General features: G+C 42.2%; 1 protein-coding gene across 2 annotated transcripts; it reads left to right on the plus strand.

The window, feature by feature from the left end:
- The first annotated feature begins 1,559 nt into the window (after window positions 1–1,559).
- ATP10A (ATPase phospholipid transporting 10A (putative)) lies at window positions 1,560–120,227 on the plus strand. 2 transcript variants are annotated; one of them, XM_074608316.1, is made up of 21 exons: window positions 1,560–2,304; window positions 47,247–47,451; window positions 69,309–69,394; window positions 75,949–76,055; window positions 76,161–76,292; window positions 78,705–78,838; window positions 80,399–80,651; window positions 90,776–90,993; window positions 92,523–92,717; window positions 94,125–94,686; window positions 100,185–100,288; window positions 100,460–100,586; window positions 102,800–102,984; window positions 104,332–104,653; window positions 106,590–106,666; window positions 110,425–110,550; window positions 114,998–115,198; window positions 117,405–117,485; window positions 117,576–117,680; window positions 118,015–118,202; window positions 118,391–118,904. In XM_074608316.1, exons 1-21 carry the CDS (start codon window positions 1,862–1,864, stop codon window positions 118,485–118,487), a joined length of 3,948 nt encoding a protein of 1,315 aa, XP_074464417.1. In that variant the 5' UTR covers window positions 1,560–1,861; the 3' UTR covers window positions 118,488–118,904. The 2 variants fall into 2 exon arrangements, with proteins under 2 accessions (XP_074464417.1, XP_074464406.1); XM_074608305.1 differs by lacking the exon at window positions 118,391–118,904 and adding an exon at window positions 118,915–120,227 and having other exon boundaries at window positions 1,565–2,304.
- Window positions 120,228–144,179: the final 23,952 nt, after the last annotated feature.

Raw genomic sequence — 144,179 nt, forward strand, 5'->3', positions numbered from 1 at the left:
AACCTCATGGGCCTCAGCCCATCGATCCAGCCTGTCCAGGTCCCTCTGTAGAGCATTCCTACCCTCAAGTAGGTTGACACTCCTGCCCAACTTGGTGTCATCTGCCAAATTACTGAGGGTGCACTCGATCGCCTCGACCTGGTTGTTGATAAAGATATTAAACAGATACTATGGATATTATCTACACACTTTTAAAAGTAACTACAAACATTGCAAATAGAGGAAGGAAGGATGAAAACACAGCACCGCATTATAACTACTGACTGTGAGACTCAGAAGTAATGGCTTTCACTTCTTGATTTTCAGGGATTTTGTCACAGCAGCATCTGAACTGTGGGACTCAGGTACTCCCCCCAGAAGGTGTCCTCTCCTGGCCTCATATCAAGACTAGACGTGTATACTCTATGTCTGTTTTCCGTGATAACAAGACACCTGCTGACAAGTATCAGGGGCTTCCTATTGTATTCAATGCAATCCCACCTTGGCATATCACAGGATCAGGACGAAGGGTCACACCACAAAATGCATCTGTGCTATACAGTTTAGACACAGCCTGGAGTGACCTGTGGAAGCTTTTTATGCTGCCTGAGGAATCCCATATTCAAAGGGTGTGCTATTAAATCCCAACTTAAAGTGATGCTGCAAAGTCTCATGTCATGCCCGGTAGCAATAATCTTCGTTATTATAATATTATTTGTTCTTTAAACATCTGCATACATTTACTTGCTTGTGACATTGGACTAAGTCTTTCAACCTGGATTATTCTCTTCTGTATTTCAAGTCACGCTCTCTGTCTCCACCCGCAACTGCATGTCTCTCCAGAAAAATGCGGAGCGCAGACCTCAGAGCATCTTCCATCCCTCGCTGGAAGCACCTACCACGAGGAAGCAGAAAAATCCATGTAAACCCGAACACTGGTCACAGCACCCCACTGCCTGGGCGTGCGCGGGGCTGGCGGCACCCAACACTTTCCATCAAGAATCCTCCTTTTTGGCTTTCCATCAGAAACCTCCTTTTCGGTTGCCACCTTTGGGGTTGTCCCAAGCACCTGCGGCCGCCACCGAATGAACTGGGGGGCACCAGGCAGGAGAAGTCTGGAGACGCCGTGCTGTACCACGGAGGCAGATGCAGGGTTTCAGTCAGAAGACGGAGTACTTCGACATGAGTCAGCTGATAAAGACTCCCACCGGCCGCTGCTCGGGGACCTTGGATACGGGCCGTTGCGGCGCTGCCAACGCCTCAGTGGCAGGAAATTTTTTCCTTTCTACACCCAAACCCCCCTCCTCCTCCTCCTCCTCCCCATATCTAACGGAAAGTCAAAGCAGCCGATAAAATGTCACCCGTGGGTCCGCACCGCGGGGCTCAGGGGGAAGCGGGGCGGGGGGAGTGTCCGTACCCCGGGGCGCCGGCTCCCGGCGCGGGGAGCGGGGCGGCGGCCCGGCCCTCGGGGCGTGCTGGGCGCGGAAGCGCCGCTCTCCCCTTCCCGCCCTGGGCCGCCCCCGCCGGCGGCCCCGCCATGGCGTACGGGACGGCGGCCGCCGCAGCCCCCCGCGCCCTGGGCCGGCCCGCGGCGCCCGGCCCGCCAGCGGGACGGGGCGAGGCCGGCGGGAGGAGGCGGAGGAGGGCTCGGCTCGCTGCCTGCCCACGTCCCCTCCCCGGCCGAGGAGGAGGAGGAGGAGAAAGCGAGCGAGGTCCCGGCAGAGCGGTTAGGAGAGGGTTTGAGAGAACCCTCCTCCTCCCCCCACACCCCCCGGAGGGGAAGAGGAAAGGAGAGCCGTGGCGGGCGGCGGAGGATGATAACTTAGGGCCGTGCCTGGCGGTGGGAGCTGCCCGGGCGAGGGCGGCGGGGAGGGCGGCAGCGATGTCCCGGGGCACGGCTGGGGGAGAGGGATCGCACCAGGTGCTGCCGGAGGGGAAGGAGAGGCAGAGGAAGAGGAGGCGGAGGAAGAAGAAGGAGAGTAAGACGCGGCTGGTGCGCTCCAGCTTGCTGTTACCTGAGGCCGAGGCGGAGAAGTCCAAGAGGACGGTCCTGGCCAGCAACCGCCTCAAGACCACCAAGTACACGGCCCTCTCCTTCCTGCCCAAGAACCTCTTCGAGCAGTTCCACCGGCTGGCCAACGTCTACTTTGTGTTCATCGCCCTCCTCAACTTTGTGCCGGCCGTCAACGCCTTCCAGCCGGAGCTGGCCTTGGCCCCCGTGCTCTTCATCTTGGCGGTCACCGCCATCAAGGACCTATGGGAGGATTACAGCCGCTACCGCTCCGACAAGGAGATCAACCACATGGAGTGCCTGGTGTACGGCAGGTGAGGCAGGGTGGGCGCCGGGGACGGGGAGGGCGGTGGTGGCAGCCGGCGGTGGGGATGCAGGCGAGCGGAGGTGTGGAAGCAGGGCGGCAAGCAGATCCATCATGGAAGGGCTTTGGTTTCCACTCCAAGCGCGAAGAAGCTCACACTTGCCCCCGGAGCTGGTGTCTCTCATCGCTTTACTGGGAACGGTGGAAGTTCCTACAGTCCTGTACCTTCAGGTGAAAGCAAATCCGCTCGGATCGGTGGGATCTTGCAGTAAATCATTGATTTATGAGCAAGCAGCATTTTTTTTATGCTCGGGGCGTATTAGTGTTTTGTGTTTTAAAGGAAGGACAGTGTATGGCAAAGTGAATGTAAGCATCACAAGCAGTGTTTGATTTGCAAGCCTTTATGCGGACACTTCCCAGTGTGAGCGGTCAATTACACCACTGTATAGTTTCAGGTATTAATTTGGTTTTAGCAATATGAGACCTCACTCAAGTAATCTGTTATTAAATCTTCACTGAGTGAAGGAAGAGGCTTCTGCGTTTGAGTTAGGACTGTGAGGTTTCACGACATCCAAATTAGCGAGCCTGAGATATGTTTGCTTTTCTAAAGAATGAGGCAGTCTTTCCACCGAATGTTTACTTCAAAGTGAATGCTTTTTATTTATCATCTCAAGTGTCATCATTCCCTGTGACTTCGTGATTCCCGGTGCTCATGGATGGAGTGTTAGGTCATTTATCTCCTTCAGAATTTTAAATTTTTTAAATGATCTGGGCTATACATTTAGAGCACAGCCTTGCTATCCGTAAATCAGACTGAAATGACTGTTGCACCAACATTTATGCACTCAGAATCCAGTTTTACAGAATTTTTGTTTTGCTTTTCTCTCCGTGCCAGACAGTCATCTCGTAGTAGCTAAGGCTAAGGTTTTCTGGGGACTGAGAGAAGAACATATTTTCCGAGAAAGCAGACTTTAGTTTTCTTTCCGATGCTTCTAAGTCTAACAGAAACGAAACACGTGCCAAGAAGCTTACACTCTGATTCCACAGGCTGTCTGGGAGGGGTCCTCTAGGCTGACGTAAGCACCGAGGCAGAGAGTGACTCTCCTCTTGCAAGAAAGGCATGTGAAAAAAAAAAACCAAAACCAACCTTAGAATAGGCTGCGTTTTCGACATCGGCAGACTCAGCTTTTTATTTCACAAACTCATATCGCACAAGAAATCTCACCCTGGGATATTCCCCCACCAGTAGGTACGCATGCATGGGAACACAAGTAAAACGGCCTTATTTCTGTAAACGAAACCAAAAAATAGCCTAGCCAAATCACACACATAGGCATCACTAACCTAAGGCTGTGCCTGGCACCTTGCTCGCCTGTAGTTGTCCTTAACTCCAAACACTTCTGGCATTGAGGGAGATGGGTGGCAGGAGGGCTAGTAAAGGACTATTCTTGCAGTTAAGTAATAGTGCTAATAATCTAGCCTTTACCAAACAAAATAGATTTAGAAATAAGGTCTCATGTCTCCTACATTGAAAAAAAAGAAGTACCACCTGTTGCCGAAGCTGTTAAAAATATTAACAAATACTGGTACTGGGACATTAATTCTGGAATGCTTCTCCCCCCTGCAATTTTCCATATCGCTCTCTGCTGCCAAAAAAGTAGACGTGACTATGAGAAAAGGTGTACCTTTGGTATTAATATCACTTATGCTCTTTTGGGAGCCCTAGCAAAGTGCCTTGCCCTTTGTACTGCTTACGCTGTGCCAGAGTAAAAGTCAGAATTGTTCCTTTTACTGCAGAGTTTGGATTACTGTTGAGTGACACTTACACAGATTAATTTGGGAGTAGTTTGCCTTTGCATCTGCATCAAAGGCACTTGTCGGACTAATCCCTGTGGGGCAGTGAACGTGGAAGTTTAGGAACTCCGTCACCTGTTGAGGCACAGCTTTTTGGCTGGGAGCAGAGCTGAATGAGGTGTCCTTACGGCCCTCTGCAGAATCCTAGTCCCTGGTAGCAGCTCACCTATCTCCACCTTCCAGCAGTCCCTAGGAAAACCTCCTGTCCTACAGTTAAAAAATAAAAAACAAAACAGGAAGTTAGAATAATTTGCTTATATATTTTTAATCTGCTCACTTTTCCTTCTTTTTTAGCCTTTTTTAAACTTCACCAACTCACCTTTTTGAACATCCTCCAACCCCAGTGAGTGAGGTGGGACTAGAAACTTGCTATTTTTGGAGATAAAAACTAAGGTTCTCACTAACTCCAATGACAGGGAACTGAGATTGAGAGATTTGTACCAAGGTCATGAAAGTTGCTGGGCATGAGTTTAGAGAAGCTGTTTTCTCAGAAAGGTGTCATGCCAGGAGAAACACAAGTGATTGGACGTGACTTTTACTTTGTTTCCTTAGACTTTTTTGTTTCTGGAAAAAATGTTGAAGTATAAACATCACATAAGGAAGTAATACATGACAGCTTTTCTCCCCACATCCGTCTTATGCTGATGACTTTATCAGTTTTACCACCTTTTGACCAAGCCAGACTCACTCTCTCTCTTCCCCCCCCAGCTTTGCCACTTCCCTGTGGTGTCGTGCAGGCAGACTGTGATGCAAATGCTGTCCTCGATAGAGATGCTTGTGTAGGTAGGGCAGGGTAATGAATGTATAGCTGCAGCTGTGTGCTCCCCTAGGCCTGCCAGAGAGCAGCAACTCTTCTCTGGCTGGCTTCGTACCTACGTAGTACTTCATAGGTCTGAAAGAGGCCTTCTGCGAGACGGGGCGTATCTGAGTGCTAGGGCAGTCCTCTGCGCCGTTGATGGGCTCCCTTTCGTGCCAGCCTCCCGCACAGCTGCAAGAGAGACACCTCAAAGGTGGACTGTAGCATTCAAACACAGACTACAGCAAATGACAGCGAATTACAACAGTCACCTACTTGAGACAGGGACTTTTGCTTTACAGTAGCAGAGGAAAGTCCTCTATTGCACATTATATACTGGTTAGTGACCAAGTAAAGATTCAAGTCAGACCCTGTGCGTTCTATAGTATATCCTCCACATGCTGCTTTCCTGGCTGCTGAAGTATCTGTCCCCTGTTAGATACAAGCAGCAATTAATGATGCAAGATCTACAGGACAGAGAGAAAGCAGGGGCAGGCAGAGCCTACTGCTGCTCAGGCCAGCTTATCGGGAGGAGGTTCAGCAGCATGCAAGCAGCGTCCGCTGCGAGGTCCTCTGGAGCAGCCTACACAGGCAGATCATGCCAGTAATCTGATGTGGAGGAAAATGACTGTTCTCCTGCTATGCTGACCGCTTGGCAGCTGGTGCACAGGCTGGGCCTTCTTCCTCCTGTCTTGCCGAGTGGTGTGGACTCGGATGACCCATTCTCATGCAGCCACTGCTGAATCAGTGACTCAGTGGCTAATAGTTGGCAACACTTATCAGAGGATAGAACGGCAAAGGGTGATGCAACCTAAAGTAAAAAGCTGAGGAGAGGTGCAGCTTGTTTTCGCAGAAAGAAGACAGCTTTCATTGAAAAATTACGGATATTTTGGAGAGTCCCTCAAAAGATACTGCTTTCTAGAGTCAGATGGTGGAAAGGGAAAAGACCTGATTCTTTGAATAAATTGAAAGAAACTGTTGAGTTTGAATTGCCAGCGTATGTCGAGGAATGAAACATGCTGGAGAATTGCAGACTTGTGTTGCTCTGTGATGGAGTTTGCAGGTCCACCTGTAAGAGCAGTCAGGGCCTTGACAGGTAAAGAGGGAAGGTTTCTTAGCCAAGTGAAGTTAATAGGGCCTCTCTCTGGAGGCCTTTAAGGGCATCTCTCCTGTTTGGCTATACAGAGGAAATTAGGCACTTAGTTTAGGAGGACAGTTTCACAGGTCACCTAGAACTTAAATTCAATGCAGATGCTTAAGTTAGGAATGCTGGATCACAGCCAGAAGTCTTTCTTAGTTGGTTTAAATGTAGCGAAGTTACAAAGGCGTTAGAGCCCAACCTGTAGAAAATTGTTTTGTGTGTGGTGTAACCTTTGCAACCCTGTGATCATCTTAGTCTCCTCTCTTTGTTCCTCTTTCTCATTTCCATCACCCAGGGATGGAGGTTGAAGACTAGAGATTGTAAATTTGCAATCTTAACAGTGAAATCATGTTTCGCTAGTTACTTTTCTGCGTTATTATCTTGGACTGGGAGGGTGATCTTTTCTTTGCAGTTACTGTCCTCCAGTGCTCACCAGCTATGGCTGGAGTTGTGGATCACACATGTAAATGCTTGCTCCAAATAATTCGGGATGCACGCATTGCTGCTGCTGTTAAATATTTGATAGAACTAAATTTGTCACTGGAGCAGAAGTGTTAAAACTCTTCTAAGCAAGGGCTTTGTTTTTGGTGTGCTGTTACAAAGTACAGTATACATTTACATGGTATGGAAATAGAAGATGAATAGTGATAACTACAATCACAACAAATAATGGCACTCGTCCAGCAGGGAATTACATTTTATTACTGACTCAGTGCTGTGCTGGTGAAATAATCTCTGCTAACGTTTTTGTAGGAGCCTTATTTTCAAAACCAAAGGGCTTTGCTTTTCTAATCTATTCTCTTAACTCTTGCTGTGTCCATGAAGAGTATTGCTGAAGAGTGTAATGGTCTCTGCATACTGATCAGAGAGTGATAACAGCTTCTTCTGTCAACCTGTGACTTAGAAAATCCATGACAAATTGGAATTTACGACCGGATATTAGTCTCCCCTGAGGTGTGGAAAATGTTTAATGGGGCATTCAGGCAGCTATCAAAGCAGGACGTTTTACATTAAATGTCAATTTCTTTCTTCAAAACTCAAGAGGAGGAGAGAAGAGAGTTTGATGTGGGCAATGCATACAGTTTCCAAGATAGCTCCCTTCTTCCTCTCCTCTGTCAACTTGCCACTGAAAGCAATTCCAGCCTTGGAGAGGAAGATACAGCTGTGTTACCAAATCCTTAGAAGGGCACAGCAGATCCCACTCGTGGCCTCTAAAATAGCCACATGATGACTTGCCCTGCAACCACTTCACTTCTTAGGTGCCTTATTTTGCTGGCAACGCCAGTCTATGGGGAGTTGGGTTGTGATTATCTCCCACTACTACCCGAATAGACCAGAGCAGCTTCTTGTCCCAAACCATGCTGTCAGGGTAAGACATTTCTCACCAGAGGAAATAAGCTTGTCTCATCTCTTCCAGAACACAAATGTCACTAGATGTGATTCAGAAGGAAACTACCTGGGATTACTCAGTTTCTTCTGTGAGTGAGCTTGGTGCACCAAAAGCTGAAAGCAGAAAGTAGCAGTCTGAATCTGTTGGTGAAGTCAGTGTTCACTCCTTGAGTTTCAGAAAGGTGCGGCTCCGCTCATATTACTGTGTCTTTGTCCTTCAGTTTGGGCCGGGCTGACAGTGAGTAAACTCATTGGGGGATGTAGCAGAGGCTCTTCTGTTAGACTGATAGGGAGCAATTTCATTTGGTAGTAGAGTTTATTCTAGTAGCAAGGGATGTCTGTGCTAATCTTCTGAGATGTAGCCAGCTGCAGTGCACAGGAGAACCCAACTATAGTCTGTCCAACTATATGTATGCAGTTTATTTACTCTTCAGGTACATTTTCCAGCCTGAGCTTCACTACTGGGAAAGAAAAATGCTTGCCTCTTATTACTAAGCTCTTTCATTTGTATAGGAAGTCATGAGAGCAGTTGTAGGCTGTTTCACGTGCCTCTGGATAACTGCCAAAGAAGATACTGTTAATCTCCACTGAAAGACCTAGGGATGTCCGCAGATTAATTTTTGCAGATACATGCTGCACCCTGGAGAGACACTGTAGCTTGTGTTAAGCAGACCGCAGCCCAGAAGTATAGGTGGCTACCTTGTGCACAGATCTACTTGCTCTGACGTGTCCGTGTTATCTTGAGACCATGACTATTGCTAGAGGTGGCCAAAAGAATCTGTCAGAGTACGTTTCCAAAGAAACTATACAAGAGCAAAGAATAGCATGTATTGTTCAGCTCTGTCTGATGCTGTGATTCCAGATTCCACCTTCCACGTGTCATCTAGTCAGCAGAACTGAAAACCAGAATTGAAAATCCTGACAACCATGCTATAGACCAATGTTTTATGGAACGGCTTATTAGTTAGGATGGCATAACTTAGCTAGGGCATTCCTCCTGCTAGCAGATCAGTCCTCCAGAAGAACTTGTTAGAGTAGTGGTCTCAAGCACTGTCTGGGAGGCCTTAATTTTACTATGGTAGTGTTTGAGGACTCCAGCGAATAAACAAGACTTAAATGGGTTCTTGTGGGTTTCCCTCCTCCTTCTTACTGATGTTGGCTGGTCAGGAAGATGAAAATAGGGAAAGAAGGGGGCTCCCTGCCACTGGGCAGGACTTGCTGAGATGCCTCATCCAGGCTTACACAACCTTTATGGATGGACAGGCTGGCTACCTTGACGCAGCAGCAGGAGAAGTCTGAACGCCAAATCTCCTCTTGCCATGTAATCCAGGATGCTACCCGTTTGCAGGGGTCTAAGAGATGCCGCTCCTTTCCCCTTGCAGCACTAGGCCTTTTGGGTATGTGGACCTTTTGTGTATATATACAGTAAGGGCAATGCAGCTGGCAAGCCAAATGCATGACTTCAGGGTTATGCCCAGTTTGCAGGATTTGCCCTGTGCGGGCTTGGTTTTAGCAACCACATATACTGAGAGCAGTTAAGTTAATTAAAAGCAGAACAGTTTGTTTCACTTCACATAGCTGGGGAGGCGAACCAGTTTCCACGGCTTACCTTTAGCCTCAGTGTTTTCACTTGGTAGTTGGCACTAAGGCAACTATGTTAGTGGCCAGCCGTGTTTGCACCCAGAAGAGATCTGCAGCAGAAACATGATATAAACCCTGCAGCAACACACTGCCTGACCTTGTCTCACCAGCATGTGGAAGCAAGACAGTGGGAGCCTCCACGTGCTGGGCCAGGGAGAGTTCATTTCAGTGAATGGCATCATCATCAGGTGAGGAGATGACTCGATGCTAAAAGCCAAGACACTGACCTCTTACTGATAACTTTGCGTAGGCATGGGCAGTAGCTTCCTCTGATGTATGTCAAGCGCAAAAGTTGACCCACACCCAAAACGCAACCATAATGCAAACGTGCGAAAGGCACTAGTTTATAGCTTTTTCTAGGTAGGTGCTTATGGTGGTGAGGAGGGGAGAGGAGATGCAGAGGGCATAACAGTGACATCCTGTTCCAGGAGCTTGAGTGACCCTAACTTTGAGCTCAACTGAAGAAATGTACATATACAAATGTATCTTGGATTCTGAAAAATTTGATAAAGCAAGCCTTAGATTTAGTTTTAGGAAGATGACCTGCACGTTTCTGAATGAATTGGTTTAATCTTTGCTGCGTGTCCAGGAAGTGGTAACGAGGGGAGTTCAGACTAAGCTTTCGGTGGATGCAAGATGTAAGCTGAGAGAAATAAGTTTGTCTCTTTTACTATTTCTAGGATCCACCTACACAGCCTGTCCATAGAAGCTGCTAGCTACCCAGCTAATAGGGTGTTCTGTTCTGTGGACTGCTGAGGATATCTAACCCTTATGAGCTGGCAAACTACCACCTAGTTCTTTACTCCAACGGAAGCAATGTTTTATTCTGTTTCGAGAGTATTGCCGGTAAAAATCTCTGTCATGGTCAGCCTACATCCTTAAGGCCATGTTGTGTGGTCAAAGGACAGTCTTGAACTGCCAAGGCATGCATTTTCAGGGGCAAGGTATGCATTTTAGGGGTGGGAAACATCTGCCATCTCCTCTGCTATTTTATTACAATTTTATTCTTGTCTGATAACCATTTCTCTAGAGTGACAAATAGGCCAGTCTCTCCAGTGCAGTGGCCAACATTTGCATCATGCCCAGTCATTTCATAAACCCAGATTCTGCTAGAGATTAGTTATAACGGGCATGGAGGTCACTTGTTTTGTTTTTTTGTTCTGGTTGCCTGGAAATACTGACCTACTTCAAGGAAGAGTTTAAATGTTTGACTGACAGCTGCACTCCAGTTCTTATATATCTGTGCTGCTGTTATAGTAACACCGAGGGTGTGAACACTGTTGCAGAATATTTGGTATTTCTGTAGTTTTGATGGAGGTTTTTAGTTTTGACCCTTTGGAGAGAAAGTTCATTACGAAGTTACAGCATTTGCAACCACAGCTCTTTAGCTTTGTATGTTATCTTATGCTTACCAGGCTTTTTCTAGGTTGCGCAGCCATATACCTATATGCTTGCCCCTTGTTGTTCACCTTCCTGCCTTCCAGTAACAACCCGAATATGCCTGTTTTGGCTATGTTAGCTGATTTTGTTTGTTCACTAACAAGTTGTGAAATTTCCCAAAATATTGAGGCTAACACACGTGTGGAACAACAGTCACCTAAATACAACTGTGGGCATGTTCAGGATCTCTCAAAGTCTAGACATGGAGTAAGATGCCTCAGAAGACATGCCAGTGGACAAATTTTAGCTGGCAGATTTAGCAGTCAAACCCTTAAAGTTGCAGGAAGTTCAATAAGTGCATTAGAGAGATGTAATCTATTTTGGGCAAAAGTAGATTATGAGAAATCAAATCTAATCGGCCCAAGTTTGATCTTGCAGTTGTAGTGCATTATTTTTCGTGGGGGCTCACACTTACATTTGTGGGTTCAGATGCTTTCTGTATTTTCTTTTTCTCCCTTTTTAGAATTCCCATGTTCTCATTGTCAACTTCCCCTTGCTATACTTCCCTCTTTGCTATACACCTGCAACACTGTGAAGAGCTTGATCGGATACAGTTTACCAGAATAAAGACATATCTTGGTTTTATCTGCACACTTGAGAGCATTTTGATCTTCCTTCCTTCACTATCATATGTTCATATTCTATCAGAGATGCTTGGATAGTGGTGCCTGTCTCCTGATAGACAAGTTGATTTCCATCCTAACTCTTCTGCATATGCCATTAGTTGTCTTCCCTGTAAAGAGTAGGGAGCCACTGATTGTAGCTGGCTGGCAGGAAACCCTCTCAAGTGCTAGTTAGGTTATCTCTGACCTGACAAGGGTATTTCCTGAGGGAGTTTCTCAGGTTCTTTCTGGGACATGAGGTGAGATTTATTTCATGTTGCTTTTAGCTAAATGGTACGTGCCCAGTCTGGCCAAGTCATCTACACTTGTGCCACAGTCAGTGAAGACCACTGAACGGTTTGTTGGGGAAGGGGAAATCTTCCAGTCTATTTGAGGTGCTTACCTTAGGTTAGTTTGAATCAGGAAATCTTTACCTCTCTCCAGTAATGACACAGGTGAAGCTGAACTAGATGACTTGCTTATACAGCTAAGTTCAGGTGAGATGAATCTCATTAGTAAACTCAGAGGGAATAGATTTTAATTCCTGTTAATGCTCCATATGATTTTTCGAGTGTGGAAGAGTAGCCTGTCCTGCTCAATATATTTAACGATTTATTTAAGAACTACGCTTTGGAATCACAGATATAGGTATGCTCACCTGTCAGGTGAAGGGCATAACCCAGTACCCACTATTTCCTCTCCAGCCATATTCTGCCATCAGCATTAGCCATTAACATATTGTTCATACTTGTGAAATGTATTTATAGCATTTATCTCAGTGCTGAGAAACAATGTAAGAGATGAGTTGTTATCAATAAGTATTTTTCCTCTTCGAATAATTGATTACATTTGCATTTCTGTGGAGTTTTTCAGGCTGCCCACATAATGTGAGGAATCTTGGTATTTTGGGATGTTATTTGCTCTTTAACCTCAGATGCAGCTTTTGGGGAGGAATGTTGAAACATAAGGTAGGAGGTTCTTAGTTCTGCAGTCTTCTGTTTGTCTGGATGTACCTAAATATTAGGTCAGCTAAAACCACTTTGCGAGCTTTGTGTCTCTTAAAATGCAGAGGGCAATTGTGTGTTTGACATAATCATGGCTTTTACAAGAGTGAAAGTAGGGCTTCACTGTCAGGTGGCTCAAAAATATCACATATGGCTGTTGGGATTATGTTTTATGACCAGTAGGATCAGATGTTAAAACCTGCAAGGGATATTGCTAGGTGATCAGGGATTGAATCTGAGGGATCAGTGGTGAAATTACTGTGCTAATTTTGAGTATCACTGATTTACCCTTGGTTACATTTTCTGTGCAGTAATTTTAGTGCCTGTCCATGTGGGAGCACAGGCACATGCAGAGGCACCACGTAGCTGTATGAAAGGTGTAGCACTATAAGATGTTATGCCACTGTTTGCTATCTTAAAAGTCCTAAATTTTGTTCAGGCTTTAATGTACTGTTTCCTATTGGGTTTTTTTCTTACATATGTCTGTCTCATTTATTTTCAGTGCAGTTCCCTGTGTCTGTCTGCTTTCTGTGACAGGATCATGGTTGTGTGTGGGAGCTCCTGTTTCTGCCAGATCTTGTGGGAGCTTTCCAAAATGCAAGTTCAAGAGAAAAGCTGTACCAGAGCTAAACCAACCATCACTCTAGCGGTGCTGATGTTTAAACTGGCCCACCCATTTTCCAGGAGTCCAATTCAAAGTCCATAACAGCCCTTGTCATGAAATGAACAATCCATGATATCCTCTCAATTTGAGGAACGCCAGAGCAGACCCTTATTATTTAATTCCTACCATGTTATATAATAAACTTGACTTATTCGCAGTGAAATAGCTTTTCTTCCTGGAGTGGGACATGTGCCAGGTCATGCCAGAAAAATGTGTTTAAGACCTGTAAAACCCATCTGCCAAAGATTATTGCAGCATAGGATCCCCAGCCTGACAGTGTATCACTATACGTAGAGCTAACAAAGCCAGCACTGAAATGCAGTCTGGGATAAAAAGTCAACAACGGGTGGATTTTGTGTATTTGCCAAGTGTTTGGTTGTTGGTGTGTTTTTTATATTATTTTTTGTGTGTTTGTTTTTTCTTCCAGTTAATAAGCCAGGTAGAAATTATCAGTTATTACCCCAGTTTCAAAACTGTTAAAGAATAACTGGCGATATCACTAAAGATAAAACTCATGAGAAAACTTAAGTCTAAAACATTTATTCCTTTTTCAGACAGAAGTACTGAAGAACAATCTAGCATGATAAAGACAGAAATAGTCTTTTAGGCACATAGCGTCTCTATGTTTTAAGGCCTTTGTTCAGCATTTTAGTGTAAGATTTCTCTAAAATTCCCCATAGTTATTCTAAATTCAGTCCTCCTTGGAATGCAGGGAGCAGAAGAGAAGGAGGAGAGTTCCTGAGTTTATTTTCAATGGCATTTGGTTTGGCTTGGAGGATTTTTATATTGCTAATTTGGTCCTTGCATATTAATTCATGTTCTTCCTCTGCTGCTCCTAAATTGGAAACTTTCCATTTTACATCTGGCAATCTTGTCCTCAGTTGTTTAACCTTTATGCTTTATCACCAGAAATAGATGGTTTGTGCAGTGAATCCAGCCTCTTAGTCATAATAACATTCCCTTCAGCAACTTCTAGAAAGGTTTTTGGCTTTTGTTTTTTGTGTTTTGTTTTTTAACCACTATCCACATTTACAGAAAGCATGTCTGAGTTGATGGTGATGCATCTTACCAAAAAGTTGTAAGCAAGAAAAACACTCTTTACCACTGGAAGAAAGTTTAGAAACGCAACCACATCTACACTAGTGGTGAAGACCAATGGTGCATTGCCCCAGCTAGTCGAGCACTATTCAAACCACATGCAAACCCAATTGCTGATCGTACGGGAGCAGAGTTCTTACTTTTCCGGTTACTGAATATACGTCCAGATGTCCAGCACTTGTGTGGGATGTCTCCTCATCCATGTCTAACTCTTTTCTGACCTGCTTTTGTAACTCATTAGTTCCAGTTAGATTCCACAGCAGTTCGCTCCACATAGGTCATAGACAATATGAAAATATCGTCTGCAAAGGAAGGGTCCCCACTCAGTGTTCTCTGTAACTCTTATTACTGTGCCACACACCTGCACGTATTTAGTGGGAGCGCTAAGGTGGTATGCGGTACACATGAGCCGTGTATTTAGAAAGCTTAATCTGTTCATCTTTTTTGCCCAAGTATAACTGAAATAAGAAGCAAAACCCAGAAAGAGAGAGGTTTATTTTTTTTTAAGTGTGGCTTCCTATGCAGTTGGTTACACAAATGCCAGTCCTTAAAACTCCCATTACACATTCCGCATGAAGCAGGGTTGTCCCAGGTGTTGTATCTAAACACCTTCAGAGCAGCATGCAGAGGCGTTTGCTGCTCTGGAAGCAATATGAGCCATTACTGCTGTGCTGTCTCTTAGTGGGTTTGTCAGCTCAAACACGGCCAAGTTCACATTACAGTTTTCTGTTTGTGGATGGGGCACAGCTGGTGGGAGTTTGGGACCCTGCCCCCTGCTCTAATTTATTGTCCTTAGGCTGAAAAAAAGCCAGTAAGAATGCAGATGTAAATTGCATGACTACACTTAATTTTGGGGGGAGGTTATTTCAGTTTATCTGTGACCAAATGGATGGTAAACCATGATTCTCGTTACTGGCAGTTAATGCAGTAGTGTTTCCTTAGTAACTTTGGATGAGGAAGTAAACTGTAAAAATTATAACCCTGTCAAAACACCTTTTTTATAAGAGACATATATATAATAGGTGTGATTTACCACATCAGCACGGATCAAATTACCAGAAGACTTATGATTCAGGATTGAAAAGGAAATTAAACAAGCTGTATTTAGGCTTAAGATATTAAAGTGAAGCAGATGTAAATAAGTGCTACTGCAAGTTGTTATCCTTCTACTGTATTTCTGCCATCTGAATCCATTTTTACTGAGAACTTAAACAAAGTGAAAAAGCTGCTTTTTAGTCCTTAGGAAAGGAGCACAACATTCTTAGGAGTTTTCCAAAGCTTCAAAAAAGTAACCTCTTGGTGCCACAGCAGCGTAGGCAGTTCTTGTTCCAGCGTAATATTTATCCTGCTTGAAGTCATCAGGAAAACTCTCTTTGAGCCATGACTTTTCCCCTGGCTTTCTAAAACAAGACGCTTTTTGCAACTCAGACCTTCCTTTGGTCAGTATGACGCCCTCTGTACGATGTACGGCATCACCTCCCGTGACTTTAGACTTCACTGGCTTTCATTTTTGATGTCTGTCTGCATCTGTCCCTGTTGTAAGGGCGATCCCTGGAGATTTGTGTAGGGAAATGAAAGGCACATTTATGCCGCCCAGCAAGGAGGTCCGTGTTGGCACTGTGGCAGGCTGGTGTGTTGGAGCCCAACGCGGCATTACTCAGATTAGTGTCTCCGAGCTGCTCATCAAGGCTTGTTAGCTCCTCTGTGTGAGGCACGTCACGTAATGCTTCGTTAGAGTCTTACTGCTTGGAGAGGAAAGCTGGCTCTACAGCAGTTGGCTCAAATGTCTCCAACTCAAGTTTCAAGATTATTTTGCACCTCGGAGGACTCTGTGAGCCTGCTTTACGTACATGTTCTAATCAAGAAGAAGAAATATTGAGGTTAAAATGTCTACAGCTGTGGATGGCACCATAAAACGTTCAGTCCTTGGACTGGGAAAGTCTTAAAAAGATGACTGAGAGCTTAATAAGTCTTAAAAGGTATATGAGTGGAGTAATAGTTGTTTCTCTGTAAGGAAGCAGAGGGCATTTTGAAAACATCAGTCAGTTTGCTTTACAACAGGATTGGTACAAGGAGAAACTGGCCAGGGGGAGAGTTTTGCTGTTTTGTCAAGAGAAGGTGTGACTTCACACTTAGCAAGTTATCAGTTTGTATGCTGGGACAGCTGTCTGTTTTACATAGCTGTACTGTTTATCAAGAAACCTCTGCATAATAGGCAGTGAACAGCCACCAAATGGGTAGCTGTTACAAAAGCAGAGATAGATCTTTTTCTGCAGGCCTCCAAAGAGTCCAGAAACTGGTGGCCAAAAAAAACCCACAGCATTTTCATGGTACTGAAAGCAGGCAACGCACAACAGCCGAGAATGTGGAAATCCAGTCGTTTCACCATGGCTTGGGATCATGCTTTGGCCAGATCAAACTTTTGGTCCTGGTTTTACCTTTCCAGGAAAGGTGCTTTACTTCTGAAGTTGTGCTTTGACCTCTCCTGGCACAGAGAGGGCTGATGATTGACAAAGAGATCAGGCTGCAAGGGTAGTACTGGCAGCCCTTAAGTCAGCCTGCTAGGAGAAGGAAGAACAGAGAGACTTCATGGATCAGTAGCACTGGCTCTGCCTCTTGTTTCAAATTATTAAAACAACACTTGAGTGGTTTTTTAAAAGGCATTTTTCTAAATGCTCTCTAATGCCCATAATAATTTTAGATGCTGGGAAGTAAATATTTTTCTCCTGCCAGTGTGTTTTGGTTTTTTTTCCCCACTTGGCAAACAGTAGTGTTTGGGGGTTTTGTGTTTTGTTTTGGTTATTCTTCTACAATATTTAGGATGAAGTATAAATTAGCTTTGCTACCAACACCTTGCAGATATATACTGACAAAATACTTGAACTTGTCAAAACAAGTTATTTTTTGCATCAGCATTCTTGAGTTTATTTTCTGCTTGCATGTTTTCAGAAAAAGAGCGCTTCTTACCAGCTGCTGTGGACAAAACATTGTGTCTGCAAGATGGACAAACTGATGGCTTTTTAGTTAGTACTGTAGAGGTCAGCTATGGGAGAGACAGTTGGAGGAAAAATAGGCAAAATTTGATTATTTGAAGGCCACTTAAGATAAGACCAATGTTAACATAAATTAAAAAATAGGGCAAAAGAAAAATGCAGTTCTAACCTCTAATGCCAGAAAAATGAACTGTTAGTGCTTATAACTGGGCCTTGCAATGGGCCCTGGGAGGAGACTGGTGCTCGGTGATGGTTTTGATTTACATACAGCCCTTGATTTCTTTTTTTGATGGACAGTTTTCTATATCATGACAGACTAATTTTGCTTCACAAGCACATGTAACTCTCCCTGCAGCAAGATGAGAGCATCACCTGTAAGAGAAAGTCAGCAGTCCCAAAGCAAGCTATATCCTCCCCAAGTCAGGCCTTTGAAGGCATTGGTGATTGAAGGTGTGCTTACTGCATCCTTCCTGTTCATCCAGAGCACTGTTAAATATCCCATCTACGCTAGAGTCATGTTCCCTCCTCCCTCCTTTTTTCTTTTCTTGTTTGGTCTAGTGTCTTGTTCAGTTGCTGAAAGGCCTTCAAGCATTTTGGGGAAGAGGATGGTCTTGAATGTTAAATACAGTTACGGGAGTCAGCAGATCTCCACTAGGGCTTTGAACGGGGTCTTGAGCAAGTTTCATAACCCTTTGTGTGCATCAAAGCCATAGTCTGCAAAATGGGAACAGCATGATTTATGTCACAGGGATTTTGAGGTTTCAACAGGGACTTTAAAAAGAGGTCTTTGTTGTGATTTGTTTCCCCTTAAAACTGAATGGGAGCTCAGTGTCTTGATTGTCTCATTTCAGGGATTTTCAAAGCAGCTATCTTATATGGAAAAGCTTGATTACTTTTTTTTTCCTTGGATTTTTGGGTTAGTGATCTGATTTCAAAATCTCTTTAAATGGAGTCAAAAATAGGTTATGGAAAACCTGCAGTCTCAGTTATAAAGAACTCTGTATCTGCTATCCATAAGGATGTGATTAGTCCCAACATTAAATGGATTATAATTACTCTACTTCTCACACGATTCTCAGGAAAACTCTGAAAAAAGGTGGGTATTTAGTTAAGATAAAGCAAAATATTTGGAGGTGCCATGTGCAGAAATAACCACTCTCAGGAATGCCTCTTTATTAAAAAAATGTTACTGGACGATAACAGTTGCCAACTGGTAGAGGTGGAAAAATTTAGAAGGAAAGGAACAATGCAGAATAAAAATGTATATACAGTAACAAATTATGGGCAGAAAGAAAGAATATTCCAAATTCTCCATTGTGTTTCTTAGCTACAAATAATCCTGTGAAATATTTGTTCCAAAGGTCAAATAAAAAAAGACTTCAAAGAAAAAAAGGGTAATACTGAATCTGTCTCTAGTAGGTTTATTCTGAAAATATTTCAGAAGGTACGAAACTTGTCTCGTGCAACAGTCTTACAGGTTTTTACTGTAGGTATTGTTCTGCAAACACCTAGACATTAAGATCACTTATGTCATCAGACTGCAGATGGGATGTGTGTTTTTGGAAAACTTGTTTGGAGGAAGTGCTGATTAGTGAGGGAAACATTAAGCCCAGCCTGTGTTCATTTACCTTCCCTTAGACTGCACTGTGCAACAGTTTTAAACTGTATAAGGGCAGATTTAGGTTGCATATTAAGAAGAAATTTTTTATGATGAGGGTGGTAAGACACTGGAACAGGTTGTCCAGAGAAGTGGTGGATGCCCCATCCCTGGAAGTGTTCAAGGTCAGGCTGGATGGGGCTTTGAGCATCCTGATGTAATGAAAGATGTCCCTGCCTGTCGCAGGGCAGGCTGGACTGGGTGATCTTTGAAGGTCCTGTCCAGCCTAAACCATTCTGTGATTCTGTCATTCTATGCAGCAGAACAAAGGACTGACACATGAATATCTGATCAGAGGGAAAGCTGGGATTCCCAGAAAGGGTGAGAGTCAGGCATTAATTACACTCTGTATCCACCAGCCAAACTTGCTTTAAATTGCTGAAGTTGCTTGGTGTTCTCTGAAACCATCTAGAGCAGCATGAGATTTGTCTTGCTTGGCTTCAGCTATTTGGATATTAGGCATTCAGTCCCGCCAAACTCTTAGACCTCCTCACTAACCTGGGCAGAAAGATGGACATCTCCAGAGAGCTGCTTATCCCACCCATCTTCTGCTGGGAAGAATCACCCACCAGAATTTCCCTTGCCCACTGTGGGATAATTGCTGGAGGTGACTTTGAAACTAAAGGTATATTCACATTTTAAGAAGAAGTACAGCGTTGAAGAAACTTTCAGGGTGGAGTGCAGCTGATATGCAAGGAATGTATTCCACTGTGGTTTCCTAGGCCGCATAACCTGCAATCTTAGATTCTACGGTGGGAAAAAAACAGCATGGAGAGTGGGGCAGTGGGAAGATACTGTAGCCAAACTCTGCATCGGCACAGGGAATGGGAACTTTCAGTACTATGAACACTGATAAGCTGCATAGTTGTTACCCTGAGCCAACAGTTCCTTATTTTTTGTAAAAATCCTGTCCTTAGGTTGAACTTTGCTCATTATAATGTCATTACAATACCAAAACACACCTCCATCCACACCTGAAAGCTACCCGGCTCCAAGATGTGACCACCCCTCACTGAGTCTGCACTCTGAATTTTTGATAGTCTATACCTTCAAATGCGAAGCGAGGAAATTTTACACCAATCATAACAAAAGTATGTATGACTAGAGTCACTCAAGCTCCACCTGAAAGGTAAAAAATAGTATAAATATGGCTTAAGAATGAAGGGATATTAGGGAAGATACCATCACAGACAAGTCAAAAAGGTATCGTCATGAACCATCATTGACTTCTGGGATCAGTCGACGGGCTGAGCCTCTCTTCCCACCCCCCCCGCCCCATAGGGATGCCTATTGGGTGAGATTTGAACACTCAGCTACACCCAGTGCTTCCCTGGGAAACTTAGAAATCTCTGTATAGGGTTGTTATATGCTACTATATTACTCAAGTTGTTTTATGCTGATACATTACTTGCACGTGCTTTGCAGACAGGGTACTATCACCTGCAATCCAAAAGAATCCGCAATTCTGTTGCCTCAATAAACTGCACTATTCATTAACCTAGTTGTGAGAGTTTTCATTCAACGCAACCAAACTCCTTAAATCTGGCTGTGCTAGTTCATTGAACGGGACTAGACTGAAAGTGCATCGCACTATTCTGCATCCATAATCACGGTAGTTCAATACATTGAACACAAACAGACCTATAGTGCCAAACTGGGCATCACTCAGAATCTAAGCCCAGCTGCCCCCAGCCCCTCTGATATCTGAGGACAAGCTGGAACGCAAGGGGACTTATTTTCTGCCAAATTCCTTTACCCTTTACACAACACCCTCCATTGCTGTTGGCTGTGGAGACATCTAGGCAAGTAGAGAATCACAGAATCACAGAATGGTAGGGGTTGGAAGGGACCTCTGGACATCATCTAGTCCAACCCCCCTGCCACAGCAGGGTTACCTAGAGCAGGTTGCACAGGAACGCGTCCAGGTGGGTTTTGAATGTCTCTGGAGACAGAGACTCCACCACCTCTCTTCCAGTGCTCTGGCGCCCTCACAGTAAAGAATTTCCTCCTCGTGTTGAGGTGTAACTTCCTATGTTCAAGTTTGTCCTCGTTACCTAGTGTCCTGTCCCCAGGCACCACTGAAAAGAGCCTGGCCCCATCCTCCTGACACCCACCCTTTGGGTATTTATAAGCAAAAGATGAGATCCCTCACATCTGGACAGCTGAAACAAGGTGAAATGAAAACATTGTCTGACCAGGAGAGTGGATGTGGATGTGCGTAAGGGTGGTCTTAACAGAAAAGTATTTTACCTTTGTACTGGTGATAAGAAAATTGAATCATAGTAACAGACCCATCACCTGCTTGTTTGAGTTTGTTGTAAATACGAAACTGATACGAATGTGAGCCTAAATGTTAATCAGTTTTAGGCCTAATTACTGCTATTGTATTGCTTTATACAAGCCAGGGGTGTGCTCTCTCAGAAGCAGCTCTTCTCACCGTGCTGCATGCATCACTAAGCTGCGCATCAGCACCAAACCCTGTGCTCCATTATAGGCCTAATTTTGTCAAAACTCTTGTAATTTTGTCAGCGCACCTGCTGTTTTTCTAACAATTGTCGGGCTTCATTTCTCACCAGAGAGACTTTGCTTTTCCTGTCAAGTGTGATTGAAGCTAGCAAAACCAGCAGCAAGCCAGAAGTCCGGACCCAGGCGGTCCCCAGCCTGGCGCCAGCACGCTGCCAGGGAAGACCTCTAATGCCAAACTTGTGTTGCTAGCGGATGGAGCCTTTCTGCCCGTGTACCTCTGCTGCCACTCTCACCCAAGAAGCACAGGCTTTCAAAAGGTGTGGGCATGTCTGAGTCCACCCAGATCTACTGCCAAAACAAAGATGTTATGTTAACCCTTTATGGCATCCTTTTAAAAAATTACTTCAGAGACCTTCTTACATGTCCTGGATAGTACTCAGGTTTTCTTATATAAAGTGGGATACCAAAATGCTATTTATGGTCAACCATAATTAAGAAGATGAAATTTATAAATAGTCAGTGCTAAAGTCTTTCTGGCAAAGACTTTTATGATGACGCAGGAAGCATTCCCCTATTGGATATATAGGCATTTAAAATGCTTTTCCATTGACATCTCTGCATTGACATCTCTGCAGAATAGTATCCTCCATAAAATGGGGGGAATGTCTGAAAATATCATGTACTTCTAAGAGTCTGCGTGTTGCTCATGCTGTCTTCTGTACCTCCATAATCATTTTGTAAACATTAGGCCATTTCAAACAGTACAAATGTTCTGCTTTATGTAGAAGGGAATGAGAGATTGCTGAAGAGCTGATAGAAATGCATTGTTTTGTGAAGAAATATAGAAATGGAAAATTTACATCCAGTATGATTTTCTCTAGATTCTTTTGGTGGTAGTGGCACATCTTTTTGCCTCTTTCCAAGCCTTCAGTTTTCTTCTTCTGTGTTGTTCTTTATGGGGCAGGGAGAAGGAGGGCAAGTTTATAAATAAGATGGGAAAAGACGGAGTAGTTTTATGTTTCAGAACATACCATGCATGTTATTCACTGACCCAGAAAAATGAGCTACATGTACAAGATTTACACTTTAAAAATGAAGGAAATCTTTCCTACCAGGCCTATAGAAGAGCTTTGGACTATAGCAGTTCAGGTATAGGAGTGAGTGCTGGGACATAGCGGTGTTGGAGTCTCTTCTCTTCCCCAGCTCTGAGAGTCTGCCTGTGTGCTCTTGGACATTTTCTCCTGAAATGCACCCAGCAGTAGTTTTCCACCTGCATCAACAAATCCCCAGAGATGCGGGAAGCATTATGCATCGGTTCTGTGAAAGGTAAAAACAAGCTTATTGTCAGTAGGCTTAAAATGCTGGGTCTGTACTTCACTAGAAAAATGCTTGTATGTGAAAAATAAGATAAACCTCAAAAACCTCTGCTATCACTTATGCAAAGTAAAATGATAAATTTTCTGATGTCTAGTGTTTGGGATTGAAGCCTGCTTCAAACTGCAACAACTGCGAGACAGCTTGTTTGAACCTATTGAGTTCAGTTATTTTGATCCATCACAGCTGAGTCGTTGCCCCAGCACCTTTTTGCACAATTTTGGAACATCACAAATATAACAAGTGGACCAAATCCAATTTAGTGCATCCTACTGAAAAAAAAAATGTACTCAATCATTCTGTTATCACACTTAACTTCTGTCACCCCATTGTTTATTTCCAGACTGTGTGATGATGAACAAAAGAGATTTTGGGTGTTTCTTCAGGGTGAGAAGCTGTAAGTTTGTTCTATAAACACAACCTGAGCAGACTTGTAGGAAGGGCTGAGGTTCATGTTTTCTTTAAGGAGTGCTGTGCAGCATGCCTCAAATAGAGAGATCCTTACTCATCAGGTAAGGATGATGAGTAAAGCCTCTTTCCTCCAAAGAGTACTGAATTGCTTTCTCTTGGGGAAAAAAAGACACCAAACAAACAAACAGAAAATGGAAGTGTTCCAACTATCTGTAGAAGTTTTGTTTTCACACTGTGCTTCAATCTCATTACAGCTTTTGAGGAATAACAGTGATAGTCAGACATTCCTCAGATGGGAAGTGATTAGGGTGTGAATTGCTGTAGAAAAGCACTATTTACAGTAATAACACTGCAGGTGTTTTGAAAGAAAGCTGCTCTAACCTTTGAGATTGCAGAGGCATCCCAGTAGTTTAAGAATCACAATCTACAAATGCTTAATTTAACTGTTGCGTTCCTAATTAAGAGGGGGGAAAAGGTGTGAGTAAGTTAAATTTTGAAAGACATTCTTCTACAAATTAGCAGCTTCCTACTTGTGATCTGTCACTAAGAAATAAGAAGGTCATTCACATGTCGTTTCAGGACCTTCATGCCTGGACATAGTGTCGCTAGCATTCATGGGCACTCCAGGTACAAAAACTTAGGCTTTGATCAAAGCCTAAAAAAATTAAAGGCATTACACCATGGAAAATAGATTACACTTAGTGATACGAAGGCAATTGTCTAATAATTATGTTGTCTTCATGGCACAGGATGCAACTTCTTTAAAAGATTTCTGCACAAGTTCCTGTTCGATGAACAAAATTTCATCGTAAAGATTTCATCTGAATGCAAATCCACCACGTCCCTTTTGAAATCATCCTGATGCTGCAGTGGAAAACTTGCACATAATTTTCCGTCTGAACTTTATTTAGATTTAGTTCTTAGCCAGTGAATCTTGTTCTTTCCTTGCCTGATCACTGCTCTGAGAATGCCTTGCCCCGAGTAGCTGTTAACGGCTTTTGATCAGGTCACTTCTCATCCTTTTCTTTCTTAATTAAACCAACGCATGGTATAGGAACCCAGTATTATCCTTGTCATTCACAGTATACCATGAGCTCAAGATACATAGCTGTACATTAGCTATTTATTTAGTTTACCAAGCAAATTTCTTCATGTAAATCTTATTACATTCCTGACAACCCAAATTATGAACAGCATCAAAAGAATCTAGGGTCTTCTCCTGCTTGGACTAAATAGCACAAGTCCCATTATTTTAATGGATGCAGAATTATTTCCCTGTTTTTGCCTGGTAAAAGTATAAGAATCAGAAGTAATGTGGACAGAGTAAATGAAATTAATCTATTTGTCATATTTTCTGACCACAGATTACATGTTGCTTTATTACTTTAGCACAGTATTCTGTTTTTCACTACTCACTAAGGACTATATTTTGCCTTTAGTTTTCATGCAAATCAGCTGTTAAGATAGGGGGAAATTTGCAGTGTTAAACATTGTGCAAGATATTCTCAGCCTAGCGAGAATCAAGCCCATTCCCACCCATTCTAGCGTAGGGGTTAGTTCAGAGCCTTTTGCTTGGCAGAAATCTGAATGCACCAGCAACCTGTTCCAAAGCACACGGAAATCACTGCAGAAAAACTCAGTGACTTCAGTGAGTTTGGGATAAAGCACTGGGACTTTCCTGGAAGGAAAAAAAATGACAAATATTTCTAATTGTAAGTAATTTTAAAGCAGGCCGCTTTGTTCTCCAAAATCACTTTTAAGGACCTGCTAGAGACTAAAAATGTGCATAATTTGATTAGTTTGATGTCTAGGATATTTTTTTTCCTGCTTACTCTTTTTAGCTGATGGGAAAAAAAAAAAGGTATTTTCTTCCAAGCTTACCTCAGATTTATCACAGATAAATTAAAGAGCTTTGATGTGGCCAGCAAAGCATACTTACTGATCTAATAACAAATACAAGTGTTCTTGGAAAAAAACTCTCGGGCGTATACTGAAATTTCATGTTTGTTTTTCTCCCATTTTTTGAATACTAAAAAATGAAATCCATTTATTATTTTTTTTTAGGAATGTTTCCTCAAGCTGATTGTTCTGCTTCAGCTAAGCACACACTCTATGGCAGAAAGGATAAACAAGTACGGCTTTGTACTTGGTCCAGAGCAAGAAACCCTACATTCAAACCTCTCATCATAAAAGCCGCTGAGAACTTAACCTGACTTACGTTGCCATTGCTTGGGTTTTGTTGTGTGTAAGGCTTACTGATACCAGGCCCATTTGCTCTTACGGTTGCCAAGATTAAGAAAGAATATATAGAGATAAGAAAATTATCCTGTTTGTCCTAAAATTCAAGGGTAAAAGATCAGTTTTCCGTTCCTCTGCTTTAGGAACGTTAGCCTAAAAAAAAGTTAGCCTTTCTTCTGTAGATGGGGGAGCTGTGAATTACCCCAACACCTGGTGATAAGCTCCTATGTGCTCTTCTAACTGATTGTACGGTGGTGCTCACATATTGAAAATAAGGACACTTGCTTAGGCGCTGGAAACGCATAGGTGTCAATGCCTTTCTGAGCTCAGTGGGGACAGAAACTTGCCTTCCAGTAGAAGCACGGGGCTGCATAGGGTTCGCTATGGTGCCAGGGTCTTCCATGTTCAGGAGCTGTGTTACTGCGTGGCTGAGGTGGACCTGGCTGGTGATGCCCTGTCCTTGCTACCTGTCAAATAGCCTCCTTCCTGAGTGCATCACGCTCTGCCTTAGAGTGCCTTCGCTGCTTGTCCAGACCACTTCTATGAAAAGGGTGTCCTACAGTACCTTTCTCAGGTCCTTAGAAATCCCATTCTTGCCAGCCTTAGTTTTTCATGGACAGTTTCATACCTACTTGGTCTTGTCCAAGGATTTCCCAAGTAGCCATTCTCTTCCTCTCATGTTTGCTCGCATTGTAAGAAACAAGCCACTCTCTGGGCTTGCTTTGTATGCCAAGAAAACTAAGCAGAGGTAGGTGAAAAGGAATTTTTTCTTTGATTTGCCTTCAGATCATTTTAAAACCTCAAAATGAAACCAAAAGCTTTTTGATGGGCACAAAATGATCTTCTTTTTCCCATAATTTGATCACTGGAAACCTTGAAGCTTTACTTCATTCTGGATGAAACACTTAAATTCTAAAATAATTAGGGAGCAACAGTTTGAAACAAAAATTGTTTTTAACCAGAAAAAGATCAAACTTCTGAAAATGGTGATCTCTCTACAATCAGGCATCTTTAAGATTCACCGTTTGCAGTGGAATAGCCCTCCCTTTAATTTTTTCCTTCTGAATTAATCCCTGTTGCCCTTCTCTAATAGTTTGACACCTGTTCTCCAGGCTCTGTCCTGATATCGGTGACGATGCCATATACAGCAGCACCTTGTGCCCTGGAAATAATGCTTCTCTCCCCACCTTTGACACATCAGCCTTTTAGAGCCCTGGGCTTTGGAAGGATAAGGCCTGTCTAGTATTCAGTTTCTAATAAATTATCAATTGCTTTTGAAAATGCAAACTCCTGCCTCCCAGTGGTTAAGTTCCATTTGGAGATTCTTGTTTCTAGTTTGTTCCAGTGGTTATTTTTGTTGGGGAAATAACTTACCTTAAAATGTGTACTGTGCCAGCTGCTGAGTTAACAAAGGCTGGTTCTATTGAAAACTAGAAGCCCAAGGGGTTTTTTTTGTTGTTCTTTTGGTGTTTCTTTTTTTAATCCCCTGAAGCTATCTAGTAGATGTGTGTCGTGGCTGACCAGAACTCCTAATGAAAACCAGAACAGAACAAAGTTGTTGGGAGACACGTAAACCTAATATTAGTTTGGAAGGAGTAAATATTTATTCAGGGAGAAGGAGGTGACTTATTTAAAGACTGACCTAATTTATTATTTAGGAAAACCACCTTTCGGTATCCACCCTGCAGCCAAGAATTGTCCTTCTTTTTCCTAGGGAATATTATAGCTTAAGAAACGAACCACACAACCCAGAATATACTGGCAGGCGCAGTCTCCCAGAATGGAACTACTCATTAAGCTCATTTATCCTCCTAAGAGACCATTCTGAAGGTATTGCAGCACATTAGGGACAAAGCTGGATGGCTGAAAGGTCACGGCTCTCAGACACAGTAGCTGGAGCAGGAGCACTCTGGTCAGGTTTGGGTTTGTACTAGCAGTTTGACAGGATGCTTGTCCATGACAGACATCTTCACTCAGCGGTACTGTTTAATACCTCATTTTTAAGCTACATGCCAAATAAAGCCACAGAAAAATAAGTCTTGCACAGTGCGGAGGGGTCAGGGAGGTTGTTTATGTTTTCCTCATTTCATACTCTGTTAAGGTGAAATACTGGGTGAGGCAGGGGGTCAGAAACATAGTAGAGTTTCTTATTTAAGGATGATTGGTTTTTTAAATATTTTTTTAAATCTTGCACAGACTGGTAACAATAAGGAACATTTCATATTTGCTGATAGCAATTGAAGTGTCAGATAGTTTGTGGTCCTAGCTTAGTGGGCCAGTGGACAGGCCACCACAATTATTGGCAGCTGTGATGGTTTCTCAGCCGAGAGGGCTTGAACGGGCTTGGAGAAAGAACTACTTTCCTCCAGCAGAAACATCCTCTCCGACATAGAGCAGGGGACAGCAGTGTGGTTGCACATCCTGTTCTAGCTGCAGTGGAGCCCTGTAGATGCAGTTACCCCTAGGACCTCTCCCACCCCGTCAGCTGCTCAGCTTAACTGCTTTTACGGTCACTTCCTAGCTCAAACCAGTCAAAATGATTCAGATGAGCTACAGCACTTCTAATAGTGGGATTATTCTTTTTTTTTTTTTTTTTTTTTCCTGACCTGACCTAAAAAGCAGCCACACCAGCAGTTGCTCCAGCAACTGGGGTGATCAGTCACCCATTACAGGAAGGCAGTGGTGAGCAGCCTGCGGTGAGCTGCAGAGGGTAACCATTTCACGTGGCCCAGCAGCACCCAGAACAGGCAAAGCCATTGCAGTATCTTCCCAGAGCCATGCAGGGAAAACAGCCTCCGTTCTCCTGGTGCTTGGGATGAGCCACAGAGCTACGCAGCCCTTCCCTTCCTCCAGTGTGAATAAAATACAAGTTTCTATCAATGTGTGTTGATGTTGTGCTGCTTGGGCACAACAGTAGTCCTGTTCTGGTAGTCCCGGTCTAGTAGTCTATATTAGTGTATTTGCTGCCCAGGTGTAAAACACCTGATGGATTTTAATTCTTTTGCTCTGTCTGTGCCCTTTTGTACCACACTAAATATGCTTTCCCTCTTTCACATAATAGCTCCCAGTATTTGTAAGGTTATCACATCTCTGCAGATGATTTAAATGCACTGTTCAACATACTTAGTTATTTTTATATTTCCTCATAAAGACCTTTCCATGTTTGTGTTCTCTGAACTCTGCCCAGATTCTCATCCCTTTCATTCCTCTGTTGAGGTTCTTGGCAATATTTCAAACTGCAGAGCGGTAAGAGGAGTAGAAATCCCTGCTAGATGATGGGATCGTCTCTGTGTTCAGCTACAAATTGTGCTGACCTTCAGCTGTTGTGTTTCAAGACAGGATTGCCATCCACACCCTCTTCTAGCGTTAGCGGGACTTGTGTGCTTCAGTGTGTTCTCACGTCCTAACCTCTATGTCATCTAGACCTGTGACATGACCAGAGGATATCACGGACCTCTTCCACCCACAGTCTACAAGCCCATGCTTATGTGGTGCATTTAGTAGCTCACTGCATTTCTCCTTCATACGCGTAATTTCCAGAGGGTTTTCAGGAGAGGGGTTCTTCAGTGCTGCTTACAGTCTTATACTTAACTTGAGTGTCCTGCATCTTTCTGCAACCACTCAATTAGGAATCTCTCTCTGAAACAAGGAGCTGCCTTAAAACCAGACTGAATACAGCCTAGCGCTAATAAAATCATCAGTTTAATTTAACATGGCTATGCCTGTGTAATAAAGCAGATAGGAGATATCTTACCTCAGTAGGTCCTGTACTCTATGTGTGTGATGTCTAGTTTACCGTGGTGCATACCACTGCCTACAGATCATTAGCTTTGATGGTGACTAAAACTGGAGTTGATCAAGCACTCCTCTGTGACTCTTTCTCGCTACTCCGTATGCTGACGTTTATTATTAACCTATGTCAACAGCCCTTCCAGTAATTTATAAACTATATTACACTGCTCTTACACCTGGTACTATTAAAAGTAACATTTCCAGAAAGCTTTCGTGAAATACTGTATTGATGGCAGCACTTACAGTCAGACTTTAACGTACTGTCTTTTCTTCTTGTACTTTTAAGCTTTTGGAAATGCAATCACATTTAGAATTACGTCCTTGGTAGGTGTTTTTCTGCAGCTGTTTCTTGCCAGAGAGGCCAGCCAAAAATCTGCAGTTGTCATCAGTGAGAATTTTGACACATAACTGTTTGAGAGGTCTGTGATTCTTCTGTCATTGTTATTCATTCTGGCGCGTAATGTATTTCTTCACATATTATACTATCACTCTAAAAATATGATTGCAAGTTTTGAAACTCACAGTACCCGATTCTTTTTTAAAGTTTAAAAAAAAAAAAGCGAGGATTTTAAGTATACTGGTGACAAAATCCGGACTCATGTCTCTCATCATGTCACTTCAATTAAGAAACCACCAAAATAGTCCACCTCTTACCATAAATTCCAGAGTTTCTCATAGACTGCAACAGAGTATTTTTTTTTAGTCAAAAATTGCCTAAATACTGTCAAATAATAATCAGTACAATACAATCAGTACTTTTATTTACAGAGTTATTTCTCCATATAAAGACAGATACAGTGACCTTGGTAAGTGATCTACTTTAGACATAGAGTTGAATGAGGCACATTAGCAGTTAAAATAGTCAGAGTCCCCAGGCACTTATATCTTTTCTTATTTTTCCACTAAGCTATTTTAGAAATATATAAAAGCATGTGATTCTGCTTGAAGAAAGGAGCTCATGTCTTGGTATAAAAAGAAGCCATAGGTTTTTACCATAAAGGAATTGGAGAAGTCACCTCCATAGATTGTAAACATTATTATTGAACTTGAACTTTGGCCAATTTCTTAGATTTGCTCAAAGCAATTGATTAATCTTAGAGAAACACCTTTTTGTATTTTCTTATCTATATGCAATAGTTTATGTTAGACCAGGAATAATAGATTTAGTGATATTTAGAGGTAGTATTCCATCTTCTATTGAAATACAGACATTCTGTCTCTTCTGAGGCCTTAAGACAAGTTTCCATTGAAAGCAAAATGACAGCAACATCATTAAAATGTCCCAGCTTTTTTGAGATAGGGAGGTCTGACACCTGGGGAGAATGTGCAAACCAACCACCTACTTCTGCAGATTTCTTAAAAGTGAGATTGCATGATTTTAAAATAATATATTTCAGTGTTTTATGATCTGGCAACTTTGGTTGTTTTCTACTATTTCATTTTTTTTTCCCTTGTAGAAAACAAGGAGTCATCTTTATTCATTTTCTCTGGATTTCAGATAATGCTGGTGTTGACCTCGTGCCAAACACAGCTTGCCTTGGTTTAGTCTGACCGGTCAGTTCTAACCAGCAGTCTGTCACTAGTTTGATGCTTAACATTTGTGTAAATTTATAGCTGGCAGATGCTGGAATTTGGCTAAGGCACTCTCAGTTTTCAGTGCCTCGCTGGACAGATTCACAGTCTGTGATAAACCTACGATTGCCTGACTCCCACACCCATATTTAAAACCTTTCATTTTGAAGCTGTACTGTGCGTGCTATCTCAAATAAATTATCTCCTGATATAAAGAGGTTTTGAAGTCCAGTCTGGCTTCCGTGGCTTGAAATGCTTGTAATGTTTTGCTGGGAAAATACTGAGTCCACCCTGAGCCCCAAGCACCCGAGTCCTGCTAAATACTGGATAACTGTAGTGATAGCTGTTAGCAGACAGAGCTCTGCTGAGCTCAGCGTTGAAGTTTAAGGTTGTTAAACAGTGTAGAATACTCAGTTCACTGCAAGATGGAATCATTTGAGGCTTTCTGACTCAAAGATAACTATCAGTATGTGCATGTGAAAAGATAAAATGTTTTCACTGAAAATTTGGATCCTGCTGGATTCCTGCTTTCCCATCTGCTGCTGTGCTTCACTTACCTCTCTGTTAAAGGTTGAAAGAGACACAAAGACTTCTGGATCTGGGTTTACCAGCTAGAATGATACACTCTTTCGTTTTCAACTGCTGGATTTCTTTGCATAAAATTCACTCTAATAAGAAATCGAAAGAGACTATTGATATACCGTACTAAGCATAAAATCCCAGTCTATGGATTATATCATTTTACCTTTATCATTCAGGAAGACTTTTCAGTCTCACCATCCTCAGATTCCAGATTGATTTAAAAAAAAAAAAAAAAAGTTAAGATGAATTCTAAATCAAAGCAGAAAAATGGATCTATACAGTCTCTGTAATGTTTCCCAAATAAATGATGTGGAAGCAAAGTGTGATTGGTAAGAAAGTGTAACAGGATGTACTGTATGTATCATACATACAAAAATATTACTGATTCTGTACTGAATGTACAGATCTCAAGGTGCTTTACCAAGTGAACTAAGGCTGGCTATGAAAGCCACAAATAAGGAAATTTGTTTTCCCTCACTAGGTTTCTCAGGAGAAACTGAGGCAGTCTCGCTGCTCTGAGGTGGATCTTTGCAACCCTGACATTTTGCCATAGCCTCTCTCTGAAAACTAGTCTGCCCCATCTATGGAATTGAGTTTCTTTTTAATGTCTTCTGGGTTGCTAAAAGTGACTCCAAGAGTGCAGCCCTCAACATATATTCAGCATGTGAATTTATTCCGTAGTCTATGTCTCCAAAGACCATTGTGGGCCACAAACTGGTAGGGTCTCAAAATTAATATGGCAGAACCAGAAGAAAGAGATACACAGTACTGCCGTGTTTTGCAGCCTTAGCAATAAAGCTTAGGAGTCCCCAGCAAAAGCAGAGTAACAGAATAACCTTTTATTACTAGCCAGCCTTAGTTTCCCCCCATTTTCAAATTGCTGACTGAATTTTTCCAAAATCAGGACTTCTGCTCTCTTGCTTAAGTTAAAGGAAGTTGTCCTTAACAGCCCTTGCTCCATGGGCTGTTTTCAAATGGCCATTAGTTCACTTCTCTGCTTTTAGTCTTATTTTACAGGGTTTCCTCTATGAATACCTCACACTTTTGTCTTCTGTATGTATGTATCTTGTGTACCTCTTTCTCATTCTCTGTCCCTATCCATCACACTCTTCTGCTCTCCGTCTCTTTATCAGTGTCTGAGATATACATGTAAAATCAGGGTTGTCCTAAAAGGATGTAAACCCAGCCTGGAAGGGATCGGCTTACTGATGTAAAGATGGTAAGAAAGGAGAGAAATTTTTTGTATTCCTTGTCAAAAAAGTATTTATAGACTGGCAAATGCTTAGGGCTAGAAGCTCTCTTTTAGTCTGAATTGAAAATTAGTTGCGTTGTGACTAAGATGGTTTGATTCCATGGGTACCTTTCACAAATGTAGCTCCATTGCACAAAGTGCCAAAGTGCCAAATGCCATTGCACTTCCTGCAGGAGTCTCATTTGGTGCTGCCTTGGGCTGAGGCAGATGAACCGTGTGTTACAAGCAGTGGCCTGGTCTTCTCCAGTGGGTTGCCAGCTGTGATGGAGTAGCGTATGGGTGGTAGCACACGCTGTAGAAACTTATTTGCTAGAGAATGCCACCCTTTCTCATGGTTCATTTGACAGTCTCCAGAGACTAAATATTCATGTCATTAATATGTCATAGTAAACTGTATGTTAGAAATTAATATGTATGTGGCAGACAATTTTACCCTTGCAGAACACAGTGGTTTCCATTTATTTTTAGAATTTATCAGGTGGGATTTTTTGAAGGCATGCTCTGTAGTCACAGAAAGAATTTGGGGCTGCCTGCAGCATTGCCTCTCAGATTAAGATCATGTCACTGTTTCTGTTTCGTCCTGTTTGAAAAGTTGAAGGAAAATGATGCTCTGTATGTAGAGTTCTCAAACAAGGTTTTGGGCCAACAGCAATTTTTTTTCTCATCTTAAACAAAAAATGACTGAAGATGCCTTCCTGTCCTCCATAAAACATTCTGCTTACTTTTTTACATAGAAAAAAATTAATATAAGTATAAAAATGTCAAGGAAAGATATTTGTTTGGATCATGCTAAAAAAAAAATTATAATTTACAATATTTAGTTTAACCCTGAAGAATTTGTACATCTTTCTCACAACACTCTCTTGCTCTAATACCACAGGTCAATTACCAGAGTAGATCGGGGTTTTGTGAGGGTGCCAGCAGTGAATGGCTTTTGTCTCCATGGGCAGACCAAGCTGTAGGCAGCACACAAGCCAGCAGCATGCTGATGGAGTGACCTGCTGTATGTTGGAAGGCGTCTAGACTGAATTTCTGTCCTGGTGACACAAGTAACTCTTGACATATGTTTACAGAAGAACTGGATTGTTTTAAGGATAGTCGGGAAAGCATTTTCAGAATTTGTACTATGCATTTACAAAGCAGCTTGGTCTAAATTAGTGCCCGCAGATAAAAGATTATTTTCCTTTGATGACTAAGACCCACATCACAGGGGGATTGCAGTTATGACTTTCAGTTTTAGGAGTTTTACAAGCTGGAGTGTCTTCCTTACAAAGAATTCTCCTCAGTTAACCTCACAGTTGTGGAACTAAATGCAATCCATTTAATGTCTGGAAAAGCATTTTATCCATAAGAGGAGTCATAAACAAAGATATCAATCATGAGGTGCCAACAAAGAAGGTCATGATTTACAAATGCTAGATAAGGAGAAGGAAGGTGCTTTGGCGAGGATTTAGCTTTCAACTGGATGTAGCAAAGAGGAGCCATTGAGTTCAAAGTCATTAATTGCTGAGGACAGAGAAGGAAAGTGATTGTAGATTGTGGAAAAAGGATGTGGGCAAGACTGGCAGTAAGCATCTTGATAAGAGTTTGGCATTAGGAAGAGAAAGGCAGGCACACATTTAAGATGTGGGGTTTTTTTTTATGATGGGGAGAGAAAGAGTGAAAAATAACCCTCAGTTATGTGTTCGAGTAATAGAGATTAAAATGGCGATGAACAAGGGAGAGAGAAAATTCTGCAAAGGAAGTTTAAGAATTGGACTTTGAATGTGTTACAATTCAGGTAATTTGAAGACCTGTGTGCTCTCTAAAAAGCTGCAATTCAAATTTTTAAATTTCCTTTTGAATTTCTTACAGACTTGTGTGAGAAGGGTTCAGGGTAAAAAATTCTTTTGTTTGGTCTGCTACTTTTATCTGCAGGACTAGATTGGTTTAATTTGGAATAGCACATTGAGCGATCAGACTGAAGTTCAGCTTTAAAACTGATGTTCCTGCCTCTCTAAGCTAGCTTCTGCCTAGAGGTTGTGACACAAAATGTTTTGGTCTCAATACGTTCCAGGTTGCTGAGTGATGCTTTTTCTGCCCATGACCAGGGTGGCCTGCCACCTGCTGAAGTGTTTCAGATCTCACAAGCTCTTTTAGGCTATTTGTTCCCCCCTCCATAATTCAAGCCCTTTCAATAAATACTTTCTTTGTAATTGCTTGCTCTAAGCTTGGTTTCTGGGTGTTTCAAAGACGGAGTTGTCTGCAGCCAGTCACTTTCTTCTGTCGGCTGCAGTAAAGACCTTGAAATTTATTTTTTTCTAGCATATTGAATTTCAATGTTTTATTGAGTATACCTACCCCAAGGAAGGTATGATTGCGAACTAGAGAGAAGTTTTCCTTCTGGAGTTTGGCCAGAAAGAGTGCTTTTCCGCCTGCATTTAGACATATATTTAGGTACCTTGCTGAATTTGAGCCAAGATTTGTAGCCTAGTTTTGGAGTTCAGTGAACAGTAAGTGAAAATCATGCACGAACATTTTTTTTTCTATTTGTGAGAATAATATTTGCAAATAATTTATTTAGTAATTACCAAGAAAGATTGTGCTTGATGAGGTAACCCTTTCATGTAAAAAGAATCAAAGCACTATATCCTATCCTTTAATTGGCCCGCTTAGAATTTCATTTCTTCAAAAAGGAATTAAAAAAGAGCTTCCATGAAACAGTGTTCACAAATGACACTATTTCTTTATAACAGGGCAATAGTGAAGAAGTATTTATATTTGTAAGTGTGCATGTTTTTGTTTAAATATGGACAAATATGTACACATCTGACAACCAACAAGCTGTTGAAAATAGTCAGGTTATAACCGCCTCAATGATTTTTTTGAAGTGTGGAGAGTTATTATAGAAATTATTATGAAAAGATATACTTTGTTGTGAAAATGTATTGACTAGTTAACTGATGGAAATAGGCTATCAAAATGTATATTGATGGTGTGTCATTCTTTATAAATTGCCCTTTTTATTGATGATAGTTCAGTAGTTGCGGACAAGTGGCAAAGATGACTTGCTTCCCTGAAGAGCTCTTTAAATACAAGGCCTTTGAATAACTATGATGTTAACCATTTGAGATGTACTGTCTGTGTTAGCTGACTGTCTCTCACAATTCCGTTGGGATGACTATAATTCATAGCCATTTTGATTGTAAATCAGTGGGACAGGAAAGGAGTGCCTTTACCTCTGTGAAAAAAAAAGTATTATTCCAGTTTAGTATTTCATACTCAACTACATTCACTGACTGGCACCAGTAAGGATGGAATATTAATAAGATGAAGACCAACATCTTTAATTCGGGGGAAGCAACAGATAGTGTGAAAACAGGGGCTCTCAGTATAGTCAAATTGACATCAAAAACATTAAATGAATTCTTACCCTGAATTTTTTATGTGTAGGTACCAACAGTAGTCAAGTTGTTGAATCTGAACTACTCAAATGTTGCTAAAGGCATCCTACATTTCCTTTAAATAGTAGAACTTTGCATTTTGTGGTTCTCGCTTCTTCAATATGGATCTCTATTATTTACTTTCACCAAGAATTTTGAATATAAAATTTGCATCTGCAGACGTACTTGTTTTGACTCAAACCTTCAAAGATTCATATCACTGCATATGATTTGCAGGGAGTTTGGTCTTCTAATTCTTCTGTGAAGGAAGTGAGGGACATTTTTATATTCTACGAATTTCTGTAAGACAGCCTTATATAAGGCTGAATTCAGACCGCATTAGGACATAGAGCACGGCAAAATGAGGCTTATGCACACCCTCGTTTCAATCTAATGTAGGATCTAACCCAGGGTGTGTACTCGGTCATGAATATTGGGAAGTGTTCCCAGGTCCCAGTTTAGATGTGGCCTTGTTGTTATTTTATACCAGATTTTTAGAGATTTTCAGATTGTTTCGTTTTGAGAACAATACAGTAATTTAAACATCTCTTAGAACTAAGATACAGCCTGAGGCTGTTTGCTTTTCCTTGCATTAGTATTCTTGTCTTGTTGGGGCAAGCAGTGATCCAGAAACGTAAAGACAGGCTACATAACCTGAGAGCAGCTAAATATAGCGAAATTGGCTACGTATAGCCTAAGATAAGTCACTATGTTTAAAACGTCAGCTGTGCTTTTCAGATCAGCCTGAAGTACAAGTTAAGGCCTATTCTCCTGCCAGCTCCATGGAAGAATTAGGATTCTTCTGAGTTGTAATGCCTTTTACTGCTCCTTTACTCTTGGGGATGTGCTGATGCTGGAGATAGATGTTTATGCTTCACATTAGGGGCTCCCCAGGGGTTTATACTGATATTGCTTCTCACAGAGTGACTTTGTAGATCTAAATTAAAAATGTCAGGCAGTTCTTCCACTCTGGCTACCAGTACAAGCGCTGGTGAGAGCACTGCAGCAACCTCCAGCTCTTCAGTGTTTGGTTCAGTTACTGTGATAGAGATGTCTCTTCTGAGCATAGCTCTTGTGTTTAAAAAACTGCATGGAGAAATAGCAACAAAGATAAGATAAAAGGTAAATACTAAAAAAAAAAGGCTTTAAATAAAAAGATCTTAATGTTCATATTTCAGGTTCTTAGCTGACCCTTCTGTTCCTCCAGGTTAGGAAGAAACTTCTGGGAACCCAGTTACCCCAAAATTGCTAACCTCCTTTCTGCTGAGCCACAGCCAGTTAGGAAGACATAAGTGTGATGGGGCATAAGCAGTGGCTCACAAGTGAAGCATTATCTCACCCCGCTGGGAATTTGTACTGGGGCATAGGGCAGCCAGTTATACCAGTGACAGGGCTCTAAAAGCAGCATACAAAAACAAAAGTTTGATCAACAAAAGTTCAACAAAAGTTTGCCAGATGCTACTGTGATACACCCTTTGGCCGACTTTTGAATATTCTGGGGCCGCTTTTATTCGCAAGTTGGCAAATTCAAGGTAAGGTCAATGTTTGCGTACAAATCCTGCCAAACTTTTCTTCCATCACCATCACAAAAGCGCACAGATGTGTCCAGTTTGCTTTGCCTGCTAGCCAGCAGGCATCCACGACTGCCAGGTAAAACTGCCCACTTTGCTGTACCTGCCTGGAGGTGTTTGCTGCAGGCATCTGACTGAATAGAGGTGGAGACAAACCACAGTTTTATGCAGGATAGCACCTTAAATCTCCCTCTGTACCTCTCAGTGTCAACAGAGGTGTGCCTGAGTTTGAGGTTTCCCTGTTTATACAATCTCCATTGAATGCGTCTTCTCTGACAGAGAGGGGAAAGTATTTACTTAGTAACTCTAGATTTAAATAAAGTTCATGAGAATTGACAAATGAGTACAATCAAACATACTTCCAATATCCTTGCAAATCAGTAACCCACATATTATACTATCTTGCACCTCAGTTTCAGAGTAGAAAGAACTGTTAACATGTTCTGCAAATATACAGTAGCATCCAACTTTGGTTTATTGTAGAAGACTCCTCCACTAATATTACAGCCAAAAGGGTTTTTCTAATTTATTTTTTTTTTGATCATTACCAGTTCAGTTTTGTGTGGCACTGGAAGTAGTAAAGTCCGGTGTATGAGCTAAAGCTAATTTCTGAAATTGCAGCCAGGAGAAATTTAGAGACAACAACATGCAAAGCATCATCTCGGTTGTTCGGAATGTGAGCATTGTACCCTGGGATCCGCTGAGATCAGATTATTCAGAGATCTGAGATCTGAGTATTCAGATAGGTAAATGTTTTTCCTGTCGTCAGCCTGAACTTTATATTGTCCAGCTGAGAACAGATGAGAACATCCAGATGAGATGGATGTCATGGATGGATGTTACCCAGACAAGAAAAGAAATGGAAGGAAAATGTAAAACTTTATAATTTTCGAGAGGAACTGGAGAAGATCAAACACTTATACTTCAGTCTGAGATCTTGATTTTGCCTGTTAAATGTGAAAGTGGTGAATTATTAACGTTCTTTTCATTAATTGACTTGTTAACATAAAGTAGCTGAACTATGTTAACTTTTAGAGTGCTTTTGTGCAGTGATTAGATAACTTGTGAGCTTTAGAGCTTTAAAGGAGATGTGTTTGTGTGGCACAGTTATATGGAGAAAAATAGTTTCCCAAACTGAGTATCAGTGAACACCTCCATCAGGGCTGTGCATGTAAATAGCAGGAAAAACTTTTCCTGATAAAAATTCTTTCAACTGTTACATGTTTAGCTAAAAGAACTGGAATGATTTTTAAAATAAAAACTGTTGTATTTAGGACTTTCTTTAGCAGTTCTTTACATTGCTATATATATTAATACATTTTTACAGCCTAGGTCAGGTAGACCTGAGATCTAATCAGGCAGGTGTGTAGAACCAGAGGAATGAGAGGAAAAAAACTTCCATTAAAGTGTCTGAAACTGTTCAAGAATGGGATTTCCCTCATTAACTTTGCAGGGTCATGCTAAATTTACCTTTTAAGATGTACCATTAAGATATGAAGAGCTCCCTTGGAATGGTCGCCTGATTGCACTGGCTTAAATGCATTGGGAGAGCACCGGGTGGAGGATTTAGTCCACTGGATTTATGCTTCTAGCTTGCACCTGAATTTTAGGCACTCCATTTTCCTAAGTGTCCTCATGTCATTAAGTATTGGTTTAGAGGACAAGGAACCTGGAAGGGTCCCTTGATTCAGAGACAAGGACCCAAGGACTCTGTGTTGTACACAGAGCTTATGTCTTATCAAAATTTGGCAGCCAACATCTGCCCTGGAAGAGTTCCTCTTTTACTTTACTTGTCTGGGAAGCAGGCACAGATACAGGAGATTTGTGTCGTTGGGTATCTGTAATCTGGGTGGGTTCCCTTCAGACAGGGGATTGTTTCTCTTTCTATGTTTGCACAGCACCAAGCTCAGGTGAATCTTTTTGCAGTGGCTTGGGACACCACAGTAAAGTTCAATCTAAATATCTGTTATGGCCTTGAAATTCAGGATGAAAACCTTACCTGGCTGTTGGGGCCACTACTGAGGTAGCTGTCTCCTTTGCATCTGTGGATTTTTGCTCTAGGTACCATCAAGTAATGTTGTCAAGTGCACAGGTTGCGTTTGGTGATGCTCAGAAAGGAGACATCTGAAGACAAGCGCCTGTTGCATTGCTTTGTTCAGAAGAGAAGTTCTCACATATCAAACTATCAAAACCTTTGTGGCTTTAGTATGGAGGTGTCTGACTCATGGACTTTAACATCTATAGGACTGGATGCAAGTTACATCCAGGCCGTTCTCCCACTTCTCCCACCCTTTGTGTGATATCTGCTTAGGAAGCCTCAATACTAACCATTACCCATCCATCCTGCTAATTATAAGCAATTGATAGTCTTCTCTCCCAATATATCTGTTTACTGGAAGAGTGACAGGAGTTTATTAGCATTTTTGGCAGTAAACATAGGAGCGTCAAGAGACATACTGCTTAAAATTAATACTATATGTCTCTCTGAAACAGTCTTAGAGTTTTAAAATGAAGTTGTGGAAAACAGCTTTTTCTTTTTTCAGTTTGTGTAAAGTTTCATTACATGTTCTGCTTTCATGTTTCATGTTGTTATCGCAACAACAAGTTTCTTGGCTGAAAAATCATTTATTCCGGGTAGTAAATGTTTCATTATAGTGAACAATAGTGAGGTTTCTTTCAACATGAGGTATAATGGAGATAACACTGCCAAGAGAATTTAAATTATTACCTCCACATTATAAACCTGAATCACTGAGGTTTCCTGGGTACATTTTTTTTTTTCATAGCAAGTTTGACTTGTAACAGAAAAATTAGCAGTTTTCAGAAAGTGTGAATTTAATAAAGGCACCTTTATGCCTTATCGTTGCATACGTATTTGCTTCTAGCAACTGTAATGTACATCTGCACTTGCTAATAAAAAAAAAAAAAGAATATTTGAAGTCCATGAAAACAATAAGACTTTCAAGTGCCATTAAAATAATGTGAAGATGAAGGGGTCTATTTAGAAACTTCGGTCATGGAGAGACTTTGTTCTCTTAAACATTTCTCGAAAACACACTCTGTTGATCTGTTTTGTCTGATTAATATCAGATTCAGAGCCTCTTAATTATTTATTTTCATGGAAACAGATGTTATCGTTTGTGGTGGAATGGAGACATATTCTGGGAATTATGTAACCTGCTTTGGCATTAACTTATGCTACATGTTTTTCCTTCATTCTGCCACAACATTGTAATTGTACCCAAATGGTTCTCAACTCGTTTCCGTAGATACTGAGCGTGTTCAGACTTTGTGTAATATGTGCCTTGGTCTCATAGAGAGCTCTTGTTTTTAAACTCCGAGATCTGCTACACCTGTAGTTTTCAAATCGTTATTAGTACTGGGTGTAACACAGTAGTTTTGTGCACGTATTCCAGTGCTGTCCACCAGCTCTGCTTTTGTAGCCTGTGATGAGCTATGCAAAATCTCTGCTTGCCACCAAAGTGTTAGTAGAGCACTATGGGCTCAGTTAGTGTGAACCCTCTCCACATCTGCAGGAGTGTCAGGAGGAGAGGTGGATTGAAGGCAAGGTCTCCAGCCCAGGCGAGGGAAAGAACAATTTGGGAAAACTGTTTAAGCATGAAGGACCTGTTGAGAAACAGCTGGATGCTGAAGCCTCCCTAAAGCTAGTTTGGGCTGCAGTGAGGCTTCTGTGTTTGCGATACAGTTTGAGGTGCTCCTTCAGGAGTTGCGGCTCTGCTTGTGCCCTGCCAGTTAGCCTCAAGTTTTTTTTAGTTAGCTTGGTCCTAACCAGGAGACTTGTCACGGCACTTGTAGCCAACTGATATGAACATGTTTTAAGTCACTGGGAACAGAGATGTACCTGATACATTCTTTTGCACTACCCCACTCTGTTTCTGCCTCCTGAGATGGAAAGGAAGGACCTGGCTTTAAAGAACTTGAGAGCTCTCAAGAGCAGCTCTAAAGTATGCCTTGTACTTACACAACAACCTCTTTGACCTGTCTTTTGTTGAAGGGCTTTTCCTCTTCCACAGATTTAATTTCTTGCTGTGTTTCTTTTAAAGCCTACTGGTTCAATGACCAACCTCAGCTGGCAGGGAAGGCAACAGAGTCTGATTTCTTTTGAAGTGAAGACGATTGTTACTTCAAAAGCAGGTCTACGGATGGGCTTGGACTGGGAAACAACACTTCATTTGGATATTTTGAGAGGCTTAAAAACCTCTGGATTGCAGCTGCAACTGTGTAGGGTATGCCATGTAAACCAGACTGAGCTTCCCAAAAGGTACAAGAGAACATTCATCTTTTGCTAAACATCTTTTACAAGCCCTGCTGAGATGAATATGGGAGCCTATGTTGGGACTAAGTTAGGGCAGCGTTACACAGAAGCACAGGTGCCCCAACCACTTACTGGAATTGGTGGAGCAAATCTCCATCTGCCATTCCCACTCATGAACTGTAATTTTTGTCAGTGGAGAAGTACAGGAAGCAAGAAATGATTGCCTAGTAGTCCCATCTTCTCAATTTAACATACAAAATTTCTAGTACGCAGGCCTTGCACAAGTGGAACAGATTACAGCTTCATGGCCTTCACATTTCCTACCAAGTACTGCTTGTGGTATTTTCCCCAGACTTAAAACAAAAACAAAAAGAACCCCAACAAAAAAATAAAGAGAAGAGGGAAGATTCCTCTTAAATTTCATGTATATGTAATTCTGTTATCTCCCTTTAAGTACGGTCATTTTGAATAATTCTTCACTATACCAAAACAGTTAAAAGCTATCCGTAAGAAGGAAAGATTTATGTAATGCTTTAATAGAGACAGTTTGAAATCTTTTGTAGATAAAAACTGATGTCTGCATGGCCAGAAAAGCAAAATTATGGGCATGATCTTTATCAGCTCATACTGCAAAGGAGAAGAGGGAAAAGCATGATTAATGGGAAAAGAAAATGTAATTTCTGAGTTTCAATTTAATATTGAAATTTAAGGAAAAAAATTATATTTTTTGTTTAGTTTAGTTTTTGCTGTTAACCAAAGCCAATCTCAAATTTGGCACAAACCTGCAGGCTGTCCTGCTTCAAAACAGAGCATAGGCCAAATATATGTGGTAGGTAGACTAATACAAATTTTCAGTAGCAATTAAAGTAATTTTCTCTACGTTCATGCACTTGAAAGGATGTTGCAGACTTTCCCTTGTACGTTCAAAAGGAGATATGCTGGGATAATCGCACTTCATTGTTGCAGAGGAGGAACATCAACCTCTAGAGGAGTTTGACTGCTGCTAGGGCCACACTTGCCCTTGGCTAACAGTGTTAATGTCAACGCAGCTGTGCCGGGCAACTTTTTAGCCATCCACCTTTAGATTTCAGTCAATGTCTACCTGTAAAGATACGCTTTGAAAAGTGAAAGCACTGGCAAGTTCTGCTTCTGATTGTGGCAGAGGAGCATGAAAATTTGCGTGACTATGGGTTTAAACCACAGCTGATATATATGCTCTTTGCATGCAAATGCGGTGATAAAGGTAAGGTTGTGTGCAGGAGGCTGGACATTTTTAATACGTGAGCCTGTCACAACACGTTACAGTAGCTGGGCATAGCTGTCTGAAATTAATAGTTCATCATGGTGATTTAACTGGAGAGTACCAACAGCATCTATTCTTTTTGCAGAATAGCAGTAGTTCATGACGGCGTATTGATTTGGAAGACTTTTATCTAACTCTTCAAGTTTGAAAGAACAGAATTAATATCTCTGACCTCTTCCTGTGGTTCATCACAGTTTGCAGCTTTGGCTTCTTGTAACATCAACCTTAGGTACTAAAACGTATCTTCAGACTTGTGATAAGTGAGGGCAGGTAGAACTAGAGTCATAGGGAGTCAGCTTCTAGCTTAAATATCCATGTCAGGGTTTCCTGAGACTGTGGGAAGGGGGCTGGTCCCACTAATTGAGATGCTGCCTCCAGTCCTGTCTTCCTGCCAGAATTCTTTGAGCCCTTCAACAAAATATTCCAGGAGGTCATATGATGTTTACTTAAATTTGCCAAAAGCTTTTGTTGAAGAGTCCCTTGCGAACAGTGCCTGAAGCCCTGCGCTGAGGCTGCAGAGCACTGTCATTGACCACACAGTAGCGATAGAGTCAGGACAAAGCGTGAATAAATGGCAGGATCCCAGAGAAATAGACCAAAGCATCTGTGTTTGAAACATTAATATATCAGCTGAGCAATTATAAAAGGAAAGACAGCAAAATCTGCGGATGACTTTAGGATATTAAAGACCAGAGACAGGAAGGCCTTTCAAAAGCACCTACCAGGTAAATGGAGACAGGAGACTCTGCCAGGAAAAATCATCCTGACTGTTGGATGAGTAAAGAGTACCCACGTTGCTGCATTTTGTTGATATTCTCTAAGAGGACATAGGGTGGTCTCCAATACGTAAATGCCTTGCAGGTGCAAAGAGGTGGTCCCTGGGATCCGGTATTCATTCCAGTCCTGTGTGTTGAACTGTTGGTTTCCCCAAACCTGGCCATTACTGTGAGGAGCTCAGCTGAAGCATCTGCTTAAATGTTGTGTTTGCTCTGAAGTTGAAAAGTGTACTGAACCATTTGAAAACAACACCAAGCACGTAATGATGCACATATACCCACACATGGATATACTGCGTTTAATTCAGGTTTTCTATCACAGCAGGCCAATGTAATATACACCATTAGAGACGTGGGAGGGGTCCCTTCTGAGGAGGGACTGGGAAGTAATGTCTGAGGACACACTGAGGCAAAACTGCTCAAATCCCTGCACTTCAAATAAAATTTGAACCAAGTATTTTGGTATGCTACACCTTACAAACACAAAGGAGAGCTTTCTCTTATAAGTGTGGCATTCCTAGCTCTCTATGTCATATAACTTCTGCAATTTACAGGCACAATATAACAGCAAGAATAAACATTTCGTAGGCGATACAAAACTCGGATGACAAAGTCCTGTCTCTGAAGCAGTCAATGACAAAATTGTAGCTGTATCAACAGGGTCACTTGGCTAGAGGTATCACAGTTCTCTTGAGGTGAGGTAACCTGTCTGTTCAGAAGAGCAGGCTGAGCGTGATAAAGGAATGCTCCTAAAGGACTGATGTATTTATACTGCATCTGGTATCTGAATCACACCATCTGAAAAGAGTATTGTGCTATACTGTGCAGAGAATACTTGCAGTGGCCACTCACTGGCAGCAATGAGACAAGTCTGAGTTCAGAGCTGTGCTTGAGGACATAGACCAACCCTGGCTGAAGAGGATTAGGAAGTAATTTTCCATGCAGATAGTAATTTTCCATCCACTACTGGCCCTTGTTAGCCGAGAGCGGATCAAGTGGAGTACTGGGCCAAATTGTTCCTGTGTGTCTGATGAAGGAGGCTCTGCCCCGGGGCCCTGGTGCATGTGCAGGAGCTCTTGCATTCATAGATTCGCAGAACCACAGAATGCTTTGGGCTGGAAGGGACCTTTAAAGATCACCTAGTCCAACACCCCTGCCATGGGCAGGGACATCCCTCACTATATCAGGTTGCTGAAAGCCCTACCCGACCTGACTTTGGTCCGAATACTTCCAATGGTGGGGCATCCACAACTTCTCTGGGCAACCTGTTCCAGTGTCGCGCAACCCTCACCCTGAAAAATGTTCTTCATTATGTCTCATCTAAACCTACCCTCTTTCAGTTTAAAACCATTACCCCCTTGTCCTGTCACTACAAGCCCCGGTAAAAAGTCTCTCTCTGTTTTTCTAATAAGCCCCCTTTGTATATCGAAAGACTGCAATAAGGTCTCCCCACAGCCTTCTCTTCGCCAGTCTGAACAGCTTCATTTATCCCAGCAGAGGCATTTGGCCTTGTGTTGCTCGATACCCACCCTTCCTGCCACAGTGTATATAGTTGTGGCAGTTGCTAAGCATGTGAGAGATGAGGAAATGCTAAAATAGCAATGCTTCTCAAACAATAGAAGTTAAATAAAAAATTGTAGTGCTTATAGCATAGTATGGGACTACTTGCTATTTTTATCCTGATCATACTTCTGTACTGCTACTCATTATACATGCATTTGAACATCACCCGATGTCACCGATAAATTAAAAAGGATGAAGAACAACGGCCACATGTGAAGGGATTTGAAGTTACAGATTTCATGGCTAACAAAGCCTTCAGGTCTGCGCTGTGGTGATTTGTACTATGTTACAGCACGCTTAGGTTTCAAAGCAATTCATACTCATTAGCGGAAAAAGTTAAATGTTAGTTTCAGCCTGAGTGTGAAGGGAATGTGTAATTTCAGCACCTAGTATGTGTATTACCTGCCCTTGTTAGACTATCGTGTTTTATACTTGGCTCTTATTTATCCTTTTCAGGCTTTATCAAAATAGAACTCACAGCTGTAATTTTCATTCCTCCCTTTATAAACTGAATGTTAGGAAAGGACAATGAAGAAATTCTGGGAGGTAAAACCTGATCTGAGAACATCCTTGTTGTGCTACCTGACACATTATTGTTTGGGATTTAGGCTAAATACATGAATAAAAGCCAATTAAGTTACTAATCCCTATAACAGCAGTGAAGGCACGACAAGGATGAATTAGGCATGGCATTACTATCAGTAACTCCAAAGTAACAACGTTGGCAGAACTTGCGTGTTTCCACTTGGTTACAAATCTATTGTCGTTACTACAGAAAGCGATGTATTTTAAAATAATAAACTTTGAAGAACACAAAATAGCCACCACCTCTCCCCACCCCCATCAGAATCCCATTCTGCCAGTTCAAGTGCTGTCACAGGAGACTCTCTCTGGTGACAGTGACAGTGCAGCACTGACAGCCATCTCGGTGCTCGCACAGCAAAAGGCCCTCTGACAGCTCAGAAAAGTGTCAGAATAGCAGCTTCCCGTTTTCAGGAGGTATTTCACCAAGCTAATATTGGGGCTGTTTTGAAATTAGTTTCTTTCAAAGATGCAACAGAAGAATGCAATTTACACAAATGCCAAGAAAGCACATGAGTCTGTGGGTGTCATGAAACTAAAACCTTGAATTTTACATAGAATTAATTAAGCAATCACCTCTTCCTCCCTCCTCTTGCTCTCAAGAAAAAGTTAAAAAATAAAAGAAGAGCAAACTAGCATGATTTTTAAATCTAGAGAGGTTTAGTGGCTGTGCCTAAGTGAACAACATACACATTGGAGTGTTTCAGGTGAGTAAGTCTTTGAGTTGACAAAGAAATTATACACCAAAATAAAAGGTTCAGTGTAACTAAGCAGAAATTAGCTATGTATCTGGTGGTGCTATGGCTAGAATGGAAATACTGCAGAAATATTTAAAAGAAATGGCAGTGCCCTTTCCCAGTAGAGCAGTTGGGACTGCGTTTTTCTACATGACGTGTCCTTGTAATTCTAGGTTTAATGATGAATAGTGGAAGTTCCTTTCAGTTAGGGATTTTTGGCTCCTTCATCAAAATATCAGGTGCAGCACTATACAAAGGTTGTCCCTCTTGGAAGGAGGGAACAAGGGGAAGCGATCAGAGGGTGCATCAGAAGGTGCTGCGTGATGGAGGACGTTCAGTAGCCCTGCGAAGCAGGTGCCCTGTGCCCAAGCCTGTTCTCAGTTCCCCCCTTGCCCTGAAAATGACACCTTTTCACCTGGCATGGACAGCAGTCCCCTGCCCTTCATGGGGTTAGATGGATGGCTTGGAGCACGGAGGGAGGGAGAGTGTGCTAAGCTCCTCCTTACCCTGCTTTGCCAGGTCTAATGTCCACATGTGGTCCTCTGAGCCTTAAAAGATCATCTTGGGAACTCAGAGCTGGCTCTGAGTCGGTGGGAAGTGGCCTCCTGGCATCTGCATCGCCTTTTCCCAGCGGAGCACCTGAGGACCTTCCAAAGGCACTTTACTCCTGTTACAAGTCAAACCAGATCTTATTGAAAGCACCCTGGTCTGTGCATTTTTTTTTATATATGTCCCGTAAATGTCTTTTTTTTCCAGAAATGAGAAGAAATATATAAGCAGATACTGGAAAGAAGTGAAAGTCGGAGACTTCGTGCAGCTTCGCTGTAATGAAATTATACCTGCTGACATACTGCTGCTCTCCTCAAGTGATCCCGATGGGCTGTGCCATATAGAAACAGCTAACCTGGATGGTGAAACTAACTTAAAACAAAGACAGGTGGTGAGGAGGTTCTTAGAGCTGGTAAGTCACCATTCCTAATTCTCATTTAAGATAAGAATTTGTTTCAGGTAAGTAAGCTGTTCACCGATCCACTTCACAACAGCGAAATGTGTTTCTTCTAGTACTACTAATGAATTACTGTTATGGTTGTCATTAAAATGCTAGCACTTGCCAATAGCTGACTTCATCATAGTATCAGAAGTTTTACCATAATTTTTCCCTGAATTTGAATAGGAATTATTTGGGGCAATTGTGTGCGGTTGGAACATGTTGGGGGTTTTTAATGGCTTCTATTGTAGCTTGATTTTTGAAAACACATTTTAACTGCCCAGTGAGAAGATATTTAAATATAAACAACTACTTTTCCTGCCTGCAAACCAGATCAGTTTCAATTAGGAATTTTGCCTGAAACTCCATGTTGCAGAATATCCCTCCAGCACTTGGAGTATTAAAGCTAGTAAGATTTAAAGGGACAGCATGCATGCATTTGGGAGGTGTCTGTGCTGAAAACGTGTTTTACTGCTCTCTCTCTGCGCTTATCTCTCCCCAACAGCACTATTTTGAAACAAAACAAAATCTAGATCAGTTACTGTCAGCAGAATTAGAGGAAATTACCTGAAGTTCTACTTTCTTTAATAATCTTATTGAAATAGTATTTATTTATATGCCCTCCTCTCCCATCCCACTTGCCAGCGAACCCCGGTTTCCTGTATTTTGTCAGGAAAAAAATAAATTATTTTCTAGAACTCAGCTACATCTTTTTTCCTAGTATCTCTTCTTATTTGAGAGATTTTGCAAATAATGGGAGCTGCTGCTCTTACCCCTGTGATCAAAGGTAACTACAGAAGCCTATAGCTGTACTGAGGTAGATCAGCATTAATGAAGTTGCAATCTAACTGAGGATAAAAATCAATGTGCCTTCCAAATAATTATTTATGGTAGATAGATCCTTTCTCTGAATGGCTTGTAAAAACATGAGATAAAGACACGTTTAATCATCAGTGATTTCCACATAGAATTGAGACATGACACGGCAGCTACCACCATGGCAAGATGCTTAATCAGCTACGGGCCAAATGTTTCAAAACCTCCGATTGTTTCAAAGAAGCTAATTGAATTGCTTCTCAAATGTCCCATCCTGTTCCCCCTCTGAGGAAATTTCTCCCAGTGGGTAGAGCTTCAGGGAGGTACTCAGATGATGTGTCCCAGTTCTCTGCCAGTGTAGACTTCCTACGTGACTTCAGCCACGTTATGTAGGACAAAAACTGTAGATTGCATATAGGCCACTGAATACAGGGATGCTTTTGTGTTTGGGGTACAGTTATAAGCCAAGGGTACATCCCAGCTCTATCTCAAAGGAAGATTCGGGAAGGCACCAGTTCCTCCACTCATCCACAGCAGGTGATTGGATTTCTGTGATCCAAGACCATCTGACACACAGCAGGAGGTGTTGGTAAACACAGTGAAAGGAATTGGTATGTCCAAGTACAGATCATCACAAGACTGGCTTTCAAGAGCCTTGCTGCCCGGAGGAGTCCCTTACACTACATCAAGATCCCCGGCTTCCTGGCAGCAGAGTCGCAATTCAGCACTAGAAGTGTGATTCCCGGAAGCTGGTGGGCTTCCCCCCTCTCAAGGGTATCTGCTGACCTTACAGACTCAGGGATCTGCCAACCCTACAGACTCCCCTGCTCCTGGGAGCAGTGACACCTAGATATGTGCCTGAGCCATCAGCTGGGGAGTGACTCTTCTGTCTTTAACTAGCGAACACGTGCATGCATTAAAACAGTAGGAAAAACAGGAGGGAGTACAACTGCAATCTTGTGTTTGGCATGCTCACTGAGGTATAAATTGCTGATCCAAAATACGCAGCTAAAGCCTTCAAGCCTGGGTTTTGTAGGGTTTGTCAAGACCTGTAACCTTTAGACTGTTGCGTGAAAGTGAATGGAAGTGCCATTTCCTCCTCAAACAGGTTAAAAAGTTTATCGGAGATTGAATTGGGCCCCGTCAGGGAAGAAGGCTGAGGAAACAGTGCCTACCTAGGGAAGCAAAGCTAGGTTTATGTGCCAAGTAGCTCAGCGTATCAGGGTATAGGTGGCATGGCTTGCTCAGCATACCCTGCTTTACTGAGGAAATCAGTTATCATATAGGTACTTACTGTCAGCTTTCTAGACACCTAACCACTTTGCATTTCCAGCCCATCCTCCTTTTGTATCTTAGTTCTCTCTATTACATAGATGATTATGGAACTTTTCTATCTCAGAATTGTGCTCCAAAATATGTGGATAAATATTTTTTTAAAATAAATTTTAGATCACAAGATGCCTAGCAACAATAGCAGTGAGGTCCATAATAAATTGTCAGGGGTTAAACTGGGGTCAATGACAGAAAGCTCATTTATTCCAATGAAAACAGACCTGGGCCCCAAGAAGTCAAGTATTGAACAAGAGCTTTTAAGAAAACCACATGTGACTACCTCCCCTCTCTTAAAATAGCTGAGAAAGCAAGAAATACCCAAGCTTGGGTTCCTGCATCAACTAAGTTGTAGGCAAAGTGCACACCTGCAAGTACCAAGTCCTCAGCAGCTGCAGCATCACAGAGCCTCTCTGTAACAGCATCCCAAAAGTTATTCAGCAGAATACTTGCCATCCTCCTTAAAGTCCTGGCCAAAATCTGTCTGAGCACACTGTTAATTCATGTAGCAGCATTAGCTTCCTCACCCCATACTAGTAGGGATAGGCTCTTACTGGTTCTTGAAGGTGTTGCCCTGCTGAAAGACACTCAGCAGTGGGATGGAGGGAGCTACCAGGGAAATGTTGGATGAGTAGTAGGCCCACAGCCAAGTAGCATGGAATAGCAAGATGATGCCGTTTTTTGGAGTGAGGTTCAGTTCCTATCTGGGTATGTCTTAAGTTGCCACAACTGAAGAGAGCTTATTGTTAGATCTCATAAAATACTTTGGAAAACCAAAATTTTCTTGCACCAAATGCTGACCATCCTCTTACATCAAGACTCTACATCAAGATCCCCGGCTTCCTGGCAGCAGAGTCGCAATTCAGCACTAGAAGTGTGATTCCCGGAAGCTGGCCAACCTCAGAGAAGCTGGTTCCCAAATCTCTTGTAGGGCCTGCATCCCAATCTGTTCATGCATTGGACAAGAATGCTTTCACATTTTTATATTACCACCGCACTCAGCAGAACAACTCTCAGTTATGTTTATAGCTTTTTGGTTCTGTGTCATTCTGCAGCCCTGTTGTTCAACCAGGAAAACAAACAAATAGATTATGTAGTCCTGACCCTCTCTTTCCCACACTGCTAAACTCTTCCCCTGCCGCCCTTACAGAATGACGTGCCTGGTCATGTGCCTTATCATAGGACACGAAACACAGATCTTTTGGAAGCTGCTTCTTAAAATATCAGCTGTACATAGCTGCCTTTGAATAATGTCTCTGTAGCAGTATCCCAACCATTTAAAAGAAGCTGTGTTACAAAGTTTGGCCTGCCTGTGTTTCTTACGTGAATTAACTGGTAACTTCCAAGCACGTGCCTGTGAAGCACGTCGATGAAGGAGAGCTATTTCTATACCCATCACTCTGCTGGGCATGGGAAAGGAGTGGGGGTGAGGGTAGGAACAGTTGTTTTAAGCCACTTTTATGCTTTCCTTACTCTGTCCCTGCCCTGTGCCCACCCACGCAATTTACAGTCGCACAGGTCTGTGCTGAGCTGCTTGCCGTAGAGAGCCTGGTTGCCAATTCGGAGTTGCTGGACTGGGGTGTGCGCTGGGCAGTCCTCTTGCAACCACAGCACTCTCTCCAGATGCCCTCTCCAGAAGCCTACAATCTCAGTGCTGTTACGTTGGGTACAGCTGTCCTCTGGAAAGGCAGCCATTCTGCCAGCATGCTCTGAAGGATCTTTGTGTGTCTCCTTTCAGCATTAACAGCGTGTCAGGTCCATAGTCTCGGAGAGTAAAAGGTCTTACAGTTTCCTCCTTCCAAACTTTCATTCAGAAAAGTACCATTCTGATCTCTTTTTAGCCCGACTCTTGAAGCAGCAATAAGCAATTACAGAAGCTGTTCTGTATCCTTGTCTCCAGTGCTTTGCAGGCATTATTTTACTCTAAACATATGCTCAGAAGATCCAAGATCAGCATTTGTGGCTTTGAATTGGACCTCTCCACTTGTGAATTCCAAGAAACTGTTTTCCTTTATAGTGCAAGTGACCAGAAATATTGCTTATTTTAGTGCTGCTTTGATTTGACTGAGTAATTTATAGTAGACTGGGAACATACTGCTAGTTGGCTTTGTGTTTTTGTTAACGAATGTGATCTGTCTGACATAAACGTGTACTTTTTGTACATGATTCTACACCCTATCGATACACAGGCTTTGAGAAGAGTCACTGATATATATTCCTCTGTGGCTTTTATGTCTGAAGATACCAATTTGAATGTATACCTTGCTGTTGAACACTCAAAATAGTCAGTCAAGAAAAAAGAAAATCACTCAGTGAGTAGGTTAAAAAAGAAAAGAGGAAACAGGAGATTTTTCAAAGGCCTTGACATTTTTTCCTCCGAGACTTTAAATACTGTGGTCTTGTTATCCAGCTACTGCAGTGACAGGATGTGTTAGAAATGTTTAAAATAGACAGAAATGTACTTCTGCGTGGTCTGTCTTTAAAGCCAGAAGGACAGTGGACTGTCTTCACACTGAAACACGGATCAGATCCATGTGTGCAGCATGGCGCGCTAGAAAGGAGAAAGCACGGTGCTAAATCCCACTGTGAGTGATCTAACAGTGTTAGCAGTGAGCGGTAAGCATCTCTTGGAAAAAACGAGTGTTTCTTGATATTCCACCAGTTTCCTTCTAATTTCTAACCCACCCTCACTGCTGCCGAGTCACAGCAGCCATTTCTGGTGCGCTGGATCTAATAGGAGGCACAGTAGGCAGGAGGAATCAATGTGTTTTCTGTGCTACTCTGCAGGCTGCTGTGCCACCACACCCTCTGCAGTTGCTTATGGAATGTTTTCCATCCATCTGAGATGTCGTGTCAGCCTCTCTTCAGAGAGTGGATACACAGATACAGCTTGGGCTGTGAGAGCTCAAAACTCCCTTTCAGGTTTCATAAACTTGATTTAGGATATTTTGATAGTATGAATCTAGACTCATGCAAAACATTTACATTTCCCTGCTCCACTGTTTTTACTCAGTATGCCTTTTAACAAAATCCACAAAGACTCACTGTGGATTCTGGAGCAGCTTATGGTTTATTAACCACTGGCCATGTCCTGGATGTTTATGTGGAAAGCTTCAGTTCAGCTGAAAGCTAAGCTAAATCTAGCAGCCACCATCCCCTATGAGAAGGTGCGTGTATCCCTCTGAGAGCTGGTGGGGGTAGGGGATGCATTTTCTCCTAAGAGTAGGCCTTTGTTCAAAACAAGCTTGTACTAGCATGATTAAACAGGTTTAGATAAGCCTTGCAAATGACTTTGTGGCTGCTTATTTACTTAGTCTAAAAAGCACATCTGAATTTGGTGTCTGGTTGTTTGTGAGGGTTCATTTGCATGCAGACTAGCACCAAAATAACTCATCAGTCTGATTTCCTCACAAGTCAGTATGTGAACCCTTCTGGAATATGTATAAACTCGGAGCCTGTGCTTACTGCAGGCATGTTTGCTCGTCTGTGCCAGCCTGGAAGCTGGGATGAATTGACAGATCCAGCTTTCATTCCAGTCCTACTGTTCTTGCACAGTGCTGGAAGTATACTGGGTACAGTTGGACCTAGAGGAACAGTTCCACAGCTCCCTGTTCCAAGCATTAAGCCATTTATAGCATCTCTTTCTTTCCCTGTGACACCTGTGCAGAAACTGGTCCAGAAGAGAAGAGAAGACTGCTTTCTAGAAGGGCTGCACTGTAAGCCTGACTGTTGGTGGCTGCAAGCTACTCTGTATATGAGGTACTTTGGGAAGGGCAGCTCATGCTAATTGCATGAGAACAACTCACATGGCAGCCTTGGTATCTCAGATCCTTTGGCATTTAGTTTTTCTCCCTCAAAAAAATGGGGGAAAAAAAAGGAAAGAAAGCAATTTCCAAATTTTGGTCTAGCCTAAACTGAGCTAAGATTTCTTGTGCAGCCATCTGCATTGGTTAAACTAGCCCAGTTTGAGAGAATAGCTGAAGTTAAACCAGCACAATTCCCAGGCAGACTAGTTTTCAACTCACCTGCTGCTTTAAGCTTCTTATCTCAAAGAGTCTTAGTCTTCTAAAGCAACACAAGAATGGGCATAACTATACTCCCCCTGTGCGCCTTGTCCCACTAATACCCCAAGGCTATCACCTACCTGAAATTAGTGGGAATAGTACCCTATTATAATCAAGTAGATGTCAACTAACCAGCAACGTGTGCTTGCAGCCCAGAAAGCCCACCTCATCCTGGGCTGCATCAAAAGCAGCGTCACCAGCAGGTCAAGCGAGGTGATTCTGCCCCTCTACCCTGCTCTGGTGAGACACCACCTGGAGTACTGCATCCAGCTCTGGAGCCCTCAGCACAAGAAGGACATGGACCTGTTGGAGCAAGTCCAGAGGAGGGCCACGAAGTTGATCATAGGGCTGGAGCACCTCTCCTACGAAGACAGGCTGAGAGACTTGGGGTTATTCAGCCTGGAGAAGAGAAGGCTCCGGGGAGACCTTATAGCAGCCTTACAGTATCTTAAAGGGGGCCTACAGGAAAGATGGGGAGGGACTCTTGACCAGGGAGTGTAGCGATATTTAAACAGAAAGAGTGTAGATTTAGATTAGGTATCAGGAAGAAGTTCTTTCCTGTGAGGGTGGTGAGACACTGGAACAGGTTGCCCAGAGAAGCTGTGGCTGCCCCATCCCTGGAGGTGTTCAAAGCCAGGCTGGATGGGGCTCTGAGTAACGTGGTCTAGTGGGAGGTGTCCCTGCCCATGGCAGGGGGCTTGGAAATAAATGTCTTTCAGGTCCCTTCCAACTCTTAACCATTCTATGATACTCAGTGTTGTTTAGACTGTACATACTTTAACAGGGTAGAATCAGGCCTCAAGAACAGTGAATGTCTCTCTAGCATCTGGTGGGGGTTATCCCTTGTGCCTTTCTTTTTTGCAGTATTTTGAGAAGGTTTACAAGCCTCGGAAAAGTGGCTCAAAAATTCCAGATACACACATGTTAAAACAGCAGATTAGTGCTCCATCCCACACATGTTGCCAAAATTAGATTTCCCTGAGGGAAAAGAGAGTTAAAAATAACCAAACAAGCAAAAGAAAACAATGTTTTTCCCTATGCACTACCAGAATATTAAATTAAAAACTATTTTTTTAGCTTTACAGTTTAGCTGAAGGTTTTAGAGAAGCAGGTCTTCTAAGAAGACTTGTGTTTGTCAATGCAAAATGCGAGAATGTCACACGCCCCATGAAGACCTTTGTCCGAGGTCATGCCTTGAACGTTCTGTAGATTTCTTTCCTGAGGGTTGAATCACTATGAAAAGCTTTACACCTATATTGTTGTATCTTTTTTTGGATAGTACCATGTTCAGAGATGACTTGTTTGGGAACAGCAGACATGTCTAGTTAAAGAGGAAGCAACTACTGCCTCTCTAACAGAGAAAAAAATGTATAGCAGCTGTGTGCAGAATGGCCTGGTGCAGAGCAGGACCCAAGTCACTGCTGTGGCAAACCTTCGTGCAAGCTAAAAGTCCTAAAGGAAGGCTAAGAACAATTTTTCACTCTACCGTTTTACCATTTAGTCAGCAGTCTCAGACTGGGAGGTATGGGGAAATAAAAAACACAAGAATGATGGTTCACTTCCTCTTTGGTCAGCTTTGAGCAAGGTTATCATCTCTTTCTAGTTTCCATTGTGCAGGTGTCTAGGCCGCAAGTTTGACTGTCGAGAGAGCTTCATTAGAGGGACAAATAATTTGAATAACTGTAAAAGAAAATTTTGGATATATTAATCTAAGCAGGGGGAGCAGAGGAAGAGTCCAGTTCCGAAGAGTGCTGAGTACTTGACTTTTACCATTGGCACTGGCTTTTTGTTTTTGTGTTTAAATATAGGTTAAAGGGGCTAAATTGATGAATCTAAGTTTGAATGTCTTGGCTGTGAAGCACCTCCCATCCCTTGGGTAATCCTTCCAGCACCGGTGGAACAGTGGTAAATCCATGTAAGGAAATGTATTATGCCAGTGCTTGTGCTGCGTCTGACCTCTAGAGACGCGGGACATTTCATTCTCTGTATTGATAGTCCAGCATCTCTCCATTCTGTTGTTTCTCTGAAAAAGCATTAGCAAACAAGAAAGCATTTCAGGTCTGTAGAGAAAATAAAATGCTATACCGGCTTCCTGTTATAGAGAAGTAAACATTTACATTTGAAGCAAGTTAAGAAGAGATTTTCTATTTTTTTTTTATTTTATTATTTTTCGTCGTGACTTTTCTGATCTCCTAGCCTAATTCAGTTTTACTGAACAAAAGTTTCTTCTGGAACTGTTTATTTCTTAGCCATACATTGGCCTGTCAGCTGGGAACAGGAAATATCTATAATATTTGTTCTCAGAAACAAGATTTTCTAATGTAACACTGAGAACTCCTGATTTTAGAGCCGGGATTGTTGAGCTGGAAACATGTCACACTACACTTGTCTCTGATACCACTATCCCAGTTGGCAGTATCAGGGGTTAGGAAAGGATGGGAAAGCCTTCTTTTCCAGAGCGAGTTCACAGAATTAAGCCACGTGTAATCCCACCTATGATGGTATGGTCTCACTTCTTTTGGAAGCGCTGAGGTGGAGAAGGAGTCTGTTTTTCTGCCGGAAAAGGCAGAGCAACAGAATGAGGAACTCCTGCATTTATCTCAGCATCCAGGAGGTGAACCCTCACCCCACTTCTCTTTTCTCCACCTGCTACCCTCCAAGTCTCTTACACATTTTCGTACTGATAAGGGCATGGAGGCCAGTAGAAATTTGCATTAAAATGTTACTTACATGGGAAGTACTCAGGTTCATACTTTCAAGCTCTGTTATGACTCTTTTATGGTCAGACACTTTACATATGTGTAAGTGCTCGTGAGAGAGAAAGCTATGATTGTCCTGTAGGTACGTGACTGGAGAAGATGCTGTTTTCCACACAGAACTATAGTGCTTATATTTCCATTTGGTTTTGAATAAAAAACATCATTAGTGTATGGAAATTTATAGACAACAGTGTTAATACAGTAATTCAGTTTTCTTAATGACACAGTAATGGACTGGTTTACATCAAAACAGTGAACACAGCCTTTTGGCTACTAAGAAAAAGAGAATTTGATATTTAACGTACCACATAGTTAGAAATCGCGTATAAATTGTCATAAGCATTGTACAGCCTCTACTTAACTTTTCCAAGCTTTTTTGCTTATTATATTTTTGGCCTGACTTAATCAAATGCCAGATTCAAAACCCTATCCTGGGTGGTTTAAGTATACTCATATACCTGTATAGCAATGGGGCCTATATGGCTGAGATCACAGGGATCTGACTTAAGGGCTGCTGCAGTCTAATAGGAAGGGATAAAAATGACTTTGTCCTGCTATTAACTACATGGAGGTGCGTCATGGCAGCTATTAAGAAAAAAAAGCAATGGAGTATCTCCTGGTGGTCCACAGGAAGCTGTTTCTACCTTGATTAAGGTAGATAACTGTTAATAACATGGAAGAAAAATTACACAAACTATTTTATTAATTTGTGTTCTCCCTGTCAGTCTTGTTCTTGACATTTGTTCTCACTGGTTGCACTTCCACATCTCATATTTATTGAATGCTTATAATAATGAACATTTGCATAAGAATCGTGTAATCATAGAATAGCTTGGGTTTGAAGGGAAGCTTTAAAGACCATCTAATCCAATACCCCTGCCATAAATCTATATCTGCTCCCTTTCAATTTAAAACTGTTGCCCCTTGTCCTGTCACTGCAAGCCTTGGTAAAAAGTCTCTCCATCTTTCATACAAGGCCCCTTTATATATTGAAAGGCCTCAATGAGGTCTTCCTGGAGCCTTGTCTTCTCCAGGCTGAACCCCAACTCTCTCAACCTTTCTTCATAGGAGAGGTGTTCCAGCCCTCGGATCATTTTTGTGGCCCTCCTCTGGACCTGCTGTAGCAGGTCCATGTCTTTCTTGTACTGGAGACCCCAGAGGTGGAGGCAGTACTCCAGGTGGGGTCTCACAAAAGCGGGGTAGAGGGGCAGAATCATCTCCCTTGACCTGCTGGCCATGCTTCTTTTAATGCAGCCCAGGATGCAGTTGGCTTTCTGGGCTGCAAGCACACATTGCTGGCATATAACCAGTTTTTCATGCACCAGTATCCCCAAGTCCTGCTCCACAGGGCTGCTGTCAATCCATTCATCCCCCAGTCTGTATTGATATTGGGGATTGCCCTGACTCAGGTGCAGGACCTTGCACTTGGCCATGTTGAACTTCATGAAGTTTGCATGGGTCCATTTCTCAAGCCTTCAAGGTCCCTCTGGATGGCATCCTTTCCCTCAAGCGTATCAACTGCACCACTTAGGTTAGTGTCATCTGCAAACTTACTGAGGGTGCACTCAGTCCCACTGCCTACATCATTGATATATAGTACTGGTTCCAGTACAGACCTTTGAGGGACACCCACATTACTGCGGACATTGAACCATTGGCTGTAATTCTTTGGACACAGACATCCGGCCAATTCCTTATCCATCTAACAGTCCATCCATCAGACCCATTTCTCTCTCAGCTAGCAGTAAGAATGTTGTGGAGGAACGTATCAAAGGCCTCGAGGAAGTCCAAGTAGATGACATCTGCCCATAGGATAAGATACCTGGTGAGGGAAGCCTTCACAGGAGTAATAGACTCTGCTGTCCTTCTGTGCTCTGATTCAACAGATCATATTCATCTATGTTTTAGTACTACACTTAACTGAACAAAGCTTAAAGATTACTGAAGACAAGACTATGCAGGATCTCCATAACCATTGTGCATGCCTGAAACGTGAGGCTGGCTAGAGTGCTATACAGGGAAGCAAACGTCAATCCCTACCCCAGTGATACATGTTCATCCCCCTCAGCTCATTTCCCAGCTCTGCTGTCCTGTTTTGGAACTGTCAAGGCCATCGTGAGTTTCTTTTCGTAAGATCTATGCAATCAGCTGGTGTCTGAAAAAAATCCCCCTTGAATTTCTTAAGTTTTTGAAAAGGTGTTTTTCACTTTGCTACTGGAGTCTTTAGCATGTTGTTTGAAAAGGAACTTGTTCAGTAAAATAGATAGTAGAGGCAAATAGACAGACCAGAGAGCAAAGGTCTTAACCAAAGTGTTCTGCCGCTATCCCAACTTCCCCATGTACTGAGCAGGCCAACCATGGCCCTGCTGCAGTCAGACTGACTGTAAATCTTCACAGCTGCCCCTCCACCCTCTCCCCAGGGCTATGAGGGAAATAGAGAAACAGCTGGGAATAAGCGGAGAAGGTGCACTCTGAATGCTGTGTTTGCCTTAGGAGCATTAGTGGGGCAGGCATGTGATGGTGAATGTTGATAGAAGATACATTTCCAAGCAAAGACAGCAAGCCAGTGTCCAACTCGGGGAATTTTTACTTGGTTATATAGCCTTCTCATGCTGGAGATGCTCGTGGAAGGGCTGACAAACGTGTGATAGTGCTGGTATGAATGCTGCCCTGTAGTGTTTGGAATAAAAGGTGTCTTTTCATTGGGACTTCTTCTTTCCCTCTGTGCTCTCCTGCAGCTGGCAGGGGATGGAGTCTCTCAGTTTCTTGGACAATTGCTGTATGTTACAGGTTTCCCTCACATCCCAGAAATGTTTCTTGAACATTATGCCATGCAAGGTAAAGCTGCTTTTATCCAGATTCCCTGTCCTCAGGCTGAGATGGGCTCATTGAGCTTTGGTGTGTTTAACTGTGTCGTGACACTACAGCAGCTACTGTTAGGTTTTACCATTCATAAGGAAAACCCCTCATTACCCGCCACTCTCTCTTCTGTCAGGACTCTGATGTTCTGGTTTTTATTTGTGCAATGATGTAAGCGACGTGCTTGGCATTTCCCTCTTCTGATTGAAGGGTCTTAGTCCTTCCCATTCCCATTTCTTCTGGCAGAACTTCATCCCACAAGAAGTCAGACTGGCCTGCAGCCCGGACTAGAGCAGGAGTGTAGGCCAAGGTATATTCAGAAGCTGACCTGAGCTGTTGTGCTACTAAATTAAAATGACTGTGCAATGCTTCTGCCACTGATCAAGTGAGGTTTTCTTCCAGCAGTTAAGAAATGCAGCAGAAATACTGCTAGAAATCTCTCCAGAAAGGGGAAAGCCCTGGAGAGTGGGGAGGGTTACGTCTTACCGAGTGTCTGTCAGCATGAAGCAAAAAGCCTCTGGAGGAGCAGTGCGAGTTGTACACAGAGTTTTCCAAGCCCTGGAGAGGCTCGGTTTGTGGTTTAGCAGAAGCGCTAAGCTAATGCCGAGGTTGGTTCTTACAGACTATGAACCCAGTCATTTGTTTCAGTGGCTGGCTTTTGGAACAGGCAGATACCACTTTCTTAATTGTCCAGGTCTGGGTGTCCATATTTCAGTCTTGACATACTCCCTTACCACTCTCCAATGCTACTACAGTCCATGAACGAATTCATTTGTATCCCTGTAATTTTCAGTGCATTGCTAAGGATGGCCATCATCCCAAGGGACATTAGAACTTTCATGGGTTGTATTTTCAGTGTTGTTGACATTTTTTTGGTACTTTTGTCCTGTGATTGACTAACAGCAGTGTCAATAGATGTCATAGTGTCAATGGGTGTCACAGAATTATTGAGGTCTTCCTAGGCCTTGCAAGCAACACATTTCTTTTCCTGCAAGCTGAATCCCTCTATTATTTTCTACAAAGGAAAAAACTTTTACTTAGGTCAGCCAGAGGAAGATCAGCCCCCTAACATGTATTTGGCTTGCTCAGCTGTTCCGATGTTTCTGAATACTGAACATCTCTGTTCCATTTAAACAAACAGTACTGAAAAAATCCAATTATAGTAGTAGTTGTCAGTGTAGAAAACAAAGCTATTAAATTCTGATGTATGGCTGGATCTATTTAGTTCCTAAATAGCATAGATCAAACTGTTTCTTACTTTTCCTGTGAATTAGAGGCACAGATAAATTCTGCCAGAGAGACTAATGCAGTTCGGACATTAAAACATTTCACTCTATTAGTATTTAAACAGTCTGCATGCTTTGGATACATAAAATCAATATTAATTCCAGTTGCACATTAATAAAAGGTCAGATTAATTTTATATGGTAAATGCAGAGTACTGCTAAGTAAAGCAATAATAGGATGGACAGATGCATTAGGAGACGCGTTCTTATTGCACTTAAAAGCCTTTAAACTGGAACGCAATTTTTCTTGCTGAGGCAGATTTTTGTCTATTAAATATTTCCTTTGAGTTGTCCCCATGACTCCATTTCTCCCTTTGTGTTTCCTCCAGATATAAACGCCAAAACAAATCCCAGAGCCCTCATCTAGCAATTGTACTGCAGGGAGAAGTCTGGATAAGACCCCAGCATAGCCAGTAAACACAATGTGATAAGCGGGTAACTGTCACTGTCACCCAAGGGCATCCTGGGGTACTCATGCTGTCCTATTGGAAGGAAGAACTGAACATCAAACTCTGGTTTCTGCAGCAGTAAAGTAGGGCAGATGAATAAAGAAAAACATTTTAATAACTATGCATTATTAATATCACTAGCAGGCCATTAAATCACCCATACAACACACATTTAATGAAGGGGAGTATGTTGTTTGAACACTCAGTAATTGTCAGACTAACTCATCTGGCAGAGCAGCATGCTTTGCTTCTTCAGCTATGACAGTCCGTGAGGTTGCCAGCAGAGTCGGAAAGGCTGGCATTTCACTGTAGAGGTTCAGAATGATCTTATGGCTGGAGCTCCAAAGTCATGTTGGAAAGAGCTAAATTCAATCCCTTTTTTTGGTGTCAAATCTGTATAGTTCCTTCATCCATTTACCTGTTCGTTTCCCACTCTGTAGAAGCATTGTAAGATTTTCTTCCCCTCAACACTTTGCCTTTTTAGGATATAAGTTTTTCAGAGGGTGATACATCAACAGTCACCTGAGAGATAAGGGACAGTGGTTTACTTTAAGAAAAATTTTGAAGAAAACACCTTTCCGTTCTGTTTTCTTCTCCTGTCTACTTTTGTGCTTCCCCCAGAGACACAGCTCCCTTATTGCAGACCTAAGGTATTGTTTTAAATGGAACTCTTTATCAGGTTTAATAGGTAGAGCATTGTTAAAGCCTAGTCACAAAACTCTTTACATCTGCAATTTAATTTGAAATTCAGCTTTGAAAGAATCAATATTTAGCAGGTTTTTGCAGTCTGACTAAGTCTGCTTACGTAAGTAAAATAAGCCTTCCCATTGCTGCATTTAGAGTAAGAGTGAATTTCCCTATTTTTAAGAAATTGGAAGAAGTAGGATTTATGGAGAGGATGCTAAACATTTCCCTAGCAAGAAAACTCCTGAAGGAAAGAAATATATTCTGTGGAATCCCTGAGTACATAGAATACCTAATGTAAGTATCACTGTGTGTCCTTTTGACAAGTTTCAAGCTTTCAGAAATACCTATGAGTTCCTAAAAAGTCAGCAGTTTTTTCAGAGGAAGGCAGTGAGCTAAGGCTATTTTGGCAAAATGAAAACGTGAAGTAAGGTATCTGAGGAAAGTTAGATTCTTATTATTGAATTGAATCCCTTCTTTTTTTTTCTCTTTTTTTTCTTTTTTTTTTTCATTTTGATATGACATAATGTGGCAGAAGAGTGAAGCAAGAAGTGATCTTCACTCCTCCAATGTATCTTGGGCGTCATTTCATACATGCAGAAACCTTTAAGACCTGTTTTTTTTAATTATATTGGTAAGAAAGGATTCTTAGCACTAGAATGAAGTGGATAACATTTAGTCACTGTACACTTCTGAATGCAGGGTATGAACAACCCCAATGTGGGGATATACCTGAATGTTTCCATGTATTTGTGGTTGACAAAATGATTTATTTCTTTATTTCTGTATTTCTGAAACTCTCAAACTGTATGGAAAGAAATGACTGAAACCTCTGTTTCACATCTTTCAAGACCTTGTTATGACTTTTACCCACAGTAAAAAGAATTGTGTTGCGCCATGGTCACAGCACCAGGTTCCTGGTGTCTTGCTAGGCCATGCAGCACAGGACAAGGCATGCCACCAGATTTACCTTCTCATCCCCTGCATGCAGGCCTGTGGTCATTCAGTTTTTCAGACAGTGTTTACCAATCATCCAACCATTCCCTGCATTCTCCAGAGCAAAGGCAACCAGACATATTTTGTGGTTTTACTCTGTGAAGTAACTTGCATCCTATCACCAGTGTGCAGACAGCACGGCTTGGGAGCCTTGCTGTAGAGTGACATTGCTGTGATACCATGATGGTGATGTGAAATTCAAACCCAACAGGAGCAGCAGCATCCATCTGAAAGACCAGCAGAGAACCAAACTGGCACCTGGATGGGATGATGCTTATAGACATCCTTACTGTGTCAAAAAAGCAGTGGCAATACCTAACACTGGAAAAGAATGAAAGTACTAATTTTTTAGAGCCTGCAAGTGCTAAGATAGCATGAATAGCGTGGGCAGAGGGGTTTACACTAGTCCCATTTGCTCAAGACACAGAGAAACAAGGATACAGTTCCCTGTTCAGTTTCTTGGAAGCCAAATCTGCCTTTCTTGACTCCTAAATATCATCCGTCTCTGGTACTGTTGCTCTTTCACTGTTTCAAAGAGAATTTGAGATTGATTGGCCTGGAGGGAGAGAGGCACAAGTGGGAGTATGATTGTGTGCAGCCTTAGGGTGTTAATGCAGGAGTAAAAACTTTTGACTTCTGGTTGCTGTTTCTTTTTCTCTGTTAAATTGAGCGTGCTTGACTTCGCTTAGACTTTGACATACATGGTGCTCATGTTGGCTTTTTTCAAAGTCAGCACTCACTGAAACTAGTATCATTTCTGGTCCTTCTTTTAGATTTCTTGTTTCTCCAAGTGACCTTCAAGTATCCTTTCAAACACAGTTTTCCTGTAACATCTTAACAACGACCAGTCTGTGCTCCAAATTAAGCACTACCTAGTAGTAAGACATCTGCCTTAAGTGTAAGCAAGATATTTTGCCTCACTTTATTTTGCAGAGACTTCTCCTTAGAATTAGTTACAGCAAGTGTACATTGTAGCAAAAGGAGAACAAGTTGTTTAACAGAAATATATGACTGACATGAACAGAATTTAGCGCTGGCCTTTGCCATCTGACAGTTCTGTGAAATACTCTGGGGAACTTATTTGCAATCAGTGAATCTCTCCCAGGTTTGTGTCAACCAGAAAGTCAGTTGTTCAAATCAGTGGTGTGCAAGGCACAAGTTTGGGACACATAGAATCAGAATCTTCATGGTTGGAAAGGACCTTTGACATCATCGAGTCCAACCATACACACACCAAAAAAACCCCTACAATCTCTGTCACTAGAGCATGCCCTGAAGAGCCATGTCTACACGTTTCTTAAATACATCTAGGGATGTTGACTCAACACCTCCCTGGGCAGGCTGTTCCAGTGCCTGACCACTCTTTCAGTAAAGTAATTCTTCCTAATATCTAATCTAAACCTCCCCTGCCGCAACTTCAGACCATTTCCTCTGGTCCTGTCGTTATTCACCTGGGAGAAGAGGCCAACACCCACCTCTCTCCAGCCTCCTTTCAGGTAGTTGTAGAGGGCAATGAGGTCTCCCCTCAGCCTCCTCTTCTCCAAGCTAAACATGCCCAGCTCCCTCAGCCTCTCCTCATATGACCTGGTCTCTAGACCCCTCACCAGCCTGGTAGCTCTCCTCTGGACACGCTCCAGCACTTCAATGTCCCTCTTGTACAGAGGGGCCCAGAACTGAACACAGTACTCGAGGTGAGGCCTCACCAGTGCTGAGTACAGAGGCACCATCACTTCCCTACTCCTGCTGGCCATGCTATTCCTGATACAGGCCAGGATGCTGTTGGCCTTCTTGGCCACCTGGGCACACTGCTGGCTCGTGTTAAGCTGGCTCCACCAGCACCCCCAGGTCCTTTTCTGCTGGGCAGCTTTCCAGCCACTCTTCCCCAAGCCTGTAGCGTTGCTTGGGGTTGTTGTGACCGAAATGCAGGACCTGGCACTTGGCCTTATTAAACCTCATACCATTGGACTCAGCCCATCGATCCAGCCTGTCCAGGTCCCTCTGTAGAGCCTTCCTACCCTCAAGCAGATCAACACTCCCACCTAGTTTGGTGTCATCTGCAAACTTACTGAGGGTGCACTCAATCCCCTCATCCAGATCATTGATAAAGATATTAAACAAAACCGGCCCCAAAACTGAGCCCTGAGGGACACCACTGGTGACCGGCCGCCAAGAGGGTTTCACCCCATTAATCACAACTCTCTGGGCACGGCCATCCAGGCAGTTTTTAACCCAGCGAAGAGTACACTTGTCTATGCCATGATTCGTCAGCTTCTCCAGGAGAATGCTGTGGGGGACGGTGTCAAAGGCCTTACCAAAGTCCAGATAGACAACGTCCACAGCCTTCCCCGCATCCAGAAGGCGGGTCACATGGTCATAGAAAGAGATCAGGTTGGTTAAGCAGGACCTCCCTTTCCTAAACCCGTGCCGGCTGGCCCTGATCCCTTGGCTGCCCTGCACTTGCCGTGAGAGCTCACTCAAGATGATCCTCTCCATGATCTTTCCTGGTACCGAGGTCAGGCTGACAGGCCTGTAGTTTCCCGGATCCTCCTTCCGACCCTTCTTGTAGATGTGCATCACATTAGCCACCCTCCAGTCATCTGGTACCTCCCCTGTTGACCAGGATTGTTGATAAATGATGGAGAGAGGCTTGGTGAGCTCTCCCGCCAGCTCCCTGAGTACTCTTGGGTGAATCCCATCTGGCCCCATAGACTTATGTGTGTCTGGGTGCAGAAGCAGATCATTGACTACTTCCTCCTGGATTATGGGTGCGTTGTTCTGCTCTCCATCCTTGTCTTCCAGCTCAGGAGGCTGAGCACCCTGGGGATAGCTGGTCTGACTATTGAAGATGGAGGCAAAGTAGGCATTAAGTATCTCAGCCTTCTCCTCATCATTCGTTGCAACTTTCCCCCCCGCATCCAGTAAGGGATGGAGATTCTCTGTCCCTTCTTCCAAAGCTGGTAAACCCTCTTTTTAAATATTATACATACCTTCAGAAAAAAAAAAAAAAAAGAGAATGCCTCCAGCTGTTTTTGTGAGTGACCTGTCCTTGTTGATGTGCACTGGGAGTCAAGTTTTCACGAAAATTAAGCACTGGAAAGCCTCAATACAGATTGCAGTCTGTGTAGGCATGGAGCTTTTCATTTCTCTTGAGGCTGGGACGTCTTTAATGCCCAGCAGTTCTGTAAGTGGAAAATAAGACACTGGAAATCAGGTGCATCAGATAACTGCTGCACAAAGCTCTGGGGAAGTGCTATTTTTGACCATATTTTGATCTTGTTTTCTGTGCCTTAACAGTGATGAAGAAATTCACTGTAAGAGAAAAATTAAAGGTAGCAGTGGAGAATTTAATTTTTTTACCTAGAAAAAAGCACAAATCATGATTTGTGCACTGTAAAAGTAACACTTTTGGCTTTAACTTCTGTCTAGCTGCAGCTTCTCTTAGTTGTTAATACATGAAAACGTCATCACAGTTTATGTTTCATTTGCTGCTGAAGTGTGGGTATCAGCATAAAAAGGGACAAAACTTTGATGACTGTGAAATCTTATGTTAACTTTGTGCTTCTTTATAACCACTGAAAGCAGTCACATGCAGGCAGTCTTTAATGTATTTTTTCATTCATTTACCAAAAGGCATTTTCACATCAAAACAGCGTCATCAACTGTAATATACAGTGTATATCTGCCCTTCCATTTGACAGGGAAGAGATGGAGCCATTTGATTTATTAATAAACCGAAGAGCTTTTGCCATGAATCAGAATTCAACAGTTTTGTTTCCTTACATAAACTACTATTTTAATTGGATTTTCTCTCCTCACAGATATTATCTGGTTAAAGACCAGAATCACATATTTTGAGTTAATTGTAACAGAACACAAACACACAGACGGTTAGATTTAATGATAAAGGACTTTCAGTTCCAAAACTGAGTCATAATTTAAAAGAATCCAACAAACAAAGGAGGAAAAAAGACTATGTTGCATGGTAGCGATGGGGAAGTCGAGTACGTTTAGTCCTCTCTGATCTTGATAAGATCTTTTTTTTTTTTGTGTGATGACTTTAGTTCTAGTTTTTAAGTAGATTTTTTCTTCTTTTTTGTAAACTCACTGGATTTGTTACCAGGCTTTCTTAGCAGAAAGGAGATTCAGTCTGCAAACTTCCAGTTGCTCCAGAAGTTAATGTGTCTGTAGAGCACTGAAACCATGCGCTGAGTTCAGCAGCCACAGAAAACCTGCATTTGATTACCTTGGGTTTTATTATTACGTGTCTCTACGATTCCCTCAGGGGCATTCATCAAAGATGTTAAGATTTCTTTCTTTTCTTTTTTTAAGACCACTGAATAAAAATTTGTGCTAAATTAACTGTGTTATATATAGAACGTAATAAAAAGACAAGAAATGTTTCCCTTCCCAGTCTTTTCCCTCCAATTTACAAATGCAATTTAAGCTACTGTGGTGACTATGCTTTAACACAATCCTTAGGCAGACAGACAGTATACTATTGAAAAACCTTGAGCAATGTTTGTAGATTATTTTTCCTGGATTTTTTTTTTTTTTCTGCCAAGGAACATATCAGGGCAAGGAAGGAAAAGGTCATTTTCTGGGGCAGCAGAGCTGGTGTTACATAGACAACACAGGCTTTCCCAGCACAACAAGCTCTGGTGTGACTTGGGAGAACTTCATCTTCTCCAGCAAGCTGAAGTAAAGGCAGCTGCCGGGTAGCACTGGCTGTTGGTATAGAGTCTCTGTAACGTGAAGCTTTGACTGCTGGAAGCAAGGACAGTTTAGGAGCTGTAGTAACAGATTTCACATGTCAAGGCCTGAAAGTTTCGTGATGGCGGTTCTAGCCGGTAGTTGCTTCCTTGTGACTGCTGGTGTCTGTGCCCGTTTACAGTGAGCAGCTGAAGAACAAGGGTCAAAGGGAGTGAATGTGTGGCTTTACGATATCTGCCCCATTCTACAGCCTAATGATGTCTAAGGTGCCTCTGTAGAACTAGATACTCCCAAGCACTCCCAGTCACCTAGAGAAATTCAAGGCTGACCAGGATAAATATCTGATTAGCTTGAATACCAACAGTATTTGGTGCTGAGACGATCACCTGGATTTCTTGCTACGGCTCGGGTAGTCGACTGCCAACTTTGACATAGTTTAGGGATTCTGATTCTCAGTATAGCCATCTTCTTCTTTGCTCAGAGCTGCCCTTTGTTTTTACTCCTTTCCCCCAGCCCCCCCTTGTTTACAAGATGAATTCTGCATATAAAAGTGACTCTTTCCTCCACTGGGCTGTAGCTGTCTCTAAGTGGCAGCCCATCTTCACGGTTCTCTTTATCATCCCTTGTTTCTTGAAAATACAGGAAAGGTTTCTAAAAGTGTCAGGCATGGGTGGTTTGAATTGTCTCCTATATACTATAAGTCTGTCTTTCTTCCAGGTGTAACTGGTAGAAAAATGAAGGAGGGCATTGATGGTGATGCTGACATATCTGCTGGTTTCTTTTATGTCTTCTTTAAAATCTAGTTTCTTTCACCTCTTCTGAGTAGAGTCAATATTTAAAAAAAAAAAAAACAGACATACCTGTGTGTTTCAGAGAAGCTGGCAGTAAGATTATGTCTGTCCTTTGGTTACTGATTCTCAGTCATCTATTCCCATAATGCCTTCCAAAAAGTAGTGGTTGGGGTCTACAGCTGGTCAGCAAAACTACTGTAAAACACAACATTTGTAGTGTTATCACTGTTGAAAGCTTAATAAAATTATAATTCACAATTGTTTCTTTCATTCAAATGGTGTGCAAAGCAGTTTTGTAAAGGTAGTCCTCATTGACGGAGACAAACAGCCTTCTCAACAGCACCGGGACTGGGTACCTCTGAGTTCACTGCGTAGTTTGTTTGGTCTGGCAAAGAAGGGAGAACCTTGATTTTTATTTAACAAAATCAAGTAATTATGCTGTGATAGGATGTTTTTCTCAGACACAACAAGGTACTAACTACAGGTAAACATATATAGTCAGCAAAAATAGCAGCTTCAGACTAATGAGCTAGAGAATCAAGAAGGTTTTTAAGTGTTAATTAGGAAAAAGTTATTCTGCTATATCTGTGTAAGTTACTGCAGTAGATTAATTTATCTGTGTTGGCATAAAGCAATTAAGAAGTCTTGCTGATATTTCAAAAGCTCTTATTGGCTTTTTCATAAGTGGCAGTATATTGACTTCTGTCGTCCTAGATTTTCAGCAGCTTCACTGAACATGAAGCGTAGTGATACTATTGAAGAGCCTTCCCAGATAAATTTCGTTTTTCCAATCCAGACCAAATTCATTTGACTTCTGGGTTCGACATCTTTTATCTAGTGCTTTCAGAAACTCACATTCTTCCACTTGCAGAACAAAATAGTCATCTGTGTAAGGGAGATTTTGGAAGGCACTAAGGAATTTTGGTGGGCAGGTCCCTTTGATTTTCAGTGCCAGTGGTCAGTGTCATTCATTTGATTGCCTTTGAAGAAAGATGGACTTTAATATATTATGAAAGCTAGAAAAGAAAGCAATTTTGGCTATAATTTGCAAGTCTGCCCTAAGTAATTAACATTTTTATTATTCCAGGACTCAGAATTTGATCCCTTGAAGTTCACCAGTGTCATTGAATGTGAGAAGCCAAACAATGACCTAAGTAGGTTTCGAGGTTACATGTGAGTATTTCATATAATATCATTCAGTATACACTCCTTTTCTCTAATATGGAATAAAATAAATGCTCGTTTGGTTTAGACTGTTCTGTAAGTTGCATCATCATCACATCTAAATAGGGCTGCATATTTAAGGCTCTTTTAGAGGAACCTCACTTCAGGGTGAGATGGGAGCCTCACGTTTCCATTCCTTAGGGTGGATTTAGTTGTTAGCTTTGATCAGTTTACACTCCAGAAATGAATGCATGAAGCACTGTAGTTACAGACACTCTTCTCCCTTTCCTTCCCTCCATGGATCAAAAAAGCCCATCTGGAAATGGGAGGAAATAGAAAACCAGTTCAAGAGAGACAACAAACAAACACAATCTGTTGTACACTGCTTTTATGAAGATGGGTCTATTTGATGTTTCTTTTAATACAAGTGTAATTGAGGAAAGTCTGAAGGCGAAACTGATATTTCTCCAGCTATGGCAGTATTCCTTTCCTCTCATTCAGACAAAATAAAACAGTTGGCTCACACGATGGGTGTGCTCCTACATTACCACGCAGAATCACCTATAGCCACTTGACTTAATTCTAAACAAACAGAACTGCATCAACAGGGTGCTCATCTCTGGCCAGTCAATCCTGCTCAGAAGCAAATGTTTTAGCATGTGCAAAGCACTTTGCTTCTAACGTAGCCAGGGCTGTAGTGTGTAGACATGCCAATAGTGGTGACTTCGGAGATGCACTGTTGCATGATTTATTTTTCTATAGTCTGTAACCACATGGAGAGTGAGAGCCCCCGATATTTAATTTTTGTGTAAACTTTAATGAAGAGAGTTAAACAGACACGAATTCTATTTAGAATGCAGTGATTTATCACCCATATTGATTAGGAGTGATAAGCAGTATTGAATTGCGTAAATGGGACAAGGTAAATCACTGGAGCTTGGGGAGTTTTTTATAGTGATGCTATTTACCACCTCAGTTACTACTCTCAGATGTCACAGATCGTGTAGGATGTACTGTCAACTGGTGTAAATCAGGACAGTTTTTTTGAAACTACATCGAGTTGTAGTGTGGGAAAATGTGTTCCTTTATTTAGCAGCACAAAGCCCTACAGTTCATTTAAAGATAAAAGTTTGGTATTAGACATAACCGCATGAGGGTGTGTAAATGTCTACATTAACAGAGAGCCTGCTCTACTGCAGAAATGACATTTCCAGATATGGAAATGGAAAGTTTGGCAGCTTTTCTAGAACACTTCATGTGTGCGAGTCTTAGTCCCCAAAATAATAAGCCGAGGTTGAATGCTGTAGAAGATATGCATAAATGTGTCTTTCATTATATATTTACTTACGTACTCCATGTAGAAAATGTCTGTAGTGTGTAAGTCACAGAAACATTTGAATTATGTAGCAGAAAACATGGTAGTACCTTTTGGAAGACTGTTGTTTAATATTGATTCTATATAATCTTCTTTATATTTTAATGTTTCACAAATGATGTGAATATATTTTGACACAGCAAAAAGCCAAGACATCAGTTTTGAATCTAGCAGAAAGCATGAATTGATTTCCAGGTCTCATCAGCTCTGCTGCAAGAGATTTACAACTAAAGGACCACGGTGCATTTGAAGTAAAGGGCAGGGATCAACCCTTCAACAAATAAACTCTCTGTTTTGTAATTTATCACTGGAGAAGACTTTTTCCCCCCTCTTTTTAGATTTCCCTCATTAGTATCATGAAATCATCAGTCTATTCCAAATCGTATGTTAGCAAGATGAATAGTAATTAGCACATCGGAACTGCAACATGTCATTGCCGCGTCAAACTCAGATCTTAACTCTTGTTCAAAATCTTACCAGTAGTCACTGCTTGAAAGAAATGTTCAGGTAGCTCCCAGCTGATAATAGCTCAACTAAAAAAAAAATGTTACTGAGATATTTAAATAGGGATGCTATGAAGTAATAGACTTTCAATAGATCCATATGTAAAAGCTCTGCCAAGACATTATTGTCAAAGTTTGCTTGAAGTTTTGACCACTTTGGAGGTTTCCAGTTTTGATTAAGACTATTTTTTATTATTTGAAATACAAAGGGCTCCTTTGGTTCTAGTGTCTGTGCTGACAAATGTTTCAGGAAATGGAAATATTTGTGTGTGTGTGTGTCTTGTAAACATGTAAAAATTTTGTTCCCGAGTTATTCTGATATGTGATCACTATAGGTAAACAACGTAGCATTGGCAGGCCAGGGTAAAGGGAAACATGATAATAAAAAAAACAGAAAAGTATTGCAAAATGCATTGAGACAGGCCTGGCCCTAACTTACAGCTGCTAAAATGTAGCATGCACATTTCTACATATGACTTCTTCAGCTATATTGGCACAGTCTGCATTGAACACGCTCTGGGTGTGCAGACGGGCAGGCAGACTGCCGGTTGTACTCAGGCGCTTGCTTTACTGCTGTTTTGCAGTTTCTGCAGCCTCAGATATCCCAAGCATATCTCCTCATTTTTATTTCCCTCTAAGAAGTCTCCTGTATAAAAAGAATAGAATAAAACCTAACATGTCCCCTGCCTGTATGGGTCTGTCCAGATTATGTACACTATGCATGGCAAACATTCAAGAATTCCATGCCAGGTTCCAGAAATAACAAAATTTGCTTTAAAAACTTGTTTCTAGCTATTTGTGTGTATATGGGCAAGGGAAAAGGAGAAGTAGTAGTTGGTATTCTGGCTTTTCAGCTTTTCTCTGAAAGTAAAAATTTTATTATTAGGCAAGAACAGAAAACTTGATCCTACCAAAATAAGTAAAGCAAGGGATGTGTGTATTTCTATTTCAAAGCTTTTCATATGATAAAAAACCCCCAAATTAATACAAATTAATGTTACAATTTTTTTTAAGGAAAAAAAAGTATAAATCTCTACAGAATTCTCTGTACTGTGCTATAGTGACACCACCTGTCCTGGAAAAAAAAAAAACCTAGGCTAAATTTCATCAGAATTGAGAGTCAGGAAGATTCTGACTGATGATGTGCGCTAAGAGTATGTTTAAGATTGCTGAATATTTTCTTTGGGAGTGTCAAGCCTTGGAAAGTAATGCCCGCTCTACTATTTGCTTTATAAGACACTTGAGAAACCAGAGTGTGAAAGAAAATACTCTCTTCTGAATACAGTTTTGATATGTTACCTTGGTATTTAATTCTGGTGAACACTTAACAAAGAAAAAATATAATAGAAGGCTGAAGTGAGCTACCATCGGACTTATTTTTGTGTTTCTGCATTAAACCAGGAGGCTACACAAACACTTTCAGAGTGCTGTAGTGAAGTAGTAGCTAACTGCATCTGGTCTGCCCAATTCTCCTTATTCATGGCGCATGTGTATTTTAGATGTTTAGATACTGACTATTTGCGGTGTCATCCATGTGAGAAATTGCAGAAGAAAAGAGCGTTGCACCTGCACTTGCCAGCGTGTTTCCTCATGGGCTACCCTTCGTGTTCCAGGCATCTGTTCAGCCGGCCACTGTTTTAAACACTGACAGAGAAAAGTTTCCTTCTTTGCCTCCCAAAGTTATACTGGCCTGAATCCAGAAAGGGGAAAAACAGACTGTTCAGCCTCTGTAACAAGCTTAAGGTTTATAACTCTGTGGGGCTAGAAATGGGATTTCAGCCATCTCTCCACCCAGATATAAAGTAGTGGCAGGTTTGTTATCAAAGTGAGCAGTTTTGTCTAACTCTATTTTTCATTATTTTTTAATGCAGACCTTTATGTCTGTAATTTTTTCTTCCTTTTATCATCAGTGGCCAATTGCCTTCTATGTATGTTCTGTTAGTGAGTCACTGGGAGTGAGTGCACACAAAAAGGAAACTGAGTTTCCTCCAGCCCCTGCCAGCTTCTCCTTCCGAGATTCTGATTTCATTCATGTTTTCTAAAGGTCTGGTGAGCAACAGGTGAGTTGATTTGACTTCTTTTGCATATGGAAAAGTAAAAAGCAGTACCAAAGGCATGTAAGGGTGAGTTGTGGTGAGGGCAGTAGATTGCGGTCTTGGCACCTACAGGTTAACTTCAGGTGTTGCACCATTGCTTTGGAGCAGTTGTATAAGCTAAGACAGTAAGAACAAATACATAGTTGTATAGAAAAAATACACAAGTAATTGTATATAAAGGTTGCCATGTGCAATATACCTGTCACAGTCCACTGTTACTGTGAAGTGAAAAAAAATTGATGAAGGCTATAAAATCGTAAGCCAGAGCAATTACTTCTTAGTAATTTTAAAGTAGGTTAGTAAATTTTAAAGTAGGTTTATCTTTAAAAAGTCCCATTTATTAACAGGAATCATAACTATCGTTTGAAGACTTCATTGGTAATTCAAACTAACATCTTCATGATTTACGAGAAAGGCTAATGTAGAATTCAGCCTTAAAAAGCAGAGGAATGGCAGAATCCTGGTAGTAGTGTAATTTCTACAGTATGGAATCGTTAAGAAATTATTTCCCATAGTTCAAGCCCAGCCAAATTTGGGTAATTCTCCAGCTGGCCATCAGCACTTACACCTATCGGCGTACTGCAAGAGGGCTGTTGGGCAGACCTCAGTTTTTGAAGCTCCTTTGGCAAGAGGTGAGGCGGTGGGTTAAGGAGGTTTGCTGAAGAGGACAGAAGCAAACCCTCTGTTCTTGTATCTGAGGCTGGCGGGGAGGACGAGCTGAGCAGGGGAAATTCTCTCCTACTGAAAAAACCCACCTTCATTTTGGTATCAGAATCGCAAACTTGATGTTATCTGCTTCTTCTCTTCTCCATTTGTTTCTGGTCTCTAGTCAGCTCTAGTCAGATGTTATCACTGCTGTAGCTACCTCAGCCGTCAAACCCACCACTTTTTTTCCATCCCTACAGTGAAAAGCTAAGTATACCTGTTGAAACACCGATGCTTTTAATTTATATTTTTGAGCAGAAAGTGGGTATAAAGTAGTATACTGAACTAAAAAGGGCTGTGTATATATACATATGTATGAATATGATATATATATTATTTATGGGTATATTCTACTAGAATAGATAGCACAACCAGCATAACAGCAAGTAGTCTTACTAGATGGGGGAAGAGTACAAAGGATTCACCAATGTGAACCTTTTCTTCTTGCAGATCTCAGGATACTTGATAAAGTTCTTCAGGCCTGAGATCCTAGAAGGATGTGCTAAAGTTAGAATTTTGGTCCTCGTTTAGAAAAAGAAAAGATTCTAACAATCAGAGACAAGCATGAAGATCTAACCCAGGTGTGAAGGCTTACAAAATAGGAAGCAAATCAAAAGAACTCCACTTTTTTATAAAAGTCCAGTTTGCAAATTTCGGGCGACACAGGATTTTAAATGTTTAAATCCAGGTAGCCATAAAATTCAATGTTGCAAGAGCACAATGTTAACTTTAGTATAGCACAAGTGCTTTTCCAGGATTTCTCTTGAACTCCCAGCTTTTGCTAGTTTTTTTTATTGCACTCTGTTTTTTAGACTTTGAAAGTGTGGTGGTTTTGATGCTCTGAAAGTGAAGGCAGAATATTTAAACATTCCAGACTTTGCTTTAATCTTCTCTGAGGCATTGAGATACTACACTTGATTAAATTAAATTAAATTTTATTCATTTAGAAAAGGTTTGAAATTATTATTTGGTTTGTATTTTTTACCTAATAAAACATTCTAATGCTGTTCTTTAACTGTTGTTATTATTGTTTAGCGTTTCCCTGGTGACTATTGATTCTCCTAAGGCTGTTTTCTGTATTTCTCTGTCAGCTGAAATTTGTGTCAGTCCATACACAGCAGACAATAAGTTGTAGTAGAAACATTACTCTGTTCCATTCTTCTCATGTTTTGGTTTCACATGTTTTCTCATGTGTTTTGGTGCTAGTCAACAGGAATCATCAGGGCACAGGCCATTTCATCTTTCTTAGAGAGCCAGTGAGACACTTCTGAAAGGAATTTCTCTTGTTCTTACTGGTGAACACGTGGAATTTTTTTCCTTTCTTCTTCACTGAACTGATGCGTGTCATCCCTGGCACATCCTCCTTAATATCGCTGCTTCTGAAGCACAGTCCTTTCCCGGTTTCACTATATTTCTTTCTAGGATTTCTTCGGTAAGAACATGTCAATAGTGGGTTAATCATATGCACTGCACAGCTGCTCTTGGGTGGGCTGGATTAACTGTGATTGCACAGTCGATTTGCACATGCACAGAAAGTCCAATGCATTTTCAAAGCATTAGACAGGCTGCACATACGCTGTAGGTTTGGCCTGCATATCTCCAATGAGCATTTTTCCAGTACATTTGTATATCCAACAGCAACTGGTACTGCTCCGGCTGGGCTGCTGCATGTTTGGGATTCTTGTGTAGGTATTCTCAGTTTTCAGAGTCTGCCGGAGAATCTTCCCAGGAGAAAGATCTAAGGAAATACTTCACCATCAGGTTGACAAAACTTCTTAAACTTTGAAGATGTTTCCTGGGCTTGTTAAATTACAGAGTAGTATGATTTAACACACTCAATGTTTTGATGTGCTGTGCTTTGTTCTGTTTTTAAATTTTCTGCAGTGTACATAAAAATGGAAAAAAGGATGGACTGTTCAAAGAAAATCTTTTGTTACGTGGATGTACCATTAGAAATACAGAAGAGGTTGCAGGAATAGTAATCTATGCAGGTAAAGGCTGTTTTTCGGTCTGACTAGGCGCACTGCCTTTTTGTAGTTTCCTTAAAATAATAACAAAAATCCATATTACATCATTTGATGTAATTGCTTCTGCAGGGCATGAGACCAAAGCTTTGTTAAATAATAATGGACCCCGTTACAAACGCAGTAAGCTTGAAAGACAGATGAATGCTGATGTCCTTTGGTGTGTCCTCATACTTCTAATCATGTGTCTGTTTTCTGCCATAGGTAAGTGCTCTTTAAAAGTAGAAACTTAAGTATCAGACTCTTTTGGGATTCCTGTGCTTAACTTTATCAAAAACATATGTATCTGCCAAGACATTAAATCCATACAGCTGCCTTCATACTGCCTAATTTTTGGTGTGTTTTCTTCTTTGAAATCAAGATCTCTTGGTACATAAGCTCATCTCAATAGCTTCTTAGTATCAATCAAATATATGCTATTACTACCAGAAATCCGAAGGCTTAGATTCTACCACCCTTGATAGCATCCAAAAATGTCAAGTCCAAAAGAAGCCACTTTATATTTAGTCCCCTCAAATTTACAGGTGATAGACTGTGACATGCCATTAATCAGTCAACAAAATAATTTGTGAGCAGAGAATAAACTAGCACAATGCTGTTCCCCAGTGTTACTTATTTAATCAAGGGGACAGTATACAGCATTGACGCATTGTCCCTAAGGCTGCAGCTTTAACAAAGAAGAAATAAATTAAAGTCTAAATCTGCAAGTAGAAGACTCTCTAGACTTCATGGAGTGATTAAGGAAATGCTGAGGTTCAGGTTAGTACTCTTCAGGCTGTTTTTCCATTCACTTGTGAGAATGAATTGAGTTTTATGTTTGGCACCCAGAATTATTCTTTATATATGGCATATGAATTCCATATCCTTAATGTTTGTGTGTTCTGTAATGTTTGTGTGTGAGTCATACAGCATAAACACTAGAATGTTTCCTAACAACCATGGTGTAGTTTATTAACAGTCTTATGCCATTTTAATACGTCTCTGTGTGCCTTTTTCCAGGTATTGTTAAATGCTGCTTAAAGATGAGTTTTTCCAGACGTGAATCAGCCAGTATATTTGTTTCCATTGCGTTCATGACACTCTTTTGCAGTGTCTCAGTGTCGGGTAGCCCGGTCCTCAGGGGCTGAAGTGCTGTGGTAGGGAGGCTTAATTGTAGGGAGTCACTGCCTGCAGCTGTCCCCTCGGCCGCTGCATCCCAGGTGTTGCCCCCGGAGCAGCGGCACCGGGATGTGCGCAGCAGCGGCTTCACATCAGCTGAAGCCCCTGGGATGCGTGAATGTGAACGGAGGAGGTGGCACACAGTAGGTGACAATTAACACCTTCCCTTCTGTCACTTCTGCTACCACCAGCAGAGGGCCAGAGAAGGCTGCTGGAGGTGGCAACAACCAAAAACAGCTGGAAAGGAAACCAGAGCCCTTGGAAACCAGAGGTGCCTTGTGCTTCAAGACATGCAAAGCTGTGTTCTCTAAGAGTCAGGCAATTTTTGTACCTTCTGCTGATGTAGAAGTGGAGGTACGACGCTTAACTAATTCTTTTGAAAATCTGAGTCAGGATATTTATAAAACAAGTCTTGATGTAGGTCATTCTCAGTGCGGGGCTCCCAATTTTTGCTGTCAAGAATAAAAATAAAGACATCAGTAAAGACATCAATATGGTGGTATGCTCATGTCGGTAGTACAGGGACAAAATAATTTGTTCACTTGGCTGAAATACTGTTTTTGTTTTTCAAGAGTTCAGTGCTGGTTTTATGTATCAAGACATAAAGGACCTTGTCAGATGTGGCTTACAAAAGATTAATTTTACAGTAGGCCTTTGTCATTTTTTTACGATTTCTGACATATAGTAAAAATAGCTTGAATGCTTCTTATCATGGGGGAATTATTCCTTGTTTTTAACCTTAAAAACATCAGGGATGCCATTTTAGGTCTTTCGTGACTGCAAATCCTAGTGCTCTACTTAAAAAGGCAACTTTCTGTCTCTTTAACAGGAATGTCATTTTCCCAAAATAATAATAATCTTATCTTTATTTAGTTATCAGCACAGTCAATTTAAAAAAGGGTTTGAATAAGGCTTAGAATTTCTTCTGTTCCTAGTTCCTCGCTTTCCATGCTCTTGACTGCTGATACTGTTATTTCAGAGATTAAAGCCTGTTCTGACTTTATCCAGCTGAAACTAGTTTAGTGATAGCTGGCTAGTGATACACCTAGTGCAGTCAATGGAGTTCTTTCATTTTGACACATCAAATATCACTGAAATGAGTCGCTTTCTGAAGAAGTCTAGTTTTCTCTGGTGATTACACAAAGAGCCTAAATTACTAATTTAGACTGGCCAGCTCACCTTATTTGGATAGAGTTATGTGAAATAACTCTTGCATGCTGTCCTTAAGGCCAGACAAACTGCTTTCCCAAACCCCAGGTCCCAAGGCAGAAAAAAACATTTTTCAAGCCTTTTTCAAAAGTCTTTCAAGCCTTTTTCAAGCCTTTTTCAAAAATCATGCAGAATAGTTGAAAACAAATATCCCTTTCCCATGTAACTCAAGTCTAAGAACAAATTCATACCATAAGCATTTTTCCTTGGAGGTAATTTGCATTTTTCTCTCTTTCAACTCTTCTGCAGGTCATGGACTATGGGTATGGCAATACGGTGAGAAGAAGAAACCAATTTTTGATGTTCCAGGGCCTGATGGCAAATATTTGTCTCCTGTTTTAGCTTCAGTATATTTATTTCTGACAGTGATCATAGTTTTCCAGGTAATCAAGTTGTACATGCTGTCACCTCTGTTTATAGTTTGCTGTAACAAAGCTATAAATATGCAGTATATGTAGTATCAAGCATAAAAAGAAGTACATTAAGTCACTTTAAAATTAAATTTTAGCTATAGGGAGTATGATAATATATAAACAGAAAGCAAAATTAAATAAAAGAAGTGGTCTACCCAGTGGTAAAAAGATGATAACTTCTCTGAAAAATAAACAAGCTGATGCACACGGTAAACTGTCAGAGCTCCCTTGGCGCTGGAGAGGAAAGTCATTGGAGAACCTTCCCCAAAAGATTCATGTATTTTATTTTATTTTATTTTTAAAAAGTAGGAAGAGATAGGATGGAATGGGCCCTGCTGGGAGAAAACAAGCTTTATGCTTCGTATCCACCCACTGTGGAACACCTCAAAGACTGTGAGTGCCCCTTCGGGTACAGTGTCCTGGTATGAACATACATTGTATACTTTTTTAACTGCTGTCCAAAGATACTGCTCTTAACAACTCCATGCCTCAGATAAGTAAAAAGCTCTGGTAAAAGCTTTTTTGGTCACGAAGAGAAATGTATTGAATGGTGAAGGTGGTGGTAAGTCAAGAGAAGTAACAGAGACTCATGTCACTGGGACATGGGAAAGTATGCCCAGTGCCACACTAGAGGAGGTTGTGTTACTAGAGGCAGCAACTCCTTTATAAAAAGGAATGAAAAAGGATGAGTTACATTACTTTTTACTGTAAGGTATTGGGTTATGATATTGGTTAAAAAAATTCACCACAGAATTCTTTGAACACCAACCTTTAATTGTCGTATTTGTTTAAATAGCCACATTTGCCACTTATATACAGGCTATAATTTATCCCTCGTACCTAATTCAGGACGCTAAATAATGTATGCAGGAGGGAATTTCTGTCCTGAGAACATCTGCGGGGAAAAATTCATGTATAAATTATATATTTCGTGGAGTTTTGACAATTTTCTAGAAACAGTTGAAAATCTTTTCTGAAGAAACGTCTCACATCTTTCTCTTCACCAATTATAAAACGTGTTCTTCATTCAGATAATCTGCCGTGCAAAAGCCAAGGCCAAAAAGATTATTCCTGTGGAGAGATTTACACTTCTTATATTGTTTCTCCTATTTCTGCAAAGTGAATGTGTAAACCGTCTATTATTTATGCAGAATATATTTATCCCATTCTTTCACATTTACAGGATTCTGACTGTACTGTCTGTCTGGGGGTTTTTGTTTTCTTTTTCTTTCCTAGTTAGTTTCAAGGTCACCCTATTAGCCAAAAAATTATTTGCTTCTGCCCAAGTTTTGGTAATCACCCTTCTAGACATAATAATGTATTTCAGCTTTGCAATTCACCATAGGCTTTCCTCATCTAACACAGTAAGTAAACTCTTTTCAAACATGCTAATAACTTTACAGTACATGGTTAAAGTACATAGCCTCTTTACATTCTAGTAAATGTAGTACCAAGTTTAGTGGATTTTACTAGTTCAATGTATCCTTGCTTCTGTTTTCTCCTAATTCTCTTTCTTTTTGTGTATTCTAGGTTATGATTCCAATTTCTTTGTATGTATCCATTGAAATAGTTAAAATTTGCCAAGTATACTTTATTCATCAAGATAAAGATTTATACGATGAAGAAACAGACTCTCAGCTGCAGTGCCGAGCTTTAAATATCACAGAAGACTTAGGTCAGGTGCAGTTTATCTTTTCAGACAAGACTGGGACACTTACTGAAAACAAGATGGTTTTCCGAAGATGCACTGTTTCTGGAATAGAGTATTCCCATGATGATAACGGTGAGCTCATGATCTTGTTGTCTATCTAACAGTTATACTTTGGGCAATCTGAAGCAGATATAAAAGTTACTATAATCTTAAATCAAAAAGAAAACCAAAGAAATTGCATGTATCCACTCAGCAAACTCCGTAATAGCTGTTTTCAGATTAGTATAATTTGGTGTCTGTGTTCAGCTGGCAATGACAATCTTATCAAAGTGTTCTGTAACATCTACAGTATGTTGGCAAGACAGTTAAAGCTCCTGGCTTTCGCTCCTGATCTAGTAAAGCGCTTGAGCACATGGCTAATTTAAGCAAATTGAATAGTCCCGCTGGTATCACAATTGGTTTGTGTGTTTGAAGTATATTATGTAAAATATCAGTTTTAAGCATACAGCCAGATTAGCGTCTGATTGAATACCTGGAAATACTTGTGCTGAGAAATAAATGTAAACGAAGCTGCTGGTTTTCACGTTAACAAGAAACATAATCTGATTTAATAGCATTTTAGATCTAATTTTATGTTACCTTTGTCAGAATCTTTTCAGTGCTCCAGTGTGACAGGTGTCTGCGTTAAGGTATCTTCACTGCTGTATGAATACTGCAGTTGAGAGAATGTTCCCAAGTACCAGGTTATTGAAACACTAAAAAGTCATTCTGTGACAAGGGAATGTGAGGGTTGTCATCCCTGTGTCATTTCGTCACCCTTCTGAATTTATGAAGTGATTTTTTGTTTTGTTTTGTGATTTGTTTGTAATTTGTGGGTTTTTTCCTCTAACATTTTGTCATTATCATTTTTGACATAACAGATCTTCACTCTTCAAATACTTAACCTGTATGTAGGAAAATACTGATAGTTACAGTATTGCATTCCTATTTGCAAAAAATATGTTTCTTAATCTACATAACATATAATGATCACTGATTAGAAAGTTTTCTCAAAGACCATTAAAGAAGTTCAGCTTACAAAGAAGATAGAATAAGAGAAATAATCAAAATCGATGGGAAAATCTAAAACATACTTTAGAGAGTTCATAAGATTCCGAGTTAGAAAAAGATATTTTGAAGTTTTGGATTATGCAAGGATTGTTCTTTTTTCTCCGACTTTAAAGTAGTACTGAGACCTTACATTTAAGGTACTCTTTTTCAAAAACTAGGTATTCGAGTAGTGTTATTATCCCAGTGTTACGGAAAGAACTTAAATGTTACAGAAAGAAGAACTTAAACAGGGAGAAGCTGTGACTTCCTACCTCTGTACTGTAGGTAAGAAAGACAGAAGAATAAGAATGAAGAGTATGTTTCTGGACTCCTAATTCTGATTGTGACACTCTGATGATTCGTGCTTTTTTTCTTCTTCTTGGCCATTTATCATTTGCTTATTTGTACTAATTTCAGAGTGTACTTCGTTCCTTGCAGGAATGATTATGGTGCTGCCAACTAAATTAGTGCAGAAAGGGTATTTTTATGAGCTTGGTATCATCAGCAAATACATAGGCTGAACTAAGGCTCCCGAATTTGACTATTGAGTTTCAGATCTTTTTCTTCGAATGTAATGTATTTAAAAGAAATCTAAGTTTGCACATGCTTTCCTGTTATGATTTCAGATTATATAAATGTTAATGAAAGCAGAGTGAATTTCACTACTAACAGAAGTGTCAAATAAACACATAAAATAAACTGATTATTTTTTTGGCCATTCTTTGCACATATGGCTATGTTTGGGCTTTCTTGTAACTCCAGTCAGTATAAAATTTCTGACAAATATAAATGTTAAATTAACACAGAGTTTATATACAATATTTTATACACGATATTTTATTCTTTTTTTCTTCTTCTCTACAGAAGATAGGTCTTTCTTTGTCATTCTATATATGAAGGGTGATGATTTCTATTGATTTTGTTCCCTATCATCAGGATTAATAACACAATAAAAACTATTCTTCATTCAAGTCTTTTGTCAGCTCTATTATCCAGTCTGATTTTCTAACCATCTCTTTTCTTTTCTATTGCTGAAACCTTCTTGTTTAGGTATGGTAAAATGTCTATCACACCTCTTTCTGTTTTTAGGGAGTGCATCAACAACATTTCATTACTTGCAAATGATTTGTCAGATGCTTTTCTATGTCTTATACCAGAGTATCTGAATTCCCCTCTGAGGTTTTGGGGCATATGTTATAACTGATGCCATCCTGCTCTGCTCCTCAGGTTTTGCTGAAGACTTCATTAATTAGAAAATTCTGAAATCTTTCACTTGGCAAGTGATCTGAGGCTGCCATATATGCCAGAACATCAAGTAAAATGTTTCTGCTTTTTCTTATCTATTCCAAATACGATCTGTGTCTTTCTTCACTTATTTAAGTTATTTTTCAAGCATAGTAGTTTGTTACTTGGAATCAAATTCTGAGTGTCACTTTAGATGAAGAAATGAATTTAAAATTGTTGTACACGGGTCAAGATTCAAAAACTGGAGTTAACAGGTCATTTTCTACTGTAAAAGCAAATAGCTCAGAATGGAAATATCCTGGTTCTGAGCTCTTTGGCCTTAGTTTGATATTCTGCTGTGGCTGAGTAGCAGTGCCTGTTATTCCAGTTGCTTGACCCTTCTCATGATAAGATCCTGTTTTCAGTTATGGGTAGCTTTACAAAACTTTTAACTATTCAGTTCAAGTTTTCCGTGCCAGATGTTTGCCTCAGGCATGAATTCTGGGGGACAAATTTCAGTCAGAACAGCTCCATTCAGCCAATATCCAAGAACGAGGCTAAGATGTAACACACTTTGTTTTTTCCCATGCTACGAAGTTCTGGCAAATTTTCCTCTGAAGTCATCTAGAAGCCCTGTATTCTGGGGCTCAGCCATGCACACACAGAGGGCGGGGAAGGGGGGGGAAGTTATGCCTACAGTGGCAGATTTAGGTCTGAAATTTCCTCACTTTAGAACTTTAATTTTCTGTTGAAGCATTTCTGCATAATGTAGGACTGCTGCGTCTACGCGCGCGATTGTGCATAGCTTTCACAAATTTTCTCCGTGCTGCATTACAAGCTTTTCTCCCTAGATTTTTTTCACAGTTAGGAGCAGTTATCCCGTTCTTTTCTGTTCTGCAGGATTTGTTATACTGCATTTGTCATCATCGTATCTGAGTTCCTTCCACTAGTGCATTAAGCAATGTGTGTGACTTTCCTTATGTGTAGCTTGGTCTTTCCCCTTCTTGCTCTCCCTGTGCATGCAGTGCACAATTTGTTTGGGCTTGGGGGCTACTTAAAAGGCATACGCTATGCTGTGTCAGGTTTGACCTATTTGAGGTGGCATGTCTTTTTTCTTGAGTGTTGGAAGCATCCTTATTTTCTTTGGGAATTTGTTCCACAAAGCCATGTAAATTCCCCATGTGAAAGGTGAGCTGTATGCTTAGAGGGGAGAGTTCTGGTTTTCATCAGACGTGGACATGTTAATCATGGTTTTCATCACAGAAGCCTGTGTGGACCTCATGCAGGGTTGAAGCAATCAAATGCTTCTAAAATAGAAACTGAAACCATGAACAACATTTAATACTTTTCTTAGGTAGTATAGGGAAGAAGGGGAAGTTTTCATTGATTTGCTGGAGGAAACATCTTCCTGCAGAATTCTGCATTGGCGCTGAATTTCTTATGAGGCTGATGGCGCTACACCCAGGAGTATTGCATTGTTTTAGTCTAGACAAGAGGTGACAAAAACATGAATAATAGAGGCCAGCAACTTGCATCAGCGTGGGACAGTCTCTTAGCCAACTGGAGGTAGTACAAAGTATTACTCATGGGTACTACTATGCGAGAGCTTAGCACCAAAGAGGAATGCAGGAACGCTTGTGGAGGCTGTGAGGGAAGGTGTGAGAGTACTTAGCAACAATTCCATGATGCAAGCTCTATCAAATATTCATCATTGTTAAGGTCACCTGTAATATTTTGGTGATGGATTATGCGCTGATCAGGATCAAACTACAGGAATTTGCAGTGCCCATTTGGGCCCTGTGGAGACTACGTTGATAGGGGTGGGATTCTTGTTACCTAATTTTAGATATTTGTATGGAAGGTAATTCTCTAGTGACTTTACAGTTAATGGAGAAAATTTAGCATTTGTAGGATCTTATTCATAAGGCCTGTTTTAGACATCTAGGTTTGTTGCCTAATACGTGCCTGTTTCTCTGTAGTTTAGAATTCTAAATACAGGTGAAGAGAATTCCCACCTCACGTCTGTATGACCTGCCTTCTTAAATCTGTTCTATTGTCTCCTTCAAAGGTTATTGATTTGCAGAGTGTTAATTCAGGAACAGAGTATGTCATGGACCACTCCAAGCAAAAGAATGATTGTCCCATTCATAAATGTCCTGGGCATTTATGGAATACCCATTGGCACTATACTGTCATTAAATCACAGAATTATTCTTCCAATCAGTACTTCCTTCTAGCCCAAAAGAACGTTAGCACCAAAAAAAAAAGTAATTGTTTCCCTATATGTAAAATGATGCTGCCATACTATAGCTCTTCCCTTCAGGCTAGCAGCTAGCTTCTGACAGTTCCTGGAACTGGCCATGCCCCAAGCGTATCTGCTAATCCCAGAGATAGTAGATGCCCAAAAGCTGCCTGTGCTTCTGAAAGTCGTTAAATGATTTAGCTACAACCAGATGCTCTTGGCCCAACATTTGTCCTAGTTGTCTTCCAAATGCTGAATTAATCGCACTCTTGCCTATGGGGTGTGAGCTCTGTTTTTCTAGTTTTAGCCACCCATTGTATGGAACTTTTGACAAAACACAAGTTGAATCTCCATGAATGCAACCACACAAATCTGAAAAATCTGAATTTTTCATTCTTTGCATTCCTCCCCCTTACTTCCAATGACTGTGAAAAAAACTCTAAACAACATAAGAACAAAATAAGTTTATGGGGGTGAACGCAGATGATGAAAACCTCAGTGAATTTTTCTTGACATGCAAAGTTTCTCAATCAGTAAATCTGAGAAGGAGTTTCTGCTTTCTATTTTTTCTTGTTGAAGATTGGCCAGCAACTACTTTTCATAAGAAAGTGTTTTACGTTAAAAAATATGTTTCTTAGTTTGGGGGGCTGTTTACTAGTGGAAATTTCTTACACTTTTTGTATGTAGTCGGGAGAACATGGACTGCACGCTCCAGCCACTTTGGAGAATTGGATTTATTTTTTAAAAAGTCATAAAAATCAATAAAACCTTTTCCCTAGATGCAGCTGTTGCTTCCAAAGGGAATTCCCATCTGCTGCCTTTGCAATTTGACAATCTTCAGAAATCAGGATAGTGCATTTAGGCCTTACCCAGAAAGATCAAAACCTTTAGCAGAACTGGCTGCTTCAGGCATTCTGTGTAGCTTGTTTGTAGTTTCTCTTTACATTTGTTATTGCTTTTTGAAAAATTTTAATTGGTAACTGAGAAGACAATCAGTGCTAGCAGATGTAGAACTTAGTACATTGGGAGTGACCCATTTTAAATCCTACAGCAGACAGACTAACTCATATTTAGAGAGAGGTAATGCTTTTTTCTAAGCATATACCTACACTCACAATTGCTGTGGGAAATCTCCAGAAAAGTAGGAATCACTATTTCTAAGTGGAGTAAAGAGTTCTTAATGAAGGGCTTGAGGTTATTCATTGTAAGCCCCTGAGGATGCCAAGAGGGAAGAGGAAGGAAAATCTTGCTGTTTTCTAATCTCTAATCTCAAGATTTGTCCTTATGGGGAAGTTCTTGTGAAGTAAATTAAGACTATGTTAGCACACTTGTACAAATTTATAGCATGCTAGCTGCTCGGCTGACTATGTAGAAACTAGAATGCACGTCAAAGTGAAATTAGCTTGCACTATAAAATAATAAGGAAATAAGGTGGTGTGGTGGTGTGAGTGAGTACTGCACATCTAGATTTACTTCATGATCATTCAGTAACAGCCTTATTCAATGGTTTGGGGCAAAATGGAATTATCCCATGGTGAAATCAGGGCCCCCACACTGACAGCTGAATTATTCTACAGGAGTTTTATTTATAGCTTGTGGTTGTCTTCTGAAAGATGGAAGAGTGTTCATGGAATAAGTATTAATTATTGTTTCTTCTCTCTGCCATCATTATAAAATGAACTAGAGGATAGTGAAATTTGACTTTCATGAATTGCATTGCTGTGTTTCTCAAAGCTGTTTGTGTCTCTGCCCTTAATAAAAAAAACCTCTAGCAGACAAAAGATCAAGGCCATCAATTTTCAGTGCTGAAACTGAAAAGCATCCCACAACAATGTCTTTCAGGTTATAACGTTCACAGGAAAAGGTTCTGAGTTGGAGAGGGCTGAGTGGGTGGAGAGAACAGCGTGTTCCCAAAGAAGCACGCTTTGCACAGCTGAAGCATTGTGAACCTTAGCCATAACATAACAATTGAACTGGGTTTTCTTATTTCTTCAAACTTCTTAATTCTTGCTGCATAATATGTAAGACTGCACTTGAGAAAATGTTGAAAGGTGATAAGGCCTGTTTTTTATTATCAAGCTTACCTTGATATAAACTGAAAAAACACCATTTGTATCAAAAGAATCACATTTGACTTGGTTAAATGAGATTCTAATCTTGTATCTACTTTCCCTTCTCCTTTTTCTCAGTGGCAGGAAGAATGAAATGAATGTGCTGCAATGAAAATCTGTGTAGAGAGCAAGAGATAGCTAATATTCCATAGACTAGAAAGCACCACACTATTGGTTTAATACTAATAAATCAGCTGAGGGTTGCATTAGAAAACAGCTTTTGCTATGTTGAATAAACTAAATAGTTTTAGATGTAATGTAGGAAAGAAGAGCGAGCAATGAAGAATACAGAGATATAGTATGCAAGTATAGCTGTCTATTGTGCATGAAATGCATTCTCTGCTTAACCATAGAGTTTTTATACATGGAATAAAATGATAATCAGTTCAGGGTCTTTGGAGTCATGTATTCCAGTAGGTGTTTTCAGAGCAGAAGCTTAACTTAGGTATGATTATTAAAGATGTCCTTTTTTAAAAAACTCTGCTCGGAAGGGAGTTGGACCAACTGGGTAGCACATTTTGCAAAGCTGAAAAGAATAATTGCAGCCGGTCCTTTCCCTGTCAAGAAATATTACCTGTTACAAGAAGTGGTGCAGTGTTCTGCCAGTCTACCATTCAAATGCCCAGCATCCACAGTGAGGAAGATTATCCCTATGGCAAATCCAAGTTTTTCTTATGCTTTTCCTGAGAGAGGCTGAGTGTCCACATGTTGCACTAACTCTCCTTGAGACTGGGTTTGCAGCTAAGAGCCTTAGTGAAGATGAGGCACAAAAAAGTGCGGCTTATGATTATTTCAGTCTTAAACAATAGCAAAGTGCAGAAAACCTTACTGGTGCATCATCGTGAGCAATGGCTTTTCAACCTGGGGTTAGCAGCATGTGACTAGGAGCCTGCAGAAGGTAATGAAAGCAGAGCTTGCACTGTCGGGCTGGGCACTGCCCTCCGCAGGCCTCATCCCAGGGTGTGCATTCCATCATACCTCCCCAGATGTGCACCCCATCATACCTCCCCAGACGTGCGCTCCATCACACCACCCCACTGCAGAGAAGGACAGAAGTCCTTCAGTGTGCCACTCCATTCTGGTACTTGAGGCATCCTCTTCAAGTGGCACACTACAATGACCACATGGCTCCTTCCTTCCTCCCATGCCTGGGTTTGCTTTAGAAGGAAATTGGGATGCTGGGGGGGGAGCAGTGAGCAGCCTGGCTCACATATTCATTGAGGGCCTGGATCAGTGCTTATGACATGCTGCAGATGAATTTGGGCCCTCAGTGTAGGCTCCTTCTGATACAGACAAACCTGTGATCAGTTGAATTAAATTCACACTATAAAGATCAGCACTTCTGCTGGGAAAATGCATAGGGGCTGACAGAGCGTAAGAAAGTGGGAATTAGTGAGCAAGAGCGATGGGCCAAGTTAGAACTATGCTGCCCCAAAGCATGTGCAACAAGTTGCAGGCAGCAGCCTGTGAAGGTGAATTTAACTTTATTTCCTTGCAGATCATTACCATGCAACACAAGGGCCAAGGAGACCAGAGACCTCCCTAATTTTTTGAGCTGTCTTCTAGGTTCTGCTGCATAAATCGTAGGACAAGGTAGGCACTGAAAGGAGAAGGCAATGGTGCTGTGCTCTTCTCTTTGCAGCTCAATGAGCAGCTGCCCTCACAGCGCTGAACGTGAGGTTGGACGTTGCTCAACCTCTTTCCCACCACATAACACAGAGCAGCATGAATCACACCAAATAATGCTAATGAAGGAAACTCCTCAGTCATCCACAGTTAGTCTACATCAGCCCCAGGGCCCGGGCTGCAGGGCTGTGTTTGAGCTACGGGGCAGAAGTGACCTGCAGGGTGCCCTGCAGCCTCTTCTCCATGTCTCAAAATGCACTATGGCCCTTTCTACCCCCATGGCCTGAATTTTCTTCCAGCAGGAGCCAGAGTGCAGGGCAGGACGTTGCATACCTGGGCGTGCAGTTAGAGCAACGACCAGGGGTGCATTCACAGCCAGGACTGGGAAGGTCTCCCAGCTCCCACATTTCAGGCACAGCCTGTACATGTTCCAAACGGAGTTGAGAACACCTCTATGTATGATATTGCACTGATAGAGCTATCACCAGGTACTGCGTGTGGTCTGATTTCCACTCCTCCAGCTGCTTGCTGACAGCTAAAACATGTTTGAAAATTGCAGCGGATGGCAAGGATGGGTTTTTCTTTGATCGTAAAGCTAGCTGCGTTAAAAGTGATCCCATGCCAAGTGCACTATATGTAATACAAGATTTTTCTCAGGAAGTATTTTGGAAGAAAAATCTTCTTTTTTTTTTTTTCTTTGTTAAATGCCTGAATAATTAACTTACATGATAGTGGTTTATCATTTGACATTAGGAAAATCTAATTTGTTACACCAGAGAACCGAAACAAAGCCGAGCTACAAGTATGTAACTTGTACTGTATATCTGAATAGTGTGGGTTATTTTGAGAGTATAATGAAAAGCCTTTCAATGAATACCTAATGAAGGAGAAATAGATACCTGGTAAAGTGGCATGTGCCTGCCTAATGAATAACTCAGATTATTAAATGCCCATGGTCTTTAGGAATGGAAAAATATGTTATACATCAGTTAGAGCTAAATGGAGTCTGTCATCACAGGGGCTGGATTCCATGGCTGTTTCACACTTCTTCTTTCTGTTTCTTTTTTAACTTCTGTAAATCAAACTGCCAGGATCAGTTTCTAACATTAATTGTTGTAGTTGGAGTCTTGACTGAGGAAGCATTCATCTAAAATGTGTCATTTGGAGAAACTCCTTCTGTGTACACTAAGTATGGCTCACTGCAGCAAATTGTGATAGAAACAAGTGTTGCAGCAGGTGAGGGTACCCTGATTTTGATACTGCATGCTGCATTGTCCTGCCTATCCTGCTGTTCAGAAGGGAAGGGACGGACTCTAGGATGGTTTTAGCACTAGGCTAGGAGTCAAGAATCTAGGGTCGTGTCCCTGCTCTGCAACAGATGACCCTTACCTTGAGCGAGGCTTCTACGCTGTCTGTACCTCATCTCTGTTTATAAAATGAGGGCAGCAGTGCTCTGTAGGTGTGTTGTTCTGAGGGCAATTCAGATGTCAGTTAATTGGTACTGGGTAGATGCGACATTTTTGCTTGGAAAACACTTCCTGTGAAATTTCCATATTCTGCTGGAAAGGACAAGAAATTTTTCTGGATTGTTTATTTCCTTCACAGACTGCAAGTGAAGACCAGATTATTTGCTTGATTTAACCAGGCTGAGCTGTGAAATAGTCTTCAGGAAGGCGCTGAGCTACTGCAGAATCTAACTGCCTTTCAGAGAGAGTGTGATGATGAGGGAGGCAGTGCATTGCATTACATTTCCAATTATGTTATCTGCATCCTCTGTTAGGTACTACCATTCAGTTAAGAATAGACTTTGTTATCCCCAGATAATGGAGTCATTAATTCTTACCATGAAAGCACAGTATAATATTAAAACCAGATCACTTGAACAAAGTCACCGTGTCCCTCTCCCTCTTTCTCAGCCACGTTTAACATGCGCAACATTTCTTGCTCTGTATTTTTTCTGATAGCCAAACGCTTAGCCATGTACCAAGAACCTGATTCTGAGGAAGACGAGGCAGCCCCAAAAGGAGGAACTCTGTCCCAACGTGACAGTATCTGCAGCCATCAGAGCATCAAAGTAATCCATAGAAGCCAGAGCACCAAAACTCACCGGCGCACGGGTAGCAGAGCTGAAGCAAAAAGAGCAAGCATACTCTCAAAGCACACTGCATTCAGTAGCCCAATGGTAAGTCAGGAGAACCAAATGCATGGTGTCCTGTGTCTTTTAATAGAACAATGTCCTGAAAAGGGAAAGGTAAAGAAATCTTAGCACATTGCGTACCTCTTATAGACTTCATGCTGGCATTTTTTCTTCTGTAGTCACAGCCATTTGTACAAAAACAATCAAGTGTAGGCATAGATCTTATCTAAATACCTTCTCTGTGGGAACAAGCTGAAGGTAAAGACAATCTGAAACCTTTGTTTTAGATATACCTTGATTTCGAAAAGAAAATTTATTCCTTCCCTCTGTCTTCAGAAGCGGAGAGTAGCGTATGGTTTGGTGTCAAGGATTCTAATTGCTCTGCGTAAGCCTCTCCTCCTTTTCTCTTATGTCAAAGGATTTTAAAATTAACAAATGCTGGGCTGGCCACCGTGTATTCCAATTCTTAGACACTGTTGATATACACCGTAGCATAATTTTTAGTGTGACTCAAGATTATCAGTGGACTGCATGTGTTTTATTTAAAAAAAAAGAAAAACTTTTACATTTCAAAATGTTGGTGAGTTTATGTACTTACAACTTTGCTTTTGTTGATTTATTTTGTGCCCTTGTAATTCCATGGAAGTTTTACATAAGCTGAATGGTCATGCGACAGTAGAGAAGCCAAGTCTTATCTATCTAGGGGTTTTGCATTGTTGCGCTGCTGACACAAATTCACCCTCAAAACAAATTACAAATGTAGACACAGAAAGATGCTGTTTACAGTGGGGGAACTTCTTGATTTCAGTCAAGAGTAAATTCTTTTCATACAATTCAAAGTTGCACTTTTTACACACGGGGTTCTGTGATTGCTGAGATTCATCAGCTGCTGAGCATCAGCAGATAAAATTCTACTAAATAAAGAGCCTTAGGTCAGTTTATCTTTTAATCTTTTGTATCCCTGCATCTTGCTATCTTAAGAAATACCAGGGTTTTCTCTGACAAGTAATGGATTAAAGAAGTGGAAAGTGCTGATGAAATAAAGTGGAAACTGCTCTGTGTTTCAATGTAAAAAAACACATGAATTACTCTCAAACGTATGGATGGTTGTTGTACTCTAACAAATAATACAAGATGCTTTTATTTTATTGTGCTGACGTAAGACAGAGCTTTGAATGGCATGGCTGTCTAATTTTTCCACTCTTTTGGTCTCTGTAGTGTACCACCCTTTAGTATTAGATAATAAATATCTTGAATTAGGCAGGAGAGAGGGAGAAATATTAGTATGTAACTTTTTTCCTATCCACTACCCCCAGAAGAATATTGCTGCTATAATTATCTGTAGTGAAAAAGTTGACAACACGGTTACTCTCATTTCCATTTCTATCAGAAGGCTCATTGTTAGCTGTTTATTGCCTAGAATGGATGTCTTACAGTCCTCTTTACCTCCACTCTGTGCTGTAAGGCCACCATAAAACTCTTGACATTGACCCTGCTTTGGATGCTTCCATTGCATGTTGCTGCTTTGGAAATTTGCAGAATCACAGTTATTAACCGCTGCTGTTTGTTACTAGGAGAAAGACATCACACCTGACCCACGCTTGTTAGAAAAAGTGAATGAATGTGCAAAGCATCTGGAGGTCACGAGGAGCCACGAGCAGCCATTATCCCATCTGAGTCCAGAACTATGTGACATTTTTGACTTCTTCATTGCTTTGACTATATGTAATACAGTTGTGGTTACTGCACCAAATCAGCCCCGACAGAAGGTGGGTTAAAGAAGCAGTGAAAGAGAGTGTACGCCTCTTTTGCATTAATGCGAATTGTAAATTGAGGAATTGAAAACCTCCTGTTCTAGCGAGAAACGACTAGAGCTAGTTGTGAGACAACTCTTAGAACCGCTATGTGAATGAGCAGGTTCAGTTAAGCATTAGTTAAATAGAGTATGTCAGTTTACCTTCAAGTAAGATATACTTTCATCTACAGTTTCAGGATACTTCTGAAACTTTCCCAGTTTCTTATACTGTAATTTATTCACTTAATAAAGGTAAGTATGTGTGTAAGTATGTATGGAAACCAATTTGTAAATGTGCAAGACTTCCCAGAAAAGAATATAAGCTGTCTGTGAATATTTTGTACGTATGGATTAAATTAAGAAAACACCGAGACATTTTTTAAAAGTTTAAAAAGAGAATATACTTGAAAAACATGGCTTAAAACTTTCAAATTATGTAAAGGTTGCATCTTAAGCACATTATGAGAAATAATGATCATTACTGCTTAAATTGGCTTAAACCAATGTCATTGATGAATGAGAATTTCAAAAATGCAATCCCAAGATGATCTGTAAGACAAAAATATTATGGAATGTAGTATTAAAGCTAGCCAGCAGCTGGAATTTCCATTCTGGAGAAAATTCTGAGGATTGTTTCTGTTCCCGATTGGAATAAAAAGTGAACTAGTCTGCAAAATGACGTGTTTTTGCGCCAGGGAAACATTTGGAGAATGCTCAGTTCTGCTGTTTCAGGAATGTTATGCTGTTATACAATAATTTAATATATATTACTATGAATATGCTTTTACTATTAATAACACTGTATCTGTAAAAAAAGATTTAAGTAAACCGAGATGAGTGATAAAAGTGAAGCAGAATGCTTTGATGCTGAAAGAGAAGACAGCGGAAATTATTTATTTCAACATGTTCCTATTGAGAATGTTGTCGACATTGGCATATTCTCATAAAACTTTTCTGATACCACACTTCTCAATAGAAAACTCTTTCATTAGCTTTTTTTTTACTACCTTCACTGAATATGCACAAAGAATGCCAATGTTTCCTACTAACAGAACAGGTTTTAGTATGCACTACTGGTGGCAGTGCAACATTGATAGTCTATCCATTAGTCATATTTGAGGGGGTGCAAGAAGAAAAAAAATGGTTTTAATACAAACATATGTGCTTTCACACAGAGGCACAATTCTGAAGTTCTAGTAAGTTTTTTGCTCTTGAGTCAGTTTTGTCTGTTTACTTTCCTTTCTCAAAATACAAATGCCATTACTTTTTGTTCTCCAATTCTCCTCTTTAGTTGGAGCTGCTCGGACTGAATGTCGGTGTCAGAATTCTCGTACAGCTTTTCTTCTTTTTTTGTTCATTCATTTGTTTTTTACTTCTCAAGGTTAGAGATCGATTTGAACTAAAATCTCCAGTAAAAACCATAGAAGACTTCATACGAAGATTCACTCCAAGTCGCTTGACCTCTGGGTCTAACAGCAGCAGTTCATCTAGTCTAGCTACAAGCAAATCAATGCACAGATTTGGTTTAAGTGTGCTTTCGTCTACATCTACGGATAGCACTTTATTAAAACTGGAAGAGAAGCTGGCGTACTCTGCACAGATCAATAACAATGGCTACGGCTCCCAGCAAGGCAGGACAGCTGTGGGGAGTGGACCTGAGGAAGGAGAACTCCGTTATGAAGCAGAGAGTCCAGATGAAGCTGCTCTTGTCTATGCAGCAAGGGCATATAACTGTTCCCTGGTTGGAAGGCTGTCTGACCAGGTATCAGTGGAGCTACCTCACCTGGGGACATTAAGCTTTGAAGTATTACATACCTTGGGCTTTGATTCCGTCAGGAAGAGGATGTCAGTAGTCGTCAGACATCCTCTCACAGATGAAATAAATGTTTACACTAAAGGAGCAGATTCAGTTATTATGGATCTTCTTCTACCCTGCTCTTCAGGTACACCTCTTCCTTACCTTTGTGGGAGTCTGGGTGGGAGGGAGGTGGTTCTGGTTAACTACTGAAAAACTCATCGTATCTTACTCCCTTCTCTAGCAAGCAGACCTGCCTGCTTTTCTTGGGAATAAAGGGGATGGTAGAATGGCAGCCGTCTCTCTTCTTTTATAATACTTTGTTATTATAGTAAATTTTCTGTAACAAATTACTGGTTCCTCACCATACAAGAATGAGTTAAATCAGTTTCTGTACAACATCTTCTACTAGCAAACTTTATTTTAAAGGAATTCCTTGAAACTCTGCCAAAGCAATTTACATTTCTTCAGGAAAGCCTGCCTGGCAGTGCTTGGCTATTTGAGTATTTTATGTGAAACCCAAGCGCTTCCTGTTGCAGCTCCCCTCTCTGTTTCATTTGTGAATCTTTACGTCCTTTTGCTGCAATATGTTTGCATGAATCAACGCCTTTATGTTGGTTTGACTATGACGCTAAAGGGCACTGTGAGTCAATCAGCCATCAAAACAGAAACGTGGCAAAAGAAGGAGAGATGCTGTTCGGATGAGAAATCTTGGCTTCAAATATGTAGTTGACTAGCAGGGAATAGGCATGTAGCTGTGAACATGGAGTCCTTCCCTAAAGCACAGAGAACTTCTCTAGCATCCAGATGTTGCATGAAACAGGGACAACTTTAAATAGCTGCTAATTCTAATGAGTTGGATTCAAGAAGAACCCTGTAAGCTTTCAGAAGTTAGAGGAGGCGCACTGGTTTCAGTTTGCATGAGTCAGTTTGCATCTAATTTACTGTATTTTCAACACTGAATTTAATACAGTGTTTAAAGGTTATCCCAGTATGAATGGACAGAGCCCCAGAGTGCTAGAGGTACTTCCCATCTTTCACTAATGCATTGAATTTGTGGTTACTTTGACATTAGTTGGAGTAAACAATTGTGAAAGGCTTATACTGTGTAATTTTAGTTTATTGAAATACAGAAAAATATTGGCATTAGGTTGTTTTTTTTACAGCCATATAAATCAAAGCTGATCCAAAAAAATTAAGAACAACTTGTCCTTAACTATCAACAAAGTATTCATTAATAATTTTCTAGTGAAGATCTGTTATCACAGAAGGTACATAGAGCATCTGTGGAAACTCGTTTCCCTCCAAAGTACTAACAGACAATTTGTAGTACTGGGAATTTCTTATAACATACCTAGAAAATAATGTTTGAAAATAAGTTCTCAGAATGACAACTGAGCATTAAAAAGAAAATATTATTCTATGCCAAGTCTCAAATATTTTGTCACCATATAAGAGACTATGTTTGCAGCTGCTGTGTCCATTCACAGTCGACTCAACAGATCAAGGAATTTTCAGGCAAATTTCAGGCAGATCTCAGACCCACCTGGGTAAAACCAACAAGGTCAGTTAGAAGCCAAGTGGCAACATTACCAAAGGTGGCGTATGTCAGAGAAGGGAGAGTGAAGTTCCTGAAGATCGGTGCTGGCAGTGACCAGATTCTGTAGCTGGGCAAATACAGCCATTCCACCATCTTTACAGGCAAGCAAATTGAATGTGGCTTTGGAATTGTGCCCATTTTTGTTAGTTTTTTAGCCCAAATTGAACTGTGAGTTTTAGTATATTTTACTTTTGCAAGCAATGTGAAGTGCAGCCACTAGAACCTCATAAGCAGTTTCCTTTGTTTTCTAGCCCTCTAAGCCACTGCTGGCTTCAGTAATTCTGTGCGTTTCAGCGGCTCTGTCTGAAAAGCGTTTGACATTTCTCTTGAGTGGCTTCACTCCTGGAACTGAATTCACAGTCTCTGCTGCAGTATCCTAATGTCAGTGGATATGTTGTCAGTTCCTGAGGGATCGGCATCTTTTTCCCATTACTGGAAGGTATTCCCCAGGTAGAGGGAGCCTTACAAGATTTATGCTGTGGCTATCATCTATATCGCAGGATCTGTCGGTGGTTTCCTCCTGGTCCCTGGTTATGGTGTGAGAGGAGATGCGATGCTATGAGAATTCAGGCATTTATCATTTCAAGGAATTGACCAATAAGTGAATCGACATGACAGCTAATCCCAGTGCTCCCTCTTTGCTATCTTAGTGCCTCAGGGACGCGTAAATTGTACACCAGTCAAGCCTGCATCTTGAGACTTTGTGCTGCTTGTGCTCTTAGACTGAAAGATCAAGGCAACACTGTGTCCCTGATCTCCCAGCTCTAACATCACGTTGCACGACTGGGTCCTATCAGACACAAAGGTCCTGTTTGTTTGGGAGGTAGAGCATTTTAAAATACAACATGAGGAACAGCCAGAAGCAAATGTATTGTGTTATAGCTTCAGCTGTGTCTTATAGAAAATCAGAAATCACCCTAAGCTTCAAAGCTTAAAAAGTTTCTGAATTTACTCCATTTGTTCTGCCCATATATCTAGTTGAGACTGTGAAACCTGATGTTTTCTGATAGCATACAGATATTTCCAAAAGCCTTGAAATTATTCCCAAGGGGGTGTTGTTTTTACTTTATCTCAAGAGTCACCCTGTTCATAAATAAGAAAATTACTGTTTGAGTCAATAACCAGCTCGCACAGGAACTGTGAACATAAGTCATTGAGAAAACAATGACTGGGCTGGCTTTCTGCAGTTTGTGATTATGGAAGGAAAGGAAGCAAGCAGAATGCCGCTAGCTCTCTTCTGGAGAAGACTTATTTGCAGGTTTTCACTTCCATGGTCCACGGGGTCACACTGCTCAGCATAAACACTGCCTCCCAGCTAAAAAGAATCTCCCACAACTAGGTTTTATCTGCAAGAGATTCCTTCCCTCCTTTCAACTTCTGAGCATAAGATAAATCTCAGGGCAAGACTGATGAGGAACATGAAGAGCTAGAAGGGGTTTAGCTCTCATTGATAGGCTGGTGAGAAGGGAGATGCAGTCTTCCATGGTGGAATTAAGAATTTGCATGGAAAAAGGTGTGAGCATCCCTACTTGTAGAGAATTACTGTCTTTGTTCATTGAAAGTGGTATAAGCATTTGTCATTGTGATCACTATGTCAGTGCCCGTGGCACTCAGACAGATCTGAAGTGATCAACAACATTTTAAAGTGATAGAAACTACTTTTGGTGTGTTTAAACCTATTCAAGTTTGCACCATTTGAAATCAGCGAGTGAATGAAATAGCCACTTCCATAAAACAGTCTTGTGGGAGATAGGCAAGAAATATGGCATTTCTGTCTAGAATAGTAATGTGTCACAATAAATTAGGAAGAGTGCTTGCCTACTTTATTCTGCTAAAGTTAGAAAAGCTGACTCACAAATATAAGAAGCCCACAAGATTTGCCGCAGTACTTTTCCCAGAAAAAAAATGTCGTATATTACATAGCCAAGTCACATTTGCCAAAAAGATTATCATGCACAAATAGAAAAGAAGGTAAATGAAACTGTGTCAGGTTGCCAGTTTAGTATATGCACATTTCCACTTTATGTTGCAGCTGAATCTAGTTGTGAGCTGGTTTAATAGCTTCTGAAGGAGCCTCGTGGTGCGTGTGTTGGAGCCACAAGCTGTAGTGTGAGAAGGGGCTTTCCAGTTGCAAATAATATTTGTAGGGGTGTTCTTCTGGAATAGTATGTCTGTATTGACACTTTGAGAAACTCTATAGTGATAGCATAGGTAGCATTAATAGATAGATGGACAGGCCCTACCAGTATTCACCACATGACCTTAATCAGAGATAGAACTAAAACAAAGGAGTGCTTGAAATACCACAGTCTTTATGGAGTCCTTAGGAACAGCTGGTTATGTACACTCCCAGCTTTACAGACCTAGAAAGGATAGGACAGTCTTTAAACGTGAGAAAATGTCTAGAGAGGGAGTAAAATGTGCTGATACATGGTTGAGATAACAGGAACAAAAAACAGAATATTGGGATTCCAGCTCCTTCCTTCCTACAACATCAGTACTTGTGTGTGTTTGTGCTGGAGCCTCTGAACACCCGGTTAGACACTGTGCTGCTGTATAAATATGTAAGTGCTGAATGCTGTGTAAGTTTAGAGACAGACAGATGGAAGTGTATATACATGGTCACACATAGCAAGATCAAATTGGGTATGAATGCACACTGGGAAAATGGGCACCGAAAAGTATAAACAGTAAGATATTTGTGTCGTCTAAATTAGATACCTGTTTTAAGAGCTTAATATAAAGGTGTAGTGGCCATAGGTTCTCAGTATGGTTGGTTGAGAGAGGTGAGCACATCCAGTGGTGAACTGAGATGATGAACTGAGACCTATGCAGTAGGTCTCTTCAGGTGCTCAGACTTCTGGCGATGAGTGGCGTTCACCTGACTCCGTGACTGGTTACTGTGCAAGTACCAGTAACACAAATATTACATTAAGGAACAGCTCCAATTACAAAATTATAATCCTGAAATGATTCTACACCCCAAAAAACATGCAGACTTTAGGAAAAAAAAAATCTGACATCAGGGAAGAGAAAAACCTGCCATAAGGTACCAGTCGTTCTCACTCAATAGTTCAAATCTAAAAACTCACCAGCTTGTACATTAACTTTAGTACTAACCCTGCAATTCATATTATTTAAGATTGCTACTACGGTACATTGTACATGAACCTGTCTTGATCCTAGATGATAAAAAAGATGCATATCACCTGTTTGTAACTTTTGAAGACATCATTTCAGGTAACGAGATGGAACAAAATGTGTTACCGTCATATTCATTACTCTTTTTTGATCACAGTGTGAGCACATTGAACCAAGCCCAGCTAAAGAGAGAAAAGGAACAGATGCTCAGTCCTGATTTTGAGTTCTTACACATGGCTTTAAGTGAAGAGTAAAGCTAAGTGGAAGTTGTGTTGCTGCATTCAAGGTAGAAGGTAGCTGTGGGGTGTGCACAAATGAAAATTCTCTTCTAAATGAAGTCACATTCATACCCAGAACTTCTTGCATTGATTTAGGCTGATTGATAGGTAGTATCAGCACAGCAGTAACAGAAGTACCTTCATACAGTTAGATATATGAAACAGAGCGTTGTTTCTGGTCTTTTGAGATACTAACCTTGGTGGAAAAGTGCTATTTTTAAGTGTAATTTTTCTGCACATAATGAGACGTGGAGAAGCATTTGCTAGTAGTGTATGTGAAATTATACTTCTCTTTCTGACACTATTGTTTGCTGTGAAGATTATCATGATTTCTTAAACTATTCAGGCCAAACAAATACTTAAGGAGTAAGAAAAAGAAGGTCTTTCTAACATACATTCACAATGACTTTTGAAGAGAGAAGACAGAAAAGATAGAACAAAAAGACAAGACTTTTTTTTCTAAATGGAATGTTTTACTTGAGTTTCCCAGGAGACATCAGCAGCTCTGTAAAAGTATCAGTTATAAAGTGCCGGTACAGTGAGTACTGTAGACAAGTTTTTATTCTCTGAGGCCATTCAGCTGCTGTTATTTTTCAATCACTAATTTCTTTTTTTATTCTTATCTAGACGACCCTCGGGGCAAACATCAAAAAAAAATCCAAAGCAAAACCCAGAATTACCTTAATCTGTATGCTGTAGATGGGCTGCGGACCCTCTGTATTGCAAAAAGAGTAAGTAAATGCAGACTCTTAGTTTGCTTTTAAGGAGAGTCTTGACAAAGATTACTGACGGCATTTATTAATTTATTGTTCTCAATTCATAACTTCTTTTTCATTTTATTCAGTAAAGTATGAATGCTTCTGCATCACATTGACTGTGCCCTCACATACTCTTTTTAATAGGTTCTCAGCAAGGAAGAGTATGCCTGTTGGTTAAAAAGTCATTTAGAAGCAGAATCCTCTATTGAAAATCGTGAAGAACTTCTGTTTCAGTCAGCACTGCGGATAGAGAAGAATCTGCATCTGCTAGGTAATGAAATGAGAGCTGGACGTGAAATTAAAATGTGTTAAAAATTCTGAAAGCTTGGCAATGAAATCCGTTCTTTCCCTCAAATGGTTTCTGACAGTACAGAAATTGGCTTCTTTTGGACTTTGTCATGGCTGTCATGTGCGGCACCACGAAAGAATGGGATATAATTAACATAACAGACATATCCTGTTTGCCTTTCTCCTGCCATCATTTTATCACTAGTGAAATGAGTGGAGTAATACCAGGGATGGATTTGACACAGTATCACAAACGGGAACTGCTGCTCTAAACAGGAGGAGGACTTGGCCCAACCTGTCTACAGAATTTCATTAGCTTAGTGACACTTGAACAGGTCAGAGACTTCTATGACTCCAGGGGTACCAGAGACACTCGTAAAACAGAGCTCATAAACTGCATTTGTGAGAGGCATCAACTCTCATATACATATATATGCGCTCGGGGCCTGTCTTCTGTGGAAGGGGATTGCAGTACTTCATAATGATGCAGTTAAAATCGGTGTATGTAAAATATATTCCAAGAAATAAGTCATACTCTTCCTCTGCTGAGTTGAGATGTTGAAAGCACTGAGATTCTAAAATGTGTATATATCCACTGTTACTCCAAGCACCCAACTGCTTTCTCTGGCAAAGAAACTGGGACAGCCATAACACTGTCGGAGATAACAACCTTCACTAATTGCCCACATGCCTGTCTCTGGGAGATGAGATCCACCTCACCCAATTTTCGATGTATCTACTGCAGATCTCTAAGGCTCCCCATATAACCAATGGAGAGACAAAAAAAGAAAGTGCAGTTCACTTGGTCTGTCATAGATACCCACTTTAGGATTAGATGAATCGTGCCTGTGAAGTGTCTGTTTCGCTCCTCTGACTTAAACGGGAGCACGAGCTGACTAATTTGGACCACATTCATCAGGAAGATCCCACCATGGTTGCGTGTGTTGGCTCTGGCTGCACTCTGGAGAGAAAAAAAAAAAAAAGAAAAAAAAAAAAAGGCGAAATTGAGCTGCCAGGCAAATAAGCCACAAGTAAACTACCCATTCAGTCATTCCCCCAGAACCTCATACTGTGGTTTGTATCTAGCAATGATCAGTTATGCTTAGGTTGTAGGAATAAAAAAGTGAGTCTGGAAAAGGAATATCTTTTCCCTTGCACACTGTTTGGATAATAATAGGTTTCCTGACATTGCCCTAAGAATCTGTTTCCACCTACATGCATGGTGCTCAGACTTCAAGTGGACTTCAGTTGCTAAAATGTTTTTTTCCAAGGAACAACCACAGGAATAATCAATAGCTGAGAAAAGTTTACTTTGCTTTTCCTGTGTTTCCAGGTATCTTTCCTTTCTGTCAGCTCCTCGTTCTCGGGTAGTGAGGGCTTACATTTCCTCACATTGAAGCCTCTCTGAAACTCAGTGGAGCGCTGATGCATCAGTGGTGACACTGAACTTGGTCCTGAGGGGCTTTTGCTATGTCTTTGAAAATCTTGTCTCTGTCAATTGATTTATGAAAGCATAGGAAAGATACTCAGTCTTTTATAAACAGGTAGAAAGATACATTGAAAGTGTGAAAGAGCCACAATTTTACTTTCACATCATGGCCAACAGATTTATGATTTATTCTCTGCTTATTTGGCAACCAGTGTCTTTCTGTGAGAGCGAGGAGCAACAACAAGGCAGGAAAATGTTTGTCTCCAGCCTAATGTGCTGTTGCCGAGCTGCAGTCGTGCTGTCGTTGCCCTTCCAAAGGGAGAAATCTCTGGTGACCCAGCCCCTTCTGGTTGAGGAAAGGCAGTTTTAAGACCCTTAAGAACTGAAACAATCTGCTAGGAACAACAATATGTTCTGTAGAAACGTTTCAAAGAAATGGTGAAGATAGATACAGAGCAGAGAGACAATAAGCAAAGATACATCAGCCTTGTGAACCTCTGAGACTAGAAGTGGCATCAGATTGCTTTGGAAGTTTTGAATTCTGGACTTCTTGTTGACTGTTGATGCAGGTGTTCACCCCAGCTACTTTCCACTCCTCTTTCTTGATACCCCAAAAAAGCTGCACGAATCCTGCAAGCATTGGTAGTTTAGCTCTTTCCCAATAAAGGTGACTGCTGTTTTTTTCTTTAAAAAACCAAGCTTGCAATTTCAGGTGAACCCTAAGTGTTCATTTAATGTGGAATATTTTGCTTTTTCTGTGTGCTTAGGTGCAACTGGCATTGAAGATCGTTTACAGGATGGTGTTCCAGAAACCATTGCAAACTTGCGCAAAGCTGGGTTGCAGATTTGGGTTCTTACTGGAGACAAGCAAGAAACAGCTGTTAACATTGCATGTGCCTGCAAGCTACTAGATCACGATGAAGAGATCATCACTTTGAATGCTGAATCACCAGTAAGCAGATCCAATACACAAGTTTACTTGTGAACTAGCTTTGCTTTATTTTTAACTTGTACAATTAAAAGTTTGATGGCTTTTTTTCCTTTCCCTCTTTTTTTTTTCCTTCTTTTCCTGCTTCATCCGTAATTTTCAGGTAGGACACCTCTTTGAATACTTTTCAGTAAATCATGCTTCTAAGTCATAGTGTCATGTATCATAAACTTGCTGGAGACATATAACTGTGTGTAGTAGGTTCCACCATGAATGAAAATATGCCATAGCAGGATAAATGCCTTTCTTTGGTATGCATTCTGAAAAAATCCCTAGTTTTGCTTATTGGCACTAATGGGTCTCCAAAGCAACCTGTTATTAAACATGTGTTGAGGAAAAACACAATTGATAACCTATTTAGAATTTCTGCTTTATTTTATACCACTGAAATGTAGTATTTAGATAACTCAGTCATTCGTGTTTTCTCAGGTGGCTTTTTCTCTGGAGATAGAAGCAATATTTAAATTGCGATGCTAACACTGAAAGTCAGAACACCACATCTGCAGTAACGCCTTGCTTCCTAACAGACCTTTTCTGATTCTTCTGAATTACTGATCTTTCCTGTGCTCAACTTGTTGCAAGCAGACAGTCACAAAGAGTTTACTGATATGGTCTAACATACAAGGAACCAGACTGATAGTGCTATAGTCCTTTAATGGGGTGATAAAATTGGACTTCAGATCAGCAGAGGAGAGGTAGGCCAGCAGTATCCAGCTCCAGTTTCTTTCGAAAAGGAAGAAAAGATAACAGCATTTTCCATTCTTGAGTGTATCAACTGAACTGGTAAATTGATTTTCCGTGATCTTTCTTTCTTGTCATACTTTGCTATAAGACCAATAGCATTTCATTTTAAATGTTCATATGTTCTCAATAACATCTTTTAGTTGAGATTTTAAGAGAAAATTAATCTTAAATAACCTTTAATTGGCTTTTAACAATGCATAACTATTTGATCAGAGTTGTAGGCGTGTACATGGTGTTCATCACCATACTTAACTTGGTACTGAAACTGATTATATCATTTCCCAGCACTGTTATTCTGAGAAGGAGCTAAAAGAAATTAGTTTAACATACAATACAGCATGTTAAAGAGGAATTAGATTTTAAGCCTTTCGAGCCCTCAGTGCTGTCATATCTTCTGCAAGAATTAAGTGAGTTTAGAGTGAATAGAAAGGAAGATTATTAGAAATTTTAAAAAAGTCCATCAAATATAACACACTCCCCTATTCTTTATGACTAAATATACAGCAAACAAACATTTGAATATGTGTTCTTTTCTCTCAAGCATATTTATTTTGAATTTTTTTTCAGGAGACATGTGCTGTCTTGCTGGAACAGTGTCTGCAATGCGTAGAGTCTAAATTTTCAAACAACACAATAGACGAAGCTACTGGAAACATGACTGTTGGGTTCACCCCTCTCTCTCCACCCTCTTCCTCTGTGCTTTCCAGCTTGGGCCTAGTGATTGATGGAAGGACTCTAGCTTATGCCCTGGAACCTACACTAGAAGATAAATTTCTTGCACTAGCCAAGCGATGCCGTTCAGTACTGTGTTGTCGCTCTACTCCACTCCAAAAGAGCATGGTAGTGAAACTAGTCAGAGACAAACTCAAAGCAATGACCTTGGCAATAGGTAAATATCTCAGTTTAAACTAGCCTGCCTTGATGTATACTGTGCCTTGAGAATTCTGATTTTTTTGACTTGCAGTAGGACCCTTCCAGCTGCCTCACAACTCAGATAGCCTTCCAGTTTTGTCTGAAAATGCATCAGACAACTCTAACATATTTGCTCTAACATATTTCTTCAAAGACAAGATAGAACTCTGGAGTAGTGTTTGGGATTTCTTCCTACAGAAGTTAGGTAATCAGTACCCAGGTATGCTATGAGGTTTTGGCGTGTCCAAACACAGCTGTGAAGAATTAGGTTAGCTGATGCTGTGCAGAACATCATTATGCGATCACTCTATTACACAGAACAAAATGGTGCTCTGTGTTGTTCATCCAATCATGTTTGAACTCAAGGTTCTGCGTTTTTCATCGCAAGTCGGCCATACAGCATAGGATATGACTTGGCCTTGTCAGTATAGACAATGGATTTACAACTGGCATCGTGTCAGCATTTACATTTCTTCCCAGGTAATTGCTCTGTTGGTGAAGGGGAGATTTTGTCAGTCACCCTGTTTTAAATCTGGCAGCATCTTCCATGTTTCCATGATGTTTACATAAGGAAAGTAAAACAGCTCTTCTTTCCCTATCTCGAGTTTAGGCTCGTGTTGCATTAGAAGGTATGATGGCAGTTTATATTGTCACAAACGCACTAGCTTTCACCTACCTGTCTTGGTTAATCGTAGCAGGAACACATGTGGGTTGGACCAACCCGTGAGAAACCCTAAGTATACATATAATTGCCAGACTCCTCTGACATCCACATCACTAAATGTGTGCTGATTATAATAACCCTCATGCTCACAATATTATATCTAGCTCAGATATCCCTCCCTCGTACTGAATTTATATCTTTGGCTGAGTGACTGTGGACATAATCATTTGCATATGTTGTCGAAAACATATGGCTGGTTAACTTGAATTACCCAGAATGCTTAAAAAGCTAGTGGAGACTGGGCAGCTTGTGTTTTCATTCTTTCTGAGCATCTTGAGCCTGTGAGTTGAACTCAAGCTCCTATTCTGGCTTAAACGCCTAGCTGCATTCGTTCTCCCTTTTAACCAACATGAGCTAACTTGGGGTTGAGTCACACAGTCACCAAAACATCAGCTTTGCCAGGTGAGTAGATACCACTTTTATATGTGCCAACAGCAGGCAAACAGGAGTGAGATATGAATGTACGCCTCAGCCACTGAAATTTAAAACCAAGTGTCTTGTCATCAGCTAGTACAGTTTCATTTTCCACTAGCACACTGGCTGTAAATTTAAGAGGTTAAGAAGTAGAGACATGTCCCATTCTGGTATCCTTTCCATGGCACCTATCACTTGTGGTATCATGATTGGAAGCAGAGCAAGGGATGGTGACTCTGCAACCATTGCAGTTAAATCTACCTGTGATGGGTGTATTAAAGATCTCGGATTGGTCAACCCGAGTCAAGAATTCATCTACTTTTTAACTTTATCATATTTTTACTGTGTAGACATTCTCATTGGCTTTAGGCCTCCTTGCACATTTCATTCTTAGTCATACCTGATTGCAGGCAGACAGTATTTTAGTATTTGTGCAGTTTAGTATTTAGTATTTCTGCAGTTCAGGCCTGATACTTGAATTTTAGGTCTTACTAAAAGGAGAGGGATTTGTTTTTTTCCTTTTGTTTTTCCATGATAAACAAAGTCTACAAAGATCAGAATGTCTTGGCAGCTTTGCCAAACTTTGAACCTCATATTCCAAAGATGCATCCTTTCTTACTCCACATCTCTCTTACTCTACCCACCCAACACTTAGTACATATCTCCCTTACTATATTCAGCCAACGCTCAGTAAGAACCGTTTTTCCTTTGCTTTGCTGCTGCTAACTGTTCCTGGTCTACTATTGACAACAAAACTGTATCTTGTCATCTTTAGGTGATGGTGCTAATGATGTCAGCATGATCCAAGTGGCAGATGTTGGCGTGGGGATCTCTGGTCAAGAAGGCATGCAGGTAACGTTGCTTGTTCACTGAAAAGCACTTCCATGAAAGTGTGAAATAGACACTTCCCACGTGCCAGCTTGACCAAGCTGCCTTTGGGTAGCCAGCACAAATAAAAGAGAAACAGCAAGTTGTACTGAGGAGTGCCAGTTGTACGTCGTAAAGATGCTTTCAGCTTCAGTTTGAGTTAATGTTTGTTCTCAGATCTGTGGTGAGTTTAAACATGCTGCCTTCTCAGAAAATTCAACTTACCAGATCTCTCTAAGCAATATGTTTTAAGAAATCATTTATAAAGTACTGGTTTAAAGGAGGAAAAAAGCTCAGCTATGCATTATTTAGGAAATAAAGGTTCACCTTATTCTGGCTTTTATTCTCCTCTCTCCTGTACTGCTTGGGTATGCTTCACCTGTGGAGCATCCAGCTGATGCAGCTTATTTGCATGGTGTGGTGGTGACCCTTAGCCCAGCCACCCACACATCCCGCTCACTCAGCCTATTGTGAGAGCAGAACAGAGAAGAAAGAGAAAATTGCAGCCCATTGCAGAACCACTGCTCCATACACACTGTTCCAAGTCTTGGTTTTTCTCCCCATTTCCTGCCACAGGGAACAGCAAGGTAAGGGGACTTGGATGTGTTCAGCCTGTGATTACTGTATTCACCACTTCTCCCATCCACAAAAGAGAGGGTGTATATGTACAGGATGTATTACCTACTGTATTACCTATTACGTCTGCCTCCTCTACTGCTAGTGTAACTGCAGTGTTAGCACCAGCTGTGGCAGTAAGACACAGAGAATGAGGAAGATACCTCATTTCCAGAGTCTGTCTTGTATTTGGGCCGAGTGCAGACTGATTGCATGAGAAAATGGAGTAGCTGAGTATACGTCAAAGAGCTTTTCAGAGAAGATGGGAAGTGTTTCCATCCTCAGGACCTGAGCAGATGAACATGCTCCCTAACTTAGTTACCAGTGGGTGGTTCTCTGACCCACATGGCATATTTTGCAACAGTGGCTGGATGTTTTGCTCAAAAGGGAAGGCCCCCTTCACACAGAACACAAGTTGGCTATAAAATTTTATTCCATGGCATTTCATGAATACTATAATTTATTTGGGTCAACACAAAAGTTTCTGAAACAAAAATTTAACTGAGCTTTTAGCTTGGATGTCAACTTTGTGCATTTTCTGACATGCAGATCACCAGAAGCTAGGAGAGTACTTTGGAGAAAAGTCAGTAGAAGTTTTTCTTATTTTTTCATGTACTCTTCCAAAGGCATCCTCTCTTGGCCATTGTTGGAGACTGGATACTATGGAAGATGGTCTTCAGCCTGACCCAGCAGAGCTATTAGACAAGTTCTTTTTCTTGTAATCATCCAGACAACGTAATCTCCAGGGCAAATGAGTGTCCATCAGCGCTCTTCAAACAGACAGATTTCAGGCCTGCAATCCATTAAAAATGCTTCTCCAAACATATTAGCAGCTTTCAATTTGACTGGAAAGAAGCTACCACAAAAATATTCAGATATTCATTGTGTATTTGGCATCCCAGGCATAGACCCTATGAATTTGACTTTGATGGCTGGAGAGGGCGGGAGAAAAGGAAGTCTTGGATTATGCTGATGCCAACTGTATCTGTTGTTCCACAGCCTTCACCCGGCTCCAAGAGCTTTGCATAACTTCTGCAGTATGACTCTGCAGGCAGTCCAGGCTCCAGAGAGCCCAGCAGAGATTGTTTTTATCCTGTCAATTCAAAACTCTGCCACAGACTCCTTGGGCCTTATCATCTCTTATGAACTTATCAGCTCCTATCATCTATGTATTAATTCAGATCACTTTTTTTTCCCAATGCAGCCATAACAGTGCTTGTAGCATTTTTTTTTTTACTCCTCTCCCCATTATGCCACTTTCAGTTGAGCTCATACACTTACAATAACCGGTCCTCAGATGCCCCTGGCTTTTGAGATGTATTCAAATCTGAAAGCTATTTGCTCATTAACCCATTAAACTACCTGTTTTTTCCTAAACGAAAGTTCAGCAGAGTGGAAAATGTTTATAGATCCCTTCCTTCTGCAAGGTCCTAAGGAACCACGCAGGCCTCTCTACTATAAACAACTGTCAGAATCTTACACATGCCAGTACTCAGAAGGCATTGAGCATTTGGACGTCTAAACCAGCAATACTCTCTGATTTATTTTCTTTCCACATTCTGTGGAAGCATGTGGAGCATGAATCACTTTTTCCTGTGAAAAAGCTGGAAGAAAAAAATAAAAATGTGAAAATCAAGGGGATATTTTGAGACTAAATAAACATGCAAATTGGATTACATTGGATAACACTATCTTCCTCACTGTGTTCCTCACTATAATCAAAATGGAATAAAAAAGAAAAAAAAAACCCAACACTTCTCACAATGTGTTATGAAGTACTATGTTAGAAGCACAAATGAAGAGAAGCTAACAGTTTTGTTTTAACATTGGAATAGGCTAAGATGGGGTGGAGCACAAGCAAGCAGACATAGCACAGCTCTGTTCTCCTCAAACTCCAAGATAGCTCTATGTTTGCAAGACAAATCAGACTGTTCTGTGCGGGGAGGTTATAACAAGTGTATCTCAGTACCTGAGAAATTCTAGGATGTGTCAACATATTAATAAATGTCCCATTTTATATATACATCTACTGGTACATTGCAATGCATTATTACATCCTCTTTTGCATACTGTTTTAGAGTTTATTTTAGTAGCTTCTACAAGCACTTATTTGGGAAAACTGAGCCCTTTTGATGATTTACCAAGAAAGGGAATAAGAAAAGATTGAAAGGAAAGATGTCTCTCATTTAAAAATACAGCCAGAATATACCCTGCAGAGTGTGAGGAAGACATTGTTCCTTTGGGGGTTGCTACCTTTTCTCATGTTTTTGCTGAACTGTGAGAAGAAAGGTGATACCAGAATAGAAAATGAAATGTAAAATAATATTAAGTGAAATATTAGTGTGATCCTAGGGATAAGGAAAATCATGAAACAACTGCAGCAACGCTATCATTTACAGGAAGGTCTCATCTAGATGTACAGTATCCTGAATTTTAGTCAGAAGTAGAGGGAAACTGGGTGATTCATTTTGTCAATGTGATTTGGCAGTCTGCAAAGTCCCAGGGGAGTCTCATCTAGTGTGATTTTTTCATAAACAGTTTTAGAAAACATGCAGTTTTAAAAATACCTCAAAATACTGATCTCTCAGGACAGCCAAGTAAACTTTATTAACCAGGACTGCAAATGTAATTAAAACTAACATTTTTATTGCTTTGTCTTTTAAAGTCCAGTAATTATGATGCAACCACTTAATTGTGCTTTTCTTATTTTATCCTCTGGAAATTCATTTTGCCCTGTAAGTACCCTGTAGTTTTTACAGAGAAAGATGTTACAGCCTCCAGGATGTTCGCAGGCGGGCCCCGAGCCTTCGTGCTCATGTGACTGCGATTGCCAGCCATTCTCCCACCTCTCGTTTTTTGCTGCTGCTTGTCACCATCTGGAATGTAGACTGTAATCTCCCCTGGGCGAGGACCAGGCTGCCTTGCATGTTCTGCCAAGCTGCCGGGTTTGCTCACGGGTATTCCAAATCAATGCACCAATAGCTGCATTTCAGATGACCTGTAATGGATTTTGTTCTTCATCAGTACAATTTCCATTGACTGTTATGAGTTGAGATGACAGCTAGATTCCCTGTTAGTGTTGAAAGCGACACTTGACAATAATCGTTCCAACTTTTCCTTCATTGAAGGCGGTGATGGCAAGCGACTTCGCAATCCCAAGGTTCCGGCATTTGGAGAAGCTCTTGCTTGTTCATGGCCACTGGTGTTATTCCCGACTCGCCAACATGGTGCTGTATTTCTTCTACAAAAATGCGGTAAGTGTTTGACTTGGCAGCTTTATGCCACCACATGTTTCTAGGGTTTATTTTGTGCTAAGTGAGCATTAGGTCAGCCTTCAAATGCTTTATAAATAAGCTGCAAAGAAATTTGCAGAGTTGAAAGACAGCTGGCTGCCATTCGCAGAAATACGGGACCTACTCCATAACAGCTACAGTGTGCTGCTGAATGTGCAAATTAGGTAACAGAAATAACAAGCACTGCTTAAGAAAAGTTTCTTTATAGAGCAGTTTTGCAGAATTTAGATGGCTAGACACAGGAGTCTTTAATGCCAAAGCCATCCAGCATTGGTCCAAAGTAGCTGTTGAGTGTGTTTTCCCTTCCTGACCCTATCTCATCATTGCTTAGGAATCACTGTACGTATTCCCTAGTGACTTGAGATAATTTTAGCCCTCTCTGTGTCTCAGATGCAGAGATTTGGAAGGTTTTTTCTTTATTATTTTACTCACAACTAACCAAAAGAGCTCATTAGAAAGGAAGCACACTGTAGTAAAGAGCAGACTATGTGTCTGGGTTTCCTCCCTGGTGTACGAAACAGGAGTTAGTCCAGTACTGGGCACTGGGCCAGTGGCAGCTCGACTCCTTGGGCCTAACAAAGGCCCTTTGCATTGATCTTGGAGTGCAAAGATGACTGAATGAAAACTGCCTAACAAGACAACCAAGAACTCCATCAGCTGTGTGGGAGTCACTGGCAGGCACACAGATCTGCTCACTCGCAACACCTACAAATCACCTTGGGAGCGAGGGATATGAAGAAGCGGGAAAAAGAGGAGAGCCATAGATCTCACACCTCTGTTTGTTTGCTCTAGAGGGCAACGTGTGAACTGTGAGCGGGAGACTGGATTTTTTCCTCAATAGAAATAAAGAAACTTTAAATTTTGTAAAAATTTTGTAGTTTTTATAAATTTACAAATTAAGTTTTTACAAATTTGTCTCTCAATTTTGCAAAAGTTGCTTTCCAAATTTAATCTAATCCTCAATTTTTTTAATCAGTGGTAACTTTTTAGTGCAAATTCCTCTTGGCCTGACTAATCCCTGTCCAATCTCAGTCTGAAGGTACGTATTTTATCAGGAGAAGACTATAATTTGCTCAAAATTTTGAACATCATAGGAATACCTAAGGGAGCTAAAGAATTAATAAAGCGTCTTTGTGTTAACACAAGTGTCTTAAAATACCTTCTGTGGCCTGATCAGAAACCGCATGCAAGCACCCTTCCAGACACAAAAGAAAGGAGGGATGTGGACGGTCTAGAACTGCTGCCTGAGTCTGAAATAGCAAGCGGATTTAAATAATGCTGCGTGGAGTGGAGAGCCACCTGTTGAAGCACAACAGTGAAATTTGTGCTGCTGTTCAAACGCCTGCATTTTAAGGCTTGATCCTGAATGATGCTGAACATCTGTGCTCCCGCTCCCAGTGCTGTATGTTCCCAAGATACGCTTTGACAGTATCGAATCTCAACTTCCAAGAAGTGTATGCAGAGCCATCTTACATTAAAATAAAAAAATAAAAAAAAAGAAGTAATACACATAAGACATTCCAGCAATCAGCAGCCAGAGATGTTGTTTATACATCTATGTTTTTGTTTAGCTGTTGTAAAATCGTCCATTTCCTTTGGTACAACTCCCCTTGATTACAAGTATTATTTCTCGTGCCACTTTTAGTAAGACATTTTCAAAAGCTGCTGCCTCAAGGCTAGAATATAACTCAAGAAATCTCTTTGTGTTGTCTCTGCTTTGGCAGCCTTGAGAGCTTTCTGAGCAATACTTGTTGCTACTGGCTCTAACACTGTAGTGGGGTATCCAGCGTACAGACGGGATTATGTCTGACACAGTGCCTGCCCTTAAGGAAAGAATATTCAAAAATGAAAGATGTGAGCACCTGATCCTTTTGCAAGGAGGCTATTCTGGATGATTCTCTGCAGAGAGTCTAGATAGCTACACTGCAAATGTTCTGCAAGTTTCCTGTTTCCTCAAGTGTTTTTTTCCCCATTTGCTCGTATTAGCAAATTTTCCATTCTCCACTAGAATCTATCTAACTCAAAGTTTAAACTCCAAATTGTTGGAAAAGCCATTTGGAAACTCAGATGACTTATCCAAGAAGATGTTTGGCTTGGTGGAGATGATAAAAATACAAGTAAAATATAAACTGAAACATAGCATGACTGGAAATATCTGAGCTTGATGGAAAGGGATTTCGTGTAAACAAAATTCTGCCTGCACAAGCATGCGCTGCTTCTTCCCCTTTGTACATTATCTCTGCCAGACAGCACTGGACATTTTTTGGCACATACTTCATTCACTGAGAAATTCTGTCGGAGCCACATTCATAAAACAGTCTCATCTGGGGGGAAAAAAGAAAACCTTTTTTGTTTAAAATTTAATTAGATTTTAATGTAAATTTGTTTTGACTTTTTCAGGGGGGTAATGCACAGAAGCAAGAGGGAGCGTTATATTTGAAATTAAGTTAGACGCTTGTTTAATCCAAAACAAAATTTCAGGGGAAAAAAAAAATCTAATTTAAGCTTGGTTACTGAAACGTCATTTATTTGTACAGCGTTCTTTGACAGCACTGCTGAGACCCATACTAAAGGTGGTAGGAAATTTTTCAGCTGACTGTATACTCATCAAACTACTCATTTTTGTAAGAGAGAAACTGTTTCCAAGAGAGGTTAATTTTAGCAAGGGCCTAGAGAGGAAAACTACTTAGGCCCAGGATTAGCTGGATTTTGTTTACTTCAGATGAGTGAGAGAAAAGTATCTAAATTCACATATATAAATATGCAATTCCATTTTGAGAAAAGACTTGGGAAGTTTTCTTGGGTTTTGGGTGTGAAAAGGAAATAAATTTCAAAATTGGTTCAATTTTGAAATGAAATTGCCATCTCCCAGCCAACTGCACTGAAGAGGGTAAGCTCTGGTAACTCAGTCTTGTTTTGGCCAGAGGAAGATGTTTTTCCTGAGATGTATTTACAGAAACATTTCTAGAGGTGATCCTTAAAAAAAATACTAACATTTAACTTTCAATAGGCTCGTTTATAGTATGGGCTCACAAAGAGTGAGATGTATGTTGCTGCTGATATACAAGCCATTTCAATGTAGTATGCAAACATTGCCTGAACATATATATACAATATATCTATATATATAAAAAAAATCTATACATTTACCTACAGCAGGACTGACCCTCTTATTCTGTGTCAGTTCCCCTTCACAAGATAGGCTTACTCTCCTTATAGCAGTTTTCACTGACTAAGCAAACCGTAGCTTTTTTTTTTCCTCCTGTGTTTAAATTTCAACCACATTTTGGCATACAGATAGAACAGATCTGTATTTACCTCTGTATAACTAAAAATGGTGAAGGGTTAACATACTCCAGCTGGCTGAAAGCTTTTAAGAGCAGAATATAAAAAGAAGAGGAAGTGAGAAGAGAGGTCATGTCATTTCCCTTCTTCATGGTTAAAATGGGGGAAAACCCTCAAGGGACAATTGCCGAGGTTTTTCTGGTTGCCTTCCGTTTAGTGTTAATTGCTTTACAAAGAATAATAAAAATTGCAGTTTTAGGAGGACCAAGCCTGGGATTTTACTTCCTTCCCTAGGAAGCTGCCTGTCTTTTTCTAGGCCTCAAATCCCCCCTCACCATGTGAGGTTGGCACCTCTCCTGAGCCCTAAAACCCTCTGGATCCTCCAAGCTTCCGAGATTGTAGAAGAAACAAGTTGTGTGGTTTGTCCCTTTTTGGGTGATTCCAATCCAACTACATGAACAATCCCACTGCAGCTGTGTCTGCAGCTGATTTCTTGCTACAGCTGATGAGTAAGGGGGACTGAGGAATCTTTACAGCACTGCTGATTTGCTGAATTCCAAAGCACAGAGATAGAATAGTTAAGAAACCTTTGCTAGACCTTACAGTTTCACCTCCCTTGCTGCTGCTAGTCTTATGTTGGTCTTGCAAAACATCTCTGCATTTACCTATCGTAGACCAGCAGAGCCTCACAAAACATCTCAAGGCAGCAAAGGATATTATCATGGAAATGCTTATTCTTACAATAGTGGCGTAGGTGTTGTGAGATGAGTACTCATGTATCTAGAGGTCAATGATGGTTGGGAGAGCTCTTTACGGTTAGTTAAATTGCACCTCAGAGTTTCACTTGAACTGAAAGTTAATTTTCTCTGAAGTCGTCCCTGACACCTGAGATCTGAGGTTCCAGCAGCACAAAGACTTGCAGGTGTGCCAAATGTTTGCGGCTTAGCTAAGTGGCCCCAGCATCAGGAACAGCAAGTTAAAGACTAAGGTATCCTTAGAAGGAATGCTTGAGTGTTTAGCGTTCATAGATAAGTCCTTGCAGAACTGGAATCAGAATTGTTTCAGAACACAATGGGATGATGCGTATCTTGCCATATTTACAGCATTGCTCGTTCTCTTTCAGATGTTTGTGGCCCTTCTCTTCTGGTACCAGTTCTACTGTGGGTTCTCTGGCTCATCAATGATTGATCAGTGGTATCTCATCTTCTTTAATTTGCTCTTCTCTTCTCTTCCGCAACTGATTACTGGTGTGCTGGATAAGGACGTGCCAGCTGAAGTGTTAATTGCTGTACCCCAGCTTTATAAAAGTGGCCAGAATATGGAGGTAAAAACTTCTTGCTTTTTGTAATTTTTTCCTAAACGTCTTTAGTTTCAACTGAAACTAAAGGTACTAAACCCCTACTCCCAAAGGGTGAATGACTGGTATCAATAGTCTGAGAAGTTGTTGTTGTTGTCATTATTATTATTTTGTGATATTTCTCATCTGAGTCAAAATATCTAAATGCCAAACGTATGCTTAAAACAAGCAAGCAAGAAGAAAAACCAGCTATATTTTGAAATATGTAACAGGAGAGAAGGCTAGATGCTTTAAGTTAGCCTAAGCTGAACACCTGCCTCATGGTCCAGGCTCACAAATAACCCCAGAAGTAAAGCAGATTATACCTCGTAGACTAGTGCAGCCTTTCACAGAATAACCTCACGGTACTTGCTCAAAACTTCAGGTCCCAGCCCTTTACAAACAGTCAGAAGAGAGAGATGGCTTTAGGATTAAGCATGGAGGTCAATAGACTGGGACTCTGAGGGAGGTAGTCACCAGCAGATGACAGATTCAGCTGTTGAAAACACCTTGTCCCCATCTGCTTGAATTGTACAATGAAAACAGAAGGAATTGCAGGAGGGATTGGAGCTAAACCATTTCTGGTAATTACAGCTAGAGCGTACTGCGGGAAAATCTTTCTGCTGGGCAAAACTATCCATGTTGAGACATTGCTTCCAAGGCAAAAGCCTTTCTTGAAAGTATCTGACATTGTGCCCTCTGAGAGGAGACAGAGAGTGTTTTTTGCCTCTAACTGTACACCTGCGTTTGGTACCCCACACATCTAGTGGTATCACTAGACACTGTCGGGAAAGATAAAAGGAGAATTTTAGTGTAACTTATTTTTAGTGCCTTAGTCCAAATTCTCTCTTTTTCGCCCAGCTGTTGTTTTGCATTTTCTACATTTCTTCTGTTCCAGTGCATTGCACTCTAAAGATCTGTAACATTAATACCTTCCTTTCTTGCATGTTTTTAAGGTGATAGAAATCTTTTAATGCCTTAAGTTTGTTGGGAAGTTGTGTCTGCCTGTCTTCAGCTGGCAAACTGAGGAGAGAAGTCTCCCAGGTTCACAGTACAATTATTTCTCATAGGCCAGCCCAGGGACCATTCTAAGTTTGTTTGAAATCTAGTGAGCATATTCTCTGAATAGTCACCTTAAAAGGCATTTTAAAAACTTGCCAAAAATCCTGCTTCGGGTTGGGTCTCTTTCAAAAAGATGTCACCAATTCAAAGCCTGTAGGATTATAGAATAATTTAGGTGGCTGTGGAGGCCATCTGATCCAGACCCCTGGTCAAAACAGCTTCAGAGCTAGATGAGGTTGCTCAGGTCTTTATCTAGTCCAGTTCTGAATGTCTCCAACAACAGAGATGCCACAGTCCCTCTGAGCAACCTGTTCCGGTGCTTAACCACATGTTATTTCAGTAGGCCAAAGAACACTGTAATTATTTCTAAGCATCTTTCAATCCCCATTTTTAGGCTCCAGTGGTATTATCCATAAAGGGAAGGAGCCCTGATGAAGCCAGTGCTTGGAGATGTAGTCTATATCCCAAAATGAAATAAATATTTTGCCGTTTGCAAACTGGTTTTCCTTATATGTATGTCTTTTGTATGACCACTCATACCCCTGCATTTGTATATTTCTTTAAGTCAAAATTTTAGTTTAACATTGTTTCTTAGTGAGCAATTTTGTGCGCACGCATACAGATATATGTTTTATGTACGTATTTATAACATTGCTGCATGAAATACTGCTAAAGATCCTTGTCGGGGATCTTCCTTTACTAAGTATGTGTGCATTTTCTGTTTTCTGTCTTGTGAATAAATACCCTGTGCTTCTACGTAGATGATGTAAAACCCATTTACTCATCTGCATAGACCTCAGAGAGCTCCTCCTGAAATCAGTGATCTAAACGTAGTGCATAAAGTTGGGCACCTTCATAAATGTTTGCTGGCCTGAGTGTCAGATTCACATTACACCCTCTGCCAGGGGAAAAAAAAAAAGGCAGCAGAAGAGTCTCCTCCCAGAACAGAGTGACTCACAGGTAGACTCTTCATACCCAAGGGTATGTAACTGATTGGCAAAGTTGTGAAGCACAAGTCGTGAAGGGCACAAGCCCTTAAAAGTGCCCGTTGGAAGATCCCCCTCAAAATACTTATCCCAGCAAATAGCATTTTCATTAGGCTCTGACTATCTTAATTTTTTTTATGCCACAGGAGTACCAACCACACATGTTTTGGATGAACATGATTGATGCTATGTATCAAAGCCTGGTTTGCTTCTTCATCCCCTATTTCGTAAGTGTTTGGTGTAGGCCATTCCATTTCAAGCATTTAGAGGAGAACTGGCAACACAGCTTGGGCTAATTTCTGTCTCCTTCTTTACAGACTTACTATGATTCGGAGGTGGATATCTTCTCCTGGGGAACTCCCATCACCACAGTAGCTCTTTTCACCATCATACTACATCTGGCTATTGAAACCAAAACTTGGGTAAGGTATCCACAGCCTACATAGAAACTCACTGGCATATACGTAATTCTTTTCTTAGTGCCATTCTTCAAAAACAGAAGATGATCGCTTCGTTCCCTCAGTACATTCTATTTTTAGTAAGCATTTGAAGCAAACATGGAAAAGGTTTTAAACTGTGATCTGCAAACAGCTTTGTAGTGTTTTATCTATAATAAGAATATTTGAAAATACAAGGCTCTAAACTCTTTGCTGTGCATGGATTTGGCTGCAGAAATCAAGAAGTTTTAATTCAGAATCACAGCAGATTTGTCAGAATATAAAGAATCATTATACTTTTGTTGGTTTTTTGTTCTAGACTTTTCTTCACTGGTCATCTTGCATCTTCAGTATCCTTTTATTTTTCTTTGTGGCTCTGGTTTACAATGCTTCCTGCCCAGCGTGCCATCCTCCATCCAATCCCTACTGGACTATGGAAAGGCTGATGGGAGACCCTATGTTCTATTTCACTTGCATTATATCACCAGTTGTTGCATTGCTGCCCAGGTATTGTATCTTCTCTCATATCTTTTCTCATATATGAAAGCACTTTATGCGTATAGTTGGGAGGGCAAGAAACATTTCTTTTTCCACTCCCCCCTTTTTCTTTTTGCCTTACCAGCCAAGGCAATTTTGTTCAGCAGCTGATCATATGAAGTCAGGTTGTCTAACCTCTTCTGTGCTCCTGACCGCAGGAATAGACCACATCTCCTGGCCGTAGACCACAGGAGTGGGATAATTGTAGACTGTTGGTCAAACCTCCTGGCCATGCAGAGATTTGATACCCTGTGAGGTTTTCCGTGATGCTTCCAGATTCAACCCATAACCCATACGGGAGGACCCATAACATGCACAGTACAGAAATTCTGTTAGTATGTTGTGGACTTAATTGCCTTCTTGTGGATGTAGGAGGCCTGCTCTGCAGACCAATCCTCATTGCCTTTGATTCCTCATCAGGAAAAATTAAAGAGAGTGTGTAATCACAAGATGGATCACTGGCTAAAGACACAGTTTTATTACACTGCTTGTTACTAATCAAAATGTAAGCACAGCATTCAGAGCTTTTCATCTGCAAGCTTTCTTGTGTCAAACATAAGAAAGGCACATAAAACTCTCTCATTTTTCTGTGTTGTGCTTTTGTCTTGGATATTTTCTCTTAATAATATCTTGGGTACTTCCTTCTTTCAGTTCTTTTCACGTGCACTTTCTCCTCTTGCAGATTTCTGTACAGAACCCTCCAGGGAACACTATTCCCAACCCAGCTTCAGCTTGGACGCCAGTTGAGTAAACTGTCCCCAGAGATTCGCACCCAGCTTCTGACCAAGTTGAATGTAAAGGAAACAATACGTCAGGCGCAACCCTTTGCAGACAGCTTCTCACCAAGCCTTGCCTCAAATGCTAGTGATTGTTACACGGCTTATAACCAAAGCACACCTTTGCCAACATCTCCTCAAAGAAGTGAGTCGCTTTTCCACACAAAGGCAGAACATACAACAGATCGGACTGTGGATGCCTCTCCACAGGGTGCTGTGTTGTATGGGGAAAACAAATTCCCCTCACCAGCAAGTACTCTGGAAACGTCCATGGGATTTCATGAAGTTAGACACGGCACTTCAGAGATGGAGTCGTTGCCCGTGGGAGCAACATTCCCATGGAGCTCAGCGGTCGACCAAGCAGACTTCAGTTTGTTGAAGTGGATCACATCAACTCCTCTGTTCAGTCGCATCGGGTCTGTTTTACAGGTGTCATCGAGCAGTTTACAAAATGAAACGCAGGACAGTATGTGTGTGCTTGGCTCTTCTTTGCATGTGGACTTCAAAGGCTTAAAAGAACAGAGCTCAAATAACTTGCAGGACAAAATGAAAGGGACCCCAGCTGATCATTGTAAAAGTGACAATTCCGAGACCACCTTTTTATGACATGGGCCTTAAATATATTTATATATATTTTCTATTTGCACACATTTATAGTGAGATTACTCTATTTGTTTCCAAAGATGAAACAGAAAATCAAAGGTACAGAGTGATTATTTAAGAATGTTTAAATACAGTATATTGAAATAAGAGCTTTAAATATAAAAAGAAACACTTGAAAATTCCATTTATATTGTTTTATTTTTTCATCTCATTTTGTAAGGAAATGCCGTCTCTTTATTTTTCAGATGCTTCTCTTTTATTCTGACACATACTGTAAAAGCAAAGGACCTATCTACCATATTCAAAAGGATTAGATTCAGCAACAATTATTGATGTCATTATAGGCCATACAGTAATCAAGGAGGAAAAACCATGACAATAAATAGGCACTGTATGCCATCCATCACCTGCTTGCCAGGGTGTTTTGTCACTGGAGCAAACCATTAGGCAAGACTACCGAATTATTATACACCTCTCTATAAATGTTAACAGTATCTTACCACCACATTAATAATACTGGTATTTTATAAGCGACACCATATTTTGATATTGCAGCCATAGCATTTTACGTGTCATGATGAAACAATAAATAAATGACCATCCATATTGCAAAGTGACTTCCCAGTCTGCCATTAATAGTGATTCAGCCCTTCACCTGCAGTAGTGAGCATTTGGCCGCTCGTGGCCTTATCTCAGGCTGTTCAACTTCTGAAGGAAAGCTGCTGCTCGTTCCTGAGGAATGAGTTGGTGGCGCATTGTGTCCGCTGTAAAGTTTGAGCTGGGAGGGCCTGTTATCTTCTGTGCTGGAGCACTGCCGCGAGCAGACTGGTTTTGCTGCAGAAGTCAGTCCTGCTTGCTAGTGGTGGTGGGGGAGGACAGGCAGGGTGGAGTTCTGTTAGGCACCTTCGCTGTTGTCTCAGACAGGTTAAATCAAGTCCCTGGTGATCGGGAAGGGGCATGACCAGCTGCAGGGGTGCAGTGCCATGCAGAGGTACTCGAGCCTGGTCTAAGACAGGCTTGCTCCAGTCCCCAAATCAGGGAGCTGCACTGCTTTCTGAGGTTATGTCTGAGCCCACCTTATGTGGTTGTACATCACAGCCTGCCGCTGGGACATGGGTCCGTGGCTGCGCTGCGCCAGCCCGACAGATCCCAGCGGGGTTTGGCCTTGGAAGGCTGCTTGGTTCTTTCATATCTAGTCACCATGACCATGTATGAACTAGCTGCTGCACTTTGTTGCTTCCTCGTCGCAGGTTTTCAGATGGCCTTTGTCTTGCTTGCTGTCCGTTGTGTAAGGCCAGGACTTGTTCATGCCATGCTCTGTGCCAGGCGACTTGCCTCTCTCAGCCCTTTAAACCACAGTGCCTACCACGTGTCACTTGCCAACCCACTCAGGATCTTTTTTTTTTTTCCCAAAGATTTATACACTGGCCTCTTCCCAAAGACAGAATTGACAATATGAAAACGTAAAATGCCAATGACAGGAAGAGGTGAAAGCAACCTAAGTAAGAGCTGTCAGCCTGTGAATACGGTACCCTCATGAAACATGACACATCCACGTGTAGCTAAATGGCGTTTTGGGATTAGAATTGACTAGGGACAGGGCAAAGACCTAAGGGCCTCACTCTTTTGGTCTCCTGTGAACAGCTCGAAGCATGTGGTTGATTAAAAAAAAAGTACTTGAAGCACAAACTTCTTCCTTTTTGCCTCTAGTTAAAGGGGTACATGGGTTTATATGTGTAGGTTTTGGTGCAGGAAAGCACACCTATTGGCTCATTTGTTACTGGCTGAAGACGTCTTGACGTTTCTCTGCTTTGTATTAATGGCGATAGAAACGGGGCAGAAAGAGCGGGCACTCGTTTTCCATGAAGCTAGGTGGGCATCTGCCTTGTCGGTGCCAACACAAGCCAGGAGCCGCAGGAGTGTGCATCCTGACACACACCTCTGAGCCCCACGGCCTCAGAGCGCTTGTTTCTCCCCACTCTCTGGAAAAGGGACTCAGCTCGGGTGGAGAAACACCTCCTTTGCAAGTGTCTGTAGCTGGCTGAGACAGCTCCAAGTTCAGACATCTCTGCCTGCTCTACGAGCCTTCTCAGTCTTGATAGTAACTCTGTTGGGATGACTTTGCAGGTAGTTTTTTGCCAGGTTAGCTGCCTGTGTTTAACACAAAGTGTGCAGAGATCGCCATTGTAAACAAGTCACCTGTGTGGAGCTGCAGTGTCTTTTCATGTCAGAGGGGAAATCGGATGACGCTATGACGCTGTGAAGTGTGTAAATGTTGCCATCTGGTTAGAAAATGTTCCTCTGCTTGTAAAAGAGGATCTCGCAGAAGGACACCACATCAGGTACCAGGTAAGCAGAGTTCATAGTTTTGCAAGATGTTAAATTCAGCCTGTGTCACAGGGTCGTAGCAGGAGCTTGCCGTGGATGTCACATGTGTGCGACCTCTCGGTTACTGCAGCAGCCCCAGCAGGCAGGTGAGGATCTCTCGAGCTTATTGATTCCTCCACATCTTTCCACAGCATGTTTGGTGTCCCACAGGCCTTCCTGGGATTTGCCTGGTGCTGGCAGCAGAAAGGGCTGTAGCATCACTGGGCTTTGTCTCAGAGCTGTATTTGATGATACTCTCATTTAAAAAAAAAAAAATGAGAAAACTAAATTCCTCGCTAGATGTGCGATAGATGTGATACAAGATTTGGTTCAGTTATTATGCTTTCAGTGTTTCAAAGGCTATTTTTGTAGGTAAGGGGTAAAAGGGTTCCTTTGGGACTGAGAGATGCTCATGGGCTGCCAGATGATTGTGTTAAGTTGCCGCTGTGAGTGTGAGCACAGTACATCTGTGTCATATATTTAGGGAAACTGTAGATATAGATCCTCAGCTGCTACAACCATCATAGCTCCTTCAGTTTCTGCAAGCTGACTTACCCCATCTGGGAATCAGGCCTCAATAACTGCTGTATTTTGTTGAAAAAAAAAATAAAAAAAAATCCATAGAGATAGATACACATTTTGAAATGCATAAAGTGTAAATGCTCCCTTCCTACTATAAGATGAAATATCTTACTGTGGCGGCAAGCCTGCAAACATGTATGAGTTTAATCTTAAATAAACAAAATAATCCTGCTGACCTTAATGGAGCAGTGACCTCAGCAGGATTGCTCGTGTGCTTATGGATAGACAGAAAGATGTGCCACGCTGAGGCCTCCCTGTGCCAAAACCAAAACACAGCGAGACACCAAAGGGCACAGAACCGGGGTCAGTAGGATGTCAGCAAGCGAGAGATGTCTCCATTTGCTTTTGGGAGATACATTGGAAAATAACATAAATAAAATGTAATCTAAGCCACGGTTTGGAGAAGAAAACAAAAATCCCAAACAGCTTTCACATTCGGAAAGAAAATATTAAGCAAACTAATTCTTTTCATTTCAAATCAGAAGTTCTCTCTTCGGCTGCCAGAAGACAAACACATCAAAGCATATTACTTGCTGGGCTTTAGGCCTTGTCAACATTTTGAAGCTGCTATTAATATTTGAAATGTTTTAACTAAACAAATACTAATGGCTTTTTGAAGCTGTATACATTGATTTTAATAAAATAGAAATAAACAACTAAAGTTATTCCTGTCGGTGCAGTTGAGCAGTTGTCAAATCAGGCAAAACAAAGCTTTAAATTCATGAGGCCAGTCCACAAAAAGCACGCGACTGTTTGTTAAAAGATTCCATGAGGCAATTAAAGCAATGCCCGGGTTTGGTCTATTACCAACAACCACCCCCTGAACACTGTCTCAAATATTCGCACCGAACTCTGCAAGCACTTCTGCATCTGCTTGGCATTGCTGGCTGAAGCAGGCCGGCTGAAATGAACGACTGAGAAGAAGGAGGCTGTGAATTAAGCGTCACAGCCTTCCATATTTCTTACTCTTGTTTATGTGAACTAACTTCTCGGTGATTTATCCACTTTTATAAATTTCTCTTGGATGTGTAAAGGTCTGTGAGAAAACAGCCAGAACTCTTCCATCAGGTTAGCACTCTCATCTCAGAAATTACATCTCCCACACATGCCAGTGCACTGGAACTGGGCGTACAAATGTCAAAACAGGAACAGAACACCGCTCTCAGGTATTTTTTCTGAGATTTTCCAACCATACATCACTGCTCTGTGTGCCCAGACAGTCGTGCACCTCTTTGCCACCCTCCTGCGTTGGCCGTGGAACCACGGCCCTACCTCCTGACGACCACTGAATGGTCTACGCTTATCATAAACTGGGAAGCTGACGACAGCGCTGACTTCTCCCTGTGGCCAAATCCAGCAGCATCCTGTGTTGATTTAAATGCTTCCGTGGTGGGCAGAGCTCATCCTTTAGCTCGTAAAATTTCCTCAGAGCCTTTCAGATTATTCAAATGGAGGCTGCTCTTGCTTTCGTTACACAACTTTCTCAACTACCTTGTGTTGAACCTTGAACTTCTCATTTATTCACACCCGATACTGCCTCGGACCGCAGTCTGTGCTTGCTCCCAGTATGTCTCCTGCAGGCTCTACCCACTTCATCAGTGGCATTCGTGGCATCTCGGCCCAGCTTTCTAGTGTCATGCTCACATTTGGCTCCGCTCCAGCCTTATACATCCCAAACATTTCAGGCTAATCACCTGATCCACACAGAGCAGATACAGAGGATTTGGGGAGGTTTATCCGTTACAGGTGCTACCTGAAAGGGTTTTGCACGAACACTGCTTGTGGTACGTGGAGTAGTTCAGCTTAAAATAAGCTCCGTCAGAACTGCACACAGTTGAGTCACCTGGGAGTGACAATTCCTGCCCTAATCATCAAATCTGCATCAAAACCTGAACTAAAGAAAAAAAAAATTATAGCCTTATGTTTTTGCAGCAGCTGGTTCTTGATCCAAACTCGGGCACTATTCAGTCCAGCGTTAAATTCAGCAGTGGGCTTTTGTCACTGAGTGCAAGTGGCAGTTCAGAAAACTGATGCTGCTACTGCAGGCCATGCACTGTGACGGAGCAGTAGCAGGTACGTGTCAGACACCGTGGAAGCCACTAGAGACAGGGGCATGCAGATGTAGCAAAGCGGAAAAGGAAAGGCATTGCTGGATGCTATTCAGAAGGTTGGTGGAGGGATGAGGGGACCTTCAGAGCTTTCCAACCGCGTTGGGTCTTGCCTTGGCAAAGGTTCTGCACATCTCCCTCCCTGCCTCCTGGTGGACTTATTCGCACTGACTCTAAACTTCACTAGAGCTATACAACAAGTGAATTTGGCTCGTCACCTGCAGCTGAGCATGGATAACCGGGCTGGATGCCCAGAGAATGTCAAGCAACGCAGCTATACTGACTGACATGGAGGTAGGTTGGTGCTTGCTTTGCAAACGCAACCATGCTGACGATGCGCCGGTCAGGAACGCTCCCAGCCAGTACCTGTGGCCAGGGCAGGTCCCAGTACCAGCCCCAGGGATCCTCCCTGGGTCAAAAACCAGGGCAGGAGCTAGAACGGGGTGGGGAGGGGACCTCGATATCTTCCCATGCGAAGGGGGTATGAGCAGCGCTCCACTGCTTCCTAGACCGAGACAACACGTTTGTTTGAAGTGTCTGGGACAACTTGGGAAGGTTATTGACCTGGAAAAGAAGCAGCAGATAACATGGCAGGGAAACCCTTCCTGCTCCATCAGGAATCTGTTGCACCATTGCATAAATATCTCCATCTTTTCTCCCATGCTTTCCAAAATGAAACCTGGCCATCAGAAAGCCCCTGGGATGGCCGCGCTTCCTGCAGTTGAAAATGCTGTGGGGAATCCACTGCTGCCATCCATCAGAAGTGACCCCTTGAAGCACCTGTGCCCAGGGCCACTGGTGACCCAGCGGTGACAGGCACCTTCACCATTAGCAATAGCTCCATTGGTCACCCCTGGTGCCGCTCACTGAGGCTCCTTCATGCTGAAGGAGACACTGCATGGTCACAGCTCATCTATCTTCAGTTAAAAAAAAACAACAGCCAAATGCTTTTGCCCTGACTTAAGAGGTTCATAACGGGGAAAGATTTACAAATGTCTCTAGTTCTGGACCCCCAGATCAAGATGAGTGTTTTCCAGCTGTCCTGGACTGTTAAACCCTGTAGTGCATCACACATTCGGAGGGATCACTGGTGCTTTGTGTCTTCAAAATTTCCTGGTGTTTCCTGGGTGGGGGTGGCCACGCCCAAATCCCAAAATCTAGAATTAGAAGACACTGTTGAAAATGGTAACTGCCATGAGGACTGTGTTTTATTTACATGGGAAAAGAGCAGTTAAAAGGAAGGACTAACTTTTAAGGAAGGTTTTTCTATATAGCCGCATGAGGAATTATCTCTGTTTTGAGCAGGAGCTTCCACGTGGTTTTAAATATGGCTGTTTGCTCTGTGCAATAACATCTCCCTTGACACATGAAGCGCAGCACCACATAAATCCTTCCAAGAGGAGGTTTAGCACATCCTAGCCAGGGCAGGCAAAGGCAGCCAGGTCCTGCAGCCAGCTCTGCTGCTGGAAGGACTTTAGCTAGGTCAGTCCTCAAAGACCTGTTTCATCAGCTTGTGTTGCATAACGCCCACCTGGGATGCAGCCTCATGAGAGGTATGACTAAACAAGAACCTTGTTAGATTAAAGACTTCACTGTGCTCATTGGTGTTGCTGCGGCACAGACAGTGCATGCATGGTGTCGTGGTTTAACCCCACCCAGCAGCTAGAACCGTGCGGCCACTCACTCACTCCCCAGGTTGGGATGGGGGAGAAAATTGGAAGAGTAAAAGTGAGGAAAAACTTGCAGGTTGGGATAAAGACAGTTTAATAGGTAGAGCAAAAGCCATGCACACAAGCAAAGCAAAACAAAGAATTCATTGCCTGCTTCCCACGGGCAGGCAGGTGTTCTGCCATCCCCAGGAAAGCAGGGCTCCATCATGTGTAATGGTTGCTTGGGAAGACAAATGCCATCACTCCAAATGTCCCTCTCTGTCTTCTTCTTCCCCCAGCTTTATATACTGAGCATGACATCATATGGTATGGAATATCCCTTTGGTCAGGATTGACCCCTTTGGGGTCAGCTGTCCCAGCGGTGTCTCTTCCCAACTTCTTGTGCAACCCCAGCCTGCTCGCTGGTGGGGCGGTGTGAGGGGCAGAAAAGGCCTTGACTGCTCAGCAACAACCAAAACCAGCAGTGTGCTATCAACACCATTTTCATTCCAAACCCAAAACATAGCGCTATGCCAGCTGCTAGGTAAGAAAGTTAACTCTATCCCAACTGAAACCACAACACATGGAAACAGTCTCTTAGTGAACACAAAACGCTTGAAAGAGCCTTTTGAGAATGGGAGAAGTGTCAATGAAGGTCTGGCACCAAGTGAATAAAAGCTGCCCAGACAAGGTGGCGCGCCTGGTTCCCTCTGCAGGGATACGGCCCAGGACTTTAACTCCTGTTTATTACCTGAGCAGTTGCCCCAAGTCAGGGCAGGGTGTGGGTTTCCAGAGGCAACATTGACTCAAAGATGGAGCAAGGGGCCTCTCACTCCACTGGGTGCTAAAACCCAAGGTGGCACTGCTGTAGCTAAGGTTAGAAGTTCCTGGCCCAAAATTCCCAGTGTTACATTGTTTGGTCCTTTGTCATCAGGTTTTCCTAAAGCTGTAGGTTTTAAAGTCTCCAGTTTGCTCCCAGACGGTCTGTTTCACGTGTGTGAAGGCACCAAAGTGTCCCTGCGGCCAGGCTTGCGTGGATGTGGTTCCTGCCTTTCTGCCCTTCGCTGCTTTCCTCCCCAAAACATGGAGACAACAAAGAGCCACATGGACCTTCAGAAACCCAAACCATCACAGAGATATTGCTCACCATCTACATGCCTGGAAACAAAAGACGAGAGTGGCCTCCAGGGCCCTTTTGTTAATGAGAACAGCAGAGACGCCCCCGGTTTAAGTAGCATCTTGGCAGATGCGTCCTTCGCATCCTGCACAAGTGCCCACTGAAGGAGGTTCAGCAACAGCTGACACTGCTCTTTCTTAGACTCTTCTTTACATGGAAAAGCTCCAAAACTTGGGAGCGAGAAGGGGGATATTGAGCTATTCACCATAAAATCCTGAAAATGCAGAGCTCTTTTTTTAAAAAAATCAACTTTCTGATGAAAATGTGGGGGTTATATTTACTAAAAACCCATATTTCTGACAAACTCTTTCAATCAGCCGTGTGTACTGTTAGAGCCGCACGAACCAATTTTGTCTCGAGTGGGCTGGGTGTTTGCAGTTTGTCATTTTGCAGACACATTAACTTCGTGGCTGGTTTGTTTTGCTAACTCCCAAGAACTCAATAAAGCCATTATAGCTGCAAGAGATTCAGTCTTCATCTCCACGTAAAATGATGGAAGCAGCAAGTTTGGGTTGGCGTCATCTGAAAACCAAGGGCAAAGGATGACACCATGGGAGGTGTTGCAGGAAAAAGCTCTTCTCCCCTGGGTGCCTATGGAAATGATCACAATCAACGAAGGTACCGGGAGCTGCAATTCGTCTGAAGTTGTCTTAGTTTCTCACTCAATTTTTGAAGCTTAAAAGTGAATTAATTCATTTATATATGATTGTATTGGTGGTGCGTGCAACCATCAAATCTGGGCGGCAGCGTTTTCTGCCCATTGAGTGCTGCTTTAATCGGCAGCCCAAGGCCCATGGTGCAAGAAAGCCGTGCCCTTGGATTATTCAGTGCAAAAGAGAGGAACACCATTTTTTCTAAAGTAATACCCCATGTGGTTTTCGTGCATTCAGTTCGCTGCTTTTGTAGCCCAACAGCTACCTCTCGCTTGCCAGATAGCTCACGCCTACCCGGGACTGAAGTCAAGCGGTGTTTCCTACCACAAGGTTTTGGGGACACCCCAAATACTGAGAGGTTTCAGTGGACATCTCTGCCCCACCGAAAAGGGATGAGAGGTGGGGGTGTCCCAGCCCTCTCCCAGCCTCTGGCAAATCTGTGCCTTCCCCATTGCTCAGGGGACCTCCACCCCCTGCGCATCCCCCTCCACGGGCGGCAGCGCAAGTGGAGGAAATGCATTTCCATACGTATTTCCAAATAAGCACCCACGGATCCTCCTCTGTCCCCCAGGTTCCTGGTCCCTGCTCAGTCTGATATTGCCATTAGCTGGGATCTCACTCCAGCCAGTTTTACTCGTCTGCATAGAAATACCACAGTTTCCTCCCACATACTGCAGCTGGGGTTTGTTCTTTGCCGCAGAGGTCCATTATAAAAATAAAATAACATGGTTTTGTAAGCGGGAGCACGTCTGACAAGGCACAGCTCTGGGACACAAGTCCTCCTAAGGCTGTGTGCGCCAGGAGGTGCTTTACCACATAAATAATTTTACAGGCATACGTGCACCACCAGTATTTTCCATCCCATGGCACCACGGGGTGGAGAGAAATGCTGCTTAAAAAAAAATATTAAAATTCAGCCTGCCTCCTTGCCTCTTCCACCACTGTTTTCTGAGTGCAGGGGTAGAAAGGCTGAGGGATTTGGGTCTTTTTAGTTTGGAAAAAAGACGACTGAGGGGGGATCTTATCAAGACTTATAAATACTTAAAGGACGGGTGTCAGGAAGATGGGGCCAGGCTCTTCTCAGTGGTGCCCCGTGACAGGAGAAGAGGCATCATCCACAAACTTGAGCATAGGAAGTTCCACCTAAACATGAGGAGGAACTTCTTTACTGTGAGGGTGGCAGAGCACTGGCACAGGCTGCCCAGAGAGGTGGTGGAGTCTCCGTCTCTGGAGACATTCAAAACCCACCTGGACGCGTTCCTGTGCCACCTGCTGTAGGTGACCCTGCTCTGGCAGGGGGTTGGACTAGATGATCTCCAGAGGTCCCTTCCAACCCCTACCATGTTGTGATTCTGTGGTTTCTCCTGCCCAGCAGTCCTGTGCCAGGGACAACTATTCAGCTCATCGTCCTCATCCATCCTTAAGGACGGGTCCGCAGTCGGCACCTCCAGCGCAGCCCAGAGGTCACTGACTCCGGCCAGGCAAGGCCAGGGGCAGCTCTGCTCCGCTCTCAGGAGCCGCCAGAGCCCAACGGATGGGTTTTGAAGAGGAGAAAACTTTTATTTTTCAAAGCAAGCAGAAGGAAGCATGCAGACTTCTTTAGGTTTAAATAATAGACTCTTGAACACTTCTTAGAGGTAATTTACTGTTGTCTGAAGAGAGAAGCAATTTACGTTTTCTGTTGTTTGTTGGGAGCAGGAAAAAAAAAACAAGGGGAAACATAAGAGGCTCTATCACTTTTTCACTGTGGACTTTTTTTTTTTTTAATCAACTGCTTGAAGTCCAAAAAAGCCCTTGAATCCCTCTATTCATGGAGCTGGCCTTCATTTTTACCCACTTGTTACCCACAAACAGAAAGTGCTTCTGCACTGGGGGAGGAAAAAAAATTAATTAAAAGCAAAAGCTATATCATTTATTTGACAGCAGTGTAGAGATTTTAAACCTGTAACAAGGTGCCTTGAGATGAAAGCTCAGCTTCAAGGATCTCCAAGTCGGAAAACCACATTTTGCTCCTTACAAAACTGAAAAAAAGAAAGTGTGAACTAAAATCTGGAATATTTTCAATTATATTTTCTTCAGATTCATGTGAGGCTTATCCTTAAGAAACCCGTTTGAGACAGGTTTATGAAAGCATTTTAAAAGGTCAAGATATTTTTAAACCACCGTTAATCTGGAAAAACACCCCTGCCATATTGAGAACCGTTTTTCATGCCTCCTAAAGAAAGCCCGCATGCTGCTGCTGCCTAACCCTATACCTCATCCTTTTTCCTGCCCCCACCCAGTTTTCAAGGGGCTGGGTTGCTGGGAAAGCCACCCCGCAGGCACCGAGGGTCCCTGGGGTCCCTGCAGGGCAGCGGGGGCCGGGGGGTGGCTGGGCACGGCGGGTGCTCGTGTGTGTGTCAGGCTGTGACAAATCTCCAAAACAAACCAAGGCAAACTTTGTCCGCTCCCTCCCTCCTGCGATTAACACTTTCCCATGCAGGGATGGTCTTTTCTAAAGCTTTTCCCGGGCAGTGCAGGGTAAGCAGCCGGGCTTCAGAGCCAAGAAAGAAACAACGCACAATCCAGCAGAGAAAGAATAAGGGGAGGGGGGGGATTAATTTTGCTTCTGGCATTATAAAATAAAAATACGCACGTGTGTGTGTTTGTGTGTGTGTGCCTACTGTGGGATTTAAATAAAATTGATCGGAAGTTAAGCTATTGTGTGCTTCAGAGGTGTTCACCCTGGGAGCTCCAGGACGGGAGCAGATGGGGGAAACCACGGACTCAAGAACCAAGCTGTCGCCGTAACAGGTCACAGCAGCAAAACCACAGACTGGAGCCAGGTTAATTAACTAATAAAAAATGAACCACCCAGTCTAACACAGAGCTGCAAGCCATGGCGGGAAGAGCAGTCGGGCTGATGAAGTGGTTTTGCACGATCAGAGCGATGAAACGCAGTCCCCGCTTGCCCGTGCTGCGGCGTGGGGCGCAGCCGGAGGAGGGGGTCTCCGTGGGCACAGGGCTGCCGTGGGGTCCTGCAAGGGCCATCTCCAAACTCCTGCCAGGCTGCAGACCTTGCTGCGAGGGTGATGGGAGCAGCAGCTTGCTCTGCCTGCCGTGGTGCTTCTTAGTTTTAAGAAGGCTTTTTCTTTCTTTGCCTCTCCACACTTGTGGCTCCATAAATGTTGGTGTTCAACATCACTCTCTTTGCAATCAAAATGGGCACATGTTTATAGCAAGCTATCTCCCTGGCCTGTATTACCTCGGTGGCATATATTCAAACAAAGGGCATAAACTGAATAAACCACACAGCTTACATTTAGGTGCCATCTCTATACGAGCCAGGGAAGGCTGGTCAGGAAGGCAGTATCTTTCCCCTGGACCAGCACAGCCAGAAGAAGTAAATGAGCTCTCCTTTGAATCACAGAATCATAGAATCATTTAGGTTGGAAAAGACCCTTGGGATCATCGAGTCCAACCACCAAACCCACTCTACAAAGTTCTCCCTTACACCATATCCCTTAACACCACATCTAAATGAGTCTTAAACACATCCAGGGATGGTGACTCCACCACCTCCCTGGGCAGCCTATTCCAGTGTCTGACCACTCTTTCTGTGAAGAATTTTTTCCTAATGTCCAGCCTAAACCTACCCTGCTGCAGCTTGAACCCATTCCGTCTTGTTCTATTGCTAATTACCTGTGAGAAGAGACCAGCACCAACCTCTTTACAATGGCCTTTCAGGTAGCTGTAGAGAGCGATGAGGTCTCCCCTCAGCCTCCTCTTCCTCAAACTAAACAGTCCCAGCTCCTTCAGTCGCTCCTCCCGTCCTTTGCTGGCAGAAGAGCAGGATGCAGGGAACTACTGGAGAGAGCCCAGTGGAAGGCTATGAAAATGATCAAGGGGCTGGAGCACCTCTCTTACGAGGAAAGGCTGAGATACCTGGGTTTGTTTAGCCTGGAGAAGACTGAGAGGGGAGCTCATCAATGCTTATCAATATCTAAAGGGCGGGTATCAAGAGAATGGGGCCAGGCTCTTCTCAGTGGGGCCCAGCAACAGGACAAGAGGTAACGGGCACAAACTGGAACACAGGAAATTCCACCTCAACATGAGGAAAAACTTCTTTACTCTGAGGGTGGCAGAGCACTGGCACAGGCTGCCCAGAGAGGTGGTGGGGTCTCCATTTCTGGAGACATTCAAAACCCACCTGGACGCGTTCCTGTGCAACCTGCTGTAGGTGACCCTGCTCTGGCAGGGGGGTTGGACTAGATGATCTCCAGAGGTCCCTTCCAACCCCTACCATTCTGTGATTCCGTGTGATTTTGCAGCAGGATGCACCAGGATGTACCAGGACCTGGCAGGGCACAAGATGTGCCACAGACACGTGCCCCTGCTGCCGGGCTGCTGGCAGGGACGGGAGGTCACCCGTGCAGAGGCAGCTGCCAGCTTCCCCCAGCAAATTCCGGCTGCACAGATAAATGCCTAGAGTCCATGCAGAGGAGCTGGGCACGCCCGTGTTTGAGAGTCTGCTCAATGCACAGCCGTCAGGTTTATTCCCTCATGGAAAAACCCGGGGGATTTGCAGGCAGGCCTCCGAGATGAATGCGATAATGTCCGAGGCGTATTTCTCATCTCACTCAAAAGGGCAGAGCAACTTGACATCTCATTTTGGCACCAAGTGTGGCTATATCTTGTATTTGCAGGCAGGAGCAAATTGCCTCAAGGGCCATGTAAGAATTACAGACTGAATTGATCATCTATCAGACTACCAGACGGAGGATCCCCGTTTGCTTCAGATGTTGGCCCAGCAGGAAAATCAACTGACGGCTCCCATTCAAACCATGAAATGAAACCCAGCGGGCACAGAGCAGCTCTCCCGGCTCTCCTCCCATCCCACTGCCAAAAAGCCTCAACCACGTCGGCAGCCAGAAGTTCCCCTCCACGAAGCACCCACCACCGGCCCCTTCTTGTTTCTTCCAAGAGGTGACAAGGTCGGTATCAAAGCAGATCCTGGACCCACCGCTGACCGTCACCTTGGGATTTGGCACAAAAATAAAAAAACAGAAAGGCTGGACTACACATGCAGATTGAGACTACCCTAAAATTGAAGTTTTTATGCTCTACCATCTACGGAGACAGGCAGCTTCAGACACTCACCCCCACCTCTTTTTACAGCCCTATTCCCACAACCATCCATTTCTTTCCACCAACCTGAGAAAGGACATTTCTTAAACGATGCACAAAGGCTAAGGGTAGCTGGGGAAAGCTCAACCCTTCATTTTCCAGAGGCTCCACAGGCTGCCTTCACCTGGGGACACTCCACAAGTTTCTTCCACAACTCATAAAAAGTTGTATGACTTTTGTCATTAAACTGCCAACACTTTACTTTGCTTCTCCTCAAGTGCATAGATTAATTTGGGAACGCAGACCGTTTGTCTAGGAACAAGCCAGGTTTCTTTTTATTTATTCATCTACTCAGTAAAAGAACATCGAGTTTTTAAAGCGTTTGCTTCCCTAAAAAATATCAAAAAGCAATTAAGGCAAAATCAAATACTTTCTCTTTCCCATAATTTGATTGCTGTCAGCTGTATTGATTTAGGAAGGCACTAGCTGATTTCTGTGCTTTTTTTATTATTATTATTATTACCATTTTGTAGCTGAGGTACTTCTGGAGTTACTGGCAATAAAACACCCAGGATGTAGGTCGAGAACCCAGAACATGGCTGTGCATGACTGCAATGCAGCCTACCCCCAATATCGCTTTTGTCTGATTATCCCCTTCATTTTCCCTTTTTTATTGTGTTTTGGGTCTGTTCTCAGTTATTGAAGGAAAACCTCCACCTGAGGAGTGGGTCCTCCATTATGCTCTCAGAAAATTAGGTTTTATTCTGTCCTCTCAAGGTAGGACGCTCTAGTCCAAGCCTTGCTCCGCAGGGAAATTCCCATCCCTCTGGGCAGCACTCTGCATCTCTGGGGAAATATTTGCTAAAGTTGTGGATCTTTTTCGCATTCCCTCACCAGAGCTGCCATTACTCCTACGCACCTCACATCCTCCTGGGCGCCATCACTATTTGGGTGTGCCCTGGCAGCATGGTGGAGATCAGCATTGCATGAAGTTCAAATAGGTATTTTGCTATCAGTAATGTTGACAAGAAGGGGTTTTCAGAGTATGGTCACTTGTGGCAGGTGTATCATCCGAGTGACAACCGATAAAGGATTTAGGAGGCTCAAGCTGAAGTGCTGCTGCTCCTGATGTCTGAGTTTGTCCTATTTCCTTCAGCCACCACCAGAGGAGGGTCCTTTGTGCCAAGAAAAATGCTTTAATTAGCCCACGCACTTACTGGAAGCTCTGAAAACGCTGCCTCAGGTATTTTGATCACAACTACGTCATGCAGCTGGGGAAATCTGTAGGAAACACTTCTTTCTGCATTTTATTATTATTTTTTTTACAGTATGCCGGTGACACAATACAAGCCAGGAATTCCCCTTGCTGGGAGGGTGGGATGCTGGGATGGGCTTAGAAGTGCTCCCATCCCGTGGGGAGCCAGAGGCGGCTCTAGGCACAGCTCCAGGAGCGTGGGAGGGAGGCAAAGCTCCTTGTCTTTGGCCCCTGCAAAGCCACCATGGGCTGTAAGAGCAGAGGAACTGCACAGCCTTGGAGAAACATCAACATCAATTCTCCTTCCTGGGGAAAGGGCAGGGTCTGCGCCCATCCAGGTGAGGAGGAGACTCCCACGTCCAGACTGAGAAGTTTCTTTCCTCTCCTTCTCCTGAAACTGAAGTGCCTTGAAAAAACATCTACACCAGCTGAGTATCACATTGTATTGCTTTTTTTCCCATGTGAAACACAGCCTGAAATGTGTCAGGGCTTTAGGGATCCTGGAAGGGTAGGGTATGCACCAGTTAGTCCCAGTGCAAAAGCACAGCCTGCATTAGAAAACCTGGGATGGTGTCTGCTCTACACCCAAGGGAAAGTCCTGTGGTGACCAGCAATGTCCAAGAGCCTGGACCCATGCCTGCTTGCACCACCATGAACTTGCCATAAAGGCCTGGGGCTCAGCAGAAGTTTGGGATCTCGTTTTTCTGCGCTTTTTTATGATGGAGAACTACATGACGTGGATGAAGTTAAGGCCAGTGGCAGGGAACCTGCTGGCTCTCTAGGCTTCACCCAGGTTAGTCCTGCCCTAGAGGCTTGGGTCGCGCCTTGGCAAAGGGCCGGCTGTTGAGGAGACCGACAATGGCATGGGAAATTTTTTCCATATAATATTTGTCCAGAAACTGCATACAGCCTTTTCCCTTTTCACCTTCCTTCATGTCTGCACCCTCCCAGTCTCAGCCTGGGAAAATACCTCCACTGACAGGGCTTTAATGTATTGTCTTTCCTGAATCATAGAATCACAGAATGGTTTGAGTTGGAAGGGCCCTTTAAATGTCATCTAGTCCAACGCCCCTGCAATGAGCAGGGACATCTTCCACTACATCAGGTTGCTCAGAGCCCCATCCAACCTGACTGTGAATGTTTCCAGGGATGGGGCATCTACCACCTCTCTGGGCAACCTGTGCCATCATTTCATCACCCTCATTGTAAAACATTTCTTACTTATATCTAGTCTAAACCTACCCTCTTTTAGTTTAAAACCATTACTCCTTGTCTTATTGTACAGGCCCCGGTAAAAAGTCTGTCCCCATCAGAAAGATAGCCCCCTTTAAGTACTGAAAGACCAAAATAAGGTCTCCCCAAAGCCTTCTCTTCTCCAGGCTGAACAACCCCAACTCTCCTAGCCTTTCTTTAATGTATTTTCTTTTTGCATCCAAGCTTATTTTGTCTTCATCTAGCCATAAAAATTACTGGAGGGATTAGGTACATCTAGAGACAGCGATCAGGTACATCCTGGTATCAATATGGACTGTGAGAAATTTTATGCTCTACCTTTGTAAAAAGTCTAGTGGAAAGCACAGTGAGGAGAAAGAGAGAAATTAACCCTGTCTGTTGCTTACAGTACTTCTGAAGCTTTCCAAGGGCTTTTCTTCCCTGCAGCATCCACCCAGCTGCCTGCTCCAGCGAGAGCAGAGACCCTGCTGCCTCCAGGCAGGGCTGCCTCAGCACCAGGAATCACTTGAGGCCCCATTGGAGCCATTCTGAGAATCACTGTCTTTCTGCTGGTGAAAATGCTGGGAAAAATGGAGCTGTTCTTCCTGAGAGCAAGGGTGTTTAAACTCCGAAACATCACCCTGGTGATGTTTCAGCAGCCGTGTCTGAATGCAGGGGCTTAGGATGCTCCCCAGAGTGTTGTGCAGATGCAATGGTCCCTGTTCAGCCCGTGGGAGAAGTGCAGGATGAGGCCAGAAGCCCTACGCCGGGCAGAAAGCCTGCAGCTGAACCAAGAAAGGAAGCCATGCTTTCTGTAGCCAGCACCTCACCGCTCAAAATGACCCTCTTTTGCTGGCAGAAATTGCCCTGGATTTCTTTTCTCAAAGCAGCACAGGAAGGGCTTATTGAGCCATTTATTCTGCAGGTAGGTTAGGGACAGAAACAATCCTGTGCTTTAGTTTGGGCTAAAAAGGCAAATTTTTTCAAAGTTTCACAACTTTCTACTTGAGATTTTGGACTGAGCCCATCACGCGGGTATGAGGAGACCCACCTCTAACCATATTGCTGCTCTCAGTGGTACCAGATAGCAGTTTCCCTGTAAGGTTGCCATACCCGGCAATGGCTGGAGGGCTTGTGAAACACCGAAAAACACAAGCCCTTTGTTGTTTGTGTTGACCGGCAGCACAAATTCCCCTTCCGCACATGGAGATGGGCAGCGCTCAGCTCCTCACCTTCGAGTTTCATCCCTGCTCGTCCCAAATGCATCCCCCCATTGCCATCTCTACCACAGTGGCAATGCCATGTCCCTCACTTTCACTTCTCAACCTTCCTCAAAAAGCTGCTAATGAGAGGACGGTAGAAAACCTCTGCATTTCCTTTTTCCCTTTTTTTTCTTTTTTGCCTTTTGCATTAAATTGTACATAAACAAGAAAACAGACTAAATAACATGCCTTTCAGGGCATACATTTCATAATACCAGAGAGAGTATAGGCTTTTAAAGCAATTCTCTCTACTAAAATTAAAACAAACTGCTCTGAATAGCATTTGCTAGGCTCAGCGGGGGCAGGGGGATGCTGATTTCCATGCTACTCCCCTACAGCTTGTTAGCGGGCGTTGCGAAACATATGCACTTCTCTTAAAAACGCAGTTAGGAAGTTATTATCCATCCTTCAAATTATTTGACGACGTGTGTACTGGCATCACCATGGCAAGGAAATTCCGCAACCGCTTGCACGCAGGTGTATAGAAACCAAATAAATCAGAGTCTTTTGGGGAATTGTCCCATGTCCTGGCACCTGGCCCTTGGCCCAAGGTACAGATGGGGAGGTTGGTCCAGAAGCTGCACTTTTGTGGTATATACAGTTATTTATCAGTGGGGCTTGTTTTCATCCCTGCAGGGGCAATAATATAAAAAGCCACATCAAGACTCAGACGAGAGAAGGAACTGCAGAGGGCTGGAGTCTTAGGGAGGCAGATGGGACATTAACAATTGGAACTGGCACGTTCTTTTTCCAATATCCACATGTTCCTACTAGATTTTTGCAAACCATGCACATCTGTCAGAAGAACCCTCTCCCCCCAAAATAGTAAGAAATCTTAAAAGTTTACAGTGTTGAAGCACTGTTAAACACTTCCTTACGTTTTCTCCTTTCTGAAAAGTTGATATTGTGGTACCACAAAACCAAGTGCAAGTAGAATCATAGAATCATAGAATTGCTGAGGTTGGAAGGGACCTTTAAGATCATCAAGTCCGACCTTTAACCTACCCTGACAAAAGCCACTTCCAAACCATGTCCCTAAGTGCCCCATCTACCCTTTTTTTAAACACCTCCAGGGATGGTGAATCCACCACCTCCCTGGGCAGCCTATTCCAATGTTTAATAACCCTTTCAGTGAAAAAATGTTTCCTAATATCCAATCTAAACCTCCCCTGATGTAACTTGAACCCGTTTCCTCTCGTCCTATCACTTGTCACCAGCGAGAAGAGGTCAGCCCCCATCTCTCTACAACCTCCTTTCAGGTAGTTGTAGAGGGTGATAAGGTCTCCCCTCAGCCTCCTCCTCTCCAAGCTAAACAACCCCAGCTCCCTCAGTCGTTCTTCATAAGGTTTGTCCTCCAGACCCCTCACCAGCTTTGTAGCCCTTCTCTGGACACGCTCTAACACCTCAATGTCCCTCTTGTAGCGAGGGGCCCAAAACTGAACGCAGTACTTGAGGTGGGGCCTCACCAGTGCCGAGTACAGGGGGACGATCACTTCCCTAGTCCGGCTCACCACACTATTCCTGATACAGGCTAGGATGCTGTTGGCCTTCTTGGCCACCTGGGCACACTGCTGGCTCATATTCAGCCGTCTGTCAACCAACACCCCCAGGTCCTTTTCTGCCGGGCTGCCTTCCAGCCACTCTGCCCCAATCCTGTAGCGCTGCATGGGGTTGTTGTGACCCAAGTGCAGGACCCGGCACTTGGCCTTGTTGAACCTCATACCATTGGCCTCAGCCCATCGGTCCAGCCTGTCCAGATCCCTCTGCAGAGCCAACCTACCCTCAAGCAGATCAACACGCCCGCCCAGCTTAGTGTCATCTGCGAACTTACTGAGGGTGCATTCGATCCCCTCATCCAGATCATTGATAAAGATATTAAAGAGAACCAGCCCCAGCACCGAGCCCTGGGGGACACCACTTGTGACCGGACACCAACTGGATTTAACTCCATTTACCACCACTCTCTGGGCACGGCCATCCAGACAGTTTTTTACCCAGCGAAGAGTACACCTGTCCAGGCCGTGGGCAGCCAGTTTCTCCAGGAGAATGCTGTGGGAAACAGTGTCAAAAGCTTTGCAAAAATCCAAGTAGATAACATCCACAGCTTTTCCCTCATCCACTAAGTGGGTCACCTTATCATAGAAGGATATTAGGTTTGATAGGCATGACCTGCCCTTCACAAACCCATGCTGACTGGGTCTGATCACCCTGTTCTCCTGCATGTGCCGTGTAATGGCACTGAGGAGGATCTGTTCCATGACCTTCCCAGGCACCGAGGTCAGACTGACTGGCCTGTAGTTCCCCGGATCCTCCTTCCGGCCCTTCTTGTGGATGGGTGTCACATTTGCTAACCTCCAGTCAGCTGGGACCTCCCCGGTTGTCCAGGACTGCTCATAAATGATGCAAAGTGTCCTGGCGAGCACTTCTGCCAGCTCTTTCAATACCCTTGGGTGGATCCCATCCGGCCCTATAGATTTGTGCACCTCCAGGTGCTGAAGCAGGTCCCTCACCGTTTCCCTTTGGATTACAGGGGCTTCATTCTGCTCCCCATCCCTGTCTTCTAGCTCAGGGGTCTGGGTGCTCAGGGAACAACTGGTCCTACTGCTGAAGACTGAGGCAAAGACTTCATTAAGTACTTCAGCCTTTTCCTCATCCTTGGTCACTATGTTGCTGGCCCCATCTACTAGAGGACAGAGATAATCCTTAGTCCTCTTCTTATTGCTAATATATTTATAGAAACTTTTTTTGTTGTCCTTGACAACAGAAGCCAGGTTTAGTTCTAGCTGGGCTTTGTCCCTCCTGATTTTTTCCCTACATAGCTTCACTACCTCTTTTTAGTCCTCTTGAGTGGCCTGCCCTTCCTTCCAAAGGCCATAGATCCTCTTTTTTTCCCTAAGTTGCAACACTATATATCTATATATGTATGTATGATACACTATATATGTATCCCAAGCAGAGAAAAAAAAATCATAATCGAGAAATGTTATTTTCAAAATCAACCTGCGTTTAGGCATCAATAAAATCTTGACTTTATAATGCTGTGTCTTGAGACCTAGCAGGACCTGAAGCAAATGCCATGCCTGACATCCATTGCCTTATATCCCTGAACCAGCAAACACCAAAGAAAAGCTGAAGGACTTTCAGAGGTAGCCCAGTGCCCTCAGCATCAGCATTTCTCTAACCTCTCCCTCAGTTAGAGAGCAAACAAAGCCCAATGTGAAATCCTGGAGAGAGTAATTTTCATTACAGACCTTTTCCAGCAGAGACCCCTTGTGATTTCAAAGAGCAATATTGATCTAGATATATTTTGATGACAAAAGTATGCATTATGTTTGCCCAACTAAAGCACTTCTGAAGCCTGACTGCTTTAAATTGTGTTTTGACTGCGTGGAGAGACCCACGTTTTCCACATTTCACTACTGTATTTTCACCCAGGGGGCATTTTGTTCTATAGCAATCCTTTAACACTCTTAGTAACATTTAACTCAGCATGGAGCATAATCATAACAGCCATCTATTTATTTGATGGAGCTGGTAAACTGGAAGAAACACGTACACAAAAGAAAGGAGAAGAAAGGGGCTGAGTCCGGAGAAGTGCAGGGGCTACAAGCTGCGGCCTGAAATCACAGACTTTTGCTGGTAAAAGGTAAAAAGCAGGATACCGGATTTCAGTAATGAGCTCTTTCAGGGACAAAAATATGACTAAGAGTTATTTTTTTGAGCTTTGTGGTTACAAGTCCTGCAAAGCCGGAGAGATGATTGCCTTTAGCAATGAGCAGCAGAAAGCTTTCATGTAAAAGCCCAGCAGGAATTCCTTTTGGTACCTATTCGGTTTGTACACGTAATTCAGGGGCTTTTTACATGGTTAAACTAGAGACACTTGCTCTTGCAGATTAAAAATAATTTAAACTGGACCTGAACATCATGTGATGCTCTGGGGACCGGCCAGACGTCCCCAGCCTGCCCTGTTTGCAGACCAAGCTCTGTTAGATTTTAATTCACTGCAGCTTTCGTTGTGCCATAATCTTTAAGGTGGACAAGAAGAGACGTGAGAAAGCAGCCCACTGTCAAGGAGCGAACACAGTTGGTCAGCACATTAGTTCCCTGCCCTGGCAGTTTCCTGAAGGGCTGCAAATGTGCATCCTCCAGCACTCTGCTGGCTGAGCAACCAAGAGCAGACCCAAGGTGCTTGCTCAGTAAGACCAGGGTTTCTTACTACAAGCGCACCCATCCCAGTACCATACAGAACTCTTCATCCTTTGTAGCAAGGTCTACGTGATGAGTATTACTCCCCGTAATGAGATCAGAGGTTTTCCTGGAGAGAATTTCCTCATTAGGGAAAGAAGATGGTCACAGGCTTCAATCTGAGGCTGAAGGACACCCCTTGGTCTGGGCTCTGCCCCAAAGGGCTATCAAGACCACTTGAAGGGTTCTCAAGGAAAATGCTGCACCCCCAGGAGACCACTACAGCAGCAGTTTGGCTCCTGCCCACTCCTGGAAGTGTGAATTGCTCCACACAACTATTTCCAACAGAGGTGTCTTTGCCTGTTGTCAGGTGGTATAGACACTGGAAAGAGGTAGACACCTCCCTTCGTTATAGAGGAAATCTCCACCCGTCTTGTAGAAGGGTAAAGCGAGGGGCTTTGAGGAAAGCTCTGTATTTTCTAAATATTTTTCATTTGAAATACAATATTTTAATTTAAAAAGTTGATAACACAAGGCCCAACTACCCAGCAAAATTTGTCTGCGCTCGGGAATTGCAGAGATCAGTGTGTCTATCCTGGAGCGTCTGAACTCATGTATGTCACACGCATGCGATAGGCTTGGAAAAAAGACAGTCAGAAATGCCTAATTTTTTTTTGAGGTAGCTGCATGTGCCCCAGTGTAATGGCTGCCATACTTTACCCAGGTCCCATTTGGTTGTAGTTAATACCAGCAAGAACACAGCTCTCCGGCCAGAAGCCACAACGTGGGCTTTGACCCCGGCAGCTTACTGTCTTGGGAAAACCTTCATTGCCCCGTAAAACACAACAGTGAGAGTGTTACTGCTGCCGCAAATTCTGGTGCCGTGCTCGCTGTCGCCGCACAAGTGACACGAGCCATTCTTCCCGCTCACAGGGTGTGCGCTGGGCTGCAGTGCCCTCAGAGCGAGGACCTTCATCGGCAGCCTTGGGCATTCTGGTGCCTTTTTTGCATTCACGATGCAGAACCATTTTGAGAGCAAAGGACGGTTTTTAGGTTTGTTCATTTTGCTTATTGTTTCTACCTTACTTTTTTCTTTTTCTTTTTGGTTGCCGGATAACATGAACAGGGGAAAAAATGATGAAAGGAAAACTGAAGTGCCCGCTCCTTCTCCACGGGGCTAATTTTGAAATGTAATCAGCTTTGCAACTACCCTCCCAGGAGTTTGTGCGTGAAAGGCTCTAATTAAAGTGAGAGCGCGATGGCTGCAGCTGCCCTCGCTGCGGCGACAGGTAGCAGGCGGCGGAGCTCGCGCGGCCGTGAGCAGCGGCAGCAGCTCTGTCCTGGAGGCTTTGCTTGGCCCCAGCCCAGGCCATGCAAGCACACGGTGGTCACGCAGCGGGGCTGACAGCTCTGCAATCTGGGACCTTCACAGTTTTCCCCCAGCGCCCGGCACATGAAAGCTTTACCAGCGCAGCTAATGGTTGTGCAGGAGAAGTGATGTGCTTTTCCTGTGGCCAACAAAGCTAAGCCGGAGCAGCAATAGAGCAAGGTTGCTGCTGTACATCCCTCCATCCAACAGTAGCTTAAACCAAAAAAAAAAAACAAACCAAAAAAACTCCAGGATGAGGACTTTTTCCTACTGGCACAGCTACATGACCACAGGAGGAGCTCTCCTGCTTTACCCATGCAGAGTTCAATAGCAAAATACACAGGTATCAATATGGTCTCTGTGTTCATTTACACAGGAGGGATGTTTGGAGGCAGAGGCGGTCTCAAGCACAGCATAAGGGAGCAGCTGCCCCGGGCAGGTGAACAGCAGCTCCCTCAGGGCTTGATCACTCCCACAGCTCGGTTACGTGGCCCGTGGCTACAGATGTCAGGACTTGAGCTTCGACAACAACCTCCAGGGACGTGTTTTTTAAGCTTCCTTGAACTAATTCTTGTTTTCTGCCTGCCACAGCCTTTGCCAAGATACGATACCCTGCTGCTGTTGTTGATGTTGCTGCTGTCACCAGACCCAGGCTGTCCATCCATCCATGCTGCCACGCAAGGCCCTGTTTGCTGGCTCTAATACAGATTTTCAAAGTACTGAAGGGGGTTATTGCTATATAATGCACTCAGCCTAATCACAGGAACATGGTGGATCTGAAGAGGGGTTGAGAGAGCTTCCCCCAGGGGAAAGTCACCTGCTTGGACCCGACCTTACAAGCAAGGAGTGATATTTATTCACTCTATTACAAGCCAAGAATAAGCTGTCTGGAGCAGATCCAAGACAACCTGCTTCACTGCTGAAGAAAATGCATCCAAATCAAAATGATGCTCGTGCCTCTGCTCTCAACCATTAGCGGGAATTAGTATTTCTCATGCATCCTCCTCCTGGTGTTTTATCTTCATACTCCGGCATCGGCTGCTGAGCTGGTCCTGCTGCCTGGGCTGGAGGTTGCGTCCCCTGGCTTGTTCTATGGTGTGGGAGTGCTCTGCTGCAAACGTGGGAAGCAGGGACCGTTTCCTAATGGCAGAGTGAACTAGCCAAAGCAGGCAGACAGAAAATGCACTGCAACAACTGCTCTTTGACTTCCCTTCACTTTTTCATAACCATCATTGCAACACTTTCCCTCCCCAAATGCCCTGTGTTGCATCCAAGTGAGCAGCCCCACAGGCGAGACCCACATATTGGAGGAAAGCAGGCGGTACGCTTTGTACCTTACACCTTCAATTTTGTTACAGGAGAGAAAACTGCTTCCATTGCCCTGCTCTCAGTAGTCTGGCACCTGGCTTTCTTGCCCATTGTTTTCACCAAACACATTTTTTCAGTGTGTTGGGTCTCACGCACATCAAAGCATAAAGACTGTTGAAGTGTGTTGCACAAAATACTCTTTCCCTCACAAAAAATGGGAAGGGGTTAGGGTTGTCCTGGCACATAATAAAGATGTTAATTTTTTTCCCAAAAAAATGCAAACCAAACTTGTTTTCCAGTCAACCCTCCTTTCCAAAGATCAAAAGCCTTCCTCT

Source organism: Larus michahellis, chromosome 1 (assembly GCF_964199755.1).
Source record: "Larus michahellis chromosome 1, bLarMic1.1, whole genome shotgun sequence".
NCBI classification, from domain to species: Eukaryota; Metazoa; Chordata; class Aves; order Charadriiformes; family Laridae; genus Larus; species Larus michahellis.

Excerpts from the sequence above, each read along its gene's own strand:
- ATP10A (XM_074608305.1), top strand. The coding sequence starts at position 1,862 with ATGTCCCGGGGCACGGCTGGGGGAGAGGGATCGCACCAGGTGCTGCCG. Across the intron at positions 100,289-100,459 it reads CCCTCTGTATTGCAAAAAGA|GTTCTCAGCAAGGAAGAGTA; the intron begins GTAAGTAAATGC and ends TCTTTTTAATAG. Across the intron at positions 102,985-104,331 it reads CTTTGAATGCTGAATCACCA|GAGACATGTGCTGTCTTGCT; the intron begins GTAAGCAGATCC and ends ATTTTTTTTCAG.